This window comes from Chelonia mydas, chromosome 1 (genome assembly GCF_015237465.2).
Source record: "Chelonia mydas isolate rCheMyd1 chromosome 1, rCheMyd1.pri.v2, whole genome shotgun sequence".
In the NCBI taxonomy this organism is placed as follows: Eukaryota; Metazoa; Chordata; order Testudines; family Cheloniidae; genus Chelonia; species Chelonia mydas.
Genome location: NC_057849.1, coordinates 258,430,359 through 258,552,254, shown reverse-complemented (window position 1 = coordinate 258,552,254; position 121,896 = coordinate 258,430,359). Strand labels below are relative to the sequence as shown.

The following is a 121,896-nucleotide window of genomic DNA, read 5'->3' as shown; positions in this document are numbered from 1 at the left end:
TACTATAATTTAAAGGAAGCAAAGGAATATCCCAACCAAATATAAAGGAACTTTGCCTGGTCTATTAGGCAGTGAAATGTTCTCTCAAGAGAAGTGGGGGAAGTCTCATCACTGGAGTGATTAAAATCAGATTGGACAAAGTCCAGGATAATATACAAAATATAGGGAATCAGTCAGCACTGGAGGAGGGACTGGGAGGCAGCAAGTAAGATGTGACCTAACCGCTCTTTTCCAGATCTTATTTTTTATTATTCCGGTTACCTGGACAGGCCCCTGCCTGTAGGTGTAGGATTGGGCTACACAAGGATAGTGCCAGATGGATATTGCATGGGATTGGGGCAACTCTAACTGTAGAGGGAAGGGCAAGTAAAAAAACGAAGTGTAAAAAAAACAAACAAATAAGAAACAAGACAGGCACTTGTTCAAATGGTGACATTTTGTTTAATCATACAACACAGATAGAAAGTTAAGTCTAGCGACATTTACACCACAAGTTTGTGTGATTTCGTTCTTGCTCGATCAGCACTGGACTGATACAAGAAGACTCCATCATGATACTGTCAGGGGACGGGTGTGCCAGGAACCCGGTTTCATTTGCTTGTTCATGCTTCCATTTCTTGCTCTTCCATCTCTCAAGTAAAATTAACTTTCTTCCACTGCACTTGCTTCCAAAAGAAAGAAGTGGGGTCTAGATTTCTGAAAACCTGTGGGTGCGTCTTGAATGGCTGATGGTGGCACAGTATTTCCAGAACCAAGGCAGGAGTCAGCATTTATTTCTTTTCGCTCTCTGCCCTGTAAGCCTTGGTGCCCTGGAGCTGCCATCCAGATTCATAAGTAACGTCAAAGGGGAGAAGGGGAGTAGATGTCCCCTGATTGCTAAGGGACTTTTTTCGTTCTTCTTTGTAGAGTTCTGTAATAAGGTACATCAGATTTTGGGATGCACCAAATGATTTTCAGGTTGGCAGTGGGGAGAAAGAAAAACTCGGGGTGCTCTGTCACCCACTATTAGTTGAAATACGTTGTGCGGGAACTTCCAGCTTTAATAGTGGAGTCACCTGTTTTGTTGCTGGGCATCACCAATCCATCCACTGCATTGCACTGGCATTTGCTCTGAAATCAGCAGCCCTATATCTTTCTTAAGCTCAGAGGTACTGCATGGGAAGGTGCTGCATAAAGGATATGGGGGCTGGAAAGGGGAGAGAGGGTGGGCAAGACAGCCAACATCAGAGGGGCATGCTCAGAGGTTGGCCCATGTTTTTGGGGAAGAAATAACCTGTTCAGAAGTCACCCTGGGTTCCTTATTGTTTGTTCAAACAACAAATGGTTCGTTCAAGGTACAGGATGTTTCCCACCCTTGGTTTTTAAAAGCACATGGTGATGGGGGAGGCAGTATAGCTGTGGTTCTCAAGATGCGTGAATTCTGTTCACAGCTGTGCCCCTGATTTGCTGGGTGATTTTAGGCAAGTTGTGTAACCTCTTTGCCTCAGTTTACGTCTGTAAAATGGGAGTAATTGTTACCCACTTTTGTAAAGTGCTTTGAGATCTCTGGATAAAAAGCACTACAAACTTACAAAGTGTGGTTATTGTAATTAATTATTAGAAATAATTATTCATTAAATAATGTGTTTTCTCCGGGGAAGAACTTACTGCAACATCTGATCTGCATCAGCCTCTGATGTTTCCAGTGAGGTTCAAAATTTTCACAGTTGTATTTACTGATAGACAATGTTAAGTGTCGTTGGGGGGAAATTTTTACATTTTACAAAAAATCCCAACACACTGTCATTGACACTCTCTCTTACCAAGACATGGCCAGTTCAGTCCTTGAGCACTTCACTTATATGTTTACCTCTTTCCAGATGCCTTCTTAGGCCTTGTCTATGCTGGGAATGAAAGCATCCTGTTAGAGAATGTGTTAACTAACACAGTGTTGCTGCTATTCATTATTATTATTATTATTATTATTTTATTTATTTATTATAGCATGTAGGTGCCAGAGGCATGGAATAGGACCTCACTGTGTTACATACAGCTTTGTCCTTAGTGTGAACAAGGACAGGTATGTTTAAAAACATGAGCTGGTCAGGGTTAGTTCCCCATAGGATTAACCATGATGAATTAACACATTTTTTAATGCAACTGTCCTGGTCCACACCAAGGATAAAGCCATGTTTAACATCATGTTAGTTAACACATGTTAGTTAACATGCTAACATGACACTTTTCCCTCAGTACAGTAATAATAAGAATACCTATTTCTGATATAGCACTTTTCGTCAGGAGATCTCAAAATACTTCACAATCTGTAATGTATTTCTCCTCTTGTGAGGTAGGGATGCATTATTATCCCCATTATGCAGATGGAAAACTGAGGCACAGAGAGACTGAGTGACTTGCCCAAGGTCACACAGCATGTCTGGGCAGAGCAGGGGATTGAAAGGAGATCTTCCACATCCTAAGCCAGTGCCCTAATCACTGGACCATCCTTTCCCATATGGGCTAGGTTGTGCAACCCATATTTATCTTGATGAACACCTGGTAATTGGAGGAGTCAGAGAGACTTTGAAGTCACTAGGGCTGCTTGCGTGAGCAAATGTTCGCCTGCTTGAGAAAAGGTTGGACAATCGATCCCTATGTGTTAGGAAAATGCTCAGCACATTGTGTGGGTGCCAGTAAAATAATGTCTGCTAAGGAAGATCATCTTACACAGGGGGTCCTTGAGTGGCACAAGAGAACTGGAATCCCTGCTTGGACGATCAGGCCCAAGTTCCTCCACAGAAGACCATATCTACTACCCTCCTTCTACATACTCAAGCCCCATTGACACAGATCACAGAGCATGGCCCTAGTACTTATAATCCAAGTGACAGACAAAGGAAAAGCGGTCACCTTTGTGCATGTGGCCTGGAGCTGGCCATCCCTCAATTAGCCAGGGAGGTATCCGCACTCTGCAATGACCATTCTCCAGGCCCCAAAGACGCAGAAATGGCCTTACCACTGCACAAAGAAACTCCGATGTCACTGGAGTTGATAATACCCCGGTATGTTCATCATGAACGGGTGTGGTTAGTGGGGAAGCCAGATTGAGTGTTTTAGGGTACATCTACACTGTGATAAAAAACCTGTGACAGCAAGTGTCAGAGCTCTGGGCAGCAAACTCAGGCTCACAGGGCTTGGGCTACAGGGCTGTTTAATTGCATTGTAGACATTTGGGCTCAGGCTGGAGCTTGGCCTCTGAGACCCTCCCCCTCGTGAGGTTTCAGAGCTCGGGCTCCAGCCAAGCACCTACACTGCAATTTTATAGCCCTGCAGTCTGAGCCCAAGTCAGCTGACCCAGACCAGCCACAGCGGTGCGGCAGGTATTTTATCTCAGTGTAGACATAGCCTTAGTTTCTCCAGCATGGCAGGGCTTAGGCTCCATCCTTCAGCCTAATGGCTAGGAGAAGCACTGATGGAATCTTTGCCCTGCTGGATGGGCAGGGGCAGCCTTCCCCCAGCAGCTGGCTGAGAACAGCTGAGATGAAGCCTTATGGGCAGCTGCAACACTGAAGAGACCTTCACTCCACAGCAAGGCTGGGGGACAGATGATATGTTTGGCTGCTCAGGAGCAGAGGCCCCGGGTGGGTTGAGGACAGCTGAGACGCATTGATGGACAGAAGCAGCACTGAAGATGCTTTTGCCCTTCAGTGGGGTTTAAAACAGCTGAGCTCGATGGACAGACAGGAGTAGTTCTGCGGTGGTTTTTGCCCTGGATTAGTCTGTGAATGGCTAGTTAAAGAGAAGCACTACAGAAGATGTTTTCGCCTTCCATTAGGGCTGGGAACAGCTGATATGGATGGAGGCAGCACTGAAGAGGCTTTTGCCCTACACTAGATCTGAGAATGCCTGGCCCAAATGGAAGGACAGGAGCAACAATGAAGGCCCTCTCTGTGCATTGGAGCTGGGAGGAGTTGATACGGATGGATGGACAGAGCAGGGCTGATGGGGCCTTTACACTTAGTAACGTTGAGAATGGCCAATCTGTATGGACAGACGAGAGATGCTGAAGAGCCCTTTAGCCTGCAGTGATAGCACTAGCTAACACCACAGACCCAGCGCAGGCTTCTCTGACGCAGCTCTGCGAATGCATGTCACTTCTAGGATGCTCCCTGCTCTTCCAGTCCTGGGCTTCATGCGGTTCTGCCAGCATACCTCAACCTCACCTGCAACAGCTCTTCCAGAACACCTCAGTCCTGACCTGCAGCCCTTTCTGCTGGTTGCCGTGCTGGATGACTCAGCTCTGCAAACCCATCTCAGATGTGACCTGCTGCTCTTCTACTACTAAGGGATGACCACTAATCACGGGACGTGCATCCTCTTGGGATCAAAGATCACCAAACTCATTGCAATTGTCGTCAGGCTGGACTGATTCCAGCAGCTGTCTGCCATCTTTGTCAGTCTCGCTGCATTCTAAACAGCTGAGCTAAATAGAGGAATGCTTGGGCTTCAGTGTTAGAGACTCCGCTCCAAGGCAGGAAGAGTTAGCCAAAGACTCAAAAAGTAATAGCAAATATTTTTTTAAGTACATCTGAAGCAGGAAGCCTGCTAAACAATCAGTGGGGCTACTGGACGATTGAGGTGCTAAAGGAGCACTCAAGGACGATAAGGCCATTGCGGAGAAACGAAATGAATTCTTTGCATCGGTCTTCACAGCTGAGGATGTGAGGGAGATTCCCAAACCTGAGCCATTCTTTTTAGGTGACAGATCTGAGGAACTGTCCCAGATTGAGGTATCATTAGAGGAGGTTTTGGAACAAACTGATAAATTAAACAGCAATAAGTCACCAGGACCAGATGGTATTCACCCAAGAGTTTTGAAGGAACTCAAATGTGAAATTGCAGAACTATTAACTGTAGAATGTAACCTATCATTTAAATCAGCCTCTGTACCAGATGACTGGAGGATAGCTAATGTGATGCCAATTTTTTAAAAGGGCTCCAGAGGTGAGCCCAGCAATTACAGGCCTGTAAGCCTGACTTCAGTACCGGGCAAACTGGTTGAAACTATAATAAAGAACAATATTGTCAGACATATAGAAGAACATAATTTGTTGAGGAAGAGCCAACGTGGTTTTAGTAAAGGGAAATCATGCCTCACTAATCTACTAGAATTCTTTGAGGGGGTCAACAAGCGTGTGGACCAAGGGGATCCAGTGGATATAGTGTACTTAGATTTTCGGAAAGCCTTTGACAAGGTCCCTTACGCAAAGTAAGTTGCCATGGGATAAGAGGGAAGGTCCTCTCATGAATTGGTAACTGGTTAAAAGATAGGAAATAATGGGTAGGTATAAATGGTCAGTTTTCAGAATGGAGAGAGGTAAATAATGGTGTCCCCCAGCGGTCTGTTCTGGGACCAGTCCTATTCAACATATTCATAAATGATCTGGAAAAAGGGGTGAACAGTGAGGTGACAAAATTTGCAGATGATACAAAATTACTCAAGCAGTTAAGACCCAGGCAGACTGCAAAGAGCTACAAAAGGATCTCTCAAAACTGGATGACTGGGCAACAAAATGGCAGATGAAATTTAATGTTGATAAATGCAATGTAATGCACATTGGAAAATATAATCCCAACTATACATGTAAAATGATGGGGTCTAAATTAGCTGTTACCACTCAAAAAAGAGATCTTGGAGTCATTGTAGATAGTTCTCTGAAAACATCCATTCAATGTGCAGTGGCAGTCCAAAAAGCAAACAGAATGTTGGGAATAATTAAGAAAGGGATAGATAATAGGACAGAAAATATCATGTTGCCGCTATATAAATCCATGGTATGCCCACATCTTGAATACTGCATGCAGATGTGGTTGCCCCGTTTCAAAAAAGCTATAGTAGAATTGGACAAGGTTCAGAAAAGGGCAACAAAAATTATTAGGGGTATGGAACGGCTTCCATCTGAGGAGAGATTAATAAGACTGGGACTTTTCAGCTTGGAAAACAGACAACTAAGGGGAGATATGATTGAGGTCTATAAAATCATGACTGGTGTAGAGAAAGTAGATAAGGAAGCGTTGTTTACTACTTCTCATAACACAAGAACTAGGGGTCACCAAATGAAATTAATAGGCAGCAGGTTTAAAACAAATAAAATAAAGTATTTCTTCACACAATGCATAGTCAACCTGTGGAACTCCTTACCAGAGGATGTTGTGATGTCCAAGACCATAACAGGGTTCAAAAAAGAACTAGATAAATTCATGGAGGATAGGTCCATCAATGGCTATTAGCCAGGATGGGCAGGAATGGCATCCCTAACCTCTCTTTGCCAGAAGCTGGGAATGAGCGACACGGGATGGATCACTTGATAATTACCTGTTCTGTTCATTCCCTCTGGGGCACCTGGCAGCGGCCACTGTCGGAAGACAGGATATTGAGCTAGATGGACCTTTGGTCTGACCCAGTAGGGCGATTCTTATGTTCTTATGTAATGCTGTTTCTCCACAGCTAAAATACAAAGTAGAGGCCTTAGTGTTAAGAAAACTGATATAACCATTCAGTGACTACATCTACCCCTAATCTAGGGCTCAGTGCTGAGAGAGAGACAAGTCCCTTAATCAAATAACAGGCTGTCTCTTGGAAGATCAGAGGGGGAAACTGATAAAGCAGTTGCTATTCACATGTGGAAGCTGTGCAGAGACTGACCACGTTTGTTTGAGAGCTGGAGAATGATATAGCTGTTACTGGGAAGGGGAAAGGGATCCCTAGAGCAAGAAATCCAGGGGATTAAAAAGCATTTCTTCATAAAGCAATTGAATAAGATATTAACTTTACATCTCTATAATGCCCACATTTCACCCCAAAGAATCCAAAAGCACAGTAGAGGCTCTGGACCCGGGGGTAAGCCTGTGGAAAGGTTCCCAGTGTGGACAATCTGCAAAGAACCTCACAAGGTATCCATAGTTCTCACTTGCTCAAGGACTGGTATCCAGCACTACGTCAAAAGTGGGTGGTTCTGGCTGGGGGCGGGGGCGCAAGGGTCATGTGTATTTTTCTCTCCTCCTTCCCTAAAAGCAGAATCCTATACAGCAGATAAAGGGACCACATGATGTTTCCCAACAGAATTAGGAGCTGTTCTTGTGTGGAAACTCACTCCAGTCCTGGAAATGATGATTTCCTCTGCTGCTAATGTCCCTTTTCCTTTCTCATTCACACTCCCTTAGTGCATATTTCTCCCCCTCTATACATCCTCTGATGTCCTCAATAACTAACTAGTGAGAGTGTGCCGAGGACTGGTGGGTGTAGAGGGGATCACTTGACCCAAGACCAGCAGGCCAGCCAAAATTCTTCCCAGTTTGTCCACGAGCTAGTTCCAGTGAAGCCAGCTCTTTGTGCTAAGGAAAGAAGGGATGGCCTCATGTTCACACTAGTACGTGTGATTCACACTTACTGGTGTTGGCATAGTTTCAAGCATTTAACTCTAGGACACGTTCCAAGGCCCTCATTCATTTTTTTACTTAGGCACGTCTCCCATGGCTTCAGGGACAATTTTGTCCAAGTAAATACTGGGTAAAAACCGTGTGAGGACTCGGCTTGGCCCATTTGCTTCGTTGGGAGTTCTGTCTGAGTAAACTCCTGGGGGCCAGGTTTTGGGTGGCCCTTGCATGGGTGACTACGCAGGCAGCCTACCCTGTGTGTCATGTGCAAGGGGCATTCGCAATTGCAGGGGAGTGCAGGGCCTGCCCCTCTGCTGTGTCCCAGCAGGTATATGTTGCCCTACAGGAAGGGAAGCAATAGAGCTATGCCCAGGCCTGTTCTCCTCACCCTTTGCATTGGCTTGCAAAGTGGGCCGAGCACACTGGGGGCAGCAAGCTGAAGTATCCTAAAAGATGGGGCAGCCTACCCGGACCCCCTGCCTGCTGGGGCAGGGAGCCACCCTACCAATTCCAAGGCAGTGGCTAAATGCCGCTATTTGGCCCTGAGTGAAGACCTCAGGATTTGTCCCTCAATTAGTGTTCCTGGTTTTTCGTAGTCTCTCTCCTCCTAGACACCTGTGATAGGAAGGTAAAACAACAGCTGCTAGATCTTACAATGAAATCCTAAGGTCCAAGATCTAATTTGTGCTCACTTCCCACCATCACGCATCTCCCAGTAAGAACATGGACTGGAAAAATATGATAATATGCTCTCCTCCCAGCCACAAATTACCACTAACTCCCCCCCTCTCCTTCCCTTTTTTAACAGGCCTCAGTGAGAAAACAGATATGCCATAGCCACCTATCACTCCCCCTAATCAACCGCCTACCTTCCCCACCCACACCAGGGAACTCCACTCACATGAAGGAAGAGGTTCTCCAATGCCACCACCATTCGGAAGGCACTGTGCTCATTGATCAATCTGTCTGTCCTTGGAGTCTTTCTATGCTTTTCAAATGTGCAAACACAGAACCAAGTCATCCTCCCCAAACACCCCAAACCCCAGAAATCAAATCTCCCAGCATTCCCTCCGCTACTTCCCACAACCAAGACATGCAACTGAACCACAGAACACGAGAGAGGGGGAAGACAACAAACAGCCTGTGCAAAAAACCGAGAATGACGACATTCTAGGAAGGAGAAAGGAAAGCCCCTGCTCCTTCTCCCATACACGCACACACAGAGGATGTGCCACATGCTTTGAAGACAGGCCTACAGTAAACTCAAAGGTAGCTGGGACGGGTTGTAATATCCAGACAGTGGGAGGAGTGATTCACAGATTACTTTCGTGGTTCTCCTCTGTCTCGGCGGTCACTGGGGGGAGCCCCCCATTGTCATTCAGCCGCTTGGCCCTGTAGGTCTCATAGTGGATGTTGTGCGTCACTTCTTTTAGGTCTTGCAGGTGGGTCCTGCAGGAGGCAGAGGGAGACAGAAGGAGGGTAAGAAAAAAAAATCGGCTGGGTCAATGTTATTCTTTCTGGGTCTATTTATTTCCAAGATAAATGGGACAGTTTCTCTGGTCTGGCTTGCCAATGAATAGGACATTCATTTTCTATGGAAGCCATAATACATTAGCTAACTGAAACTGCATCAGTCAGCAAAATAAAATAGGCACACAGGATATGTCAAGCTGGCTCAGATCATTGGCCACGCCAGTGCAATATGCTATCTCCTGCTACACCAGATCAGACCAATCAATGGTCCATTGAGTCCGCTATTCTGCATCCTGCTATATCAGTTAAGACTTTTGGTTCATCAATCTTCCAGCAGCAGCCAATACATGAGGCTTCAAGGAAGGTAAAACTTCCCCATGATGCATCTGGTCAGTTGTGCAGTGGAGCCCACAGTAGCTGTGCTGTTGGCACCAGCCCCACTGGAAGAGTCCCCACAGCCACAGCTCCTTCCAACCAGTCACTAACTGCCAGAAAACTCCTGGGCTTTGACCACCATTGTTTAATGACCACCTTTTATTGAAAGATTTGGGGAAAGCCCAACAGTGACAGCTAGGTGGTACCAGCATTAGGAATTTGTTGTGAGGGACAAACAATGCAATATTGTGATGTCACCATGACATCACTGTGTCACAATCTGAGGTCTCATCTCTCCCAGATGCCAAAACTCCATGACATCAGAAAGCATACAGGGGAATGGTTTTTGACTTTGACGTATATTTACATTTGGGCTTCTGAAAAAAACCTATCTTATTAGTTTATAGGGCATAAAAATTACCTTCAAACAGGGGTGCTGGAACAATTTTTATAGTGGGGGTGCTGAGAACTATTGAACCAAACTGTAAACCCTGGATATGATGGAAACTTCTTCAAGCCAGAGGGTGCGGCAGCACTCCCCGGCACCCGTAGTTCTAGCACCTATGCCTTCAAACTATGGGACTTCCCACAGAATTTCAGACAGATGTCAGTTCTCCTGAAAGGGCTTCAATCCATACATGAACTTGAGAGAAGGGGGACTGGAGATTGGGGATATGGAGCTTTTTATCTCTTGGTCAGTTCTAGTTCATCCCCAGATCAGGAGGACTATATGGTCTGGAGATTGGGAATGGACTGAAGAGTCTTTCCTTCTTTGTCATTGATTCCAACCCAGCCCTAAGTCAGGAGCAACTAAAAAGTGTTCCCATCTATTGTGTGTTTGTATAATGGGGCATGGGGGAGGGTGTCACTCCCGTTCGTTGTCACACAGGCCATCTACATCACCCGAGCACCATCACAACTAGCCCCCTTGTTGGCATAGCAATCATAGACATTAAAGATCAGCTAGGTTGCCCTGTCCATTAGTTAATTTAAGATTGTTCCCTCTAGTAGTCAGCCCAGCTTGAATTGTCTGAAGAAATATGACTTTCATCCGGTTGGAGACTGTTCCATTATCATGGCTTTCGTCACTAGGAAATTCTATCTGAAAGTCGGTTAAGTAAGTACTGTAGCCCTTCTCATCAGGAATAAACAGTTGCATAACCGCTGGCCTCACCTGATGACAAAGTCTCGAAGTAGGGCAAATTCACAGTGATTGAGGTTTTCCACTGTAAACAGAGAAAATTGGGGAGGGGGGTGTTAAAAAAACCCTTCATTAGTACAGCGCAGGGGATGGTTGTCAAGGCAGTGGGCAGACGGGCACAAATCTTATATTTCAAACAGGGCATATAGTGCTATTTGTGCATCACATGCAGTCTATTGGGCTTGTCAGTTCTTAAAACCATGAGGGAGGGGTCACTTGAAAAGTGAAGTGACCTCATGGGCCCCAACGTGGCACCTTTTCTACTCTAGAGTGGCCGCAATACCCTGCCAGTTGGTGATACCACAGTGGTAGCTCCAATTCCCCTCAGCAGCGGTGTTTGAAAATATCTTTTTTTAATTTTGATTTAAAAATATGTTTAACTATAGGTGCAAGGGGTAGTACCTGGAGCTTTGCGTGCCTGAGCCTACGGAGATACATCCATCTCAAAAGGATGGACCTGTTTACCTTCAATGACGCCCCAGGGAGTTTTCCTGCCCAGGATTCTTTTGCCATTTACTTGGTATTCCTTGTCGCTGCCCACCACTGCAAACGGCATGCTTTCCTGCTGGAGACAGACAGGTAGACAGGCCTAGTCAAGCTGTTCCTCTGCGCACTAGACAACAATGAGATATACTAATCTCTCTCCACCCTTCCCCCTGTTACCCTCCTCCCTCCAGCATGCGGTCTTCTGCAGGGCAACAGGCACTCACTGTCAATGACCGGCCACTGCTGAATACGATAATAGCCCTAGCATTTCAACAGTTGTTTACAGCTGTTGCCATAGCTGAGCCTGCAGAGTTTCCCAGTGATTCCATGGGTTCTGCAGATGGGTGCAGTATTGTTCTAGGTGAGTCTGCAGATGTGACCAGCATTTTTGAATCAAAGAAGTGATGAATATGGAGCTCTCTGAAATCATTTATTAATACTGTATGCTGGCCTGACTTTGGCCTGGTGTTTGCTGCACTCATATTTTGGTGTAACTATTTCTCCCGAGGGGTCTCTCTGGGGTGGTTCCCAGAAGGAAAGAGGAGATGGCTCAAGATGGTCACCTATGAGTCCTAAAGGGACAATGCCAGAACTATTCACTCTGACAACTCTAGCTCACTCTCCTGCCAGGGTATGAAACTTTCTGACCCAGAGGGCAAAAGCCACCAACACTTGACTAAGTGTCCTGCAAGACAAAGAGTGTGTGCGTGTGTGCGTATAGGCCTACCTAGGTATTGGGCCTACCAGTATGGGACGGTAGGATCCTAGGTAGGAGAGACATACTGTTCGTTGTTCTAAAATCCTATTTTTTCTCTAGTGCTCCATTCAATGAAGAGGGGAGGGATAGCTCAGTGGTTTGAGCATTGGCCTGCTAAATCCAGGGTTGTGAGCTCAATCCTTGAGGGGGCCATTTAGGGATCTGGGGCAAAAATTGGGGATTGGTCCTGCTTTGAGCTGGGGGTTGGATTAGATGACCTCCTGAGGTCCCTTCCAACCCTGGTATTCTATGATTCTATGTTGTTTTAAGGAGGCTGCAGGTTACTGTATCACTTAGTGATAAGAGGTTGCTATACATGGAGTATTTTACCCAGGTCCCTGGCTCAGAGTGGAAGAATGACATGATTCCAACTCCGAGATAGGCCTTTTGCCTGTACCTATCACCTGAGGAGATGCACTCAGGGAGTATGTCTTCACTGCAGAGTTAACTTGGCCTTTTACTCAGGTGTTGCCCCTAACTCTCCTCCCTTCCACACATAAAAATCTGTCACCCCAGTTTAGTGGTGCTTTCAACCCCAGCTAGCTGTCCTGTCCTGGGGTATAGGCTAACGGCTGAGTGAGGTTGGTAACCCGCTCATTTTGCAATGAGGACACAGACTAAATCATTCCAATACTGAGAGTCCTCCAACACCTTCCCACAATTCCTCCCATCCGGCCAAAAGGACAGACAAGTTCTCCCACAATTCATTGGGAAAGAATCATAGAGTGGCTCATCTCACTGCAGCACAAAGAACCATGGGAGATGCCTCCGCCCACCCCCACTCCCATAAGTCCTAGCAACACACATGCACAGGGGACTGCAACCTCAATGAGGACACAATAACTTTGGAGTGACCACTCACACCTAGGGTAGGCTAACCCAGATGCCAATCCTCCAAGTTTACTCTGCCGTGAAGAAATACCAAGAGGGGGGAGAGGTGCAGCTAGTTCTATAAATGTGACAGTCCCCAGAGGTACCCGACACTTCCATTTGTTGTGTAGAAATCCCTTGCTTCCATAGGTCAGTCTGCAGATCCCCCAATATTTCCATAGGTTTTCGCAGGTCTCCACAATGTTCCATAAGTTTATGGCTTCTGATTTTCAGTATTAACTGATAAACACCAGTAAAACACCCCAATAAAAAAATGAAATCAGTGTTCATCCAATAAACATGGGAAAAACATTGGAAATGGCTACTTGTATCTAAGGGTTTGTCTACACGGGGTATGATTTCTAAAGCACGCAAATGTGTTGCACATTAATTGGTCTGTGTAGACCCTGCTGGTGCACACTAAAGGTTCCCTAGTGCACTTTAAAGTAATGCTGTTTGAAACAGTGCTACATTAAAGTGCACTAGGGAACGTTACAAAGAGATTGCTTATTATAGTATATATGACTGTAATGAGTAATGCGTATAATATATACAGTATATATAGGCTTGGAAGAATTAGATTTTTATTGGTAAAAAAAGTAGGTAAACATCAATTTAAGGGACACCCAAACTGATGAAAAATATTTCCACAGATAATAATTGAAATTTACAGATAGACAAGGTAAGAAAAATGCTGTTTGAGAACTTATTAGAGTTTGATTTGAAGGATATTTACTGTTTATATTTTGACGTGATATTGACAATTTGTGTTTGAATGGTTATAAAGCTTTAACTTTTTGAATCTCAACATCCACGGTCATTAAATAATTATTGTCCTATCTTCCCTATCATCTGACCAGCACCCCAATTTTACCCACTGTGAAAATTTTAATTGAAAAAACTGCTTAAAAATAAACTTTTATATTATCCATCAAAATTATGAAAAAAATAAAAATTGAATTCTGCAAAGCCTAGTGTATACATAGAGAAACCCCCAAACCCACCAATTTTGGATATCTACACAAAACTCAAAAATTGCTAAAAATAACCCCCAAAATGAAATTCATAAACCCCCAACAGGAAAAGCCCTACATGTCTTCTACAGATGTCCCCAGATTCCTAGAGGTTGGTCTGCAGATATCCCCAGCATTTCTACAGGAGAATACTGCAATGATGGTTGATGTGAAGGGAAATATGATCAAATTTTTACTTGGGAGACCCCCAAAAATAAGAGTTTGAGGGGTCAAGCTGAGAAGAAGTTGGGGCGTAAATAGCAACAGCTCACATGGGAAGCTAAACCCAGCCAGTGTCCAGCAAGATGAAGTGAAACAAATAGTCCTCTTAAATTCAGCAGTCACTGCACTCTATGGTGATAATGAACGGAGACAATGCAAATTAAATTAGAAAGGATAAAAGAACCCATCCTCCCTACTGGATATAAACAATAATAATAATACTTTGCATTATAGCATCTTTCATCCAAGGATCTCAAAGCACTTTGAAAACTAGGGTGATTTGTCTCCATTCTGCACTCAGTGAAATCTAACCACTCCTCAATACTCTCTCGTTATATGGTGTGTCCTACCCTGATTTTGTCATTCTCTGTTTTATCCTCCAGGTCCTCATCAAACTCTTTCTGGGGGTAAAACTCGATCCCATTCACCTCCAGTTCTTTGCGCACCTGGGCAGGGAAACATTGGAAAGTAAAAAGCAGTGCAAGCATTGAATTATGGCAGACAGCAGGGTGCAGTGGTATTACATTCCTGCTGCAACATTCTCAAGGGGAAGGCGCCTGCAGGGAATACTCCTGAAGGAGTGTGTGATACAGTTGTGACACACAGCAGTGCTGGCAAGAGATTGGACTTTATTCGCTGGCCCCATGGGTCAGGGTTATGAAGGATTAATAAACCAGTCACAGAACAGGGATCAGCAGAAAGACATCTTGGCAGGTCTCAACACAGGTGTGAAACCCTTGCCATCACTGTGACAGATGCCCTTTGAGAGACTTCAGCATAGAAACAGCTGCTCTTCCACGATAGATGCAGCCCACCAGGTAGTTTTTGCCCCAAATGATCTCTAGTAGATTTCAGTTCACCAGAAGATCCACTCATTTAAATTCTCCATTGTGGTGCCCCTAGCAGACCATTCATCATTATTCTTTGTGGTTTTAGTTGATCATTTCCTTAGGATCATTTGGGCGAGCTGTAGCTCAAGCTTATGCTCAAATAAATCTGTTAGTCTCTAAGGTGCCACAAGTCCTCCTTTTCTTTTTGCGGATACAGACTAACACGGCTGCTACTCTGAAACCATTCTCCTGTTGATTAGTCTGAGCTCAGAGGTGGGGTTCACTAGCACAGATACATGTTAATGTCAGCTAGGGTGACCAGACAGCAAGTGTGAAAAATCAGGACAGGGGGTGGGAGGTAATAGGAGCCAAGACCCCAAAATTGGGACTGTCCCTATAAAATCGGAAGATCTGGTCACCCTAATGTCAGCTCTGACCCACTGTGGGCACATGTTTTTCAAAGGTTCATTTAAAGGGCAAGCATGTTCTTGGGTAAGGCCTGTTAAGGTACCCCCCCACTCTGAACTCTGGGGTACAGATGTGGGGACCCGCATGAAAGACCCCCTAAGCTTGTATTCTATCAGCTTAGGTTAAAAACTCTCCAAGGCACAGATTCCTTTCCTTGTCCTTGGACAGTATATTGCTGCCACCACCAAGTGATTTACACAAAAATTCATGGAAGGGTCACTTAGAATCATCCCCCCCCACCAATATATCCCCCCAAGCCCCTTCACCCCCTTTCCTAGGAAGGCTTGAGACTAAAATACCAACCAGTTGCCTTAGCAACATGAGCTCAACCAGACCCCTTTTCTTTAGGACACTGAAATCAATCAGGTTCTTAAAAGAAGAATTTTTATTATAAAGAAAAAAGTAAAAGAATCACACCTGCAAAATCAGGATGGAAGGTAACTTTACAGGGTAATAAAAAGATTTTAAACACAGAGGATTCTCTTCTGTGCTCAGCTTCACAGTTACAAAAACAGGAATGAAACTACCTCTGTAACATAGGGAAATTCACAAGCCAAAACAAGAGATAACCTAATGCATTTCCTTGCCCTATTCACAATTTCTGTGGTTTTAGATGGATTATTCCAGGTATATGTCTCAGGAGCTATTGTACCTGCTTGGCTTCTCGGTCCGGAGAGGGAACAACACAGAGAACAACAAACAAATCCTTCCCCCCCCCAGATTTGAAAGTATCTTCGTTCCTCATTGGTCCTTCTGGTCAGGTGCCAACTAGGTTATTTGAACTGCTTAACCCTTTACAGGTAAGGCAATCCAGTCCAGCTGCCAAGGAGGGATTTTATGCTACCCGTCCCCCTATATTCATGACAAGGCCATATTGTCAGGAATGTACAGCGACTTGGGAAAGAGCTGAATTGCTGTGATATCCTAACAGCTGGAAAAGTGGCCTTCCCCATATTAATCTGAATGATTTAGGCAATCTTCTGCCATATGAGCACACCCAGATCATCGCACACACCCCACATTGACACAGAACCAGGTCCTGTTTTAAGGTTACACAATAGCTGGACTCTGTCAGTGGAGAAGAGTCCAATATTGTATCCCATGGCAGCAGCTGAATGCTGTTCCGAACCATGGAGGGAAACACCAGGATGTCTGAGTGGTCAAAACAATATAATCCCAGTCTGAAGGATACAACCTCCTTTCCCACCTTCCTGCCAGGACAGGTGAGGCTGGGAAAGACTCACTCCACACAGGCATGGTGGTACTCACCCTTTGTTTGAACTCAGTCTTCTCTTCCAGAGTCATGGTGTCTGCCTTGGCGATAACAGGGATGATGTTTACTACTTTGCTGAGATGTTTCATGAACTCTAGGTCCAGGGGTCGCAAGCTGCAGCCCAGGAAAAAGGAATAAGTGAGAGTCATTTTACCACATCACCCTTAACGCTGGCTCCGCTCTTCCCCCTCCCAGAGTCCAGACTAGAGGGAGAAGGGAGAGCTCTCCTGCATATCCCCAAGAGATGCTCCCATTAGATCGCTTCTCCTTCCTCCTCACTCAATGCCTAGAAGAAGAAAAAACTATCGGGAGAGCTGGCCTGGCTATCCCAGTCTAATGCTTTTCTGTACAGCCCTCCCAGTGTTCACCCCAGTAGGGAAAAGTTAAACAGCAGTGGGATTCCTACGCATGACCCATGGGGGAGATGAAAGACGCAGAGTGGGATGTATATAGGAGTGATGCATGGGATAGGATGCCGAGAGAGACTCGTGGAGGACATTACATAGAGAGGGAGTGGTGAGATACATGTGACTGGTCCATAGGGGGAGCTAAAGTAGAGGCACAGTAAGATACGGATGAGACAGGAGACATATAAGTGAGGAGTGGGAGAGAGGAAGCCGTCAGCAGCAGGATACCTACGAGTGACCGGTGGGGGAGATGAAGTAGAGACAGCAGTGGACTCGTGTGTCTGGGATTCGTTTCTTCCTTGCAATATTCACTTCCTCCTTCAGGAATTTTTCATATTGCTCACTGATGTATTTCTCGATGGGCTCCCAGCTGTGAAGGTCAGAGAGAGGGGCGGGGGGCACATTCCTTCCTCATCCTTCATACATACAGTGCTGCTGGCACGTACAGGAACTAAGAGGGGTTTCCAGGGTGGGAGGGTATCATCTGTTCGCCTGATCAGATCCTGCCAGGGTTCTTGATCAGCAGAGGTGCTCAAGCTGAAGCCCCAGTGGCATACGTGGAAAAGGGCTGCTGGCAGGGCGTTCGCTGTGTGGCCCCCCCCGTGACTTTGGCATTTGCCTTACTCTGATCCAAAATAGGCAGAATCTGCTGAATTTTGGGGGGGGGGGGAGCGGAGCAGGGGATTGCAAGCAGGGTGGGGGGAACTGTTGGACTGGGAGGGGGACTTGAGAAGGATGCGCTGCCTGATTGGCTGGTAGTGGGCTATACTGACTGCATTGCCTCACCAAACGTACACTTGGGGGGTGAATTTTGTTGAGTTTTAAGTTAGCCAAGGGTCCTAGAGCACAGCAATAGTCACTCTTTTATAGCATGTGTAGGCCTAAGTAAAATAAATGAAATGATCATTATAAGGATTTTACATTTCCTGAGCCTCTGTCATCTAGCGTCAGAGTAACAGCCGTGTTAGTCTGTATTCGCAAAAAGAACAGGAGGACTTGTGGCACCTTAGAGACTAACCAATTTATTTGAGCGTAAGCTTTCGTGAGCTACAGCTCACTTCATCGGATGCATCGATGAAGTGAGCTGTAGCGCACAAAAGCTTATGCTCAAATAAATTGGTTAGTCTCTAAGGTGCCACAAGTCCTCCTGTTCTTTTTGTCATCTAGTAGGCTCCCAAACACTTTATAAGCTGTGCTCATTTTCCCAGCCGCTGAAGCACAGCCACCTCTGGAGCAGAACGTGTTGGCAGTTTAACAGTTCACAGCAGTACATGGGCCTGATCCAAAGTCCACTGAAGGCAATAGGACTATTTCCATTGAGGTTAATGGGCTTTGGCTCAGGCCTTAAGCGAGGAAGAGAAGAACAATATCCTATCCATTTGGAACCCCCGGGTGACATTTGGGGAGGCAGAATACCATTATCCAGATTGGACTTTGGCAGGATGCTGCTACTGACACCTTTATTCTTCTCAGATGTACTACGGGATCTGTAACGAACACATCTTGTATGAAAGACAACAGCCCGCACCACAGAGTCCCCCCGCTCCCATGCTGGGGACTGGTTCAGAACTGAATCGGAAGGAACACCAACATCCCACCCTGCAGCGCTGACTCCGCCTGGGGCTGAGCTCAGGCTGACCTGTTCGCTGTGTTCCAGGGGCGGGGTCCATCTTACAGCATGGACCACGCTGGGTGCTGACTCTTCTGTATGCCCAGCCCTGTGGGGAAGTCAGCCACCCAAGAGGCACACAGAGAGGGGGAGGATAGATGGGTAAGTCAGACGCTCACCAATTCTCATTGTTGATCTGGTCACCAAATCCTGGGGTGTCAATTACCGTTAGTTTCATCTTGACACCACCTTCTTCAATGACTGGGGAAGAAAGCAGAAAAGACCTCATGATCCCCCTCCCTCAAGATCGGCTTCTCTGTGTAGGTGTCTATGACTCATGTTGTGGGAATGATGATGGTCTGCCCTTTCCATGACCACAGAAGCAAGGGAGAGACTGTTTGTGCCTCTTTCAAAGCAGGGGCTTTGAACCTGGGTCTCCTACTTCCCAGATGAGTGCCCTAACCACCAGGCTGCTGGCTAGTCTAATGGGTCAGGGTCTCTCTCTCCCTCTCTCAAAAATTTGGAAAGGTCTGTTTCATCTCAATGTGGAACTAAATCTTGAATTCTGGTTTTCCAGCCAGCCCTTGTAAAAGGTCCTTGACAGGACTGTTCTAAGACACCAGCACTCTGTACACTCTTTCAGCCAGTACTGCTGGTCCTCACGATACTTTTCCTGGTTCTTACCATGCCCAATGGCCTTGATCTCCACTGTCTTAGGGATCTTCTCCTCACGGTTCCAGCCTGAAGACTTGCGGCTAACTTGGGATTTGAAGAGGGTGTTCACCAGTGTTGATTTCCCCAGCCCACTTTGACCTGATAAATGTAAAGGGGAAGAATGTAGCATTTACCTCAGCTGTGCTCTGACAATAGGCTGAAGAACTTAAACCCATGGAAGTTGCCAAGTTGGGTGTGAGGGATCTTCTTGCCCTTCATAAGTACCTTAACAGAAAATCACAAGGACAGGGACTAGAGATCTACTGGAACTAGGCTTGGACTGATGTTAAAGCATCTGTCCTTCACCCATACTCCCAATGATCCCCTATACCCTTATAACCTCTTGTACCTGTGCCTATGAGAGTGAAGTCAAAGCTCGGTAAAGCTTCTCTCTATGCCCCCCAAAAGCTCCATAGGTCTTGATGACCCCTCCTACCTACAACCATGATGTTGAAGTCAAAGCCCGTCTTCATGGTCTTCTTGCGCATCTGCTCAATGATGGTGTCGATCCCAATGTAGCCCAGCAGGTTGGAGTTAATGCCAACAGGTTTCATTGGCACTGCTGGTTTTTGCCGGGGCTCCGGCACCAGCTCAGACATAGCTGTCTCAATCTTGTTGTCTGCTGACCCTGCCCGGGAGAAAGAGGGGAGAACTGTCATTCAGGTGGCACCACTAGTGATCTCCCTCTGCCCCTCTCTGCTGCTGGGGAGTGGGTCTCGGATGTGTGTTTCACTGGCTGCTTGCTGGGCATGAATTAGGTTACAGATCTGAGCTTTATGGCCCCTACTGGAAAGTTAACTTTCTGAGGCTCTGGCTCCATGTTATGCATCATTGCATCCTGGGAGCTCCAAGGGATGGGGCCCCTAGAGCATGGCATGTGTAGGGGGGACAGGAAGGAAAACCTCTGTCTCGTTGCCTATGTGACCCCAGGGCTGTGGCATGCCCTCCCCTTTGATCTCGAAACGTCCCCAGAATCAGCCCCTTCAACAGCAGGTTGAAAACTGGCTTTCAGCAATGCACATTCACTCTGACTATGTTTCCTACTGCTAGATGGTCTTGTGGGTTTAACCATATGGTTTTTAATATGTAGGTCTACATTTTCAAGTGTTCCCTAATTGTGGGTACTCAACAATGAAGGCACTGAAAATCCAGGAGCACTTTTGAAAAGGTGGTCCTACCTAAATATAGCACCCTATTTCTGCTATCATAGCCCTCCTTAACTGTCACTTAGCCAATGCAGTTCTCTTTCTTTTAAGGAGAGATTGAGTGTGGGCTAATTATTAGAGCAGGAGCGTGGGAAACCAGAGATGCAGCTTCTATTTCTTACTCATCCATAGATTCACCGCATGTCTCTGGGCAAGTCACTTAACCTCTCTGTGCCTGTTCTTCCATCTATACGGGGTTGCACACTTTGTAGCTAGTGTAGGCAGAGCTCATTGCACCCCAGTGGCTCCTTGTATCCATCCATTCCCCGCACAGACTCCCTGTGCCACTCTCCAATCCCCCTCTATTTCAGGGACTCTCCCTACCAGCCACGTTCAGTTTCTTTGAACGTGGCTGATAGGGAGAGTCCCCACACTGCACGTCTACAAAGCAGTTGTTATCACCATCACAACATATAGCAGTGAGACATGTCAACTTACCAAGAAAGATATGCAAAAGCTGGATGCATTTCAACACTAATGTCTGAGAAGAATATTGGAAATAACATATAGCGATAGGAAGATGAATGAAGAAGTCAGAAAAATGACTGGACAAGGCACCCTCTCACAAATAATCTACAAAAGAAGACATCCGTGGCTGGGACATGTGCTGAGAATAGGAAAAGAACGCTGACCAAATGCCGCCCTTGAATGGACGCCAGAAAATGTGAGAAGAAAGAGAGGAAGACCGCAAATGACATGGAAACGAACAGTTCTGAATGACATTTAGCACCTCGACATGAAATGGGAAGATTTGGAGAGAAGGGCAGTTGACAGGCAAGGATGGCAAATGTGGGTAGCCTAACGTGCAGCAAAGCATGGGATGGACTAAGGTCTAAGGTCCCTACCAGCCATGTCTACATTAGAGATCATACAGTGGCACAGCCGTACAAATGCAGCTGCGCCTCTGTAAGATCTCTCGAGTAGCCGCTCTGTGCCGGTGGGAGAGAGGTCTCCCATTGACATAATGACTCCACTCACGGCAAGCGGCGGTAGCTATGTCAGTGGGAGAAGCTCTCCTGCCGACATAGCACTGTCCACACCTGGGCTTATGTCACTCAGGGGCATGTTTTTTCCACACCCCTAAACGGCATAAGTTATTCCAATATAAGTGGCAGTGTAGACATTATTCTCCTTCTTTCTTTCTTTTTCTTTCAGGGTGTCAGCATTTTTACACAGGATTGGGGTGATGGGCAGAGCTGAGAGGAGGGGTATTGTTGTGCTGGAAGGGGTTAATGGCTGCCATCAACTAACACAGAGGTTACTCCCCTGCACTGAGGCAGGACCAAGTAAACCTAGACCATCCCATATCAGGTGTTTGTCTAACCTGTTCTTAACCTCCAGTGATGGGAATTCCACACCCTCCCATGGAAACTTATTCCAGAGTTTAACTACTCTTAGAGTTAGAGTTTTTCCTAATATCTAACCTAAATCTCCCTTGCTCCAGGGATGCTAACCAGATGCCAGGGGCTCTGTGCCTCCTCCATTGCTTTTGGTAACGTGGGATGGATCATGGGGCGGAGAGGGGGAGTGCACAGGGCCTGGGCTGGGGGCGGGGCAGAGTCACATGGGGAGGTCAAGTGCCTCCCCCCATTAGCTGGTGCAACGTACAGATAAGAAATGAATTCTCCTTACACCACCGCCTCAGCACCACCTCTTGGAACGTCTGCCCCCTCACATACACCTCTGTGCTTTCTTCCATGCCACCCTCTCCACAAGCAACGGACGCCCACTCTGAGCTGGTCCAGAAGGCCACTATCTTCTCATTGATAGTACTCTTGGAGACCTACTACTTCCGCAGTGCCTACAAAGAAAGAAGCTAGCTGGCTCAATCTCTCTCTCCCGCATCTTCCATGTAAAAGAGATAGACAATAGCGAAGTCCTTACTGGGTTTCATGGAGTCTCTGGCTCTTTTCCTTTATTGGGTTAGAGAAAGCTCTGCTTAGGATAGTAAATCATCTGCTTCTCTAAATCGCTGATTTTATCTCATTAACGAACTGCTCACATACATGGAGGGAAGGGGGCTGAATGGCGGGAAGGATTGCTGGGCAGGAGGAGTGTATGCACACTGGAACTAGCACTGGGAATCAGAATGGGGGGAATGCATAAGGGTTGAATTTGGAAGGGAAGCTAAAGTGGGGGAATTTAGTTTGTTTATTTTAAAAAACAAAAACAGTCGTGATCCTTGTAAGCTGTTGTCCTATCACCACTCTGCTCACTTTGCTCGTATGTTTTTAGATTGCCAGCTTTCCAGGGCAGGGGTAGTGTCTTCTTTTGTCTGGACTTTGCAAAGGACTCAGCACGTTGTGGGCACTACTCCAATCTAAATAATAAATAATAAATGATAGATTATCCCCTTAAATCAATCCCTCCGAGCTCTTGTTTCCTCTGCTCTCCCCTGCCCCAGCCACACCTCAGGAAGTTGGCAATCCAAAATGGCAGGTGAGCAGTTTTGTGGCATGGCTACCATTTGGCATGTTGCAGCCACTGCTTTGGAGGAAGAGACATCTGGGGCCCACACACCCTGTCATTGAGCCAGAGGCACCAATGACCAACATCATGGGCTGCAGCAAAAATAAGTGTACAGGGTAAGAAAGAGTCATGGATAGGAAGAATTTCAAGGAGTATTTCAAGACAGAGATGGTCTGGGAGGAAGAGCCGGTCTGAGTGACTGAGGAACTGCTTAACATTTCCTCGTTCAAAGCACTGTACAAACATTAAGGGCTTCTCCACACAGGGAAATTTACCTGCATAACTATACCAGTATACATTTATAACTAAGGCTAAGATTTTGTCATGGTTATTTTTAGTCAGAGGCATGAACAGGTCACAGGCAATAAACAAAAATTCACGGAAGCTGTGACCTATCTGTGACTTTTGCTGTTGCAACTCCATGGTTTCCCCCACCACCGTGGTGGCTGGGAGCTGTGGGGTTCCCTTTTCACCTACGGCAGCTGGGACCTGCAGGGTGACCATATTTCCCAAAGAGAAAATGGGACACCCCAGCTGCTTGCCTGAAGCATCCCCCTTCCCCCGCCACGCGAGGCTGTCACCCGTCACTGGAGCCCTGAGGAGGGCCCCTTCAGGAGTCTGTCACCTGTCGCTGGAACTTTGCAGGAGGCCCCCGTCACTTGTCACTGCTGTCCCCGGTACCCTGCCAGGGCCCCACTAGCTGTCAGCTCCAGAGTCCTGCAGCCCCTGGGGCTGAAACAGAGAATGTCACGGAGGTTTCTGGAAGTCACAGATTCCATGACTTCCATGACCTTCGTGACATAAACATAGCCTTAGTTATAACTATAGCCACATAATTATACCACCACAGCCACTCTGGTAAATTTCCCTGTGCAGACAAGTCCTAAGGCCAAAAGTGGCAGTGATTTAGGGGGTGTGTGTCAATGTTTGGGTGTCCTACCTGAGACTCTTTAAAGGAGCGTAGTTTCCAGAGGGTGAGCATGCACGGAAGACAATGCTCCCTCTAAGGATAGAAATCGTACCTATGCCATGCATATGCTTATAGCATCATAGAAATGTGGGGCTGGAAGGGACCTCAAGAAGCCATCAATTCCAGCCCCCTGCACTGTGGTAGGACTAACTAAACCTAGACCATCCGTGACAGGTCTTTATCCAGCCTGTTTTTAAAAACCTCCAATGATGGTGCTATCACAATCTCCCTTGGAAGCCTGTTCCAGATCTTAACTATCTTTATAGTTAGAAAGATTTTCCTAATATCTAACCTAAATCTCCCTTGCTGCAGATGAAGCCCATTACTTCTTGTCCTCCCTTCAGTGAGCATGGGTCACTGTCCTCTTTATAACAGCCCATAACATATTTGAAGACTGTTAACCCGACCCCCCATAGTCTTCCTTTCTCAAGACTGAACATGCCCAGTTTTTTTAAGCTTTCATCATAGGTCAGGTTTTTTAAACAGTTCTGTTGCTCTCCACTGGACTCTCTCCAATTTGTCCACATCTTTCCAAAAGTACGGTGCCCAGAACTGGACACAGTATTCCAGCTGAGGCCTCACCAGTGCCAAAAAGAGTGGGACAATTACTTCCCGGGTCTTACATATAACAGTCCTTTTAATAAACCCCATAATATTAGCCTTTTTCACAGCTGCATCACATTACTGACTCATATTCAATTTGTGATCCACTATAACTCTCAGATCCTTTTCAACAGTGCTACCACCTAGCCAGTTATTCCTCAGTTTGTAGTTGTGCATTTGATTTTTCCTTCCTTAGTGATGTACTTTGCACTCATCTTTATTGAATTTCATCCTGTTGAATTAAGATCAATTCTCCAATTGGTCAAATTCATTTTGAAATCTAATCCTGTCCTCCAAAGTGCTTGAAATCGCTCCTACCTTGAGGTCATCTGCAAATTTTTTAAGCATACTCTCCGTCCATGATCAAAATCTTTAATAAAAATATTGACCCAAACCTAAGACTGACCCCCATGGGTCCCCACTACCTACGCCCTCCTAGTATGACAGCGAACCAATGATAACTACTCTTTGAATATGGTCTTTCAACCAGTTGTGCACCCACCTTATAATAATTTCATCTAGATCACATTTCCCCAGTTTGCTTATGAGAATGTCATGCAGGACTGTGTAAAAAGCCTTAATAAAATCAAGATATATCACATCTACTGCTTTCGCCCATCCTCTAAGCCAGTAACCCTGTCAAAGAAGGAAATTAGGTTGGTTTGCTATGATTTGTTCTTGACAAATCCATGCTGACTATTCCTTATAACTCTATCATCCTCTAGGTGCTTACAACTTATTGTTTAATAATTTGTTCCAGTATCTTGCCAGGTATCGAAGTTAGGATGACTGGTCTATAATTCCCTGGTACTCTTTGTTCCCCTTTTTAAAGATCAGTACTATGTTTGCCCTTCTCTAGTCTTTTGGGACCTCACCTGTCCTCCAGGAGTTAAAAATAATTCCTACTGATACCAAGATTGCTTCAGTTAGCTCCTTAAGGACCCTAGGATGCATTTCATCAGGCTCTGCTGAGTTGAATACATCTAACTCATCTTTAACCTGTTCTTTCCCTAATTTGGCTTGGATTCCTTTCCCCTTGTTGTTTATATTAATTGTGTTGAGGATCTGGTCACCAATAACCTTTTTAAACAGCTCAGCTTTTTTGATGCCATTAGTTATTAGCTCTCCTTCCTCACTAAATAGAGGATCTACACTTTCCTTTGTCCGTCTCTTTATGTAGTTGAAGAATCTCTTCTTATTGCTTTTTATGTCCTTTGCTAGGTGTAACTCATTTTGTGTCTTAGCTTTTCTGCTTTTGTTCCTGCATGCTTATGCTATTATTTTGTACTCTTCCTTAGCAATTTGTCCATGTTTCCACATTGTGTAGGATTTCTTTTTGATTTTCATGTCATTAAAGAGCTCCTGATGGAGCCATATTGGCTTCTTGCTGTTCTTCCTATCTTTCCTTTGCATCGGGATAGTTTGCAATTTTGCCTTTAATATTGTCTCCTTGAGACATTGCCAGCTCTCTTGAACTCCTTTTCCCCTTGGATTTTTTTTCCCATGGGACCGTACCTACCAATTCTCTGAGTTTGTTAAAGTCTTTTTTGAAGTCCATTGTCTTTATTCTGCTGCTCTCACTCGTTCCTTTCCTTAGAATCATGAAATCTCTCATTTCATGATCACTGTCACCCAAATTGCTTTCCATGTTCAGATTCACTACCAATTCCTCCTTGTTGGTCAGAATCAAGTCTAACATGCTAGCCCTCTATTTTCTCTACTTTCTAGGACAAAAAGTTGTCCCTGGTACATTCCAAGAACTTACTAGAAATGTGTTTTGTCGTATTACTTTTCCAGCAGATGTCTGGGTAGTTCAAGTCCCTCATTAATACCAGGACTTATGTTCTGGGTATTTCTGTTATTTATTCTAGAAATGCCTCATCCACCTCCTCTTCCTGATTTGGTGGTCTATAGTAGGTAGCTGTATGTGATGCAAAGAAGGTATTCATGGCCATAGTAGCTAGATACCCAGGACGCTGCCACAACCCATGTGTCCTGCCATTGTCCCCTACAGCACTTACCCCATTTATAGCCTGAGCCCACAGAGATGGGGAAAGGGGGTGGCAGAGAGGGCTCAGGGGCATTTTTGCCTACTTCCTCCTGCCCACCTATGTCCCTTTCTCTCTGTCATTTCCCTGGTCACCTGCCCCAGATGCTGTGAGTTTTGTCTCTCCGCAACTGCATCTGAAAATAGCCTGCTTTTACACTGCTCACGTCTAGGTGCCTCAGTTTCTCTAGAATATGTAAACTAGTGATTTCCACATGCCAATATAAATCTAGTGGGTATTTCTGAACTCCCAGGAAATTCACAGTCACCTTTGAAAATCCTGCCAGGCACTCTGTGGCCCAGGTCTTCAAAGGTATTTAGAAGCCCAACTTCCAATGGGAGTTAAGCTCCTAAATACCTTTTAAGATCTGGTGCTGTATCCTCAGGCATCTTGGGGGCAACCAAACACCCCTCTGAAAGCCCCCTGAGCTCCCAATCAAAGCTAGTTGGAAAATTTCCATCAAAACCATTTTCTGACAGGAAAGGCCATTTGTGTCAAAAATCAAAAATGTGTCGATTCCAATGAAAATTCTTGCAGAAAAAATATTTTGAAGTGAAAATATTTTCATTCTGGAAAAATTTTGTTTTGGAATTTGTAATTTTTGTTTCTGCATTTGACATTTTGTTTCTTTTCTTCCCCATTTGTATTTTATGTTTACATTATTTCATGACAAGCTGGTGGGAACAATGCATAATATAATAATTTGCACTACTGCTGACAAAGTCAGACCTGGCAGCTGTAAGAGCGGTCCTATTGGGTTCCAGGAAGTGGTGGGTGCAAGCCCGCCCATTGCTAAGGGACCCTCCCACAGATTTAGGGGAGGATCCACAGGGTCCAGGAACTCAAATAGCTACAAGAGACAACCAAAAATGTAACAGGGACAGGTGTAAAGATCAAAGGGTCAAACAAAGGGAACCTGATGGGACACCAAGCAGAGAACCCTGGACAGCGCCCACTGCTCCTTGAAGATGTCAAGGGAGCCAGTGGATGCCGCCCAGAGGAACTCCGCCGGGATGCGTGAATGGAGGGAGGACTGGAAATAGGCCCCACAGTCGCAAAGAACCCCCTCAGCCAACCTCCTCTCCCTGGTGTTGTAGATGGTCACTTTGGCCATCGCCAGGAGGAAGTTGATGAGGACGTCCCGCGACTTTGTGGGGCCACGGATAGGGTGTGTGTATATGAAAAGGTGAGAGGAAAAGTGCTGCCAGAAACGTAAAAGGATGTTCAGGAGGAGCCAGAACAGGGGCTGCAACCTGGGGCACTACAGGTATACGTGCACCAGGGATCCCTCACACCACAAAAGGGGCAGGCATCAGGGACGGGGGTGAACCGCGCCCGTGCTCACGGCTCCGTAGAGGAGCCGCCAACTAATATCCCTGGCTGGCCTTGGGACTCGGGTGGAATATAGGCTGGCCCACCAGGGTTCCTCACTCTCAACAGGTGGCAATAGGTCCTGCCACTTCGTATTCGGGCGGGACATGAGGGTGAGGAAATGAAGGATGTGAAGCATGAGCATGTACAGATGTTTCCTTGGCACGGTCCGGAAGCGAACCAGCTGCAAATCGTGCAGCTGGCTCGCGGTGTATGGGTGGGATTCACTGGGCAGGGGCCTGATGGAAAGGTCCGGAGGGCCCGGGGTGCAGGGTGGGTGAGGAGTGCCCTCCTGCAGGACCTGCTCGAGGTAAACCCGAACAGCGGGCAGTAAGGCTGCCCTCACCTCCTGAAGTACGTGCTGCGGACTACGAAGGGTGGAGAGCCCTGTGTGCTGAGCAAGTATCACGGGATCCACCCAGTCTCCCCGGTCATAGTCCAGGAGGTCTCCAACTCTGGTCACTTCTGCCAGGACCAACCTCTGGCGCACCTAGGGGGACTCCGCCACCTGCACTCGGAGCTGGGGGTTGTGTAGCAGGGGCTCCGCAAGGAGATCTGCTCCCATGGTGGCCGCCATGGACCTGGTGGTTGAAAGCAGTTTCTAGGTCTGGAGGAGGTCCTGGTAGAAGACCTCTCGGATAGAGATAAAGGAGCTGCCAGTCGTATCGGAGCCCTCAGAAGCGGCGCAGAAATGCGTGCGCCAGTATGCTCCACGCCGGACTATCTGCACCATAAAGGAGCCTCTGCAGGGCCTGGAGGCGGAAGACATGGACCTGGGTGCGTAAACACTTCAGGCCCTGCCCTCCCTCCTCTAGGGGTAGATGGAGAACCCCTGCAGAGACCCAGTGCAGTCCTGGCCCAAAGAACTCCAGAACTAGCTTCTGGATATCAGCCAGGACACCCTGCGGCTGGAGTCAGGGTGTTGAGCCAGTGCCAGAGCATGGACAGGACTATCTGGTTGAGCACCAGTGCCCTCCCTCGCAGGCAGAGGCACCGGAGTAGCCCCATCCACCTCCACACCCACTCAGACACCCTGTCCTCCAGCCCCGCTGTAAGAGTGGTGGATGGCAGATATATCTGCCCTAGGGTGGCGAAGTTCTTAGGAACTGAAAAAAGGTTATCTCAGGTTAGTTAGAGACACCTGAGTCTAATTAGGAGCCACTGGTGACCTTTAAACATCCCCTTTCCAGTGAAATGGGGGAAGAGAGAGAGAGAAGAAACAAACAGCAGCAGGCAGAAAAGGCGGACAACTGTTCTCCTCCCTGTAGGGGAAACACTGAATTTACTTTTGTTTTGGGAAGTGTTGGCCACCAGAAGCCAGCATAACAAAGCAGTGCTCAGGTGGAGGCAAGGAGATGTATTTCTTGTGTGTTGTGGGATTTTTTGCTTAAGAGAACTACTCGGGCCAGCCCTCAGGCCCACCTTGTAAATACTGTGAATAAACCAAAGTTAAGAATTAAAAACCTCCAGAGTAGGACTGATCTACTCCAGCTCCCCGCTCCCATCCCTCTGCCAGAGGGAGAAACACTGAGGCAGACATGGTGAAAGAGGTGTCTGGATATGTGTCATGGTATGACATCATAGAATAGTAGAAATATTCTATTTTTATTTTATTTTTAAACTCATTAAGGGCAGCTGCTATTTAGAACCTCTGCTCTTTGTGTTGCAATGAAACAGTGCGACACTTTGAAAGTTTCAGCTACAAGGTCATATTATAACATGCCTGTAGCACTGCATATTACTACCAATGTGGCATGACTACATGCATAAATAATAAAGCTATAACAATGAAAAAAACCCTATAAATAAAATAAAAATAAAAAGGAAATTTAGAAACAAAATTCAAATTTCCCAGAACTGACATTTTTCAGATTTTCTGACTGCTGGGAAATTTCAGAAATATTTGGTTTTGATTCCAGATCAGAATGAAAAGACATTTCAAAACGTCAACATTTCCTGCAAACAAGAAATTCCAACTTTTGACAAGCTCTTTGCCTAGTCCCAAACTGGGAGCCTAGTGAGGGCCCTGATTGGCTAGGATTGCTGATGTCATTGTGCTGTCACAGCAGGCCATGGGTGCCTCATGAGAGAATTGCAGAAATGTCTTGAGCAAATCTTGGAGCTGGGGGTGTGGGGGGAAGGAGGCAAGGACATTCCAAGCTAGGGATAACAGCTGTTGCTGGAGACCCGAGCATCATATCACAGTGGGGGTTCGATAACCCCAGCGTGGCTGAGCACGAGGCTGAACCTGAGCACCCAATGTAGTTTGGGCACCCAGTACCAAGAGCAGATTTTCAAGGAACTGGCACAGCCCACACTCTGCTTTGAAAACACCCCTTTTGTCTGGGGGCCCAAGTCTTCTCCAGGGCACGCATAGGAGCCCTTTGAAAAGGCCCTCACACATGACTTGCCAAGGCCACCCAGGGAGTCAGTGGCAAAGGCAGGATCAGGACTCGTGGATTCCTGATGCTTAGTCCTGTGCTCCAGCCCACACAGCCTCCCACAGCTTTGGTGGGGGAGAGAAACCCAAACATATGGTGAATCCGAGATCCATTTAGCCTTCATCCCATCCTTGCCTGCAAGGGAAAGGGCTGTCAGGAAGTCATCACCCTTCCCTGCTTTTCTAAACCGAGGAGGTGCATTAGAAGTTGTTTGTACCTTCCTCTGGAGCCTGCAACAGTGGTGCGGGTGGACAAGAGACTGGACGGACCATTGGTCTGATGCAGCCTAGCAAGTCGCATCTCCTTAAACGAAAAGGAGGCTGCAGTAGCCCCCAAGTTGAGGCAATAGCCCCTGAGCTGAGCTGCTCTCAGCTGGAAGTCACTCCCATGCACATCACAACCAGTTTTTTATGCTGACAAAGCTTCCCTCAAGGCTGCTGTTGTCTTTTGCCAGCTTTCTCAAAGCTGTTGCCAGCCAGGAAAGTCCAGGTATCAGATGAAACATGCAGAGCTCAACCGGCCAACTCCCCGGCCCCCTTTGCTTAACCTGGTACTCCTTCTCCTGGATATCCTGGTCATGGGCATCCCTGTAGCTCTGCCAATGCCCTTCAGTCCAGACCCAGACGCTCCCCAACATCATGTTGCTGTCTCCAAGCCCACAAAGCGCTGACATTCACCTCGTTCCTGAGCTGCAGCAGGGGACCAGACATCCCTGCTAACTGGGATGGTCCTAATTTGAGGAGGAAAGTGGTTTGAGTTCACTGTGGATTAAGCTACAGAGGACTAAGGCCACTTTCCCTCTGAATGAGAGAATCCCCACAGGAGCTAAATGCACTTGAACGAATATGCTTTAACTTCACACCTTATGTTAGTTCACCTTAGCTTTCCTGACTGTCCCTGTGTAGACAAGCCCTGAGACACAAGCTGGGACCAACCTGGCTTTCAAGAGTTCCTTGGCTTCCCAACAAAATGGAAGTTGGCTCTGTTCTTTTCTGGAACTCAAGGGGGAAAGCTTCTTTCATTCAAATGGTAGCGAAGTAGAGGTGTAGATGAGACCATGCTGACTCTTTGTTTTACATCCTTTTCTCTAATGCTTTGTTCCATGTGCTAATAAACAGAGAAAGACAAGGTGGGTGAGACTGGCCTAATAAACATAGTTGTTATAAGAAGGTTGTTGATCACTGTAGCACTGATTCCCCAAGGGAAGAGATGCAGGTGTCCAGTCAGACCTGCACGGTGACGGGGTGTTGTACCCAGATCCCGGTCCAAGAGTGGGAGAATTGCAAGATGCCACTCAGGGCTAGGTTTCAGAGTAGCAGCCGTGTTAGTCTGTATCTGCAAAAAGAAAAGGAGGACTTGTGACACCTTAGAGACTAACCAATTTATTTGAGCATAAGCTTTCGTGAGCTACAGCTCACTTCATCGATGAAGTGAGCTGTAGCTCACGAACGCTTATGCTCAAATAAATTGGTTAGTCTCTAAGGTGTCACAAGTCCTCCTACTCAAGGATAGGTAAGGCACAAGGCTGAACACTGTGGGGGTGCACTCAAAAAGACTGGAAAGGGGACTGAGGTGCAGCTAGCCCTGTGACCCTGACACTTAAAGCTCATTGAGATCTATGAATGAAAAGCACTATGTAAGTGCTAATAATGAATAATAATAATAATAGTGACTGCTACTAATTCAGCATCATTAATATTCATTCATCTAGCATGTCCATCACTGTTCTATTTACAGCAGCCACTCAACGCTGGATGGAGCCCGGCAAACTCATTACGCATAGGCTGCTGAACAGAGATCAGATGGTAAGGACTTTCAGTCATCACTGCCCCAGGGGAAGATTAGAACCAGTAACCTAAATATGAAAGGCTCCTTATCCCCCCCACCCCCCCGGCCTTCCTGTTCTTTGTCTGAATGGCATCAGGAGGGAGGGGTGGAAACATTCAAACCACAAAGAATCCAGCCTCTAGAAACAAACTGCTATTTACTATTCAGACAATACATCTATAGCCTTATTCTGTGTCTCCTTCTACTCAGGAAGGGCCTGATCCTGACACTGAAGCCAAGGGGAATCTGGACTATTGGGAGCGTTGCCATTTACACTACAGCACCCTTACACTGCCCTGGCAAGGTAATTACACCTACACACACTTTAAGGCCCCTTTTACACTGCCAGGGTGGAATAAAGGGGTCTTAGTGTACAAATCACAGTCTGGCCCTCCACACATTAGTGTATGCCCCTGAGAAAGCAGGTGGCTATTGTTTAAGCCAAATCTCCATGAGGTTTGCAGACATTAACATTCGTTAATTCAGACCTAGAGAAATGTCACGGTTAATCATTTTTTCTCGCTTGTCTAAGCTTTAGAAGGGATGCCTTTCATTTTTATCTAGGTCCCAGAGTTACCAAGGGGTCATTTATTCCAGCATGTATGTCTGTACAATACAAACAATTTATAGTGCAGGACAATCCGATCTAAATCATTAGACTAGGAGGCCACAAGATCAGTTCATCCCCCTCCCCGCCCCCCACTAAGGACAAGCATATTTCAAGTGGGACAGAGAGACTTATTCCAGCTCTTTGGGGCTGCTACATCCTCCCCAAAGCCAGCCTTCCTTAATATGCCTTTAATAACCACCTGGTGTACTGGGGCTAGACCGTAGCCCATCTCTCTCCAATCTGCAGTGAAATCTAGCACACTGAAGCCTCACTGGAAAATACAGAAACTAGAAAGGAGGAAGAACTATTAGGCCATCTCCCCATCTCCACCTCAGCTGCAGTAAGGGGGTTCTCGATTCTCTAGGTTGAAACAGCTCAGGCGACAGGGTTCCCTTGGAAAGCTGATCCAGGCTCTGATAAGTCTGACCTGAAGAAGAGCTCTGTGTAAGTGCCAACGTTTGTCTCTCTCGCCAACTGAAGTTGGTCCAATACAAGTTATTACCTCACCCACCTTGTGTCTCCAAGATCTTACCATTGGGGCATTCCCCCGGAGCATGCCCTACCCCTGAGCCAGTCCTCAGGAGGAAGCTATGCTCTCCCATGCTTGCCCCTCAGCCCCACATCAGCACACACCTCTCTTCCCTATGCTGCCAATCTCCCCAGAGCCCTCAAGCTCTTGGCTGCACTCTGTTTCCCATCCTCATGTCCCAAAGGGTTTGTTGCACAGCTGTGCCACGAGGCAGCCTGGAAGAGTGCTCTGACCTGGGGCCCAGGAGTATGGGTTTCCAATCCCATATCAGCCTAAGGGCCCTCACCCGTGTCTGGGTTTCCTTGCCTGCCCACTGAGTCCCACTTGGATGCTTGGGGATTAGAACAGGACATTCCTATTGCCCAGAGCGCAACCATCTGCAATCGACAAGGGCCAAGCCAGCTACAAAGCAGCTTGTGGTTTCTCCCACCCCTGGACCAGCTGCTGGGGTTATTTCCCTCCTTCAGAGCAGCCTTGGTGACTGCTATTCACCGTCACCAGTACAACCGCCCCGCTCTCTCCTTGACACCAGAATTTTGCCATTGAGAGAAAAAGGCATGAAGAAAACGTTCTCTCTCATCTCTGCAGCACTGACAAGTCACCATTCTGTGCGTGTGCATGTGTAGGGAGCAATATGCCGGCAACATCAGGGGATCCCTCCGACATCCCTGAGCCCTGACCAAACCACGCGAGTGTGCAAGCATCAGCATGGACCACCTACCTTTGAACATGAATCTTTCTTTGTCTCTGAATATGCTCCTGAGTGGTGGCTTCCCCCGCACACACGCTTTTCTCTCCTGACACCGGTGCAGTGTGGCTGCCTCAGAGGTTCTGCTTTTCTCTCTCTCTTTCTCCTGCTCTCCCTTTTTTTCTCTCCTCCACTAGATGTTTCAGATAAGCAGGGATGCTGCTGCTGCTGCTGCCATGGTCATATCATGTGACCTGAATATTAAACATCCCTGCAAAATCTCCCCCACTCTCTCCCTCCCTCCCCTCCTTGGATCCAAAGCTTCATCCCAGCTGCTGCGAGACCCTGGCTGGATTGGTGGGCACGAGAGGGTGTGTTTGCTGCTGGGGATGGGAGGTGCTGTGATGAATGGATTAGCTGTGCCCTGAATATGTTCCCCCCCATTCCTTCCCTCCTCTCCTTCCCTATTCCCAGGTGGTTTTCACATGCTTCTGTCTTTGGAGCATCTCTAGCCACAGCCACTTGTTTATGCAGAGAGATTTAACCCTGCGGCGGGCTGCTGAAGGGGTTTCACAAAGAGAGGACTGAGAACAGGTTGGGAGATTTTAAGCATTTGGGGAGTGTCGGTCCCAAGGCCTGACTCCCATCTCACCTACACCAGGGACGATCAGGAGTCACTCTGTTGAAGCCAATCAGGCCTCCAGCTGGGGGGCTTTCAAAGCCTTTTGCCTAGAAAGTGGATGTCTGGTTGTTGGCCAGAGGCAGAGAGTGGGTCATCCTCTGTGGGGCGGGAGGGGAGAGAGAAGCAGTATCTGTAGGCCAATGCCTGTGTGTCAGTGAGGGCAAGGAGATGCATGTCTTTGTGTCACTGTGCATACACTGTCTCTCTCCAGGTGCCTATAGGCATCTGTGTCTGTCTGGGTCTTTGTGCACATGTCACTGTGAATATATGCATGTGGTTGAAGATGGGTATTTGCGTGGATGTGACTAGCGTGTATCTCTGTGAGGGATGCTGGGTCTGGCTCTCTGCTGTCTTCCTCCTGGTGTAATCCTGTGAAAAACTGGCCTGATTCTCTACTCTGCTGTGGTCTGTATGCTGCTCCAGTGATACACAAGGCCATACAGTGGCCAAAAACTGATACCCACTGCCCCCCGTTGGATTGGGTGTCAGCTGTTTGGCATACAGCTGGCAGAACAATTCTATGCCACCCTTTCTTGCAGCTTCTGATTCAAGGAAATGCCAGGGGCAGAGATGAAGTGGGAGGGAGCCTGAGAATACTGCTTGCCACTTACTCACAGCTGCAGGGCCATTGGCAGTCCAAATATGAGTTAGAATAACCCCAAGTCTGCTCTAGTTTACACCGGGGGCTACACAGGTGCTTGGACAGAGTCATAGGGTGTGCCTGCACACTAGCACCCCCTCGTGGCCAACCATAGTGCTGTAGGCACACCCATGCCTCAGTTTCCCCTCATCCAGTTTTTCTGTCTCTCCCCGGGATTCACATGGTTCTGCCCTTGGGCTGTGCCATTCTCAGAGTTCAGTCCCTTTCTGGGGAAACAAAAATCCAAACAAAAGTCCCAAACAAACAAAAGGGTCTTGGGCATCCTCTTGGGCTCCTCTTCACCCCACCGTCTGGCTCCGCTCCCCGTCCCTTCTGAGTTACCTTTAAGTCTCGCTGGCTCTGGGATACAGCCCTGACTCCCAGCCTCCTTCCCTAGAGTCTTCTTCTCAATCTCAGCCCCTTTGAGCAACTTTTCACTCTTCCCTGCTCTGTACCTAGGCACTGACTCCAAGGCCAGGCTACTACAGACCTTATAGACCCTGCCACAGGAGCCCAACTTACTCCCTATGGTTCCTCCAGAGGGAATTTTCTCTGCAATTTTTTTAAGCCTAGGTGTTTAAGGCAGTCACCCAACCCCAATTAGTCCAGCCCCCTTAGGCTGGTAGGCAGATAGTTAAGGCACAGATGGGGCTCTTTGAACAGGCCTGGCTGGCCCAGGCTTCTTGTCCCTTAAAGGAGCAGCCCACCTGTCACAAAGAGTATCAGGAAATTCAAAGGTGGCTTTGCTCTGTACTGTGGCCCTGTGACCAGCACAGGGATGGAGGAGCATAGCCCCAGGCCAGGGAGTGCAAAGTGGATTTAAAACACTATCAGATCAGAAGGGCAGCACTGTACACTGACTGTGCCCAGCAGCAAACAGCTGCACAAGAATCAGGCCTCTAGTGTCTGCCAAATAGTGGCCCAAGAGAGGGAATTTAGAGGCCAACTGCAAATCCAATCTCTAAATTCCACTTTCGGGATATGATGCCTGTCTGTCTATTTTTGATGCACCTGGCAACACAGTATCTAGGCACCACAGACAAGATTAAGAAAACCAATGTCCATCTGGCAGGGCCGTACCCTCCGTTCCTCCCATGATCTGTGCCACTTTCTTACGTGGGATTATCCTGCTGTTTATCTGCCAGGGAAACACTGCCAAGCTGCTCTGCCATCACCATGCCTGGGCGGGGATAGTCTGCTCAAAGAGAGATGTTTGAAATCTGGCCATGAAGGCTCATCCTGATCTCCGGTAGCACAGAATTCCACAGCGGAGGGCGTTCCACTGAGAATGCCCCAGACCTCACCTGGGGCTTCATCAGGTACAATGTCTCCATCAGTCGCAGCTGTCTTGATGTGGTGAGACAGGAATCTGAGATAGTAAGGGCCTAAAACCCTGTGAGGACTACAGAGCATTCTCCTGTTTGGCTAAAGGGGGCATTCAGCACTTTGCCACCTAAAAAGAATCAACTGTATTTTCACTCCACGTTCCCCCCCACACACAGTCACAATGGCTGAGATCCTGTGCTGTTGCAACTTCCCAGTCTATGCGATCTGGGGAGAGGGCAGGGCTGGCCCATGGGGATGCCAGTCAGGGCTGGCAGGGTTAGTTCTTTTGTGAGGTTTTTGAAAACCTCCTTTTTAAAAAATGTAAAAAGAAAAAAGAAAATTAGATGCCACTTTCTATTAAGGGAACATTCAGACGTTGCTTAAAAACAATTGCTTGCAAGATTAGATAACCATCTAGAATAACTTCTTCTGATGTGTTATTAACCATCTAGTACACACAGTACAGATGTGTCTGCACCATGCTCACAACATCTATTAATCATCTAGTAACCCTTTATATACTTTTATAAATGATGAACTCTTAAGATTATGAAGTGTGACTGAAAATGCGAAGGAGGAAAATTGCCATCCCCACCCCCGGTTGATGGAATGCTCCACCAGGACTATCTGGTAGCTGGGACTTCACCACATGAAACAGAATGATGGGAGAATGGGACCCCATGCAAGATGAAACCTCAGGGCTAAACCCTGATGCCTGTTTCTACCTCCATTCATCAGCGTGTTTCAGGACAAGACCCCAAACTCAACCCAGTCCAGCTGCCCTCTTTGGACTTACATGCTGGCCCAGCTGTGTCCATCACAGGAGACATCATGGTATCTGCTGCAGAGAGTTGGCCCCCCAGAGCTAGCCCCTCAGCACACAGCTCAGGAATGGGACTTGACATATTCCCACACCCAAGTGGCCCTTGGAGAATTCCCATGCCAAGTGGGTCATTGTATCTCTTGGTAGCCACGTGGTCCTCTTGACCAGCTGCTGTCATGGATGAGTTCATGGGATGTTTTCCCTTGACTTGGGGATGTGACAGAGGAGAAGCATGGGTAGCACGGGCCGAGCCCCTCTGGAAATCTGGACCTGAGGGAAGCAATGCGGTGGGCATCTCTGACCCTGGATATGCAGCACTGATTTGCTCATCATGCCAGGTATTTGTTTGTTCTTCCATGCAGCCAAGAGGCACTCTTGTGGGCAAGGCTTGTACTCCAGGTAACGGCTGCAGATTCGACAAGGGCAGTTCCCCTCCTGGTGCTTCCTTCCCCAGTGGACAGTGGAGCTCTCTCCTTGCAGAGGCTGGTGGGAGCAGTTGCCGATCAGGTGGAGGTGCACAGCCGCTCCGGCGGAGGGTAAATGAGATGGAGCTCAGCTTCCGTGGTGCCAAACCATTGGCAGTAGTCCACGGAAGGGACCTGGATGAATGGGGAAGAGGGCACAGGATGGGCAGCCCGGGCCTACTCAGCTCCCTTGGGCCTGCAAGCTTAGAGTTAGGCCTGGCACTTACTCTCCCCTTTGCAAGTGGAATCTGCCTTGCGGAGTCCTGGCTGAAGGAGTCAGGGTGGGTTTCCTTTCTCAGCTTGGGGCTGAGAGGCACCGGCCCCCCACCTCCCACCGGCCGGGCCGATAAACCTGGGATGCGACTGGGGCTGGAGCAGGCTCCCAGGGTTGGAATACATCTGCGGACCCTGTGAGGGGAAGGAGCGAAGTCCTTGTCCATCCTAAACTCTTGGCACCTTTATGCTTCCTAAAGAAACAAATTCAAAGGGAGCATCAGTCTTCAGCTACAAGGCTTAGTGCTGGCAGAAGGGCTTGGACTGGCTGGGCAGCGACATTACAGGTTTCCCCATGTGCTGTCCTCTGCCAGTGTTCCTCAGCCCTGGCAGATAGCAAATATAAGAGCTGTCAAGCAGCCTCAAGCCACATGTTTCTGGGCATACACTAATCCCCAGCTGGGACCAGGAAGAATTTCCCCCACACCCTCCATAACTGTACCATGGGGAGGAAGTGTTACCTTGCCTTTCTCTGCAGTGTCCTGCATCCTGGATACTGATCAGGTGCAGCAGTTCTTAGGTCAAGTCAAAATCAGCTCAAGGAAGGCTCAGATTTGCCCAGCCCTTTGTCCTCCTCATCTGATTCTCAGAGGAGAGTCAGATAATGAGAGGGAAATTTAAGAGCTTACCTGGCTCTTGGAGCGCAGCAACTGAGGGTAGACTGTCAGCTGGGACCAAGCAGCTGATGTCCCAGATCCCTCAGCTGGTGAAAGGAATATTCCACATTTCTGAGAGGGGGCAGCTGTGACCAAATCTCCCACAGACTGTGTTGGATCCGGCTAGGAAGTTTTAACCACATCAGTGCTTAGCAGGAGCGTTGATCAAAAGATGTTCAGATCTCCTGGCTTCTGTCCTGGCTGACAAAGCCACAGAAAATGCATCAGAGCCCTTCCTCCTGCCAACCATCCTTCCTGATCTCTCTCTCCATTGTAGGAAGTTTTTCCCGGCTTTGTTAAAAGTAAGTGGGAGAGAAAGAGACTTGGAGAGCTCGGGGTGGAACACAGCTGGTCCCAACAGCAAGAGGGAGTGGGCAGAGAGTGAATGAGAGCACTCATAAAAAGCCATGCTAGAAACTGAAAAACAAGGACAAGGGAATCAAAAGAGCCTTGAGGCACATGGGAATATTCATGGCTGACATTTCAACATAGAATCTTTCATCTCTAGGACTGCAAAGCACTGTCCAGCCTAGATACACAGGTTTTGTTCACCTACTCACTTCTGGGGAGCAGCAGTTAGAGTAGATTGAAACAGGAAGGGGAGCTCCAGTCAAGAAGGAGAGGGAGTAGTCAGGGGCTGCTGCTCCACCAAGACAAAGAGAGAAGGGGGAGCTGTGTTTTGCCCTATATCTCTCCCACCCAACATTCTCTCTTACCTTAACCTCTACTGGGGAGGAATGTTGCAGACATTCTGAGCCAGCAACTCTGCATGACAATTTGAGGATAACCATGTTCACCTGACACCAAAGGAAGATTTTTAGACCAGCAGAATGCACTGATCAAAGTTAGAATATACCTGGGAGGTCAGGGTTAACACCTCAATCTTGCAGATTTTGCCATAGGATCTTTAAAGAGAATGAGTGCTTCAGTGCCTCGGTTTTATATCTCATCTGAAAAACAGCACCTCCTTCAACACAGCATCCCCTAGCAACACACCGGGACATTGCAAATATACTACCTAAGATTGAACTATGTCACCTGCTGAGTTCCTGGCATTTCCTGCAGCCCCTGGATTTTCCTTGGGGATTTTCTCACCAATTTAGCACCGCCCAGCCCTGCTTAATCTATGAACTATTACACAATCTTAAGCCAAGGTGCCACGGTTCTCTTCCCTGATTCAAGCCAAGCTCTAGCAAGGACACTGAGACTCTTAATCTTGGTTCTGGATCTCCCAATGCCCTTTTTGGCTGTGGGTTTCTCAATCTTCACTCTGGTTGTGGAGATTAACATAATGGTGTGTGAATCTGAGAAAGATGTTTGGAAGGGAACATGCAAGTGTCTGGATTCCCCTCCATTCTCTACCATCCTGCTTTTGTACTGAATGGTGAGACTTTTGCTTCCATCTGGTTTGTCAACATTCCTGAAAACTCCCACCAATTTCCTCCAAAGTCAGGAGCTGTGCAAGGGACTGGCAAAGCATGAGGCGGGGTAGGTCAGGACGGAGGTGCACTGGCAGAGCTGTGTGAACTGGGGCTCCCCAGGACTGGAGTAACATGAGATGAAGCAGGACCATGAGAAGGGCCAGAACTGGGTGTTTACAAAGAGATGCATCGCCAGGGCTGTGAGGGCTGGGCACTGGATTGATGAGAAGGGGAGCTGTCGGATTCGCGTGTATTGTTGGGGGATCCTGAGACTGGAATAGCAGTGAGTGCAGCTGGTTGGGTTACAAGTGCCCTAGCAGCCCTGTACAGAGGGTGCTTTTAAATATATTCCCTATCAATGTGTATAAGCCTCTTCCTGTTATGCTTTGCCCTTGTTTGGTTTTCTGGGTCCCTTTGGCTTGGCTTCTCTCTTCAAGCAGTGTGCCTTGCCTGAGTCTAGCTTCAAAGCCTCGGCTGAGCATCCTGGACCACCTCCAGCCTCTGACCTACTTACGGTAACTGGGAGTAACCCCCATCATCATCATCCCCTCCCCTACCCACATCCAGCATTGACAGGATACAAGAGCAGCAGGGGGTGGAACAATGAACTGTTTGTGGAGGGCCTGAAAGGCTTGAAATCTTAGCATTACAGCCATTCCTGCCCTGTGACCCTAGCACATTCTTGCATCCCTAACCCTGCATTTCTGGCCAAGGCTGAGTCCATCCACATGGCATAATCAGAGGTGTGGATTCCGCAGAGACAGGTGAAATTATCAAAACATGCTGCACTTCTATGTATCGATACAATAACCTCTATACTCCATGTATTACTGAGATGGCACACTATGATCATTTTTATTAAAGGAACAATTTTGTGAACATTTTCAGTTGTTTCTGTTGCACACGGGTCAAAACAGAACAAAATGTATTTTATGTATTTATTTAGTAAAAATATTTTTGAAAAGTTTTAAATGTTCAAGATTTTAAATTTTTGTTTTTTTTTCCTTTTCTGGGTTTTAAAAAGGGTATCTTTTCATGAATAAATACAATTTTCAACCATATTTTATTAATTGTTATTATTGTGGCACCTCTAATCCAGAAGGGTCCCAAAGTGTTTTATCAATGATATATACAAAAATCATGCATTCCCCCTACCAGTGCAACCAGGGCTGGGGTGCAACCTAACAGCTATTTATCAACAACATAATAGGTATTTTAGAAGGGGATGTGAAGAATAACTTTTCTATCTGAAAAACAACAAGGAGTCTGGTGGCCCCTTAAAGACTAACAGATTTATTTGAGCATAAGCTTTCTGCCTGGGGGTTATTGTAGGTGAGCAGAATGTAATTACCCACATTGGAATTTGGCTAGAGTATCTGAGCTAGTAACACTTTCCTTATGAAAAGTGCCAAGTATTTTGGAGCTTGATTCCATGTCTCCATGGAAATACAGCACTTCCAGCAGCACAGCACCCCTGGGAGCCTGCTGCAGCATTGGTTCAGTGCTACCTGCTGAATCATCAGCACCTTTGTTAGTCTCATCCTAATATTGGCCACTCCCAGCCTTACTTCACTGGTGCAATTGCGGCTTGTTGCATTGGTACAACTGCAGGCCCTTTTTAAATGCAGTCTTTTTATTTCATCTTTTGTGTTCCATAAAGTCAACCCAGAAGACAAAACAAAGCAAGATACATAGAAAAATAGAAACAAAAAGGAAAGAAAATAAAGAGGCAAAAGTATGCCATGGCAACCCAGTCGTATAGTCAGACTGACCCTTCTGAATAGATTGACCAACAATCTAAAGCTATGGTGATTTGGAATTCCTGCAGGCTGTTTTTATGACAAATACTCCAACACAAGAGAAGTTTTAGATCCCTGGACCAGGATTCAGCACATGGAAATAAGGAGAGAAATGTACTCCTTGTAGTGTAACCAATTACCAACTGTAATGGTGATAACTGGATTGCTAGTTATTGAATGCCTGGATTTACATTAAACCAGCATCTGCAGAGGTAGGGGCAGAGAGAAAATATTAACAAGCACTGGTTTTCTAAGTGAATATTATGTTGATTAATTTCTATGGTCCTATGAGAAAAAATTTGAGATGGAAAGAGAACTATTAGATAACCTAGTCCAGTGGTTTTCAAACCGTGGGTCATGACCCAGCACTGGGTCCCAGCAGCTCTGGTCAGCACCGCCGACTAGGCGGTTAAAAGTCCCGTTTGCAGTGCTGCCTGGCTAAGGCAGGCTAGGTCCTACCTATTCTGACTCTGTGCTGCACCCCGGAAGTGGCAAGCAGCAGGTCTGGCTCCTAGGCTGCCCCCACCGCAAGCACTGGCTCCACACTCCCATTGGCCCGTTCCCGGCCAATGGGAGCTGGGGGGGCAGTGTATGCAGGTGAGAGCCGCACAGAGCTGCTTGCATGCCTCCGCCTAGGAGCCGGACCTGCTGCTGGCTGCTTCCAGGGCGCAGCACCGGTCCCAGGACAGGCAGGAAGGCTGCGTTAGCACCCACCCTGCGCCGCTGACCAGGAGCTAGTCAAGGTAAGGCCATGCCCCAACCCCGAGCCTCAATCCCCTGCCCCAGCCCTGAGCCCCCCCCCAACCTGGAGCCCCTTCCTGCACCCCAAACCCCTCATCCCTGGCCCAACTCCATAGCCTGCCCTCCCAGCCCAGAACCCTGCCCTCCTCCTGCACCCCAACCCCAGCCCTGAGCCCCCCCAAACCTGGAGCCCCCTCCTGCACCGCAAAACCCCTCATCCCCAACCCCACCCCAGAGCCTGAACCCCCAGCCCAGAGCCCTGACCCCCTCCCGCACTCCAACTTCCTGCCCCAGCCTAGAGGCCCCTCCCAAACCCTAAACTCCTCATTCCTGGCCCCATTCCACAGCCCTCACCCCCGCACCCCAATCCTGTGCCCCAGCCCTGAGCCCCTCCCACAACCCAAACCTCTCTGCCCCAGCTCCATTGGGTCGCGGTCATCAACAATTTTATTCAACTAGATCACCAGAAAAAAAGTTTGAAAATCACTGATCTAGTCCACCCCTCTCTTGTGGCCAGTGCAGCATTATTTCCAGTGCTATCATTTCTTTCTCTAGTGCTTTTTCCAGTTTAGTTATAAATGTTCCAAGCACTGAGGCTATCCCCCTTCCCTTGAGAGGATCATCCACAATTGGCTCTCTCTCACTGGGAGGAAATATTTCCTGACAGTCAGCAATTTTCCTTCTGCTTAATTACGCCCAGATATACTCAAACCATCCATTACTGAAACGATTGAGATAAAGAATTGGCCTGCATTAACTACAAACATCCTTACCTGATGTCTTGAGCGGGCTGTGACTGCCTGATGTTAGAGGAGAGATTACAGCTTTCTTTTCTTTCTCCCTCAGGAATATTGTTCAAATATTGTTGCCACCTGTCAATTACCACTGGAGACACCTGTTCTAGGAGCTAGTACATTAAGAATGGCTACAATATTGTGACATCAAGGCCACAGGTCAACTCTGAGATGCAATTGCACAGTCAAGAAAATTACCTTTCCGATGACATGGCACAGCCATCAACTAATCCTACCAGCCTAGAGGATGAAAATGAGATGTTAAGTGACTTGTCCAAGGCCACACAGGAAGTCAGAGGTAGGAATCTTCCAATTCCCTGTCCCATACTTTAGCCTCTTATATCATCTATGCCTCTCATACCTGCTTAGTTAACTGGGATGCTCAGTTATATGGGTTCTCTGCTCCTGCCTCAGGCACATATCTTCACCATTAGCATCATTGGGAGATGTGCAAATGGTGACAGCGGCAAAGATGAAGGACTGAATTCTACCAGTTCCCACATCTGAAGTCATGGGAGAATGATAATGAGGGATTCAAAACACCTACTCTGAGTGATCCCTGCTCCGAGCTCGATGGATGAAAGTCTCCCTTGTGCAAGGGGCCAGTACAAAGCCTATGCACCACTTAAGTCCCTCTTAAGGCCCATAGGGGCTTAAGTGGTGCATAGGCCTTGTACTGAAGGAAGGTCAAAAAATATCACGAAGATCCCTGCTAACAGACCTCTAAGACAGAGGGTAGGGAAACATTCCCCCTGCACTCCAATTCCTTCATATTTGGTAACCTGTTTAATCCCAGAGAGAATAAAAAACACCCCAAAATATGATGATAAAAAATAAACCTCAAGGACAATAAAGCACCAGAAAACTCATGTCTCTATACATATTTTATTACATACACTTATTATATAGACTTTTGACTCGAATGAGAATAAAGTACAAAGTAACAGTGGAAAACACCTGACTGTTAATGCTAATTTCATCAGGACCAGACAGTGCAAAACACACGGTGCAAAAAAACATCAAACAGAGCTTTGGAGCTTGTGTTTATTTTAGCTCTTAGGCTAAAGGTGGGGTGTTCACAGTACTGGTGTATCAGACAGATGAACAGAGAGAGGTATCATACAAGTTAAAGATGCAGATACTTGCTAGATCACACGTAGGCCATCCCCCTGCCCATGAAGGATTGTTCCCTAGAGTCTCCAAGGCCTTGTCCAGTCTAGCTTTAACAAGTCCCAAGTGACAGGGCTTCTACCAATTCCCTTGGGAGACTATTCCAAGATCTAATGGATCCCACTTGTTGGGAAATGTTTTCTCTTCAATTTCAGACAATTAATTTTCTTTCTGGTCAATTTCATCCAGTTAATCCAGGGCCTGGGAGAGGTGGGATTAAAACACTTGAGACTACACACAGAGAATGGCACAGAACAGGAAAGAGGCCCAGAGGATACAGAGAGAGAAATGACAGGCCAATTGGTCCAGCCCCTACTCCAGCAGGACTGTTTCCCAGAGAGTGGGGTCTACGGGGATTCCTTTGCGAGCCAGAATAGGCACACATAGATAGGGCTTCCCCCGCACACTGAAGGTGGGGGCTGTTCCAGACAGTCATTCTGCCTGCCACATCCCACGGAGCATTGGCACGAGACTCAATCACTCATTTCCTTTTTATTTTTTTTTTCTTTTGACTTAGTTTATGAAGGTGAGTGTTCTGCTGGTGAAATACAAGAGCGATTGTGGAGTTCATGCTGGTAACATTCCTGGAGACTGGAGTCCCTCCCACCTACACACACACACACACACAGAGTTGGAGCACAGTACACACACACACACACACACACACAGAGTTGGAGCACAGTACAAACTCCCCATCACTTCCTGACAACGTACATCCATCCAGGGCTGGAGGGATCGCCCATGGTGGAGAGGAGAGGTCAGTCTCTATGGTTCGGTCCTTCCTGACCCTTTCCGTAGGAACAGTTAGACCCATGACTGTAAGTGGGTGGTTGAACTGGCTCCCAGCCATCTCTGGAGGGCAGACTGCACCTGTGGGATGACTGCCATACACACAGTAATAGGGATTCTTTCATAGAGAGAGAAACTGGGAACACCAGAGAGAGAGAGAGAGATTTCCTTATCTTGAGTCTTTTCAAAACATGGAACCTCGGTCTTACGGGGATATTTTAATCTGTCCCTGACATCTCTGAGCTCCTGACCTCTAGTACAAAGGTTTTTATTGCTACCCCATTGATCAACCTGGGGTCCATTTGCATTGGTGGCCTAGCCACCATGTTACAATAGTCAAGGCCCAAGAAGCAGTTCTCTGAGTTGAACTCAGAGACTATGGCTTTATTATTTTGAGTGACCTTTGGACAATAGATATTGTCAATGTAATTGAGGGCTGCCATTTATCTGTATTCATACTGAGGAACAAAATCATTACCGGATGATACGGTGATGCTGCACTGTGACATTTGCACCTTCACAGCCTTGATTCAGCAAGGTACTGAAGCATGTAGGACAGAGGTTCTCAAACTGGAGGTCGTGACTCCTTATGGGGTGGTGAGGTTATTACATGGGGGGTCGCGAGCTGTCAGCCTCTACCCCAAATCCCGCTTTGCCTCCAACATTTATAATGGTGTTAAATATATTTAAAAAGTATTAATTTATTAGGGGGGGTCGCACTCAGAGGTTTGCTATGTGAAAGGGGTCACCAGGACAAAAGTTTGAGAACCACTGATATAGGACAACTCCTGTGCGTACATTTAGGCACATGCTTCAGTACCTTGCTGAACCAGGGCCCATGTTATGATATCTGCATCAAGATCACCATGTTCCAGTCTGAATGTAGGGACTCAACTGTCTCACATTGACAGACCCAAGAAGGTCCCACCAGTTGGGACCTTGGTGTTGGTGATGATGCCTCATCTGACCAGGGCAGATGAAATGGCCAATAAAGGCCAACGACATTTGCCGGGTGCTGAGGACAGTTTCCATTTGTACCACAGCCATCACTGCTAACATAAACGTTATTCCCCAAGCAACCCCCAATGACAAGTCACCCGCTTAAATCGACATAATATGTTCTCCATCCTTCATTCGGTAATGGATGAAAAAGCTCTGTCATCAGTTTCCAGTGAAAATTATCACTGGCTTCACAACTCTCATCCTAGGGACTATATATGTTGTGAGCTGATCCAGGAGCCACGATGGGGGAGGAGCCTGTCTGCACCCCTGCGTCTAATGGCTCTTGCTGCACACTGGAGCCATCAGGGAGCGCGGCACTGAACCAGCACCAAGAGCTGTCTGATGGTATGGAATGTACTGAAGTATGTACAAAACAGCAGCACTTTGTGTATGGTATGGAATGTACAGACATGTGCACAATAGGGCAGCAGGGACTGTGTTACAATGGTACAGAATGTACAGAAGGGTGGCCGATAGGGCAACAATGGCAAATATGCAGCAGGGTATATCAAAAGGTGGCCATGGCTGTGCTGCACTGGTATGGAATGCACTGACAGTGGTACTGTATGGAATGTAGATAACTGGGCATGATTGGTCAAGACTGGAGTTTTATAATATATTACGTATAGAAATGAGGACAATGGGGTATTAGGGACATGTTAGCATAGAAAGTGAGGAACAGCCAGGGTCACGATGGATCAGCAGAGATACAAAGCACCATGGAACAGGAGCCAGTGTCTTACTAGAGTTCTAAGCAGGTGTGGCACAGTAGTACCTGCTGGGGAATACCTCATGTCCTAGGCTCTGAGTTGGGCCAGTGTTATCAGCTACGATTTGCACGCTATTCGCAATGAAGAAAAAGGTGCTGGATTCCCACTCTCCCATGGAGTCACATTTTCTTACAGTACTTTGTTAGCAAATCAGCCCTAGGGAAGCATGGAGGAAAGTGCAAAAACAGTGTACATATACACATTATATGCTACACAGGTGGGATCTAGAAAGCACAGTCATTAGTAGTGCCCCATCTCCACCTGTCTGGCTCAGCATCCCTTACCGGAGATTCACAGTGAAGGGTTCTCCAAGGAGCATTTCACAGTTTTCAGTGTGGATGACAGTCAAGAGGGTGCAGCACCAGAACTGATGCACTAAGGGATCCATTTCAAAAAATGCTGTAGGACAGAGGACTGTACGAGTGCAAGTCTACTCATAATAAAGGACCCTCGATCCCTGGGTCATGGACAGGTGAAGAAGATCCAACGTCTAGTAATGATAAATCCAGAGCCCTGGGTCAAGGAGAGGTGCAAGACATTTCCTGGCAGGATCCACACAGACCTCCTTAACTGAAAATTGCGTGCAAGAATTTAGTGCTCATGGAAGTTGGTCCTGCTTTGAGCAGGGGGTTGGACTAGATGACCTCCTGAAGTCTCTTCCAACCCTAATCTTCTATGATTCTATAAAAGTACCAGATTGACAGCCCTGGAGACTGAAGTCCTCTATCCCCCAAACAGGTACAACATGGGCACCAATAAAGCAATCTTTACTCCCATTGCCCGTCCTGTGTGTCTCACTCCTGAGCTAGGAAAATCACCTCTAGGGGTGAGTAGGGAATTCACTCTCCATGGCTCATTCAATCCGTGGCATCTCTAATGAGACTCCCAGCACAGATGGCAATTCAGTGGCATTGGTGATTTCTGTGATGTGCACAGTTGTCCATGAAGAACTGGACTGAAAGCCACCAAATTCATTTTACGTAAGTCACCAAAGAGTCATTTGATGATAACACCTTTCAGATCCTAGCAAATTGGGCTAGATTTAAACCAGTGACCTAACAGTAAAAGGATCTATGTCCCATATCAAGTCTATTTGTTATCATCTGGTGCCCATAAGAATTTTTTTAAAAGGTAATGTATAGGTGCAGGTATCCTCTAAGGGATAATGAATAACAGAGACCTTTACCTTTGGTGGATCTAAAAATCCAGGCCATGGAGTGGTGCAGGAGATCCTTTGCTGAGTAATGAGTATCTTGTCTAGGGTAGACCTGAAAGCCTTGAGTTAACAGAGGAGCACAAACCTTGCTTCAGAAATGGAGAAGAAGAAGGAAAAAAAGAGGTAACCCTGGTGATTAAGAGAGACCTGTGTTGCAAAGAGTGAAACTACCCTTCTTCAGTCACCAGACAGTAGAAGATTCTCTCCTGAGTGCGGAGAAACGTGCATCCAGACCAAACCTTGTTAGCCAGGGCCCACCCAGAAAAGGCTCTGTTTGGGTGTTTTTCTAGAAACACCCCACACGCAGAATACTAGACCTCAGGCACCCCAAAGGCAAGGTTATCCCGTATCATCAGTGTTTTCCGAAGATCTCGTTCCATGATCGGCCTTTGCGTCCGCCACTTGTGGGCCTCCTGTAGGCCCGGCTCAAAGTAGTATATGCAAGCTCCGAAGCCCACCAAGATGAGAATGGAGATCATCAGATACACTGGCACAAACCAATCCAAGAAGTGGGGCATGGCTGCTGGAGAAGGGGGAGGGAAACAGATGTAGATGGATTAAGGTGAGTGACAACATGAAACTGATCAGACATAAGGAGACGTGTAGAGATTACCTAACTAAAAGGACCCAGGCCACTCCATCTTCATTTACAGTCCTCCTGCATCCAGTTTAGAACATAGCTTTGCCCTATTTTAATGCCTAGTCCTGCCCTTTAGTACCCTGCTTTGCCCCAGTTTGGCACTCTACTTTGTAAGGTTCAGCACCAATTATGCCCCACTCTGCCCTGGTCAAGCACCATCTTTGCCCCCAGATTGCACTGGGATGTTCTCTAGTCTCCCAGTGTGTACAAACAAAGGCATTCAGACTGCAATGGTTGGGGGGGTTGGATTTTTTTTTAAAATTCTCATTAACATATTCATGTTTTTAACTTCTGCTTTTCATTTGATTCGGTCTCTGACTTCAGATCATTTGCTGGCTGCAATGCATCTAAACTGACGTGAAATGTTCATAGAATGGGCCTAAAAAGTGGGCCTAAAAGTGACTTACCTTGAACAGCTGATTTTTCTTATCCGACTTCACTCTTGGGTTGCTTGTGATGTTCCCTTTTCAAACCAATATACCCCTAAGAAAGACAAAACAAGAAGCACTCAACTTACCCAGACACAAAACCCATCACCACTGGCATTAACTATCTGCCTTGTTAGTCTCAACAGAGAGGCCAAGAGCTGAATGGGTTATAGAGACCAAAATCTCCCAGAGTTGCTACATTCACATCAGAGATGAGGCACTTGGCAAAAGAGGGTGGGGAAGTTTGCATGGCTGCTGCTTGTACTATGTCTGATCTGTAAGGCTGTGATTTAGTCACGGAGTCCGTGACTTCCAAAGACCTCTGTGACTTCAGCCAGCACCGGCTGGGAACTGCAGGGTCCTCTGCCGCCTGTGGAGGCTGGGAATCGTGGGGTACCCCGGCTGCCCCAAGTCGGTTGGCACCGCTCACCACTCCCAGCTGCCATGGTAGCAGGGGGGACCCCCACTGCTCCTGGACACCGTTCCCGCCTGTGGGAGGCGGCAAGGGAGATCCCTGCCGCTCCCAGCCGCCGCGGGCGGCAGGAGACCATCACTGCTCCTGGCTGCCGCTGGTGGCCAGAGGACTCCCGCTTCTCCCGGCTGCCATGTGTGGCAGGGGTACTCCTGGAACTCTCTGCCTCCGTGGGTGACAGGGGGGACACATGGAGCTCCCAGCCACCACAAGCAGCAGGGGGGAACCCCCAGAGCTCCCTGTGGCCACGGGAAGCCAGGTGGACCCCCACAGCTCCCAGCCGGAGTGGGAGGGAGGGAGGAGCCCCGCAGCTTGGAGCCGCAAACGGAGGGGGACCCTGGAGCTCCAAGCCTCCTGGAGCTCCCAGCTCACTCCCCAGGGACAGGTCATGGGCTTCCTTTAATTTTGCATTATTGTCCGTGACTTTTACTAAAAATATCCATGACAAAAATCTTAACCTTACTGACCCATTCTCCAGCACTATAATTCCTGCAACTGTCACCATTCATAGCACAAAGCATTTTACAAACGGTAACAAATCCATTCCCAGGGGCCCCCTGCAAGGCAAGAAAGTATTAGTCTCCCTATTTAAAGCAAATTTATAGAGAGGTGATTTGGTCAAGATCACACAGGACATGTGTCAGAGCCAGGGACAGAACCATCTTTTTGGACTCCCAGTCCCCTCCTCTTACCAAAACACTGTCCTAAGTGTTTTGCAAGCAGGGGTAAAATAAGGAGACCAAATTCAGCCCTTTCCCAAGCAGGACCAACCCCCACCGAAGACAGCAGGGATTGTACCTGCACGTGCCAGCTCTGCATTTTGTGCAGGGGATTTTTGGTTTAATTTTCATTTCTGATCACCATACATTTTGGTGACCAAAACAAAAATCCTCAAGCACAAGAGAAGAGGCTTGGAAAGCAAGACAAGCACAGAAAGCATCTGCAGTTAGGCAGAGGTCACAATGGAGACCTATTTAGGGTTGGATTTTCAAAAGCACTCAGCATTGCCCTAACTCTTCTCCCTCTAAAGTCAATGGTAAAATGACCATTGACTTCAACAGGAGTAGAATTAGGCCAATGTTGAGCACTTGAAAATGACACTGTGACAGATACTGCAGTATCTTTGGGGGCCACTGTATTACATTTATGAATGGTTTATGTAAGACTGTGTTCCACTCCATGGGGGAAGGTTACCACAGTTTCTCCTGAAGCTAAAAACAGTGGGAGTGATTAAGGCAAGTCATTGAGTCTAAACAGCTCTGCAGGGGTACCACTCCCTGGAATGGTTTGCATATACTCGTTCAAGCTGTGTTTTCTAGGGACTAGCAGACCAAGGGTTTTTGTTATAAGACGATGATCTTGAACTGACACAGGGCCTTCTTTCAGATCCAGCAAACAGACAGGACCTTTTGTCCAAGAGTTGGAAACACTTTGGCCAACTAGGGCCCCTTAAAACTGATGGGTGACTCTTGGTATGTTTAGTGTGTGTTTAAATCTGTTTATTATTTTCTTATGTTTCCTCTGTACTGCTTTTATTTCAAGAATAATTGTGCTTGCTTAGAAATAACTATGTGGTAACTTGCTACTGCTGGCTACACACTGGTGGTAATCCTCAGAGACTGCTCAGGTTCCAGCCGTCAGGCAGACTGGCTTGCTGGGAATATCACAGCGTAAAGCAGGAAGCTGTGCAGCCTTAAATCCCCCAATCAGATGGGAGTGGACGAGGATTCCTGCCAGAGACAGTTGATGGCTGAAGACCTGACTGGGCACTCCTGGAGTGGACCACACAGCAGAGAATACAGGTGCAGTCACCTTTAAACTGTGACAGTCACATTGAAGAGAGAGTCTGATTATTTTTTGGGGCTTACCACTACACTATTAGCTGCTTATCTCTGTCCCACTCCTTGGGCCTTTCCAGGATTGGTCGGGGGGGGGGGGGGGGAGGGGGGAGATTTGCCACACTAACTTCTGCTGCTACTACTGCCCATCTATCTCTGGCCCACCCCTACCTCCAAACCAGGTGAGACACATTATCCTCTCTCCCCAGCCAATAATATTCTTATATCATATATCTGTCCTATGGGCAAAGCAGATGTATGTCATGCCCCTGTGATACTATGTTGCAGCATGATTGTACGGCAAAGGAACGTAATACTTGGAGACACCAAATGATACTCTTATCTTGTTCTGTGTACCAAATCCAGGAAGTTAGCAGTCAAACCTTCCCAACATCCACCCTAACTGATAAGTGGATGGGAATCACTCCTTCTCTTGTGCTGTTCCACAATTTCCCTTTAAATTTCTCTCTCTAGATGTATTAATACACGAAGGGCAGTATATTTAACAGCAGATGGTGTGTCATTGCTACTGGGATCTCAAGGAGTTTCTGAAAATCCCTTAGGGATATCCCAAAATTGCTGGCTCAGCTGGATCTGACTGCCAGTCACCCAGGAATATACCTAATTAAAATATCATATAGCATAAAATTAACTAAGGCAAATGCCTTCTTAAGGATGAGGAGACTGTGAGAAAATGAAATGTGAAGGGTGTAAACAGTAAGCAGGGAGAGAAATTATTAAGGATGATCCAGGAATATGGCAAAGAGCAATAGGAAGTATCTCAGCAAAGGGGAAATTTAAGATGGAGATCAATACACCTTTTTGTAACAGGGATATCTGCAGTATTAGACTATAGCACCATTTCCCAAGCAAAGTGATGAAAACCCCTCACTCAGTTATTATTCAAAACTGGACAATGCCCTGGAAAATGTGCTGTAGTGAACAATTCTGCATAAACCACAGTGGAGGAATGGACAGGATGTGACCTGACAGATTGCTTCCATCTCTGATTTCTATGACATGTTGAGGGTTTTAGCTAATTTGGTACCATACTGACTGATTTCATACAGTTCTTGTTGATTTTTTATACTGGAGCAATCAATCAAATCAAATTTGCATAAGAGTGCATATGTGGGACTGCTTTTCCCCTACTTAACCTGTCAGCTCATTTCGCTCAGCTACCAAGATTCCCCCCACCCCGCTAGTGCAGAGCAAGTCAGCAGGAAGTATAAGAGTGAACATGATGTTCATTTCAACCCTATGAATCACATTTTTTATCACCTCAGATTCACAGGACTAGATATCAAACCACCAGTGATTCTCACTCACATGCACGGGGATAAACAACAAACTGTCAGATCTGAGACTGGGAAGGAATCTCCCTTCTCCAGTCTTATTCACATGGATCTTGGAAGGTTTCAGAGTAGCAGCCGTGTTAGTCTGTATCCGCAAAAAGAAAAGGAGGACTTGTGGCACCTTAGAGACTAACAAATTTATTTGAGCATAAGCTTTCGTGAGCTACAGCTCACTTCATCGGATGCATTTGATGAAGTGAGCTTTAGCTCACGAAAGCTTATGCTCAAATAAATTTGTTAGTCTCTAAGGTGCCACAAGTACTCCTTTTTTTAGGGATCTTGGAAGTTTATCCATCTTCTAAAGCCTTGAGGGGGAGGGATCAGGTGGGTTTATCCTACATGCTGAGGGATGCACTCATGGATTTCAGTTCTACCTGTCTTTTTTGGTCATGTTCCTACAACTCAACATTTCTGCAACCTCCCTGGCATCTCCATTTCCTTGTCAAGTCCTTGAGCATTTTTTCCCCTTTCTCTCACTTGATTGCCAGCTCCCATCTCGTCATGTCCACTATCCTCTTCACGGAGCCTCTCAACATCCCCCTTAATCATCTAGAGGGGGGGAACCTTTCAGTGACAGGAGGTATGACTTCCTCCTCATACCCTGGAATTAAACAGGTAGTCTCTACCTCAGCTTCATTTCTGGACATCTTTTATAAATAACTTTAACCACCACCACCACCCCCCACACACATTGGGATAACAGTAGTTTTGTGTGGAAAGCGGGGAAATGTACATCTAAGAATGGGATGTCATTCATCCCAGTCTTGTAATGAAGAGTGGCAGAGAGAAAAGTGGTGGAAAAGGAACCAGTCCCCCATGTCAGGAAACACCGATCAGGTTGGGATTTGAAATATGGCAGAAGATCCTTCAATCTAGATGCCTGTTTATCCATTCTCTATCAGTAGCACCTACTTCTTCAAAGGCTGATTATGCCAGTGAAATTTCCATATTACCCATGCACAACAAATGACCCTACATTCTTCACCTTGGCACTTACTGAGCTATCTGAGTGGGGACCAAAGCTGCCAGGATCAACTTCCAAAGGCATCAGAGGAAATTACATAAAGCCCTGGCTAATGTAATGGATGCCTGAAGTGACACCAATGGGGAGAGGGAGGGAAAATGAACAGGTAACTAACTACTGCTAAGCTACCACAGGTGGTGGGGGAAAGGCTGATTTTATGAGTAATTTCCCTCCCACATTTCATCCACTTTCAAAATCTGAAAGTGAAGTTATAGTCCAAAAAGTGACAGTAAAAACTATACCGTGAGTTCTATACTTATACTCCCACTGTGACCTGCAGATTCCCATCTACCATCAGCTCACCAGCCAAAAGATGATTTTTCTATCTGCTTCCAACTGAAACTCCACCTTGGCTTTGCCAGTCCCTCTACTCCCCCTGCCTTCAACATCCCAAATGAAGGAGTTTGCAATCAGATCTTGGCTGGACATACTGTGGCAGATACGTGAAGCATATTAGAACCCACCTCGCTCTCCGACACTGATACACCAGCTCTGCAGTCAGCTCTTGTTTTGGCCAGTGAAATGAGCAGATTTGACTGGAAGACCCCGAGAGCAGATATTCGGACTAGAGAAGGTGTCGGTTTTACACAGTGGGTCTGCTGACCTTAACCCCACTGTGCTAATATTTTCAGTGATTTTTTTCCCACTGTTCGGTTCATGCCTTTTTAAAGGTGAAAAAAAGTCATCTACATCTGAGCTGAGGTTTCAGTTAACTAAGTTCAAGGGGACCCCTCTCCTCCTTTAAAAAACCCATGATGCACCCCACACTCAACACCTCCCTGCAGCAGCGCCTCTTCAGATTGACCATTTGTGCTGGACACCAGGCTGGCTGGAGGTGTTGTGGAAATAGCTATGATGGCATATTGGGCCTTCCAGGAATTTGAGCACCAGTCCCAAGTGACTGAGCAAAAACCACTTGGGCAGGAGACGGGGAGCAGGGAACCGCAGAGAGCTTGCAAGGGCTGCCCGACACCTGCCAGTGAGCCTCCTTCCACTGGCCAAGTGAAGGAGGGCTACTGAGACACACAGAGGGCTGGATCACCAGGGGCCCTGGCCGGGGCACGGATGTTCAGCAGCGGGATTCTTCCCCTGCTAGGTCTGGGAGGGAAGATGTCGAGCTGTGGCTCCGAGACAGAAACCCGAGTCCATCCCGCCGCAGCGCGCCCGTCGGGTGCTGCTGGGGACGCCCGGACACAGAGGGGCTCCAGCCAAGCCTGGGACGGCGCTGGCCCGGGGGCGCAGCTCGCCCGCCCCGCCTGGGGGTCCGGCACGCGCCACCTACCGGGCTGCACGAGCGTGGGTCGCGCGGGGGCTTCGGGCAGCGGGCGGACGATCCTCCGGTCCTCGAGACTCCGGGGGCGCCCCTCGCGCGTGACGCCGCTGCGCGTGACAGGACCAAAGGGAGAGAGGGACGGGGGGGCAGGACAAGCGGAGCAGAGCGCGTGAGAGAGCCGCGCGCCGGCCCCCTGCGGCTACCCCTTGTCCATCAACCTGCGAGGCACCCCGCCGGCCCTGGCCCCGCGCACGGGCGGGGCGAAACCTTCCCGGACCAATGGAAGCGGCGCGGAGGCCTGGATGTGCTGTTGCCATACCAACAAGGCGGGGAGCGCTTCAGCGCACGTGGTACAGAGCGAGCCGGGATCCGCGCGGGGCCGGGGGCCGTCTCACGAGGACCCAGCAGGGAGACTCTGTGCGGGCCGGCGGGCTGCGGCTGGGGCGATCGGCTTGTTTGTGACCTGCCCGACTGTGAGCCAGCGGCGAGCCAGGGGGAGGGGCTGGGTGGGCTGGGCTGCACGGGAGGGCGGCAGCGCTTGGGGGAAGCTGGGCACAGGGGTGGTGGGAAGGGCTGGCGGCTGGGATGCAAGGCCGGGACTCAGGAGCTCTTTTTCCCGCCCCCCATGGTGGTCTGAGAATGGGGGGCGGGTGGAGCTCCCCCCTTAGTGCAGCTTAACCCCGGGCTCTGCATCTTCTGCATGCCCCAGCGGAGCCCTGAGACCCCCGTCCCTTCCCACGGCAGGGGCCAAGACTCGCCCCCATCCAAAGGAGTCCAGAACAATGCCCCATCGGCTGGAGAAGAGCCGCACTGGCCGAATGCCCGCCCGAATCGATCCGGAGGAGTCCTGGGCCTGCTCAAGCCCCGAGCCTTCCCCTCCTATATACGAAGGTCCCCTGGGCCAGCTACAGCCAACCCCTGCATCGCCTCCTCAGACACCAAGCCGATGCAGGGTAAAGCCTCTTAGCGCTGTGATGTTTCACTCAGTGATGGGCTGCTCAGCACCTTCTTTCTCTCACAACCTTTTCTTTCTACCCTCCCCTTCCACACTTCACACGCTCCTCAAAGTCACGCTATCACAAACTCACCCAAGGCCCCTTTGGCTTTCAGAGCGCCTCTTGAGGGCCGCAGCTTCTCAGGCCCGTAGAGCCTTCCTTTCAACACGCAGTGGCCACAGCTATTTCTCAAGTCCCGCCATTACTGTCACAGTTAAAATCATAACAAAAGGAAAAAAGACAAGAGCCCAGCCTGCTGCCTGTCTGCTTTTCTCTCTTCCTGGCCCCTTGACCAGCTGCCACCCTGTTTGGTTGGGCAATTGTCCTTATGCCTTTGGCCAGAGTATTTCCCTTTGCGGCTCCAAAACATCTCCCACGTGCAGGTCTTGAAGCCGGGCCCAGTGGCGGAAGGCGATGTAGAAGCAGGCGGGGTGGCCTTGCAGGCTAATTGTCTCTTTGGAGGTGAAAATCCACACTGCAGGGGTGTGAACCGAAGTCGCCATAAAAGGAGGAGGCAAGGCATGTGCTCGCCAGGCCAGGCATTTTTTTCTCCCCATTCAAAAGGAATGGCCCTTCCTGTTGGGGAATCGAACCACAGTCTCCCGCGTGACAGGTGGGGATACTCACCACTATACTAACGAGGAATGGGGCAGGGCTATGTGCTGTACAGACCTCCTACAGATCACCTATGTCCAGCTTACATCACACTGTGGCCTCCACCAGGCAACAACACCCCTTGCTCTCTTCTTCCTAAAGCCTTTGGCTGCAGGCAGCAACAGCCCTGGCAAAAGCCCTATCTCTCCTCACATGCGCTTGCCCAGCAGGCCGCCTTTGCGGGGGCTACACAGATCTTCCCACAACACCTGACTGGGACGTTTTCCTCAATGAAGGGCTGCTCAGCACCTTCTTCCTCTCACAACCCTTTCTTTCTACCCTCCCCCTTCCACACTTCACATGCTCCTCAAAGTCACGCTATCACAAACTCACCCAAGGCCCCTTTGGCTTTCAGAGCACCTCTTGAGGGCAGCAGCTTCTCAGGCCCGTAGAGCCTTCCTTTCAACACAGTGGCTGGACGTTCCAAACTCAGCCCTTTCCAGGATGGAATATGCCGCTTCCAGATGTTGGTGCCCAGGAAGAATTCCTCTTACTCTTCTCCTGATTCACTTTCCTTCTCCAAGCGGAAACTAGGGACCAGCTGCTGCCTCTCTTTGCAAATGGATGCAATCAGGCTGACCCACTAAGCTTGTGTCAGGAGATCTCCCACCCAAAAGCAATACCGTGACTTGGATTCGAGCCGAGGTTGCTGTGGCCACCGCACAGATTAGTAACCACTATACAATCAGGGCCAGTACTGGTGAGAGCTGCAGCTTGTTATGAGAACTACTATGGATAAGAAAGCACCAGACACTGATGAACTGCATACTCTTCAACAGTATAGAAATGCTTTAACTCGTTATTCTGTGCTAAAGTACTGATAAATAACCATGAAACAAAAAAGGATACCAGAGCTGCAGTTTCTTTGATTTCCAGAAACACTGTGGGCCTGATTCACCACTGTGTTACTCCAGTTTTACACTGATGTAAGTCCATTGATTTCTGTGCAAAACCAGAGTGAGGCAGTAGTGAATTAGGCCCTATATATTAATAAAACTTTCAGTATGGTGCCTTGGAACTCATACAGGATTATAATACCAATTTACAAAGGAGGTCAATATCCTTATCCCCATTTTATGATGGGGAACCCAAGGCACAGAGAGATGAAAGCCAAAGGTCAGATAGTAGGTCACAATGTGCATTTTAAACTTACATAAAAGAAGGATTGGACGTTTGGGGTTGGTTACATCAAGGGAAAGGTAAGCTACTCATCAAGGTAAACAGTACAGGTCAGATTCTCTGCTATGTCCAACCTCTGCTGGGCACAGCAGAAATAGGGCTATCAGGGAACTGGTTAAAGCTCCCTGATTCTCTGCCAAGCCAGGCTTTGGACTGGGGGTTTCTCTAACCTGCACTAGCTGACTGTGGTCCCCAAGGGACCTTCAAGGGACAACTGAGGATTGCTGGAGTTCATCATGCTATGGGTTCTGGGGACAGAGGCATAGAAGCCACTTTTGGGGACTCACACCCAGTTTCCACTCCCTTTGTGCCACCAAGAATCTGGCCCTATTATTTTTACTTCTGGTTTTAACAGTGGAGTCCGTTCTGTCGTTACTGGAATGTAGCTGGATATGCCCTTTTGCCTCATTGGTCTAAGGTAAATAAAATACCCAGTGTCCTGAAGAGGACTATGTGGAAAATATGCTGATGTGTTTGCCCATAGGCTGTGTTTGGTAAAAATGAACTCATGCCATTCTAGAATGGTACCTCATTATGTTGAAAAACATGAAGAGAATGTGGTTAACCAAAGATGTCCTACAACCTGTTCAATTTTCAGAATGACTAGCATCTATTGTGTGTCTTCAGAAACAGGCTGGCACTGTTGGCATTTGCAGAGCTTATAAGGTAACAAGCCATGTGAACTAATATCCAGTTGCCCAAGCCCAGGATCTGTTAGCACAGGTTTGCAAAACTAATTGTGCCTCAAGTTTACAAGCAGGTGGAGCTCCAGCAGGAGGCACAAAAATACTTGTGCTTAAATACCCAGTTTCAGCATAATTGATTTCCTCATGGAGTAACTAGCCCTCTGGATGTATATCAGCATATCACAAATCAAATATTCCAGTGTTTAAGTGGAGTGATCTGCCTTCTAGATGCTCTTATAGTTTTAAACAAGGAAACTAATTAGAGAAATCTGGACTGTTATACACGAATCAATCCTTCTCCTTGACCAGCTTTCCTCTTCTTAGTGAGCCTGTATTCCTAGCAGAACTGATTCTCTTTTGCATTGCCTCTTGTGCCATCATTTACACCTTTGCAGTGAATGTAAAATGCTACCATTCTGATTGGGGTGTGTTTAACATTTTCTTGGCCCCATTGTAAATGATTACAGCAAGTGCAAAGCAGTGGAGAATTAGTCCCAACATCTCCTCATTCCTATGGAAATGGGCTCACTGTGAAGTGGTTTTTCTGGAGAACCGTTCCTGCCCCGCTCAAAGTAAAATAAATTTGCTTTTGTCTAAATTCTTTGTGCCATTCATAACTGTTATTCAAGAAAGTTTAATTTACCTCTTCCTCCAGTGCCCCAGATTTTGCATAGCACATGTTTCAGTAAGAGGCTACAAAGCAGCAGCAGGGTTAAGGGAGAATGCCACTTCTGTGATCTATTTGGCAGTCATAGCAGACAATCATGGAGCACTTTCCGAAGTGCCCTAATTAATGAGTTCATGGGTAGCTAAGGAGTTTGAGCATTTTCACTTAAAACGTGGGGACAGGGCAGATATGAGCAAACAAGAAGAAACCCACCTTGATTATACTTCAAAAGGTTTTCTCTCCCCCCACCCCACTCTCCTGCTGGTAATAGCTCATCTTAAGTGATCACTCTCCTTACAATGTGTATGATAAACACCCATTTTTTCATGGTCTGTGCATATATAAATCTCACTGTATTTTCCACTTTATGCATCCGATGAAGTGAGCTGTAGCTCACGAAAGCTTATGCTCAAATAAATTGGTTAGTCTCTACGGTGCCACAAGTCCTCCTTTTTGCGAATACAGACTAACACGGCTGCTACTCTGAAACCAAACAAGAAGAATGGAGACTGAATTCCTCTTAACTCTATCCTCTCATGGGATGAGATCCGAGTGCAGTGGGAGTGTCTAAAGGGACAGCCCAAGACTGAATAAAAATGGAGATTGGGTGGGGAGCCTAGCAGTTACCAGATCTCTCCTCCTCTCACACAAAGATAGGTGGGTCTCTCAGACCTAGAAGGTGGTGTGTTGAAGAAGTGCCCACCCAGATAGTGCCAAGGTACTCAGATACCATGGCAATGAGCAGAGTAAAAATGCCTAGTATGGACAGTTAGATAATTGTGGATTTAAGATAAACTGGCTAATCAGCACTGGAGCTCTCACATTGAAAACTGATGTTTGAAATGCCTGCAGTGACAAGTGGATGAAGCCAGTAAGTGTGTCCCATACCATGCAATGAACTCATCCCTAGCTACAGCTCTCGCCTTCAATGTAGAGAGCAGGGGAGGAGAGGAGTGGGCTGGGGTGGGGAGAATAATTTCTCTTATTAACTTGGTGCTGCATCTTTTAGCACATTTTCATTTCTTCAGCAAATAAAAGAACCTTTGTTTTCTCACTCCAACCCAACTAGCAGCCTCTGGTTATTTAATGCTTCTGTCTGCCTCGAACCTTTGGAACATGCCTGTCTTGGATTCGCCCTCCCAACTGAATCTGACAGGAACCATAAATATTCTCTGATCTCTTCTGCTTCAGCTGTAATTCGCCAAGTGCTGGCAATGAGCTGAGCTGTCTGCCTTTGTCAGGATCAAAACAGGCATTCAAGCCATATGATGTCAGACTATATTACCCACCACAACCATCCTGCCTCTCCTATGAGCACTCAGCAGAGGACAGGGAGAGGTATCACCTGCAAGTCTGTCCATGCTGTCTTCATTAGCCCATGACATCATCCTCGAGCCTTCTTAGCCTCTCCCTGCCCCCAAGCATACACACATACTCCGTACTATGAGGTAACTTGAGTTAAAGCTCAAGCAGTGACCCAAGCCCAGCATGAAACAAAGCTGCTAACTATATACAAGATTCAGGCTACCTCTGCATAGACCTGCAGGCAGTGCAGTCAAGCAACAATGGCTGCAGCAAGACAGACTGCAAGTTTTATACCTTGGGATCGAGGAGGGTGACTGACTGCCTCTCCAAGGGCATTACATTGTCGGGTGTCTCTTCAGATTATGATCTCAGTACAAATTCATTGTGATAACACAACATTTATATACTGCCTTACATCTTCAAATTGCTCTGTAAACTAACTGATTCATATCAGTGATACTATAAACAAAGGAGCAGGATGCCTGGGTGGTAAGTGAATGGGAGAGCTCCAGGGGAAATCCTGCAGGATGTGGAAGCAAGATTTAGTTAGTCCTTTTCTATCTTCTAAACTCTTCACAAACACAAATGAATGAATCCACTCAGCAGTCTTGGGAGGCAGGAAGGGACCATTAAATCCATTTTACTGATGGAGAACTGAGGCACAGACAGGTTAAGTGACTTGCTGAAAGTCAGAGGGAATCCATGTGAGAGTGAAGATTACACCTAATGAGTTCCTGGCTCTCAATCCTCTCATCAGTCTATGCCTCTCTGCTGGTGCTGGCAAACAACTAGGATCACTTGTCTCTGGGTCAGTAGTCAGACAATGACTAAGCACTGTACTGAGGCTCTGTGCTGTAGGTAGTGAGGAAGGGGACTGGAAAACATTCACTTCCCATCTCAACTGCTGATTAGTGTTGCTGTGTGCCGTTAAATATCTTTTGTATTTCATCCCGAAGCAGGGATCTCAAACTCAAATCACCATGAGGGCCACATGAGGACTAGTACGTTGGCCTGGGGGCTGCATCACTGACACCTTTGCATATAAAGAAACAAAAGCCTGACCCTGGCCCCGCCCCCACTCCATCCCTTTCATGAGGCCCCGCCCCTGCCCCACCTCTTCCCCAAAGTCCCCGCCCCAACTCTGCCCCTATTCCAACCCCTTCCCCAAATCCCCACCCCTGCCCAACCTCTTCTCCTCCTCCTCCCCATAATGCGCCACATCCCCGCTCCTCCCTCTTCCTTCTGAAAAGTGCTAAGCACCGCCAAACAGCTGTTTGGTGGTGGGAAGTGCCTGGAGGTAGGCAGAGGAGCGGAGACGCGGCACGCTGGGGGCAGGCGGGTGAGGGGAGCTTGGCGGCGGCGGGAAATAACTCCGGGGGAAGGGGGAAAAATTGGTGGGCCGCAGCAAATAATTCCGCGGGCTGCATGTTTGAGACCTCCATCCTAAAGGTAGCTGCATTTTAATAGTGAGAAAATGACTTATAGTTTGTACGTAGCAGTGGCGTGTTATGACAGTTTTAGTAAGGCATGCAACAACTCACATGTTTAGGCCGTCCAAAATGGCATCCTCCATGTGGTATGTGTGACGGGTTGGATCACAGAAACCCCCTGGGGGGTTGCCAACTAATGTGCCAAGACTACTTCTGCTCCTGCTTTTCTGCCCTAGCAGCTTAGGTTTGAGCTAGACCTGCTATCCTGCTGCAAACCCAGACCCAGGTCTGAACCATGTCCCCTAACAGCTGTAGGCTTAACTGAAAGCAGCTTACAGAAGTGTTCCTGTCTTTAACACTCAGATGCCCAACTCCCAGTGGGGTCCAAACCCTAAATAAATCCATTTTACCCTGCATATACAGGGTAAACTCATAAACTGTTCACCCTCTATAACACTGACAGAGAGATATGCACAGCTGTCCCCCGCCCCCAGTATTAATACATACTCTGGGTTAATTAATAAGTAAAAAGTGATTTTATTAAATACAGAAAGTAGGATTTAAGTAGTTCCAAGTAGTAACAGACAGAAGTGAATTACCAAGCAAAATAAAACACACAAGTCTATGTCTAATCATACCAAATACAGATAAAAACCTCACCAATTCCAGTAAGCTTCCTTTTACAGACTAATCTCCTTCTAGTCTGGGTCCAGCAATCACTCACACCCCCTGTAGTTACTGTCCTTTGTTCCAGTTTCTTTCAGGTATCTTTAGGGGTGGAGAAACTTTCTTTTTAGCCAGCTGAAGACCCAATGGAGGGGTCTCCCAGGGGTTTAAATAGACTCTCTCTTGTGGATAGAGACTCCCTCCTCTCTCCTATGCAAAGTCCAGCTATAAAATGGAGTTTTGGAGTCACCTGGGCAAGTCACGTGTCCACGCATGACTGAGTTCCTTACCAGCCAAGCCACATTCCTGGGAAAGCTCAGATGTGGATTGGCATCTCCAAGTTCATTGTTGGCTTAAGGGCTTCTTGATTGGGCACTTACTGAGAATAGTCTTTTCTCAGGAAACTGATCAACTGCTTCACTAAAACCTACTTACAATCAGACAAATATACAGCCAATATTCATAACTTCGAATACAAAAATGATACATGCATACAGATAGGATTAATAGATTCAGTAGATCATAACCTCTACAGATTTCAGAGTAACAGCCGTGTTAGTCTGTATTCGCAAAAAGAAAAGGAGTACTTGTGGCACCTTAGAGACTAACCAATTTATTTGAGCATGAGCTTTCGTGAGCTACAGCTCACTTCATCGGATGCATCCGATGAAGTGAGCTGTAGCTCACGAAAGCTCATGCTCAAATAAATTGGTTAACCTCTACAGAGATATGTTACACGGCATATGTAGCATAAAACATATTCCAGTTATGTCATATATATATATATATACACACACACACACATACTCATAAGCATATTTCCATAAAGCCTTATGGGAGGGCACCGTCACAGACCTCACATATACTGTCACATCTGGGTCGAGATCCCGCTGTGCAGAGGATGCCATTCTGTTCTACAAATGCAGTGACATCACATCCTCACAAATGCCATCCTTCATGAGGACTTGACAGTCATCCTGAGTGCTGTTAGTTGGACAACATACAGCCGCTCAGGCATGCAGGCAAGGCAAGCCTTGTACACACAGACAGCACGCCACTGGTGTGTAACTCCTTCCCCTTCTTGCCTAAACCCCTAATCATTTTTTTAAATTCTTATTTCCCTCTAGAAGCATAAGTCTGTGTTTGTTTCCCCTTCTATAAAATAGAGCTAATACTCATCCTCCCACCCTACGTCATAAAGTTGTTGTGATTAGTTAATATCTGTATAAACACCAGGCATCTCTATTAAAGTGCTTTGTAGCATGTGGCTAGAAAGCACCAATAGAACTGCCAAGTATTATTTATTATTATGAACATCCAAACTGAGTCACCATGATGTATGACAAATGCCAGTGGTGTCCCAATAGCACATTAATTCAGAGATGGCAACTGGTGGCCATGAGGGCTGCATCTGGCCGGCCAGATCATTTTATTTGGCCCATCACAGCCCCACTTGAGGCAGGCGACCCAGTGGCACCAGGAAAGGCGCAGGACACTGTGGGGAAAACCTCACCTGCACACAGACGCACGCATCACCTGGTGCTGTGGCGAAAGCCAAGAGGCTGGAGTGGGGAGCTGGGCCCAGCCCCATGGCACAGGAGCCACTGCTGTGGCGTGAGCTTCTGGGGGCAGAACCTGACCTCAGCCTGCCCCAGCTCACCCCGGGTTAACGAGCCAGGCTACTGGCATCAGGGACGAGGAGAATCCTAGTGAGACGGGGCCAGCAGCTTTTATTGCCCCTCCCTGAAAACCCTGGGCCAGCGAACTGACAGGCGCGGCCCAGAAGAGCCCAGCAGGCCCCAAAGCGGGTCTGTTGGGCCAACCGCCCCCTCCCTTAACGCGCTGCTGGAACCCAGGCAGCTCAGACACTTGCAGCCCGCCGCAAGCCGCACGCGCAGTAACACGGCTCTGGCTCTCCCTCAGCGAGACTGCGCTGCGCACGCAGCACCGGGGGGGGGAGGGGGCGGAGGAGTGACGCGCGCGCCAGACAGTCACGCGTCTGGAGACCGAAGCAGGGTAACGAAACCGAACTGCGCACACACGCAGCGCGCGGGCCCTCACGCCGCACGCAGGAAGCGCGCGCGCACAGCATGCGGCGTGATTCTCGAGCGCGCGCGCGCGCGCACACACACACACACACACAGAGTCGCGCACGCGCGCCGCTCAACCTCACACTATTTTTCCCTCCCGCCCGTATAGGCGCACATGCGCAGTGATCTCGCTCCGCGTACGCTACGTGCGTTGGGCGGTCCGACGGGTGCTGACGCAGAACGTGGCGGCGGTTTGAAATCCTGGCGCGGCAGAGCCCTCGCGGCACTCTGCGGTGATGTCGCTAGTGAGGCCCTTCGATAAACTCCCGACGCTCAACTCGGCCGCTATCTTGGTAGGTCCATGAGGAATCCGCGCCCCGTCCCCTTCCCGCGGCGCCCAGGACCAGCCGCCGCCGTTACCGCCGCATCCCTCCAGATAACAGCCTGTTTCGGCGGCTTTGGCCACGCCCTACGTCCTGATTGGTGCTCTGATTTTAATATGCAAACAAGTCGCCCCGCCTGCCAAGGGGCTGTGCTGATAGGCGGGGAGCCTTGTTTGTCCCGCCCCTCAGAGCGCCTGTGGGCAGGTCTCGTGCCCTCCCCTCTGGCTCAGTAGGATCGTGTCTGGTCAGTACCTGCACGGGGAACGCGCTTGGGGCAGGGGCTGCTGGGGAGGGTCACTGGATGACTGGGCCATGTGTGCCCTGTGGATGCTACCTGAGCCCCAGCCTGACCGTGGGGGATGCGGCACTACTGAGGATACCTCCTCTGCTGGGTTACAACACTGACCCCCTGGTCGCCTCTGTTCTCCTTCACCCGTGCTAGGTGTTCCCCTAGTGCCAGGGGCCTGAGAGTCCTGCACAACTGGACACGTGTTCCTGGGGTCTGCTGGGCACAGGCCCAAGGGGTAGGGCCAGGGCCAGGTGACTGAAACCTCTCTCCCCAGATGTTCTGTGTGCTGTTAACCAGCTGCCCTGTCCTGCCTCACAGGTGGCTGCCTGTGTGTGAACTGTCTTCTGCGAGCCTTGTAGTTCATAATGTGCCCTGGGACCTCTCAAGTTGAAGGGCATTAGCTAGTGACTTACCTCCATCTTCTGGTTGCATCTCTTACAAGTAATTTTCCCTTCCTGAGCAGTTGGTGGGCACGGATGAAAGGCGGCAGCAGCAGCTAGCAGAGGCAATTCTTAAGGAGAAAAAAAACTTCAAGATAAATATGTAAGTGACGGGAAAGGGTGGAACAAAAATCTTCCCAATTCAATTCTGAAATTATTCTTTGCCAAGCTTTATTTGTGTCTTCTTTTTTTTTTTTTTTTTTTTTCTTGTAGACTCTGCCTCAAGTTCAGATCTGGTCAGATAGGCTTGTGGCAGTAGTATTGGGTATGGCAGATTAAGTTAAAACTGAGGTGCTGCAGGAAATGGATAGTGATTCGGTAGGGCTGCATATACACTTGTCAAATGGAGACCGGAAACTCACTCACAGGTGCAATCTCCATGGTGGTAGCAATGAATCAAGTGGACTCCAAGGGCATTCACTTCAAGGATAGAATTTGCTTTTCTGAACCCCCCGAGCACAATGTTGCATAGATGTAGTTGTGCAACTGCAAGTTACAATTTCTCAGTACGATTTAGGTGTATGTACAAGAGACAAGTTGCATTTTCTTCAGGAAATAGCAGGCCACACCTGATTAAAGGGGGAGAGTACTTGTTTTCATTTGTTTACTGTGCATTACTTAGCTCTCTGTGGAACTGTCTACCCTGCAGCTGGGAGAATGCCTCCTGGTGTGGGCGGACAGACTTGCACTATCTCTGCTCAAGCTAACGCACTAAAAATAGCAGTGTGGCAACAGTCAGCTGGGTCTGAGCTTGGGTGCCTAGCCCGAGCCACAACCTGAGCCATGACAGCCATACTGCTGTTTTTAGTATGCTAGCACGAGTCTGTCTGCCCTCCCTGATAGCCCATATGTAGCCCAGGTGCTTGGAGATCAGTGCTGAGTGCAGTATAAGCATCTAAATAGAATTTTTGTCTGAGTATGGGTCTTCTATCCAAAAATGGAAACTCTGAAATCAGTGGGGGAATCAGGCAGGTGTAGTGTCTGACACTATTTTAAACTGATTAGATTTCAGGTTTCCTTGTAAAATGTCCACTAGCTGTGATTCTTGTCCTACACCCACCCTTTTATGCATATGTTATTCCTCCTCATGTTATTGATTTGCATTTGAAATTTTAACTCCAGCTTATGTGATAACTTCTGTCTGGGAATTCTCTTTGTTGCTAATGTAATGACTTTGGCAATTACAGCCACAAGAGGAAATGCATTAACTCGGATCTTTGGGAGGAGGGTATATTTCTCTCGCTGCTGCAGCACTAGTGATTCTAGAGCAGTATAATTGTCCACCAGAACTCCCGAGAAACTTCCAAAATCCATAACATTGTTTGGACCATTCAAATCCATTGGCAAGTGTGTTGCCTGATCTATTGATTGTAGGTGAATTACATTACTGATTTAGTTTCCGCAGTTAGCACTCTGGAATTTGGTAGATTCTTGTCCCAAGGTTAGGCCAAGTATTATCAGAATTACTGTTCAGCTGGGAGCTCCAATGTGCACAGCAATGACAGCACTCACACTTAGGGAAAACGTGTATTTGTATAATTTATTAACACAGTCCTCAAAATCACAAACACTCCAACCAAGCAAGGTAGGTAGATATAATACAGAGTGAGTGGAGCATCCCTTGCAGACCAACCTGAAGTGTTTAGATATCATCTTTCCCCTCACTATTACCACCATCATCAATGGTCATCACCCTGGCATCTCCCCAAGCACGCAGGCCAGGATACAACCAGGTTACATGGCATTCTTCTGGTCAGACATCTGCTGATGTCTCTAGCTTAAAATATCTCAAGCTGACATAAACTAGCATCTTGTGGTTACCGGTCAGCTGTTTAGTCATTACCACATTCTGTCTTGTGATATCTTATGATCTAGGGTTGGTCTTTATTAGCTACTTAGGCTTAAAGTTTTTTGGGCCTTATGCCCTAAATAATTTAGCTAACTATTGGCCTACAAGCATCAAGACCTGTAAGAGCACTGCATTACTGCCTTAACTTTATACCTATGCGTCACCTAGCAAATACCTATAAGCTGTAAGTGTTACAAAGATAAAAGATTTGCCAGATGTTATCAACTGTTCTGGAGATCTCCAAACCATTCTGATTGTAATTCAGCCATGGAGACCTTCCAAAATGTGCAGCTCCGCTTCTTAAACATCATAAAAGGCACTATATCTGTTTCTGAACTTTTCCATAAATGTCACCTGAAGTTTATAGGCCAGATCATTTTTGTCAAAAATGGTGTTACAAACAAAAGTATTTTCCAGATATAGTTTTCACCCCTAATTTTTAAACTCTCATATCTCAGAAATGACTTACAATTTTTTTCAAAATCTGGCCAAAAAGATTCTCCCTTAGCAACACATAAAACGCACTCGGTTGGGAGCAGAAAAGATCACTTTTTATTTTGAGCATTGCAGGGGTGGCTATCATTAGACATATCATAGAGAGCTGGTTAGACGTTTTAACTGGGAAGATGCTACCCTCTCTTCATGATACATAGATAAAAAAATACTGTATCTCCTAACTTACAGAACCTCAAGGTACTTTACAGCAGGGATTCTCAAACTGGGGGTTGGGACCTCTCAGGGGGTCACAAGGTTTTTTACATCGGGGGTCGTGAGCTGTCAGCCTCCACCCCAAACCCTGCTTTGCCTCCAGCATTTATAATGGTGTTAAATATATAAAAAGTGCTTTTAATTTATAAGGAAGGGTCACACTCAGAGGCTTTCTATGTAAAAGGGGTCACCAGTACAAAAGTTTGAGAACAACTGCTTTACAGGATAGTCAAGTGCTGCTGAAGTAGACTCTGATGTAGAATGCAAAGCACTATTTACTGACATTATCCTACACACGTTCAGTGTTGCGAAGGAAGTACAGTGCTGCATTCAGCTGTAGTTAAATGAGAAATTTTAGGCCACTAAAATGTAATTATTGTAATGGAAAGACAAATTGTGTATTATACTGTTCAGCTACTAGGTGTGCTATGTGTAAAATATCTTATTTAAACTAACCAAAGCCATAGCTGGCAGAGCATTAAAGGATCTTATGATGAACACATCTGGTGTGTAGTTTGCTCAGAAGTAAACTCTGTAGCCAGTCCATATCTGGTACAAGACCATGAGAGCTCCTAGATTTGAAGCTGATCAAGGAGACCAGGGCTAACACCCTTCTTCTGACAATTAAAAAAAGGAGAAACAAAAAACAACCCTGCTGTCACTAATGACTGCGAGGCGTTGGAACCTCTGTTCTACAGCTCATCTGAAAGATGGACCTAACAGTACACACTCCTGATACCTTGCTAGGGCTTTTATAGGGAAGAGTGAAGTACAAATCCTTGGAGAAAACTATTGTCATACAAGAGGGCCTCATTAAGCAGCTTGAAGGGAACAAAGTTTATGCTACCAAATGTCAATTATGGCTGTTACTGACTGTGAATAGACTTATGGGGGACACCAGGCGTGCCATTTAATCAAGCAATGAGTCTCAACTGCTTATAGCCATTGAAATGCATGGACTAAATCTGCTCCTGCTAACCATTCTAGCTAAGTAGGTGGCTGGTGAAATGGATTCTGCTTTGCCACTCCATTCAGTTTGGGTAAACCTGCAAACTTATTTTGTCTTTCAGCCACGTGGCAACCTCCCTCCCTTTACCTGCTGAGAGAGATCATGTCCGACCCCGGATTGACCTGATTGCCTTTATGATTAACATGCAAAGCAAACACAGGTAAATGCAGAAGGGGCTGGAACAGCAGAGGGAGAACTTGAGGAAGGAGTTAGTTGTTAGTTTAACCTGGGGTAAACTGATTCAGCACCTGCAACATTGGCTTTCAAACACTGGACTTGCTGTAGTGGAACAGATCAATAATTCCTCCAGCAGTTTTCCTGCCTATGGCAATGAATAAATTATGTGAAACCGGCTTTCCTATAACACAGCTAATTGTGCAGTGCTCTGCCATACCAAGAAGGGTGGAATTTCTTCCCAATCGAGCTGCTAATCTTATGCAGAGTCAGGTGCATGAAATCTGAAAATGTACTATCTGTAAAATGGAAACAACATACAAGTTGGTGGTGGGTGTTGCAGTGTTCTGATAGCTGGCCTACCCTAAACAATCTTAATTAACAGTCAGACCTGAGTCAGTGGTGTGTGCAGGTACCCTTTATGATGGCATTGCTAAAACAGGTCCTTCTTTGGGATTGGAGCTCTCAGTCGGCAGCACTAACATGATCTTTGTCTCTTATCCCTTACACCGCTCAGCTGTACCCACTGCACCTCAGTGTTGATACAAAGAGAAATCCAGTCATGTTTGTATTTTTTATAATGAGGATAAAACCTCATTGGTGGGAAAGGTAAGAGGTTTTGCCAAAACCACTTCATTTGTGACCTTTGATTCTGGACTCAAACAGATCTTCAAAAGTAACAGGTCACACTGGACAGCCATCCAGATGAGTCACTATAAAATGCAAGGACTGGGATTTTCAGTGAAGACTAAAGGAGTTAGACATCCAAATCCTACTGGGCACCTGACTTCCTTAGGTTCCTCTAAAGATCTCCACCAAGATATTCATTTGAACAGTATCCTCTTACTCTTGAGTTTTGTTCTCCTTTCTGTCTATCTCATGGCTTCTCTCGCACCCATCATTAGTATCTAAGCACAAAGGGGAGAGACTTTCAAAGACATAAACGGCAGCTACACCCAAGTTCTTTTGACTTTCAGTAGGAGGTGGATGTCCATCTGCCATTTGTGCCTTTGAAAGTCTTTCCTTTTGTGCTGCTCTGGCTTCCTGGTATGCTGCTGCTGATGGTACTAGCACTAGCCTAACCTCTGGTTTAACTGGATTATATGATGTGCTTTTTCTTTCCCTTTCCATCAGTCTTAGGAATGTTGAAGCTTCACTATCACACATAGATGCCAACTTCTTCCTCGGGAAAGTGTGCTTCCTCATCACAGGAGGTATGTATGGCCAAGTATCCACCTTTTTCTTTCTCCTCCTCCTTCCAGTGTTTCATCACTTCTTATTCCACTCCTTAAAACCCCTGGAATGGCTTCACCTTAAACAAAACAAGCCAACAGCTTGTCACAGAAGCTTTTCTTTAAATGTTGGTGAATCTCATCTCTTTTCCCAGCTCAGAACATGTTTCTTTCCTCACTCGGTCCTTCCCTTCAGTTCCTCCAGTCAGACATCTCTTTTCTGCCCTTGCCCCCATGGATATCAATTGCAAGATTGATTTGTATGGAACTGCAAAGTGTCTTCCCGTGGACTTTTCTTAATGGTAGTCTCCATGCCATTCTGTTTGACCTGCTCATTACTGCCTGAATGAGCCTTGCTATTATGAGGACTATGCTGTATGCTAGATTTGGATCATTTGTGGAACTAAACATTCCTCAGTGCTCTTCTCCACTGGGGATGGGCTGTGGAATATTGCAAAACTCTCCCTAATGCCTTCCTGTTTTCTCTCTGGTGAAGTTGGTAGGATGAATCACTGCAGCGTAGAAATGAATGCTGTCCGGAAACTGGGAAACCTCTACTGCAGCCCTGTCCTATTCTGTGAGCTGGATGTAAGGATGCTTAATTTTGTGACTGGGGGAGGAGGGGGGCAGGTGGTGTGGGGGTGGGGTACAGGAGATGGGGGTCAGCAAATCCTCCTACTCACTAACAATATCTGGTATGTCAGCAATAAATCATGATGAGGTGTGTGGTTAAATCTAAAAGCAGTGTATACTGCTTGTATATTTTGATTGCAAAGACCAAATTCTCACAGCCACTTGAAATGTAGACAGTGGAGTCAATGCGCTTCTAGAAACTTATTCTTGCTTTTATTTAAATCTCTATTTAGATTATAATAGCACAGGAAAACACAATCCATGCCCTATAGAGTTGACCAGCTAAACCAACAAAGGATTGGAGGAAAGTGAATAGGGAAGTGGTGTTTACTCCTTCACATAACACAAGAACCAGTGGTCACCCAATGAAATTAATAGGCAGCAGGTTTAAAGCAAACAAAAGGAAGTACTTATTCACATACCACACAGTCAGCTTGTGAAAATCGTTGCCAGGGGATGATGTGCAGGGCCAAAATTTATAACGGGGCTCAAAAAAGAACTAGATAAGTTCATGGAGGATAGGTCCATCAATCGTTATTAGCCAAGATGGTCAGGGATGCAGCCCCATGGTCTGAGTTGTCTCTAGCCTTTTACTTACAGAAGCTGGGAGTGGACGACAGGGGATGGGTCACTGATAATTGCGCTGTTCTGTTCATTCCCTGTGAAGCACCTGGCATTGGCTGCTGTCAGAAGACAGGATACAGGGCTAGATGGACCATTGATCAGACCCAGTATGGCCATTCTTATGTAAAGGGATAAGCAAAGTGATCAGGGTGATCAGAAGCCCACATCTTGATAGCTACAAGGTTGATAGTAACTAGCTGACTTCTTTGCCACATGGACTTTCCCCTCTGAGACATGCAGCCCCAATACACCAGTTCCCTGAAACATTCTGTCCCCTTGCTGTGAAACATGAGCTACCATCCCCATCTGTTACGCAATTGCCCTCCAGCCTGCATATCCAAAACACTTCCTGTTTCCCAAGCTCTACAGAGTAAGGCACAGCAACTCCTAGAGGGGCACATACTTCATCCCTGCAGTTTGACGTGTATTTGGGGGGGGGGTTATTAGCTGTTGCTGTTTGAAGGACTGGGGGAAGACTACTTCTTCAAAGAGGCTTTCAACCTTTGTGACTGCCCCCTCCTTCCCACTGGCCCTAGACAAGTAGGTTTGGGAACCTCCATGTCTGGTTGCTCTGGGTCCCACTTAACTTTGGTTCATGCCTGCGCATCAGCACCAGCTAGATTTTCTTTTCCATCCTGTTCGTTTTAAATAACTTTTGGGTTTTTCCCTCTGTCTGCTTCCAGTCTGAAGGAATCCGAGTTGCAACAGCTCAGCGGCTGCTCCGGATGTTGCAGATCTGCGCTGGTCACGTGCCAGGGGTTTCTGCCCTCTTCTTCAGTTCTTTGATGAAAAGCTCCATTGATGAGTAACCTTGATGTAAATCCATTGCCATTCTTCCTGTCCACACCCTTTGATGCTGTTTCAAGCTGCAGAAATAGACTGAAATGGGAATCTTGTTGGGATGCTTTTTCTGTTGATTTGTAAGGAAGCCAGCTCATCTCATGCTGCTGCTTGCTTTTGTTACCTTTACAGGAAAGGCTTGGTTCCTGTTTTGGTGGGTGGTCGCTGGAGCCATACTAGTGAATCTCCTTTCCCTCTTAGGTCCCAGTTTGAATGAGCCCAGTTTGTTAGTGACCAAGAGCTCTGTAGCCTTCTGAAAGCTGTATGGGAAGTGGGAGAATGCCACTGTCCTTAGGTCCGTGTGTATCGTGGCACGTAGGTGTACTTCAGAGGCACAGCAGTCATGGAGAGCTGCTGCCTGCTCTCTACCTAGTACCAATGGACTATTTCACCAGGGAGAAAATAGGAAAGCATTAGGAAGAGTTTTGCAATATTCAGATTGAAATAGGACACTTACCCAAAAAGCCCCTTGAAGGAAGGAAGCCAGTTTAGCAGCCACCATACATACAGCAGTTGGGGGATATGCAAAGAAAGATTGGCCCAGCCTTTCTAATCCCCAAATATCTAAGCGAGGGGGCTTAAAAAAGACGGCCCAGCAATTTGGCTTTTTTTCTTTTTGAAAGAATGGTCATCTTTTGTTATACAGCCCCAGCAAACTGCCTGGCAGGTAAACTCCCCACCTGACTAATGCGTCTGACAGTCACATTCAATGGTATGCCACTGCAAGTCAAAAAGTTTCCGTAGGACAGAGAGAACACTAGAGCATCAGAGGAGGAGGGGGAGTGTTGATAGTCCAGGCGTGTGAATGGGGGCATGGATTTGCTCAGTGCAGTGGTGAACGTGTCTATTACACAGAAAAGTGCAGAAGTCACTTTTCAATGAGTTTTATTATTAGTTCTAAAAGTAAAGATCCATAATATGGTTCCTCTCTAACAGAGTTTGATTTCAAAGGGCCTAACTTTCAGAATTACTGAGTGCCTCTGAAAATCAGGCCCTTAATCTGCCTTCCTCCAGCTTTCTTGGCTCTTGGGCCATCTCTGCTCTTTCTTCACAGGTGGAAAGGTTTAATGTGGCTAACCTGGCTATAAATATGCTGCATACCGTGTTTTTCTTACAGATTGGATATGCCTGTAAACTTGCACTGTGCATATAAACCCCAAAGTCAGACTCTACTTGTCAAGACACAAATAGCAGTAATTATACTGGGAATACACCATGAATCTGATACGATGTGCTGGAATATTAAGTTAATAAAATGTGTAATATAAAAACTAGTCCAGACCTTCTCTATTCTCTGGTAACATTCACTGATACATAGTGTGGGTGCGTTGGGAAAACAGTAGGTATTTTTCATCAGTGGTGTAGCTACACTGATGCTACCAACAGTGTAAACTGGGTGCAGGAGTGCTTACCAGCATGTTTAGCTTCTGTTGTATTAACTTGAGATGTGTTGCAATTTACCACTTCAATCCACAAGATGGTGCTAAGACCTCTTCACTGGAATAAACCCCCTAATAAACTGGGCCGAACAGCCTTCCTGAACGCCTGGTTTAGACTCTTCCATACTGAATAGGAAATAAATTATTTTTCTGTAATTAAAAAAAACCTCTTTAAAGAAGTCCCTTAAGTTAAACTGGGGTGGGGGGTGATCACTTACACTGAACTAATGACTTCAGAGTCCCAGCCCTAAGTGGTGTGCTCTCCCCTTAGCTTGCAGGAAAAAGTAACAGTGGCAATGCAGGATTAAGTGGCGCTGCGTGTTGGCAGTCATCACAGAAAGGATTTAGGGAAGTGCAGAGCCTGAGCAAACACCCAGAGGGTGCACAAATCCCATCTACATCCACCGTGACAGTGGGGAGGGAGATGGAGTTATCTACAGCAGTCAGCTCGAACAAAAGAGCTAAAATGTTAAGCTGTGTTGCTATGTCCAAAAGCAATGGCTGCAACTCATAGGAAAGCGTGGTGTGGATTTTCATGTCCATTCAGCAAGAATTCAAAGCCCACAACAGCTCAATCAATGTGAACTATTTTCAGCTAGCTTTGTGGATCATGATTGCAGTAGCCAAGGCCTTGTCCCTATTAGCATTATTGTGGTGCCAAAAAGGAAATGAGGTTATATTTCCTCCTGTATATTTTGAGTATGCTGTCTCAGCCCTGCTTTCCCTTTAGGTCTCGTGAAATAAACAAGCACACAGTTTGGAGGAGCCAGAAGTTTCAGTGTGATCTTGAAGCACAGGTGCAAACTCCTGTGGGTGGGTAGTTGAAATGGAAGAAGTCCAGTTAGGTTCTTTTGTTCCCTTGACTAGCCAATGCAGGTTGGTTTCTTATACTATATTCTCCTGACAGTTGTCCAGTCTACTTTTAAGTGACTCAGACAGTAGAAACCAGATGAGTCGTTTAAGAACATAAGACTGGCTGTACGGAGTCAGACCAGTGGTCAAGCTACCTCAGTATCCTGTCTCTGACAGCGGCCAGTGCCCAATGCTTCAGAAGGAATGAATAGAATAGGGCAATTTCAAGTGATTCAGCCCCTGTTGTCCAATCTCCACTTTTGGAAGTTGGATGCTTAGGGCAGTGGTCTCCAAACTGTTTGGCTTGTGCACGCCCAGGATGAAAAGCGGAAGACCTGTTGCAGGCGCGCAACCAACGGAACAGGACCAGAAGACCCGCCGCAGGCGGGCCACCGGAGGGGAACACCAGCTGTGGCGGCAGCTCTGCACGTCCAAAGAAAAAAACATAGCGGGGTGCTGTCCGCTGGTGCTCCTGCTGCCGCGCACCCCCTGGGATCATCTTGCGCACCCCAGTTTGGAGACCACTGGCTTAGGGACACCTGAAGCACGAGGTTGTGTCCTGACCATCCTGGCTGAGAGCTATTGATGGACCTATCTTCCATGAACTTATCTAATTCTTTTCTGAACCCAGTTATACTTTTGGCCTTCGTTACATCCCATGACAGCGAGTTCCACAGGTTGACACTGCATTGTGTGAAGTACTTCCTTTTATTTGTTTTAAAGCTGCTGCCTTTTAATTTCATTGGGTGACCCCTGGTTCTTGTGTTATCTGAAGGGATAAATAACACTTTTTCCACACCAAACATGATTTTTTTAGATTTCTATCCTGTTCCCCCTTAGTCATCTATTTTTTTTAAAAGATGAGCAGTCCCAGTCTTTAACCTGTTCCATACCCCTAATAGTTTTTTGTTGCCCCTTTCTGTACCTTTTCCAATTCTAAAATACCCTGTTTTGTGATGAGGTGACCAGAACTGCTATTCAAAGTGTGGGCGTACCATGAATTTATATAGTGGCATTATGATATTTTCTGTCTTATCTATCCCTTTCCTAATGGTTCCTAACTTTTTAACTTTTTTGAGTGCCACGCATTGAGTAAATGTTTTCAGAGAACTATCCATGATGACTACAAGATCTTCCTTGATTGCTGGCATCTTATTTAGATCCCATCATTTTGTATGTATAGTTGGGATTATTTTTCCCAACAAGCATGACTTTGCACTTATCACTTATGTAATATCCTTGCTTTCCTGGGAATTCTCTTCCTCTCAGTGAGATCTTTTAAACTATGAAAGTGTTTTATGATAGTTAAGGTTAAGATTCTGTCACTGGTATTTTTAGTAAAAGTCAGGAACAGGTCATGGACTTCTGTGAATTTTTGTTTATTCCCCAGGACCTGTTCCTGTCTTTTACTAAAAATACCCAGGGCGGGGACTAAGTGGGAGTGTTGCTGGGTGGGGCCGTTGGGGCCACTTCTCTGGCCCTAGGGGGCCCCTGCTGTGGCTGCTGCGGAAGTCGTGGAGGTCCCAGAAAGTCACAGAATCCGTGACCTCTGTGACAGAATCGTACCCTTAATGATAGTCTAAAATTTTTCTCTGGGATGAAAGTCCTCACTATGCTATTCGCTATCACCTGCTTGTACGACTGTTACCAATTCTTGCCTTTTTACCCTCAGACTCAAATCTGTGTACCCCAATGTGTTTTTAGTACAGTATGCCCTCCCTCACCACAGCCCTTGGAGAGAGAAAATGTTGAAACCCGTTTGTCCTCCTCTCCTCTGAGACTTTTTACAGGTTGTTGAATCTCTACTCCTTCCAGAGCAACTGTTCTTTCCCCCCCTTCCTGTGGCAAATATTTCTCTGAGGGTTAGAAAGGATGTTCTCCTTTTACTTATGGCCCTGATCAACTGATCTTTCTGTAAGATAACTGGAGCATGCCTCAGAGTGTGACACAGTCTCTCAGGTCCATTACATTTTACAAATAGGAGTTCTTGGGACTCATCTAAAGCGACAACCACAACTATGTAAAGACCTCTGGGAACGGCTGGCTGTTGATTTAGATGGGAGACAGCAAGGCCTGTCATGGAGCAGGGCCAGACAGCCAAAAATATCTTGATCCAGCCTCAAAGCACAGGTTTAATGCTTACTAGAGGTGGGTTATGGAGGTGGCATTCACATCTGGATGAGGCTTATGGAAGGGTTGGAGGCTGAACTAGGACTACATTTAGGCTCCACCATGTTGAACTCTCATGAGAGATTTGGCCAAAATTGTAGAAATCTAGTGAAAATCAATTGTTTGTGCAATGTTCCACCATCTTGCCCTTCCCTTCTCTGTGCCTTCGTTCCCTAGCTCCCTCAGATGCTGTGAGGATGAATCTACTAACATCTAAGGCTTGATCTAAACTCAAAAGTTCTGCCAGTATAGCTTTGTTGGTTGGGGTGTGATTTTTTTTAAACCAACTTAGTTATGCCATCAAACCCCTCCTAGTGTAGACACAGTTATATCAATATACGAATGCTTATATGGGTGGTTATGCCAGTCAAAACCGTATGAGCGCCACCGGTATAAGCCGTTCTAAACCAGACCCAGAAAACAGGCCTTTCCTGGGTTTGGAATTGACCTGGAACCAGAATCATAGAGATGGGTTCAGATGTGGGGAGTTAAATATGGACCCTTTGCAATTTGGTGTGGGGTTGGGGAACAGTGTGTGAGTTCAGATTCCTGTTAAAGAATATCGCCAATATTTATCTTTTGAAGCCTACTAAGGGTAGTTACCAAATAATCTAACTCCCCAAGTAGTGTAGCTAGAGGGTGCTTGCTAGGTAAAATCAGTGCAGGGGCTACACGAGCTGAGGGATGTTTGTGAGTGAAGCTTTGGTCGCTGCTCTCCTGAGTGTTGCAATCAGTGGCGACGCTAGTGAGATGGTGGGCGGTGCACTTTCTGTTGAGTCGGTGCTGAACCGATGGTACTGTCTGGTGTTAGAGGGCACTGAATGGCTGCACGTCTCCACTGCCAGAAGACACACAAAACAAAGGTCCCAGTGCTGATTAGAGAAAAGGAAAATGCTTGTTTTCCTTTTGTCTGGTTTCTCTATTCAATTTTGATTTTGTACAAAAAGGGGGCTTAGTCCCAGCCAAATTCCAGCTGTGCTGTTTATGGTCTGTTGGCTAATTCCCCCTGCAGTTTCCACTGCGTGCACTATTCACTTCCTAGCCTAAGCTGTTGAACAGCTGCCACTTTACAGCCTGCACCTAGCTGTCCGTTGGTGGGAGGATGAGTCCTATGCAAGAGAAAGCAATGGCTAGTGTAGCACGGCACTGGAAGTGGGAGGGCTGGGGTCTTTTTCTGACTTGGCTGTTGATTTCCTGCATGGCCTAGGACATGTCTCTTAAACTCTCCATGCCTCATTTTCCCCATCTGTAAAACAGGGGTCACGTGTCTGTGAATTACCAGAGTGTTAAGAGAATGAATGAACATCTGTAAAGGGCTTTGAGCCCCTCACATGAAGAGTGGGCTAGAAGTGCAAAGTAGAGTTGGCTGGAAAAATTTGGAGAAAACTCTTTTTGTCGGGATTTACTGATGCAATGAAATTGAAACCTCTTCCTAAGAGTACATCTATGCTTATGGCAGCATGTAGAGTACAGACACTGCAGGCCCAGCCAGTTTGCTTATTAGCAACCCCTCAGTTACGAACCAATAGTTTCTATTATCCAGCAGTTGCTAACAAGAAGGCAGGTTTGCAAGCAGCAGAGACTGCGCTGCACTGTGAAATATGACCAAAATGTATTTCTAAAAAATGTCACTGCACGTCTGCATTGAAACCTCTGGACCCCTCGGCCCCCAGGCAGACTCCGAGCCCTGGTAGCTGCGAGCGATGCCTCTTCCTGGGCCGTCAGCTTGACGCTGGGTCCAGGCCACAGAGGCTTCAGGGAAGGGGAGAGTCGGTAAGTTCTTGGACCACATGTCACTGCCTCCTGAGGCACAGGCTCCTGCACCTTCCCCAGCCCCCAACTGGGGAGCTCCCAGCCCAGCGAGTCCCACAGCACTCACAGCTCTGGAAAGAAGCAGCCCCCAGCAGTAGAGGGAGCCCCATCATGGAGCCAGGCAGGCGCAGAAGGTCCCTCTGCTCCAAACTAGTCCCCATGTTCCTCCGGGTGCTCATATGTTCCTCTCGGGGCTCGGCTACCACAGCACCTCCCTGCCCTGCTGGGCAGCCATGTCCTGGCTCCGTGCTGTCGAGTGCTGAGTGGGGGCTGGGCAGCCTCCTGCGCTCTGCAGGCTCTGTGCATCCCGCTCCTCCCGGGCATGTTTATATGACGTACACACATACTTTTGTTCATCCGTTTCTCCAGGGGGGGTGGGGGGGTTCTGTGATTAACACTGCATTTGAAAAGGGGTCTGTCAACAAAAAAAAGAGTTTATGTGAGGCTCCACTCCCAGCCCCACATGTGGGGTCAGGGGTAAGGGGGCTGGCTTTCAGCACCCCCACTATTAAAAGTGTTCCAGTGCCAGTGGGACTAGAATACAGACTTACTGACTCCTAGTGCAGTACCAGCTACTACGCCCTATTGCCTCCCCTATTAGAGTCCCTAAAATCCACTGGAGTCCTTCTGGAGGAAGGAGGAGCTGTAGGTACCATTCTGTTCTTCAGTTCTGTGTAACTGGAGGGCTTAAAGAAGGGGCTCCTTCCTGTACAGAACATCACTCATTGTAATGGTATGATAGTAATTGACAGCTGTGAAAGCCACTGCCCTCCCCTTGTGTCCTTCACACATCCTTTCACGGCTCAGCGAAGGCAGCAGTGTGTGAAAGAGAGAGAGACCTTATTTTACATACCCACAGGCTGCTGTTCCCCCTGAGCACAGGTGCAGCTGTGTTCCCCTGCTGAAAGAGCTCTCGGGGGCTCCCGACAGCACAGGAAGAGGAGCTGAAGGGAAGGTAGTGAGAGGACAAACACAGAGATGGTGACCAAAGCAAACTCTGCTATTAAAGTCCATCTCCTTTCCTAACACACCACGGCAGCAGGGCTGTCTGTGCTCTGCATATTTTTATCGCCGGGGCAGTTTTACATAGAGATGGGCATCACCCCCCACACCTCTGAACTTAAACGTCCTGTCTTTGTAGTGAGTGGGCTGCAACAGGCAGGGCTGGAATCCAGTTCTAAAGCCAAACTTCATTCACAGTTGGGCTGTTTAGGTTTGGTCCATTTATATAGAGAGAGGTGCAAGTGGGAAGTCGTAAACCTGGATCCAGGTACCTGGTGCTCACCCATCTCTGATCTCCTTGATCTATAAAGCACCAGTGTTTCTGCATGCACCTTTCCTGCAAAAACAGCAATGCAAATGGACAATCATGAACATTTAAAATACATAAACTGGAGGCACTGTCCCTATTTTTTTCTGTCAACATTGATCATTTCTCCACTCTACCCCTCCCTAGAAGCTCCCCTGCTCCGGTGTGTTTCAAGTGAGTTAAAACGTCTGTATTTATTTTTCTCCTCCAATCTCCTTATTTATAGCTGTCAAAAGTTGGCAGGCAAAGCCCAAATCAGAACAGTGTTCAACTCAGCCCATAGCTCTTACAGCAGATAGCACTTCTCATCTTCAAAGCACTGTGCAGACAGCGACTAATTAATTTTCACAACACCCCTGGGAGAGAGGTGACTAATTATCATGCGTTGTTATGCAGCGTGGCATAGAATCAAAAGAATGAGAGAGATAAAAGACTGGTACAGTGCAGTGTGTCCCATCTTGTTCACCGTGCAGGCATACCTCGGGCTGATGCAGTTGTTCTCTATACTCTGCTCTCCAGGGCTTTGTCCAATCTAGTTTTAAACCATTCTAGCAGTTGGCAGAAGCCGGGTTACCTTAGGAGACGATTCCACGGCCCATTCTTTCTCATCATGCAGGGTATTTTTATGCTATATTTACCCTTTGCTCATTTTCATCCAGTTGTTCCCTAGTTATACCTGGTGCAGCCACCTTAAACAATTCTTCTCTCTATCCAGTCTCTCCACCCACCAGTTCTCAGCAGTACCAGGGCCCCTTTCTCAGCAGTGCCCCTTCATCAACTTGTTGCTGTGCTGAGAGCAAACAAGACTGCGGTGTATGTGTGGGGCTGGGGGAGGGGAGTAGGATGGGGCAGGGCAGTGACGGGGCACAAAGGGAATACTTACATATCCAATAGTTTCTGGAATGTGCTGGTTTTTGCCCTTCCCTGCCCTTTTTAGGCTCCACAAGGCAAATTCATCCTCCCACCCATTTTCCTCCCCACAGGCCCACTCTTTGCTCCAGGGAGACTTCAGTGTGGCTGTGCGGTCACCGCAAGCTACATGGGGTGGACTTTCCAGTGGAGTGGCATGACTTTGAGGGACCTGAAACAAACACTCTGAACTGTTCTGGGTCTGATCACGAAGCCACTTCACATGAGCTGCTCCAAGGAGAGTTCACAGGAGTCGTTTGTGTGCAGCTGCTGCATAATGATCTGGTTCAGCCACAAGTTACAGGGCTTGATAATATTCACCTACACAGCCGGGAAGAATAATTCCCTCCACTGCAGGAATCACAGGGTGAAATCCTCTGGCCTGTGTTATGCAGGAGGTCAGACTCCATCAGGGGTTCTCAAACTTCATTGCATCACAACCCCCTTCTAACAACAACAATTACTACCTGCCTCCAGGAGGGGAGACTGAAGCCTGAGCCCGCCTAAGCCCTGCCAAAGCCCAAGCCCCACCACCCTGGGCAGGGGGGCCAAAGTTGAAGCCCAAGGGCTTCAGTCCCAGGTAGAGGGCATGTAACCTGAGCCCCGCCACCCAGGGCTGAAGCTCTCAGGCTTCAGCTTCGGGTGATGGGGCTTGGGCTTTGGCTTCAGCTCCGGGCCCCAGAAAATCTAAGCCAACCCTGGTAACCCCATTAAAATGGGATTGAGACCTACAGTTTGGGGTCCTGACCTACAGTTTAAGAACGGCCGGACTAGATGAAGATCATGGTCCCTCCTGGCCTTGAAATCCTTGAATCTGTAATTGGGCCTCCTGTCTGTGTTTTGTATTGAATTGTACTGTACTCAACCTGTGCATGCTTTCATGCTGTACATGCATTGGGGCAGAGACCTGGTATTTGCCAGGCTTTATCCATCCACTATGCAGGGCTGATACACAGTGATGGTGCTATGATACAACTGGTACATTTACCATCTGTTCTGTGCTGAGTCCCCCTTGCTCGTTAGGACATTCAGTGCATAACTATTGTTCCCTCATCTGAAATCTGTATGGATTTCTTTTGAGTGGCTGCTGATTCAATCAGGTAAGGAGGAAGTCATTTAAGCCAGCTGTAGTGTTCATTGCACCCAATGAGAGAGTTGAAATGTGGCCAGTGTTACATTACCATGAGGATGTGAGTAACAATTAAGGCTGATTTTAATACTAATTAGTCTTAAATTGAGCGAATATTGATTGAAGTGGAATTGCCAAATAATCAAAATAGGAGAAATGCAAAAAAGTGGAGGAAACCCCAGCCTGATTCACAAAGGAAATGATGCAGAGAGAGCAAGGAGGAGGGGCGCTGAATTGCCCTGCTACGGGAGAGCAAGGGGTTAAAACCATCCTAATTAGATGGTGCCGTAAAGCAGTGTTTTCCCAAAAATTGACATTTGTTCGTATTTACAGGGGGGTAAAGGCTGAGGGGTGAGACCGTGAGGGCAAAGATGGGCTGTATGTTTTCGTTGGCAAGGCGATTCGGCGCTAACTCTCTGCTCCACATTTCAAACATCATAAAACACCAATAAACATCAAGCACTTCAATTTCTATGATTTATTGGTGTTTATAAATCATTTGAAATTATTACGTCAGCCAACATGGCCGAAACGAATGTGTCGACATTGTCATAACAAGCACAGCTGTGTGAGGAAGTTAGTCTTTGTTCACACTTTTCAAACCTATTTTGCTTTTTTAGGTACAAGTATTTTATCATATATATGCTTTTAAAGTGTGTATTAATATTTCAATTCAGATTTCCAACTGACAACTAAATGACAGTTTTCTCCAACTAGAACATTTTCCAGACAACTAGTTCTAGTTGGAAAATGACTAAATTAGCAACACTGCAACTAGCTGGCCACTGGGGAGGGGCGAGAGGAAGGATGGGAGAGCTTCGGGGGGAGGGGGAGGAGTAGGGAAATTTCTGCTTTAAAGTATTATCAGACTAAATGAGCAATTAATCAGTCACCCTCAGAAAGTTGCCTCAAATTCTTTCCAGAGGCCTGAGAATCATGGTTATCTGGTCCTGTCTGTGTCCTTGTGACTGTCTGTCCCAAACCAGGGTAGAGGGAGGTGCCCCTTACATGACCCCTGAGAGGAGGTAAGAAGGTGTTAGACAACCATGCAAACCAGCACAGAGTATATGCAGTGGGGAACAATCCCCATCCAAACCATCAGGGGAATGAGAGGAGTGGGGAAGGGGCCAAACCGAAAGATGTGCTGGAAAGTGGCCAGACGTTTGCACCCTCCTCACAGCATCTCTGACCTACCCCACCACTCCTGCAGCTAGGCAATGCATTGGGCTAAATGATGACAATCACATATTGCTCTATGTTAAAAATTTCAGGCTAAATTCTACTCTCACACCTGTCAACCTCCTTGACTTTATCTGAAAGCAGAATTTGGGCTTTTGTTTTAATAGCCAACATTCCATATGAAAACTGATATTCTCTTGAGCTGCTGGAAAGAACCAAGGACTTCCTCAGTTCTAGACTTCAAAGAGGGACTGGTCTCCCTGCTCTGTATGGAAAGGAAGGTGGGATTCGGGAGGTAAGACCTTCTTGCCCCTACCTCCCTGACAGAGAGGCACGCCCAGGTACAGCATCAAAAGAGTGTACTTTCACTTGGCATCCCTTCTTTTTCCTTGCTTAGTCCTTGTTCTGCCTTGAGCCATTACGATCCCTAAGGCTCAGAAATCGAAGGAGCGATGCTGATTGACGCCTGCTGAGGATCTGGCCCTTGTGTGCTGTAGGAAGGGGGTATCTTTTTGAAAGCATCTTTGGGTAATTGAATGGAGTTCACCCAGTAGGGCAGAAAATTCCTTGTGGGAAGGAGGAATTTGTATGGTTCATGGCCACCTGCAGGACCTCCTGCACATCATCCCCTTTCCATCTCCCTAACTCTCTTCTCTTTCTCCTCATTGTCGCACACTCCTCCATCTCTCTTTTCCCTACCTAATTTCTCTACCTTATTGCTTTCCTGACAACTGAATAAGCTCTCCATGTTAACCACTAAGGCCATGTACCATGATGCTGGACAAAAGAGAACAGACAGACATTTGAAATCATGGCCAAACATAGGGCCAGCTTCAGATCTCAGTTATACCCAGTGTAAATCCTAAGTGACTCTAGTGAAGCCAATGTAATTATTCCAGATTCACACCAGTGTGATTGTAATCAGAATCTGGCCCCCAAATGTTTCAGATAATTCATTTTAATGGAATGTTACAAAGTCTGCTCCTACCGTGTAACCCCACCAAAGTTAATAACAGTTGAGGGTGCTTAGCACTTTACAAGGGCAGACCCTAGCTAAGCTTGGCCCAAGTCTAAGCTTGACTTGGCCTCAGGGGCCAAGATGAGACCATGTGTACACCCAAGAGTTTGCTGGATTTCTGTCTATTCATGATCCAGGGCATCCTATGCCACTAGGAGCCAAAGAAGCCTTTGTCTGTATCATTAAGCAGAGAGATGATACAAACAACTAAATCAAATTGAACCCAGTGTTCCCGGTCTCACTGTACCCCATCAAAAGAAGAGGGAAAGGTTAAACTTTCAGCTGAAGTCTTCCAAAATGCAGCAACTAGTTCCTTGCCCACAGAGAGACAACTGTAGTGCCAATTTCAGCCAATACTAGAGGTGATCACTCAGATTTGAGGATGTTCATTTATTTACTTATCAATCAACAAAAACGGGTGTGTAAGTGAGCTGATACACAAACACGCACATATGTCCCCTTTGAAATATGACAGTCCTTGCTGAAGCTCCTGGGGCTGACTTGGGCTGTAATCTAATCCCTGGCAGCCTGTAGTCGAATTCAAATTCAAAATATTTTATTGGCATAACAAGCTCGATGGGTGTTGCCAAATGGTAGGAAATAAAAAGGTCAGACCCCTCCGGGTCTGTGTCGGTGGGAGATAAAATACTATGAGCGTTTGCCCAGCTAGGTCTTCCCAGTGTATAGGGAGGGGGATGTCCTTGTGTGTTTGTCATAACTGTCCATTCCTGATTTGCTGTCAGATTGCAGCATACCATGATGTGCCACGCTAACTAAGAGAGTGAATCAGTTAATATAATAACCGCAGCGACGCGTTGCCAGCTGATTTTGGAAGACATTTAGTATGCCAGCATTCACAGGTTCATCTTACCGTTATTCCTATTTAGTTGCCACTCTAACTTTACAGCTGTCACGGAAGCACTGATTTGTCATTCTATCACCGACGCAGGCCCCAGGTCAACAGGGTGGCTAACTTTAAGCCTGTGAGTAGTCCCCAAGTCTCCGATGGGACTGAGAAGCGTGTGCTGAAGGGTGGCCAGACTGCTGGTGCTGCAGATATGCTAATGCAGGGGGATGGGGGGGAGATGGACTGCACAGAGCTGAGTGAATAGCTGCACCCAATAATTTATTTGGCCAATGTAGCCTCTTCTTCTGTTTGGAAATTGTCCGCAAGCACCTTACTGTTCTCTCCGATATACTCATTATTCAACAATATTCACCAAAGCATTCCTGTGAATAATCTTTGGTCTGCAGCTCTTCCGGGAACAGTTTGCTACAAGTGATTAATATGCAAAATTCAAACGGGGTTGGTTAGTTTTGATTTGACTCCTACGTGACGTAGAATTGTTTCTGTTCCCTGATTTGGGGCCTTCTCCAAAGCCCATTGAGTCAATGGAAAGACTCCTATTGATTACCACAGCCTTTGAGTCAGACTATTGATGAGCGTAACTCTAAGGCCTGGTGCTCATTACAAAAGTTGCATAGATGTAACTAAATTGTTTTAAAAGTGATCTCATTCCAATGCACCCAAATGGATTTAAGCCTCACTTAAATCTATGCTTTAAGCGGGGGTTTGAACCCTACTATCAGTGCACTTAAGCGAGGGGTAAAGTGGTGAAATAATAGTTTTAAGTGAAGTTTAATCCAGTTTAAGTGCATCTACATTAGGAACTTGCCCCACTTGACCTCAGTCACTTTTAAATCAATTTAGTTACACCAGAGCAACTTTTCTAATCTAGACAAGCCCATAGAATCAGGTTTCCTGTGCAAATAGTCATGTAGATAAGCTCAGCATTAACTTTTAATGGATATTCTCTGACATATAGAGGCCCAATCCTGTAAACGTGCAGATGAGTCACTTTACCCACCCGTTGGTATAACTGGAACTACTTGTGTGAGTCAAATTATTTGTATGTGTAAGTGTTTGCAGGAGCAGGTCCTTAATTCCCTCTTTCCGTGATTATTTCCACTGGTAGAGTCCTTTGCTAAGATATTTGTGGGGACCAGACACAATGGGGTGCAAACTCAGCTGATGCAGATTCAATTTTTGATGCATTCAAGTGAATGTTATTTTGAGGGATTTTCCCAGCTCCAGAACTAAGCCGTACTTTTAATTGCTGTTTTTATACTTTTCCTTTTTTATTTCTTTAATAAAAACTACTGGGTTAACTAGATTCCTAAGCTCCTGGGGCTTCCATCTCTTCACAAACAAGATGAGAAATGCGAATTTCCTTAGCCAGTGAGTCAACTTTCTGCTATTTAATTATTCATGTGAGTTATTATCGATATTTGCCTGTCATGTAGCACTTTTAGTTGCAAACCTTTCACAGCCATTAACCACTTGCTGAGCCGGGTTTAACTCATGCTGATCCAAATGGATTAGTTGTTTGTCGAGAGTAAAGAGACAGAGAAAGATGCATGAGACAAAGGGGAAAGGGCCTGACATACAGGTCTGTACTGTGGACCCCTGGTTCACCTGGGTAAGTCGTTAGTCATATGAGTAAAGTTCCGTGGAAGACAATGGGGCTTTTCGATGAGTGAGTGAACTTCAGTGGGAACCCAGAGCTCACTATCTGCCCCACAGAAGAGATGCAGACAATAGGACTTAAGGCAGGGTGGCAAGAGAAAATCAGATAGAGACTGAAAGTGACAGAACAGGACTTCAAAAGATGAGCGAGAGAGAGAAATTGGGTAGAGTGACAGAAAAGGGTAGAATTATTGATCATTAACAATGTGCATTCAGGCAGCGGCAGCTTTCAACACAGTGTGTGGACAGCACACTTTACAAACACGAATGCATCAAGCTTCACATCCTGTGCTGTTGGCTAAGGATTAGCGTCTCCATTTTTTGTTTGTTTGGTTTTTGTTAAGGTGCCCAAATGGGAGCTGTTGGGTGCTGAGCTGTATTGAAAATCCAGCCCTAGCTGTTAAAATATGGACTTAACTGGCTTTATTTAGACTCCCCCATTTGAAAATTTGGCCATGAGTGAGTTGCCCAAGGTCACGTACTTAGTTCATGGGAGAAATAAGAATAGGACCTAAGAATCCTGCCTCCTACCCTAAGTAAAGGGGCAACAAGACAGAAGAGAGAAGAAAGAGCGAGATGTGGAAAGAAGAAGGAAAAGAGGGAGGGGTAAGATGGCCAGAGGGAGATGGTGTGTGGCGGGTTGTGGTGGGGGGGAGGAGAGATGGAAACAGGAGACTAGGGTCATTGAGATGACTGGAGTAGAGAGAACACAAAAGAACTGGGTCGGGGAAAGTAAAGAAGGCCAATGGGAAATAGAGTGATTGTCCCTCTTGGAAAAAGACAATAGCAGGTGAAATTAATGCGAGCAAAGAAGCCATTTGCCTGGTGACACATATTTCCAGAGAAAGATTTTCTGAAGAGCATGGTAGCTGATCATTATATGGGTGTAAGCAGCCTACTGCTCTGACTCATCACACCACCTCAAACCAGTGGGTGCCACAGGAGCCCGATGACGAAGGATGTCTGCAGAGGTGGAATCGCACTGGGCATGAGCGTTGTCATGATTCCTGCATCCAACACACTCAGCAGAGAGCTGGAAACAGGACTGGAATGAGTGTATGTGTCTATATAGCGACACTGAGACTGTACCAGAGAGAACTCCTATTTAGTGAAAGCTTTTCAGACTCAATGTTTTGCAAACAACATCTTACAGGGGCTGAATTACTGCTGTTGGCTACAGAGATGTTTATTAAAGAGGCCTAGCAGAGGTTAATCACCTGTCAGTTGAAGCCATCATATCAATGGGATATGTGCCTTGGCTCTTTGAAATGCCGCGCCATACTCTTAGTTGAAGTTTCAGGCCTGAACATCTTGTCTCTATGTGTAATGAGGGCATGACACACAGAGTGCCACATGGTCTTTATTTCCTAGACCCAGTCACCTGCCCTGGGTCAATTACAAAAAAAAAAAAATGGAATACCCTATTCACACACAGGAGAAGTGCATCTCACTCTTGGGGCTGCTAACATACATTAATGAAGCAGAGAGCATTTGGGGGTGGGGAGAGCAGGGAGAGTCTTTTTCACTCAGGTCTCGGCTGCAATGCTAAATCACGTTCCATAGGAGCTGGACTTGACAGGGGCTTCGGGCTTTGGAAAGGATTTTTACCAACCTAATAGGATCAACTCCTGCAATTTTGTTGCGAGTCACAGGATGTTTGGTGTTTTTGCTAAAGCTGCAGTTCCTGAAGTTAAGTGAGTACAAGATAATCCCAGTTTTCCCTGAAAGGCAAAAGTACATTTCTAGCCCTCATGATTGTGGCTAAAAGCTTGAAAACATGATCCAAGTGAATCTGGAAGACTCAAAAGTCAGAAGGCAAAGAAAAAGAACCCTATATATATTATTTTTGAGACGATTTCACAATTTTGGGGAGTGCCACTCATGATTTTTGAATGCTGAAGCCTGACAATACTTGGGGATGGGTTGAAAAATGCCTGTTGTAGTTTTTTTAACATCTCAACACCGTAAAAATGTGTACAGCATGATTTATTTTCAAGCCATCCGCATGGATTTTGTAAGAGTCCTCTTTCCATTCGTCCACCCTGTTCCTTCGTGAGTGCTGCCTCAGGGCGAGAGCATTCCCACAATGCTTTCTGCTGTTTGAAAGGTACTTGCACTCAGCTTTCTTGTTTGCAGGATGGTCCTGCAGTCCAGCAGGAATACATGTGAAGCGGTGAGAAGTGACAGGAGGGGAAAGATAAGAAGATTCTCACACCCAAGCAATCTGCTGTAGGACAGGAGGAATCCGGCAAGAATCGCTGACAGATATCCTGGGTCCCTGCAGAGGAGTCTCATCTGCAGAGGAGTCTCAACCAACCACAAGTGTGTATTTGGAGAAGAAATGTTCTCTTTCCTATTAATTATGGAGCTTTATGTAGAGTGGTGTGAGGGGTAAGGCTGGGAATAAGTGGATGAAACTGATCAAAGGGAAATCTAGAGTAGATGTCATGAAATATTTAAGATCTATTCAACTACAAGAGCCCCCCAAAGAAAGTGGTGAAATCCCATCCTTGGGGTAATTTAAAACAGGACTGGACAAAACAATGAAGAATATGCTGCAGGGAAGAAGCAAGGGAGGGTTGCGGGTAGTAGACAAGCTGGGACATCACTGGTTTCTTTCATCTCCAGGGTCTAGGATTCTCCGAATAACAACTGGAATAACAGCTCTTGCTGTGAAACAACCATCCATCCTGCAGGTGCTTTGGTTGTGGAAAAAGGGAAGAGCTGTTGACGACACAAAAGAGTTAATGTGTTAAGTGCATGAACCAAAGCACACTTAAGTCAGTAGGAGTCTTTTCATTAATTTCACTGGGCTTTGGACCAGACATGGGTTCCTCTATGACATAGGTCACAAGTGACATGAGTTTTGAGGGTCTCAGTCTCATTCTAGCCAGGAATTGTTTACATCACAAATCCAGTTTGGCGTGATTGGATATTGCTGCTCAAGAAAAGTCAGGAACTGGAAGAGCAGAGGGAGCTGCAGATTAGGATTCAGGTGCATTGGCAGAGCTGTGGAGAGAAGACCAAGATAGGAATAGCAGGGGAAGCTGCAAGTTCAAAATAACAGACATGGAGGTGCTCTGATTCCATGGAGAAAAGGGCCGTAGAAATGAATAGGCAGATTAGCTGCAAAAAGGAAGCAAAATAAATAATTTGTGTAACATGAACAAATACAACACATGTGATGCTGAGTAATATTCCACCATGTTCAGACATATCTGTAGCTCAGAACTACAGAGGCGGGGAGGGTGTTCGTTAAGTACGGGCCCATGTGGAGAGTTCTAGTTTTACTGATACTTGTGCTGAGAAGTGGAGTCATAAACCCAGAAACCACAGCTCCGATCCCCAAATGGGCTCTCTCACACCGTAATGAGGCAAAAACCAGCCCTGGGTTGGAATGGGAATCCCTTCAAAGTGAGATAAAGAAGGGTGAATGGCAGAAACTGAGAAGGCCGCAAAGCAGGGCACAGCTGAGGCCTCCAAACCAAAACCAAAGTGGTGGTGAGAGAGATGAGATGTAGTGAGTGAAAAGGGAAGTGAAAAGACAAGAGGGATGGGACTAGTGGGCAGTGACTGAGAAAGAGTTTGAGTTGTGGCTTTCACTTGCTTGGATTCCTTCTACAAGCAATGCTTGTCCCTGGAGGAGAGACTGGAGTATCAACTAGTGGTTGGCTGTGGTGTGGCAGGAAGCAGGTTATTGGACTAGAAGGACAACTAGTCAGCGCTGGTGTGGTGGCTCCTATGGGCTATGGAGCTGTTAGATGGGCAGGTTGGGGGAGGGAGATGGGCTGAGCGGGGGTGTTGCGTGGGCAGGCTTGGCTGACGCCTTCAGCACATTTCCTCTCCTCCTCCCCTGATAAAGGGCCGCCCTGGGGGAAGTGCAGAGAGCTGGAGCCCCCGAGGGACAGACACAGCTTGACAGACTGTATCTCCCTCTGACACAGCCCCCAGGGCTCTGTGAATTCACACTTGGGCGGCATTCGTCTAAATCTCCGGACAATAAAGGAATTTTGAATCTGACTCGGACATGATGCGAGGAAACTCAGACAGACACCCAGACGCTGCCTGCTCCCCTCCCCAGTGCTTTGACCCCTTGACCAAGGGATGTGTGAGGTGCACAGAACTGCCTGGACACGCCGAGGAGGACACAAGTAAGAGGAGAGCGGCAGCCCCTGGGTTCCCTGGAGGGGGATCAGGCCCCCATTGGGGATCGGCCCCCTCTTGAAGGGAAAGATTCCAGGGACTGAAGGAATGAGAGAGAGAAGGTGGGGATGGGTTCAGGAAGGCAGGGGAGCTTCATCCCGAGCGGTGTGGGGAAAAGAAAAACAAAGGAATGGGACAGTCACCAGCAGCCAGGGAAGGGGAGGAGGGAGAGACAGAAAGGTGAATGAGACCCCAACAGCTAGGGAGAGAGAGATTTCAACCCACCCCAGCGATGGAAAAGACAGGCAATATGAGAGGTGCCCCATCCGCACTCTGGGTGAAATAAGGATCGTTTAGAAGAGAGAAGGTGGGGGACTTGGACTATTACTTCCCTGTGTAAGGGGGTCAGAATGGGCAGATGTTGGGAATTACAATTGGTGAGGGAATTTGCCCCACATTTGATGAAAATTTTGGGATTATCCGCTGTGTTTTAACTCCCCAGCCCCTGAGACCACCCAGGCTTGCCGTCCTGAAGCCTGCACAGTAGCTCCCCTCGGGCTGACCACTATCTTGCTTTAATTCTCTCCACAGCATGCCACAACAGCGTAGCCCCCACTTCAACCCAAGCACCAGCACCTGGCCCAGGTTTGATCTTTGGGATCCCTGCTTTAGTGGGGCTAGTCCTGGTCCTGGCTGCACTCTGTGGCTTGCTGACCTGTCAAGTGAGGAGGAGGCGGCAGAGGAAGAGGAGGAGCCCCAATGAAAAGCCCAAGGGTAGGTGTCTTTGTTTCATAGATCTGAAGGGCAGAAGGGATCATTGGATCATCTAGTCTGACCTCCAGTGTAACACAGGCCAGAGAATTTCACCCAGTGATTCCTTCGTCAAGTCCAACCCCATGGGTCTGAACCTGACCACATCTTTTGGATAGACATTCAGACTAAGTGATGGAGAATCTACCACAGCCCTTGAGAATCTGTTCCAATTACCCATCACTTAAAGTGTTGTGCCTCATTTCCAGTTTGGACTCTGCTGACTTCAACTTCTAGCCGCTGGCTCTTGTGATGCTTTTGCCTGCTAGATTGCTGAGCCCTCTAGCATCAGACCCCTTCTTCCTCTGTAGGCACTTTCAGCCGTGATTAAACCACCTCTTACTCTTCTCTTCCATAACTAAATAGATTGAGTTCCTTTAGTCTTTGTAAGGCAACGAGGCCTCCCAGGGCTCCGAGCGAGATGAGACAGGCCAAAATACTTGTCCCAGCTCTTCTCCAGAAGCCCCACTAGCTTCTGCAGAAGCTCTCAAGAAAAAAAAAAAAGTGAAATTTTCCAAGTGGCCCCATCTCAGCTCCATTTGTGCACTTGAAGCTTTATGGACACAAACACTTCCCCCCTTATTTTGAGCATATCCATCTGTACGCACAGGTGATAGATGCTCACAGAGGTTGGTACAAATGAGTACAATGCCCAGAATGCATTTGCTTTCAGGCTAAAGAGCTCAACCATTTGGGGAAAAGTTCTGCAGTAATGCAGTCGGGCTCCACTGGAATTATTCTAAAATACTGCATCACTGAACAGAGAATGAGATCCTTTCTGTAGGCTTTTTTTACCTGCTTTATAGAATTTTGCTGCAGAGCTATAATGCTCCGTTAGATTTTATAAGTTGATTCATAAAAACTATAGAGAAGTTACCATTTTGTATTCAATTCTGCAGATTTTTTCTCCAAGTTAGAAATACATACCCAGTTGTTCATGCTTGCAAAGTTGTGCTTTTAATCCTAAACTAATAATTAAATGGCAAAAAAGTTCATTAACACAGATGGTGGCCTGGCGATAGCTCATGCCATTCCAGAACATAGAGTTCAGCAAAACTCAAACTTCTGGAAACCACAAAATATAGAGTTCAGGTAAATACGCACACCACTTTACTTCTGCCCCCTGGGAGCTGGCAATAGCCACTGGAAATTATCTGCATGTAGAGGCGGATTTACAGTGAAAAACAGGTTGCCCCTGGCACGGGCCCCACAACGATGGGGGCCCCAGGGCTGGGCAGCTGCGGGGACAGAAGCTTGGTCCTGCCGGCTCCTGGGGCTCCTGCTGCAGGCTCCGCACCCACCGGCGGCCAAGATCTCCCCTCCTCTACCTCCTCCCCTGAGTGTGCCACGTTCGCGCCCCTCCCTGCACTTCCCCCGCCGCCAAACAGCTGTTTGCTAGAGCTCAGGTCACTCCAGGAGGGAGGGGGAGGAGCGGGGCCGCAGTGCACTTGGGGAAGGAGGCGGAGAAGAGGCAGGGGCGGGGCCTTGGGGAAGGGGGTGGAATCGGGGCAGGGCGGAGCAAAGGCTCCTACACATACCCCCCACCGCCCAGCTCCCTGCTGTCAGCCACTCAGGGCAGGGGGCTGGGTGCACCCCCATGACCCCAGCCCACACCCCCAGCCTTGACTCCTGCACCCCCTCACACACCCCCAGCCCCCTGCCCTCCCTGACTCCTGCACCCCCCCCCACATCTCCCCCCCACCCTGACCCCCAAACGGGCGCTTCTGCACCCCCCAACACACATTCCCACCTGTACCCCTTGCACTAAATGGGAGCTGCTCCAGGTAAGCGCTCCACACCCCAAGCCCCTGCCCCAGCCCTGAGCCCCCTCCTGCACCCTAACTCCTGGCCAGACCCTGCACCCCAACCCCCAGCCCACTCCTGCACCCTAACTCCCTTCCAGACCCTGCAACCCCAGCCCTGCGCCCCCTCCCGCACCATAAGTCCTGGCCAGACCCCGCACCCCAATGTTTTTTTACATTTTTTTAATAAAGAGCTCTTATCCAAAGCACTTTCCAATAGTTTCCAATAGGTCCAAAGAATATTTGGAAAGATCATTAAGTGGTCCGCTGAGACCCTCAGCGATTTTCAGGTGGTCTTTGTGGAAAAATAAGTTAGACTACCAAAACAATCAAGGTACCTCACTTTATTTTCATTTACCTCCTATTACTTATAGGAGGAGGACGAAGAAAAAAAGAATGAAAAATGGTTGGGGCGGGGGATAAGAGAGAATGTTCTTTTTCTTGGCTGGGTCCCAAGGAGGGGCCCCAAAAATGGAGCTGAGCACAGGGCTCCACTAATTCTAAATTTGCCACTGTCTGCATGCGCTCCAGCTGCATTCACTGTGCTAGTTGGAGCCGTATTGAATGGTAGAGGAATATGTTGGAGCAGCTTGGAGGAGCTGTAATTGTGATATGAGGAGGTCTGGGTCTGAGTCCCGCACGGTGTGATCAAAGGAAGAGGTGCACGCGTGTATTTTGAGGGTCCCGTCAGCATCATTTCAGCACAGAATTGCATCGGTCATGTCAATAGCAGGACACTGGGGTCTTCTTGCCATGGGTATCATCGGTAGTGAGGTGGGATGTGAGAGCTATTGGTGGATTTAATGATGGGTATGGGAAAGTACAGGTTTGGTGGTCTCCTGTGTGCAGGTGTGAAGGGGTTGTAGAAGGGTATGGAGTGGTTATTCAATTTTTCAAGTATCGTATTAGGTCAGGGGAGTAAGCTCCGTGTTGGAGCATAGGGCAGGGGCAGGTAGCCCCTGTCCAGTACAGTAAAAAGACAGCGCAAATGTGTGTGTTATGGTTGTATTGGGGCATCACTCAAAGAGGACGAAGATACGGTTGTCTGGGTGTTTACCTGAACTCTAGTTCCTGGTTTTCTCAAGTCTGAGTTTTGCTGAACTCAACATGCTGGAAGGGCACGAGCTATCACTGGGCAACCTGCACTCTGGGGCAATGTTTTTTCCCCGTTTAATTTCCTAGATTTTTAAACAGAAAGAGAAATGTTTGTTAGTAGGAGTTAGTGGCCATTTAGACAGGTGTAGTTCTCATCTAGGTTTGCAGTTGATATGCTACTGTGGCAAGGTAATAACTAAAAGAGCTAGATTTTATATTGTGCAATTCATCAGTAGCTCTCAGACAACTTTACATCCTTATCACCATTCTCCAGGTGGGAAACTGATTTGCCAGAGTTACCCAGCAGGCCAGTGGCAGAGCTAGGAACAGTCTAAATACAGTGGTGTTTCCACTAAGCCAGTGGTTCTCAACCTTTCTGGGCTCAGAACCCATTTGTAAATGTTTACGTCCTGCCACGTCCCAGTAAATAGTCTGGGGGTGGAAGCCTTGGGGTGGTCTTGGTTGGGTCCTGGCCCCCTAGTGGGTGGCAGCTCCTGTGCTGTTGGGCTGGCTGGGCTTGGCTCTCCGCTCCAGGCATTGCTACCTCCGGGGTTGCAGCGCTGCTCAGGTTTGGTCCCGCCCCCTGACTGGACCAAATTTGTGAGTAGAGTTCTGACCTGGCTCATGGGGTTACAGTGTGACTCACTCAAATTTGGCCTATTGAGGCTCTCGTCATCATGACAGCTGGACGAAACCTGAGTGGCACTGCGACCCCAGAGGTTGTAGTGCCTGGAGCAGGGAGGTGAGCCCAACCAGCCCTGTGGGACAGGAGCTGCAGGAGCTGCCATGCGACCAACCCTTTGAAACATTCCCAATTTTGGGAAACCCTGCACTAGGCCACCTGGTTGCTATGCAGTTCCTCAGTGCTTCTTCCCCCTTGCACATTGTGTTCCAGTGGAATGGGGATAGCCTTTGCAATGTGTAGTTGCTAACAGGGCTGGTGAGAGAAATCTCATCCACAGTCTATGTCCCAAAACCTTGACAGTTTTACTACATGTTTGTTACAGTAACTAAGTGTGGGAGAGAAGACTGGTGTGTGTCTCCTTCTCCACCCCCCAACCTAGGGTTGCCAGGCGTCCGGTTTTCGACCGGAACACCCAGTTGAAAAGGGACGTTGGCGGTTCCGATCAGCACCACTGACCGAGTCATTAAAAGTGCGGTTGGCAGCGCAGCGGGGTTAAGGCAGGCTCCCTGCCTGCCCTGGCTCTGCGCGGCTCCCGGAAGTGACCAGCATGTCCCTGTGGCCCCTCAGCACAGGGGTGATCAGGGAAGCTCCACACACTGCCCCTGCCCCAAGCACCAGCTCCGCAGTTCTCATTGGCTGGGAACCACGACCAATGGGAGCTGCGGGGGTGGCGCCTGCGGGGGTGGGCAGTGCGCACCATGCAGAGCTGCTTGGCAGCGCCTCCGCCTAGGGGCTGAACATGATGGCCGCTTCGGGGAGCAGTGTGGAGCCATGGTGGGCAGGGAGTCTGCATTACCCACGCTGCACTGCTGACTGGGAGCCATCTGAGGTAAGCGCCGCCTGGACGGAGCCCACAGCCCGAATCTCCTGCCCCAGGTCAGAACCCCCTCCTGCACCCTAACTCCCTCTCAGACTCCGCACTCCACCCCACATAGGGGTGATGCATATCTTAGCTAATTGTGTTCTGGATTTCAGATGTTTAAATCTGTTACCCTTCCTCCCTCCCACCCCAGCTCATGTGGAGGGACAGGTAGAGGGGCCCAGACACCCCACCAGGATCAGGGTTCCCAGATCCCGGGACCCACAGCAGGCAGGGCACAGAGCGGGGCTCCCTCAGATCCCAGCACACATACAGAAGGGAAGCCCCCTTCCCCCAACTTCCTCCACTACTCCCTATTGCTCCTGTCTTTTCACCTCCCCCATCACACATTCCCATGTATCCCCCTCCTCTGCCACCTATCACCACCTACTCTTCCACCCCTCCCCTCCCAGGGAGTATTTGCATTTATAATTGATTTGCTTTTCAAATATAGCTTCATCCTCTCCTGAATATTCTGCTGTACTCAGATTACATTTCTCCAGAAACACCACAAAACTTGAGAGGCAGCTTTTCCCCAAATGTTTACAGTTCAGTCTCAGATTTCTGCCCAGGGTAGGTTTCAAACTTCAAAGTTGCAAGCGCAGAGCGTTGTCAAGTAGTCCATTCATCTTGCTGAGATGTTCTGGGATGAAAGAGAATACTCAGTGGGAATGAATACAGCCTGAAACAATAACTTGGAGACACGTGAACTGCTCCATGGCAGGAGGTGTTCCCTTCCCCCCCACCAGGACTTTCTGATGTGTGTCAAGCACTGTGGGTTTGATACATCCTCTGAGTATGCCTGTTCTAAGCTACCCACATCCTGATTCACATGGGGGAGGGGGTAGGAAGAGGGGCTCAGACCCTCCAGCAGAGCCCCCCCCCCCCCGATCACCATAGATGGGCAGCCCCTCCCCCCCAATCCTGGCACACAGAGGCACAGGGCTCAGGTACCACGGCGGTGGGGGGGGACAGGGAGCACCAGATCCCAGCTTACATGGAGGAAGGGAGAGGGGCTGAAACTCCCTTCCCTCCCAGATCATGGCGCACACACAAAGTAAGGAAGAATGTAGGGCTGACAGGAGCCCCTGCCCCTATGCTCCCCAATCCCTATGCTGCTTACCCCCTTGTCCTCTTCCCAGTGTCCCTCCCCCAAGCCCTCTCTTCCCCTATCACTCATCCCCCATCCCTCAATGCAGCCCCGAAACCCTCTCACCCCATTCACCACGCTCCTCCACCCCCCTAACATGCTCCTCCCCTGCCAGCAAGCATTCACATTCCCCCGAAATAAAAGAAAATCTGGACAGATTTTAGCAATTTGCCTCCCAACCTTTCCCAGATTTCTGCCCAAAGTAAGACTAATCTGACACGAGCTGGGTGGAGGGTTTGAAGAGCTCTGTGTTAGCTCGAAAGCTCATCTCCCTCACCAACAGAAGTTGGTCCAGTCAAAGATATTACCTCACTCACCTTGTCTCTCTAATGGGCTGGGAGGGTTACCTTCAAAGGTTTACTGCTTATCCCTTTGACTATCTAGGGAAAGTTTGAAGGCTATCAAACCTGAGAACCCAACTCCTCTGTCTGCACAGGCTCAGTGTAATCTATTAGGCTCAAGAACAAACAAGGGAAGCTTGGGACAAGTCTAATGGGAAAAGCAAATCTTTTTCAAACAACATTTTAATTTGACTTCCCTCAAAGGGCTAACGGGTGCCACGTGCGCCGTTGGGGTAACCCAAGCACAGGAGACCCTGGTGGGATGATAGGAGGACCCTGGTTGGAGCTCTAGCCAGGAGAAAAAAGTTGCCAGAATCTCTCAACTTTAAGAAAAGCTGGTTTTCTGAGGCTGCATCTTGGGAACCTCTTGCTCAAGTGGCTGTGAATTTGGATCACTGACAGAGCATTGTGCCCCCAGGAGGCACGCCAGCTTTCAAGGCAAGCTCATAACCATGTAGATTTTCGAGCACTTAGAAGAGTGGAGCTTTAAGTGGAAAGCTGGTCTTAACCTCAAGTATAGAAGAGCTGTGGGGCTTCCCTCCCTTCCCTCCCAGCCACAAAGGGGCCGTGCTCCCTAATCAAAAGTCAGGCAAGGCCACTCTTGGGTTGGGTGGGGCCAGGTCTCTTTTCCCATGGGAGCTTGTGCCTCTGTGCTGACTCAACCCCACGCTCTCTTCTCAGAAGCTGTCATGCATAATTTCATGTCTCCCTGAGCACATCAGTGGCTTCTGGGGAGTGGGTAAGATGTGCTGTTTTCCTGTTCTCTTCCCCCTTCTGCTTCGAAGTTTCTGTGCAGCCGAGCTGGGGGGAAGGAGGGGAAAGTTCCCTGTGAATAAGCCGTCCCTGCATACTGATGCTGGCTCCATGACTGTGCTCCTCTCAGTATCAGCAGCAGCTAGGGTGAGAGATCATCCAGGGCCTTTCAGCTCCCAGGCAGAGCACTTGGTTAATGAATTAGAGTGAAGTTTGCTGCAATAAGTCACGAACATTAAAATATTAAGAATGCCACAGGTGAAAGAATCTATCCATGAAAGGGTGTGGAAGTGACAAGGTAAGGTAGCAAGCATGAGGCATGGAGTAGTCTTATAGTTTAAACATTCTCAAATGAGACTCCGGACATCAGAAATTCCCTTAACCCTGATCCCAAGGCCTGACTGCCACAAACACAACGCTTCAGTATGCAATCTGGAAAGAAAGCTTCAAAAGACTTAAAATAGCAACATGGGCATATGTTTAAGTGTGTAAAAGAGGGGGCCAGAGACATGAGAGACTAAAAAGGGTCATTTTTAAATTAATTATAACTTCAGTATCATTTCATGAAATGACTTGAAATGTGAGGGGGTCGGGGGGACACCCCCCACCATCCTAATAGCAATCAGAAAAAGTGCTGGTGAAAATCTTTTTATTTTCCTAAACTAATGTGGGGTGAAGATTGGGCTTGTAATGGAACTGAAACAGTCACCATACCCAGGCTTTCTATGACTGTCGCTCAGCCTTGTGTCAGGATCTTCTTCCTGCCTTAGCAGGCTACTCCCAGCCCTCCTAGCTGGGCCAACTCCCGCAGTGTTCGGGTCTTCCCTACAGCAACCTTGCTTGAATTTCCTCAGTCTCTGCCATGGCTTACTTCCTGCTGCTTGTGGGTAGAATCATCTAATTCAACACAGTTGTGTCTCTTAAGTAATCAAGGTTGGCTAGCCTCAGGCTTCCCAACCAAAGGGGCGAGCCACCCTGTTACAGGAACCCTGGCTGCAGCGGTGCAAGTAGAAATAATTTCTTACCAGTACTGCACTCATGGGAGGGACACAGGGGTGAAGAGCATGTGACCTCCCCACGTGACCCTCTATGTGACTCCTCTCTGTCCCGCCCCCAGCCCAGGGCCCCCATGCTCTCCCCATCCCCTCCGACACCCACCTTTGTATATACAAACATCAACATGCTTAACTACTCACTTTCCCCCACATATGTAGTATTCAGTCTCTTTATATGGAATATGGGAGTTGGGTGAGGAGCCATTTCAGCATATGTATGATTTATTAAAAGACAAATTTTAAGTAGAACTGTATCCTAAACTGCATTATGGTATTGTACCCAAACATGGCATTTCAATGAGAGATTCAACTTCCTTTATACGAACAGAACAGACTCCTGAAACGCTTACCACAAAAGTGATCCATACTCATGCAAATAGTCCCACTGTCTTCAGTGGGATTGATCAAATGATTAAGGGTTTACAGGATTAGGTTCCAAGTTTGTAAATTGTTCTGGATGAAATTGACAGTGCCTGAGCTGTCAGATCAGAAGGAGCTTCATTTGAAGAAAGGCGGATAGATGTGTGATAAGTCTTAGCTCCGTTGCTAAGATGAGGAACATATTTTCAGCAAAGTTCTTGGCAGATTCCAGAGGCAGCTGGTTTAAGACCATCAGTGTCCGGCATTATAATCTTCATTTATAGTTCTCTCACCCACAAAGCTGGAAAATGAGGCATTTGTTTTCTTTGTTTTGCTGCTCCAGTTCCAGTTAACAAAATGTCTGTTAGACTAGTTTGGCTGCAAAGAAGAATTATATGTACACTGGGGACAACATCTGATTCCCATCAGGCTGCAGAACTGGGCTGACATCAGAATCCAAACATCCTCTGGTCAGTGCAAGCGGAGGCATTCCTCTAATGATTTGGACTTGATGTGATGCAGTATGAATGTCATGGATAATTCAGACCAAGGGGAGAAACAGAATCAAAGACTCTGTTTAAACACCTTCCATTCTCCCCCGCCACACACACACTCCTCCCCTCTTGAGGACTCCTGACCAATGTAACAGCACAATACATATGTATTGTATTACTTAAACAAACTTAAACAAAGCCTTTGTTTAAGTTTTTTAGCATATGTATTGTGCTGTTAAAGCCATATAAAGAATGAATGCCCTCCCTAGCCATGTTCTGCTCCTTTAAGGAGCAGACCGCAGCCCTACCCCCTCCGGAGGGGGAGGGGCTAGTGCCAAGTCTTTCCGGTACCCCGTACCTACTAAAAATTTCTTGCCGGTACTGCGTACTGGAGGGTACCACCCTACTTGCACTCCTGTGCTGAGACCTTAACTACAGAAGCAGCTGCCTCTCCATCACCTGTAGATGGGAGGGGATTGTGCATGAGAGGGGCTTGCCAGCTCGAGAAGTGGGCACTGAAGGGATGAGGCAGCTGCATGGGAAGCATTGGCAGCTCTCTTATGGTATGTCTACACTGCAATTAAAAACCCTTGGCTGGCCCGTGCCAGCTGACTCGGGCTCAGGCTAAGGGGCTGTTTAATTGTAGCTTAGCAGGAGCTCTGGGACTCTCCCACCTCACTGTGTCCTAGAGCCCAGGCACCTGCCCGAGCCTGAAAGTCTAAACCACAATTGAATAGCCTCAGCCCAAGTCAGCTGGTGCAGGCCAGCCATGAGTTTTTAATTACAGTGTAGACATACCCATGAGGGCTTGTCTGCACTGGAGAGATCAGTCAGTGGTAAAGAAATTGATTGTCCCACCACCATGTTAGTATAAATTGGTGGAAGGTTTGCCCTTGTGTCCACACTCAGGCTACCTTAAACTAGTCCAGGTGAGGCAGTTTGACAGATGACAGCTCCCTCAGTTGGGCAAGTTCCGTAGTGTGCTGGCTGATGGTCTCCTTTTACACACCCCCAGCCATGTCCCCGTCATCCAAAACCCCCATAGTAGGAGGGGGTCGCACATAGCTTGCATAGGCCAAGCTCATTTCACCCACCATCCCTCCGTTCCCCCCACAAGCTCCCAGTGGGCCACCTTCGCATCCCCCTCTATTTCAGGAACTCCCTGCAACTCCCCTTAATCGCCCCCCTGCTAGGGGCTCTGGGTGCCCCCATGTTAGCATCCTCCAGTCTCCCCCCCATCCACCAGGGGTTCTGTGTGCCCCCATGACCCTTTTCCCTCCCCCTAAAGAGGGTCCCCCATTTTCTCTACCATGCCAGGGGTTCTGTTACCCCTACTTCCCCCTCCCCTTACATCAAGGTCCCATGCCAGGGACTCTGTGTGTCTTCCCTCTCCTCTCTCTCCACAAAGCACCTGTCTTCCTTCCCCCACCCATCAGAAGGGAGGGTTGGACAGCCGGTGCCCTCTCTCCCTCAGCTGGAGCAGGCTTTGAGGAGGCAGGACTTTAGGAAGAAGGAAGGGATGAAGAAAGCCTCCTTCTCTCTCCTCTTCCCTCTAGCTGTCCCTGCTGGCTGCCTGTCCACCCCACAGGGAGAGCAATTATTTCTCTTCTGTATTCAGGGTGTCAAGATGTTAAATGCTGATGGGAGGGTGAGCAGGGGTATTGTGATGCTGCAAGATGGTAGTGGGTGCTATCCACAGGTGGCAGACACTCCAAGTGTTCCCCATTGTCCCTCTATAGATGTTCTGATCGCCCCCAGAATCAACAGAGGTCTGGCATTGAGGCCCGGAACATTCCCTGAAATGCTGGCCTGGATCAGAGGTGGTGTTCAAAAGTTATCTTGTTACAGATAAACCAAGAAATGATGTTGAGTGTAAGGCCTTGCGCTCTCAGCCAACTACCCATCCCCAGAAATGTCCTCCATGCACTTTACCCCATTCTTCTCCCACCCCCAAAATGCACCCTCCCTGCTCTGCAGATCCTCAGCCAGCAACCCAGAGACTGCAATCTCCATCCCAACATAGTGTCCCACGGTGTCCCCTCCCCTCCAACGCACTCCCCTCTCCCCGCAGTGATGTCCCAGAGGTTTGCAGCCAGCAGAAGGAGCAGAGCTAGTAGTTAGAGCCGGGGCTTTCTCTACACTAGAGAAGGCAGCATTGCAGTCTATTGTTCCACAGCTCACGGAGCTCCAGCTGTGCCAGGGTGATGCATGCGTCCAATTCAGGCTAGCCCAGGTCTTACCCCCACAACATCTGGCGGTAAGTTACCTCAAGTGCTGCCTCCTTAGCAATTGTCTGACTCTCTTTTGAGCATGGATGCAAGGTGTTCTTCCGCAGGTTGGGAGGGGAACTGTCAGTGTAACCTGGCTAATGCAGACATGGTCTCTGGGAGGCGGGATGGGGAGGAAAGGCAGAACTCCTCCTTGTCACGCCTCTCCCACTTGTCACTGGGAGCACAAGAATAGTTTGGCAGCTGGGGTGAAGGTTGAGGGGCTTGTCCCAAGGGTGGGGAGGGGGGTCTGACAGCTGAACGGTTGTTGGAGCTGCCTGCTGACAACAGAGGGAGTGCCCATGGCCCTTTAACCCCCTCCTTCACTGCAGCACCTCACCTCCATCTTGCATGTGCTCCTGCAGGAGGATGTCATGGAGGGTAGCTCAGCCCTGAGCTATACAGCCCACCCTGGCTTGTGCATTATTAATCAGGTTTTTTCCCCTTGTAGAAAACCTGGACTGTGTCATTTCCTGTGAAAGCCAGGCCTGTAAGGGACCGAAACTGCCAGAAGAAGATGATCTCGTACTGGCCACATGCCAACATGTGAATGGCACCCTGAAGCATGCTGGGCCAGCAGGAAGAGGAGATTTCTCAAAGAGGAAGCCAGTCTTCCAAGGTGGGGCAGGAAGTGATGTCATTCAGCTCTCTGTTCTCTCCGCCGGCAACGAAGAACGTGACCATGGCTTTCCACTACCAGCAACAGAGCTGGGGGCCACTGTCCTGGTGACCACAAAGACCATTCAGAATAACTGCACCACTGAGGAGAGACCATGACAGCAGGCAAAATAGGGCTGGCGCTAGCTGGTTGCCCACTGAAGGTGACAAAATCGCTTCATTTGGGTGGATAAGCTGTTGCATGGAAATGACTTGAATCAGAACGAGACTTTTGCCTTAAGCGAGGTCAGCCTCCTATGCCTTTTGCCTTTTATATTTCCCCTTTCACATGGTGGTTGAAGCCAGGAAGTCCCAGTTACACCCCTAACCAATGGAGGATACCTGAGTCAATTGTATTGTCCCTGGTCCTTGAGCTCTGTAGCTGGAGAAGGTTGAAGAGAGATGGCACGTGAGAAAAAGTGATTGTTCAGAGCCAACATACCAACTGAATGATTGCTGCGCCTGCTAGCAACTATATTTTAAGGGGGTGGGGTGTGTTGTGTGGGTGTGAAGAGGGAGTCCTAGGGAGAGTGGGAAGGGTAAAAAGGAAGAACAGAGTGAAAGTTTAAATGGAAGGTGGGTGTTTCTCTAGGCCCTGATCCTGCACAACTGAAATCAATGGGAGTTTTGCCATTGGCTTCAATGAGAGCGGGGTTGGGTCCTTAGTGCTGGTACAATGCTATGTTCTGTGGGGCCCTGAGCAAAGTAACATAGGCCGGGCCCCATCCAGCTTCCATTCAACTTACAGTCAAGTCCTCCAAGCGTCAGAGGGCCCATAACATACACACACAGACACCTCCTTCCTGTGACCCCTTCACACTGTGGCAACCCCCCGCCAAGGCTCTGCGAATCCCCTTGCAGGGTCTGGGAAGCGAGGAGGTGGAGCTGAAATGCATCTTCCCAAGCAGAGAATGAGGGACGGAAATCTCTGCAGTGACCAACTGGCCCTGGAATCAGCCAGGACCATGGACAGAGAACTGGGGCTATCACTGTGGCAGGCACTTGGGATGTGTGTGCACGTCCCATTGGCCACCACTGCTTTAGTTCATGTTTCTTCAGGAAATACTACGTGTATCATGCCAACAGGAATTATAATAATAGATAATTTTAGCGTGATGGGAGGGTGAGAGGGAATATTTAGCTTATAACTGATGTTTCTGTAAGGATTTGTCTACATGGGGAAATTGACCAGCATAGCTATTCCGAATAACTCCTTATGTGGACACTCTGTTTTGAAATAAAAGTGACTTTAATCCAGAATAGTTGCTAGAGAGAATTGAAGAAGCTGCTAGAGGGAACAAAAGCCTGAATTCCTTGCTGCAACTGGTGTCTCCGACTTTCTCACAGCAGTCCTGACAGGAAGAGAGCAAAGCGCTTTAACTAAAATACATCTGGCTGGTGGTGTAAAGGTTAGTGCTTAACATGGCTACGCAGGTGGCCTGGATTCAAGTCCCAGTCTCCCATTCCCTCATGGCTGGGAGTGCTGCAGAAACGGGGCTAAGTGCTCAGCAGCTTCTTCAGGGGAAGCCCACATTCGATTGCCTGTCTGTGGTGGTGCGTAGGGTAGGTGTAGCTACAGGCCGCAGTGCAAGGCAAGCTGCAGCCACAATTGTCACTGTGGTGTGTAGCTACAAACCACAGTGAAACTCTCTGGCAGTGGAGAGCTGCCGGAGCCTTTCCCCACTGCCAGAGCTTTTCACTATGGCAGTGGAAGCCTCTGTCAGTGGGGAGGCAACGGGACACTACACTGCTAAAAATAGCAGCACAGGCCCTGCTTGGGCGTGTGGGGAGCTGTGTAGGGTACATTCCCTAGTGTTCAGATGTGTGGGGCACTGCACTCTACTCACCTAAGCCATGCCTCACTGTCAACACCGCTGTTTAAACCCAGACTAGCAGGGCATACAGTGTCTCTACATGCCGCCCTAAGCATAGACGCACCTTCAGCATCTCATTGGCTCAGTCTGGAAAGGCTGTAGAAGCACTGGCACCCTGGCAATCACTGTGTCACTTAACCGTCGTTATTGTAGCCCATGCAGGGCCAGCAGTGACTGCCTCTGAAGGGAAGACCCCCTCATCATGAAACAGGGGTGCTTACTCTTTGTGTCCCAAGACCTCCAATTGCTGCCATTCACAACAGCTCCTCCTCAGATGCTATCCCAAAATCCTTCGCACCACTTTCTCTAGTGGTTTCAAGGGAAGCACTGTTGAAATTAACAAAATGGTTTATGGGGCATTCCTGGCATTTGGAGGGGAGCCTGGTCCTGAGTGACAGAGCAAATCTGCTTCACTGAAAACTGGAGAGAGAAAGGAGGCAGGATTGCAAACATATCTTCTCCCTCCCATTTCCTCTCTGCCTGTGACTGCCTGAGACTTGCTACTGTAGACACGGGACCATCTCTAAAAGGAAAGAAGTTTAAAAAAAAAATCCTAAGAGGTGGAGATGGAAAAGGCCTATTCATAGATTCCAAGAGCAGAAGGCACCTTTGTGATCATCTAGTCTGATCTGCATAACGCAGGCCAGAGAACCTCCCCCAAATAATTCCCAGAGCAGACCTTTTAGAAAAACAGCCACTCTTGATTCAAAACCTGTCAGTGATGGAGAATCCACCACAACCCTTGGTAAATTGTCCCAATGGTTAATTACTGTCACTGTTAAAAAATTATGTCTATTTCCAGCGTGAATTTGTCTAGCTTCAACGTCCAGCCATTGGATTGTGCTATACCTTTCTCTGCCAGATGGAAGAGCCCATTATTAAATATTTGTTCCTCATGTGGGTAATTATAGACTGCAATTAAGTCATCCCTTAACCTTCTCTTTGGTAAGCTAAATAGATTGAGCTCCTTGAGTCTATCACTATATAAGGCATGTTTTCTAATCCTCTAATCATTCTCATGGCTCTTCTCTGAACCCTCTCCAATTTATCAACATCCTTCTTGACTTGTGGAAACCAGAACTGGACACAGTATTCCAGCAGCAGTCGCACCCAGAGGTAAAATAACCTCTCTACACCTACTTGAGATTCCCCTGTTTATGCATTCCAGGATCACATTAGCTCTTTTGGCCACAGCATCACACTGGGAGCTCATGTTCAGCTGTCATCCACTATGACCCCCAAATCTTTTTCAGAGTCATTGCTTCGCATAACAAAGTCCTCCATCATATAAGGATGGTCTACATTCTTTGATCCTACATGTATACATTGACATTTCGCTGTATTAAAATGTGTATTGTTTGCTTGGACCCAGTTTGCCAAGTGATCCAGATCACCCTGAATCATTAACGTGTCCTCTGTACAAGTGGATGAGCCCATCTTGCGCCAAAGCAAGATTGTTCCCCGCAGTACATTTCTCAGTGGCTTGTCCAGTCTAGCTTGAAAAGCCGCAAGTGATAGGGCATCCACCATCTTATCTAAAACCACAGTGAAACATCCCTCTTGTGAGATGCCACTAAGCTATGAATATCAGAGGTTCATGCGGGCACCATTTCAATCTATATTGGATTCTTCTGAGGCAAGTAGTAACCTACCTGTTTTGAATAGGTTCTCCCCCACCTCCCCCCACCCCGCTACTCTGACCCAGTGATGGGTGAGAACACATCAGTATTAATTCCCCCCTCATGGCTGGGGTTAGGGGAATTTATCTCATTGCTGAAATACTCTTGTAGATGCTTCTTGTTCCTTATTTTCAGTGCATGGGACTGACTGGTTCTGCCCATTGCCCATGCACGGGGAGAATGGTGAGAGGGCACAAAGAAAATAAGTTGTAAAGTTAACGAATAAAGTGAAATTGCTGTCAATCCAAGGGGCTGCTCTTCTGTCTTTCTGGGGTGTCCATGGGAAGGTTATTCAGTCCTCACACCCACATTTTTACTATAGTGCCCAGTTGACAGCCCTAGTGTGCAAGTTCTCTCGCCACAGAGCAAGTAGAGCCAGGCCAACAGCAGTGGAAGCTTCCTCTACACATTGTCCTCAGTAGAAGCTTTCTGTATATACTGCTCCCTCATGAGAAGACACCACCTCTAAGAGTGGGAGGAGTGCAATCTCCCTGGCACATTTAGTCCTTGAAATCTCTGCTGAGGCTGCCACCATGTATAAGGCCAAATGCATGCCAGTTAGGATGTGAATACCTGCCTATAAGAAGCTAGACCAAGCCTACATAGTGTCAGGGCCCAGAGAGATGGGCGGTCTGACCTAGTCATTAGAGCCAGAGCTGGAGCCTAGCCTAGCGTCAGAGCTGGAAGCAGGAGTCAGAAGTCAGGCAAGGCAGCAGGGCTGGAGCAAATGAGTGGGACTGGAGCAAGGCTGGGAACAAGGTGGGTAGGCACAGGAGAGATCATAGCTGCAGGTGTAAGCATACAGCAGCCAGCAACCTGCCACTGCTGCAGAGCTTAAACACAGACCTGTTGGGGCCTTGCAGCCAATCGAGTGAGCCGGCCAATCAGGTGATTCTGCCACAGCCAGGCTCATTACCTGGCCTGAGGGCTGAGCCAGCTAGTCCCAGGCTCCGCTGAGGGAACTCAAGCCCTAGTTCCTGACCCACAGACTGTTGGATGGGGATGACTGTCAGCCACTAGCAGCCTCCTCTTTATTGCCTCCCAGGCTGCTTTTGGCTCCTATTGAAGTGTGAGAGGTTAAAGAGACTCCTCCGGAAACTGATCTTTTAGTCCCTCAACACCAAGACCTTCTGATTTCACCTCTTCATAGATGTATTTGTTCACCAGGGAAGACATGCAACTGTGTTGGACTGCAGGGGAGTCAAAGAGGAAAAGACTTTGAAAAGAACACAAGACATGCCCCTTCCCACTACCCAGTTCCAAGAGGTTCACATGAGCACGGTGTAACCTAGAACTCTGCATTGACCAGTGGCCAAAATCTGGTAGAGAACACAACTCACACTGGTGCCGAGGCCAGAAATCTGGTGCTGTATCCAAGAAGCTAGTGAAATCTGTTTAGGACTTGGATAGGCAGCTGCTGGGTAAGTAGCACTCCAGCCGCCCATCTCTGGCAATCTCGGTTAGGTCACTAGAAAAGCGAGTCTGATGGATTTAGCATTGTCAAAGCTTCGTGAATGCTTGTCACAAAACTACCAGCATGAGCAAGGCCCAGGACTAGAACCATAGGACATGCTTCAGGCCAGCACTGAGATGCACTGACTAGAGCTATTTGGGAGCACTGGACAACAATAGCAGGGGTGGGGCCGGGCAAGCGTGAGGGGCATTGGCAGAACTGAGTGGGGGTCCCAGGACAGGAGTATGGGGGGTGCTTCAGGGAAGTGTACTGCTAGAGCCGTTCTTGGGGGGAAGGGGAGGGAAAGCTTGCACGTGGCTTGTCTATACTCTGGCACATTATACGAGCTGGGTTATTATTTTCTGTGTCCTGGCTAAATTCCAGCTGGGGTAATTATATCTCACCTACTTAAAATTCCCCCAGCAGTTTCAATAGAATGTAGCATTCTTTGCTTCCTATCCTCAACTGCTGCATAGCGCTGCTAATGTGTTGTTAGACAAAAAGAAAAGGAGTACTTGTGGCACCTTAGAGACTAACCAATTTATTTGAACATAAGCTTTCGTGAGCTACAGCTCAGTTCATCGGATGCATACTATGGAAAGTACAGAAGACGTTTTTATACACACAAACCATGAAAAAATGGGTGATTATCACTACAAAAGGTTTTCTCTCCCCCCACCCCACTCTCCTGCTGGTAATAGCTTATGTAAAGTGATCACTCTCCTTACAATGTGTATGATAATCAAAGTGGGCCATTTCCAGCACAAATCCAGGTTTTCTCTCCCCCCCCCCAACACACACACAAACCCACTCTCCTGTTGGTAATAGCTTATCTAAAGTGATCACTCTTCTTACAATGTGTATGATAATCAAGGTGGTCCATTTCCAGCACAAATCCAGGGTTTAACAAGAACGTCTGAGGAAGGGGTGGGGGGGTAGGAAAAAACAAGGGGAAATAGGTTACCTTGCATAATGACTTAGCCACTCCCAGTCTCTATTCAAGCCTAAGTTAATTGTATCCAATTTGCAAATGAATTCCAATTCAGCAGTCTCTCGCTGGAGTCTGGATTTGAAGTTTTTCTGTTGTAATATCGCAACTTTCATGTCTGTAATCGCGTGACCAGAGAGATTGAAGTGTTCTCCGGCTGGTTTATGAATGTTATAATTCTTGACATCTGATTTGTGTCCATTTATTCTTTTACGTAGAGACTGTCCAGTTTGACCAGTGTACATGGCAGAGGGGCATTGCTGGCACATGATGGCATATATCACATTGGTAGATGCGCAGGTGAATGAGCCTCTGGTAGTGTGGTGATGTTATTAGGCCCTGTGATGGTGTCCCCTGAATAGATATGTGGGCACAGTTGGCAACGGGCTTTGTTGCAAGGATAGGTTCCTGGGTTAGTGGTTCTGTTGTGTGGTGTGTGGCTGCTGGTGAGTATTGGCTTCAGGTTGGGGGGCTGTCTGTAGGCAAGGACTGGCCTGTCTCCCAAGATTTGTGAGAGTGTTGGGTCATCCTTCAGGATAGGTTGTAGATCATTGATAATGCGTTGGAGGGGTTTTAGTTGGGGACTGAAGGTGACGGCTAGTAGCGTTCTGTTATTTTCTTTGTTAGGCCTGTTCTGTAGTAGGTGACTTCTGGGTACTCTTCTGGCTCTATCAATCTGTTTCTTCACTTCCGCAGGTGGGTATTGTAGTTGTAAGAATGCTTGATAGAGATCTTGTAGGTGTTTGTCTCTGTCTGAGGGGTTGGAGCAAATGCGGTTGTATCGCAGAGCTTGGCTGTAGACAATGGATCGTGGGGTGTGGTCAGGGTGAAAGCTGGAGGCATGTAGGTAGGAATAGCGGTCAGTAGGTTTCTGGTATAGGGTGGTGTTTATGTGACCATCGTTTATTAGCACCGTAGTGTCCAGGAAGTAGATCTCTTGTGTGGACTGGACTAGGCTGAGGTTGATGGTGGGATGGAAATTGTTGAAATCATGGTGGAATTCCTCAAGGGCTTCTTTTCCATGGGTCCAGATGATGAAGATGTCATCAGTATAGCGCAATAGAGTAGGGGCGTTAGGGGACGAGAGCTGAGGAAGCGTTGTTCTAAGTCAGCCATAAAAATGTTGGCATATTGTGGGGCCATGCAGGTACCCATAGCAGTGCCGCTGATTTGAAGGTATACATTGTCCCCAAATGTAAAATAGTTATGGGTAAGGACAAAGTCACAAAGGTCAGCCACCAGGTTAGCCGTGACATTATCGGGGATAGTGTTCTTGACGGCTTGTAGTCCATTTTTGTGTGGAATGTTGGTGTAGAGGGCTTCTACATCCATAGTGGCCAGGATGGTGTTATCAGGAAGATCACCGATGGATTGTAGTTTCCTCAGGAAGTCAGTGGTGTCTTGAAGGTAGCTGGGAGTGCTGGGAGCGTAGGGCCTGAGGAGGGAGTCTACATAGCCAGACAATCCTGCTGTCAGGGTGCCAATGCCCGAGATAATGGGGCGCCCAGGATTTCCAGGTTTATGGATCTTGGGTAGTAGATAGAATATCCCAGGTCGGGGTTCCAGGGGTGTGTCTGTGCGGATTTGATCTTGTGCTTTTTCAGGGAGTTTCTTGAGCAAATGCTAGACAAATGTTAGACAGTTGCAGTGTTCCACCCCGAGGTGGCTGCATTTCATTGGTACCGTGGGTGAGTGATTTCTATACGTCCAGACTGCAAAGAGCTTTAAGTGCCTTCACTTAAATTAGCTATAGAAATTTAAGTTACAGGCATGAGGAAGGATGGCCTTGTGGCAAAGGCGCTGCACTAGGCCTCAGGACAGTGGGGTTCAGCTCTTGTCTCTGTTGCAGACCCCTTGGGTGAGTCACTTTCTCCCTCTGCCTCAGTTCCCCATCCTGCAATAGAGATGACAATACTCCCATTTGCCCACCCTATGTTTGTCATGTCTATTGCACGGTAAGCGCTCAGGGGCGGGGACTATCTCTTACTACGGGTGTGTACAGTGCCGAGGGCGCTGGGGGTCCCAGTCTGTACTGTAATACTGTACCACTTCACCCAGTCCTGGACCCTCACTCTCTCAGGTGCTAAAAATTCACTCACAATCCTTAAAAATGTAGCATCGCTCCCACCTCCTGAACCAACGTCCCTTCCAGTCACCCGACGCTGCCTGTTCCTCACTCCCACAAGCCAGGCCATAATCATAATGCTGAGTTACAATCTCCCATGATGTGGATGGGGATGGGGTGCCATGGAAAGGGGCTGAGCCCCAGGGCACTCACATTTCATCTGCAGCATTTGACTAGCAGTTCAGAAAGGTCACCACAGCCTCGTTCTCCTCTGTGAGGGAGCAGGGTGGAGCTGGGGGGTGTTGACAGTTGCTTCTTCTCACCACCCTCTCTTATTTTCCACAGCAGTTTTTCACTTCCCCATCTTGGGTAGGCTGTGTGCTTCCTCCCCCTGCCAAGAGGACATTCCCTGCTGAGTGTATAAGGGGGCTTCCCCTGTTTTGCATGGGAGGGTCTGTCAGAGCTGAGGGGGAAGACTCTGGAAACCCCAGCGGCAGATCCTAAGGAGCTGGGTCTGAAATAACCCTTCACTATAAAAGCATGTCAAGACTATTAATAGCACAGCTGAGAAATCACCTCCCTTTCCAAGGAAAGGAACGAAACAGGTTCCAACGGGGTCATCTCACCGGGCACATGTGAGTGGGAAGAGCTCCAGGAGGTCATGTTGCTGGGGATGCTCCAGGGTCTTTGCATTGGAATGGGGCAGAATGTGCAAGGGGGTGGTTCTGAGCACCAATTACTCCTGTTCCAGGCTTATTCTATACCCTTTGGTCACAGAATTCAACTTGGCCTTCCCTTGTAGCAAGAATCAGCAAAGATACAGCATTTCTGAAAATGTTAATGAATGACACTGTATCTTAGGGACCCAAGTCAGCGGCTCTCAACCTTTCCAGACTACTGTACCCCTTTCAGGAGTCTGATTTGTCTTGCATACCCCCAAGTTTCACCTCACTTAAAAATGACTTGCTTGCAAAATCAGACATAAAAATACAAAAGTGTCACAGCCACATTATTACTGAAAAATTGCTGACTTTCTCATTTTTACCATGGAATTATAAAATAAATCCTTTGGAATATAAATCTTGTACTTATATTTCAGTGTATAGTGTATAAAGCAGTATAAACAAGTTCATTGTCTGTATGAAATTTTAGTTTGTACTGACTTCACTAGTGCTTTTTCTGTAGCCTGTTGTAAAACTAGGCAAATATCTAGATGAGCTGATGTATCCCCGGGAGACCTCTGCGTACCCCCAGAGGTACACGTACCCCTGGTTGAGAACCACTGACTCAAGCAGTCAGTGGTGGATATTAACAGCCTCCTCACTCCTGCAAGGGGCACAGCTACAAAATACCTACCCACCACCTGGCCTTGCCTTCTCCATGTTCAGAGGAAGTTGAACCTTCAGTGGGGAAGCTTCATCAGCTCTGGTGTTACAATGAAACAAAAATCCTCACTCCATTTTCCATGCATTACATTCACCTCAGGGAGCCACCCGTTTGCATACCTTGTGTGAGATAAAACATGATGCTGTGGCAGCTGCATCCCCTCATATCACAACACTGTCAGTGTCACCCTGTAATTGTAGCGTGAGAGCTGTGGATCTTAGTCTTCCCGGTGCAGTGAAGGAAAGAGAGGAGGGAAAAAACAGAAGTATGTCAAAAAACAGAGAAAATAAATTATTTAAATTTAAGATTGCATAGGAAGCATGTTAATATGAGTGACAACGTTCCAATAGCAGCTTCCCCTCGTTAAGGGTAGGAAAGCTTCCAACAGCAACCCTGAAGCAAAGGCTACTAGTTCTCCAGACTGGAGTCAGATCCTTAAAGTAGAGCAAGTTTCAGAGCCGAAGTGAACTCCCAAACTAGAGCAAACTTCTGAGATGAACCAAGCGTCTAAGGTGGAATGAGCTCCTGAACTAGACGGAGGAGCCAGTTTCACCTTGTAAAATCTGGAGCAGCTGTCGTTTTCTAATTAAACTGAGCTCCCAAAAAGCAATCCACTCCACAGGGCTGGAACAAGCACCTAAGTAAATTATGCCATTGCCCAGCAAGTAGAGTGAGGGCTAGAGCACCTACACTGATCTCCTAAAGTGGAATAAATTTGGAGTAAACTTTATAGTCCCTCAGCCCCACCCTTAAGACGTTCTGGCCAATCAGGCCCTTCTACCTCCCCCAAAATGGAATCTCATAGCTGCCAGCAAATATTGCAGCACCTCCCCCACTCCAAGAAATCTCCATCAACACAGCACCCTAAGGTAAAATATAACTCCAGCTCGATTCTTGTAGGGTAAAGGCAACCAGAGGAAGAAACCAACCATTCAGAGCACACCCCATAACTGCTTTTTAACTTCCTATCTGTCCTTGGAGTTGATTAAAGAATTTTAATACTTATCCCTGTAACTGTTTCACAAACAAGCCCCCTGGGTTCCCATGCTCTCCGTGGCAGGCTGCTCCGGGGCAGTCAGTATGTGGCGACATTGTGATCCCACACTGGGACGTGTTATCTGTTGACGCAGTGCCCTGGCCTTGTTTTGTTTTAACCAAAATTTTTTGGATCCTTTAATTCTCAGAATGCCAAAGATGAGTCTCCTCAATTGCTGCTACTGGTCCCTTTTGCTAAATTCTCAGACAACCCCCACGAGCTTTTGAACCCTCCTGCCACCCCTCACCCCCAACTGCCAAATTCACCCATGATCTCCTCCGTCAAGCACCACAGCCCTCCCCCTACTGCTGATCCCTTCTTCTAATCCCCAATAGGTGAGACAGCCCCAGCCCAGCTAACTAAACCCTCTGGTATCTCAAACAAGAGCCCAGAGCTCCTAATTCCTAAACCTGACCCAAAGTGTCCACAGCCATCTATATCTCCCTCCCACTTCCAACAAGTGATCCACACCTAGCTGCATGGTTCTCTGGCAACCTGAGCTGCCCTGACTACCACATCACCATGTGGTCCCTACCAAAGGCATCTTGACCCAAGTTCTGCCCCATTGCCACTGCAGGCCAAACTAGATCTCAGACCAGGCCCACTTCCCACTCTCTGGTGTGCTGTGTGTTCCAGATGGTTGCTAGCCACCAACCCTGCTCCCAGTCCCAAGGACACTGTTTCCAGGTGTCATTTACTGGAAAATACTGTAGACAGCATTGTAAGGCTAATGGTCTCTCAAGCATTTGCTCATAGAGCACTACGAGTGGCCCATGAACACCCTTCTTCAGCATCCTCCAATCAGGAGTCTCCAAGGGGAGGTGGGTCCCTAACACCCACTTTCCCTAACCGCCAGCTCTTCAGAACAACTAGAAGATAAATGTGGGAGGGAGTGCAGGGCATAGCTTGATGAAGCCATGCTAGCAAAGGGGAGCTAGAAGGGGTCTGGTTGACTATGAACGATGTTTATAACAGGCAGGAGGCATCCTGATGCCACTAGGTGGCTCTGCTGTACTGCACGTGTGATTGTAACAGGGCTGCAGTAAAACCCATATGGCTCTGTACTGAAAAGCAGCAAGGGGAGCTGCAGCCTGGGGTTGAGGAGGTGCATTGGCTGAGCAATGGGGGAGCCCAGATTGGGCATAGCAGGACAGCAGAGGCGTGTAACTTTTATGCCCTTCATTGTGCAAAATCGTTATTTTCTGCCCATCTAGGTCCTTATAAAGGTCCCACCATCACAGTGTCTGGGCACCTTCCATATCGTGTTCTTCCTTCCCAGACTCCGGGAGAAATAGCTTGATTAGTTGCTGGGCTGAGAGCATGGGGTATGCGTTGAGTGTGGGAGTATTGGTTGATCACAGGATGACTATGAGCCGCCAATGTGATATGGCTGTGAAAAAAGCTAATGCGGTCTTGGGATGCACCAGGCGAGGTATTTCCAGTAGAGATAAGGAGGTGTTAGTCCCGTTATACAAGGCACTGGTGAGACCTCACCTGGGATACTGTGTGCAGTTCTGGTCTCCCATGTTTAAGAAGGATGAATTCAAACTGGAACAGGTACAGAGAAGAGCTACTAGGATGATCCGAGGAATGGAAAACTTGTCTTATGAAAGGAGACTCAAGGAGCTTGGCTTTTTTAGCCTAACCAAAAGAAGGCTGAGGGGAGATATGATTGCTCTCTATAAATATATCAGAGGGATAAATACCGGAGAGGGAGAGGAATTATTTAAGCTCAGTACCAATGCGGACACAAGAACAAATGTATATAAACTGACCATCGGGAAGTTTAGACTTGAAATTAGACGAAGGTATCTAACCATCAGAGGAGTGAAGTTCTGGAATAGCCTTCCAAGGGAAGCAGTGGGGGCAAAAGACCTATCTGGCTTCAAGATTAAACTCGATAAGTTTATGGAGGAGATGGTATGATGGGATAACATGATTTTGGCAATTAATTGATCTTTAAATATTCATGATAAATAGGCCCAATGGCCTGTGATGGGATGTTAGATGGGGTAGGATCTGAGTTACTACAGAGAATTCTTTCCTGTATATCTGGCTGCTGAGTCTTGGCCATATGCTCAGGGTTCAGCTGATCGCCATATTTGGGGTCGGGAAGGAATTTTCCTCCAGGGCAGATTGGCAGAGGCCCTGGGGGTTTTTCGCCTTCCTCTGTAGCATGGGGCACGGGTCACTTGCTGGAGGATTCTCTGCACCTTGAAGTCTTTAAACCATGATTTGCGGACTTCAATAGCTCAGGCAGAGGTGAGAGGTTTATCGCAGGAGTGGGTGGGTGAGATTCTGTGGCCTGCATTGTGCAGGGGGTCGGACTAGATGATCATAATGGTCCCTTCTGACCTTAATATCTATGAATCTATGAATAAATTATGGAGGGAAAATGCAGAAAAAGGCAGGAGTGTTGCAGTTAGTTGGGAAGGTGATGAGCTCCAGTCTCCTTGCGGGGGGACATTTCAGAAAAATTTGGGGCTGGGTGCGGGGGGGGGGAGTTGTGTCAGCATATAGAACATATGTGATTATATTGTATCCTGCAAAGTCTGGGTTGGGAGGCAAAAAGAGGAAGACATAGTGAGCATATAGAACTATGAAAAGTTGGGTGGTAACTGCCCCCTCTTCGCCATAGAAAATGATGCCACTGGCTCTTTGCTGTCTCTTGCTGTAGGGAGTGTCCTGGTCAGAGTCCAGCTCCCAAGAAGGTTCTCTCTGCTGTATGTACAAGGCATAGCTGTTGTGGTAGCACATGATCACGGAAGGGGAGATGATCTCTCAGGTCACCATCATGGCAAATCCTCAGTGGACATAGCCTCCTTGCAGATCAGGTGCCACCCGGATCGATATCTGCCTAGGTCCTTCAGACAGTCTGGCTGCCTGTTCAGTCGTCCATCCCTGGCAATCTTATCGCAACGCTGAAGCTTTTGGCGACCACATGACCGCCAGCCATGTAGCAGCATTCCTTGGTAAATGCACAGGTAGCTAGGACCAACCCCATGGAAGGCTTTGAATGTCGGGGCAGAGAGCTTGAACTGGACTCTGTGTTCAGTGGCCAGCCAGTGCACCTGGCACTGAGCTTATGTGTTCATGGCATTGTGTGGCTAGACAGAAGGGCTGCTGCATTTTATACCACTTGAAGCTTTTTCAGGGCATATGGCATAGCTCCTTGAGATAATTCTCTTGCTCCCTGCCTGCTTTTCTAAATTCTTTCTAAGGTGCCTATCACCAGGGCATCTAAGCACCGAACGTTGGGTGATTGCTCCTCTTTGATCCCTCCTGATCATCCCCTGATGTAACCATAATTGCAACGTTATTCACTACTACTGCATGCATCTTCCCTTGTGCTCCTGCTGTCCCTAACAGATTTCACTGTTAGACAGGCCAGCTTCCCCTGACCCCAGCTCCTAGTTTAAAGAATCAACCCCTGCCACCCCCCAAAACTTCATAACTTAAACTGCCCTGATTTACTTTTTTTCTCTTCCTTAAATGGCTGGGAGGAAGAAGCTGGCTGGTTCCACGTGCTGAGTCTGTAGGGGGAAACGGCCTTCCTGGTATCTCTCATCAGCATCCGTCCGTAATCACTACCCACTGTGTAATGACAGTAATTAGGAAGAGCGAAACTGCCTCAGGACTGGAAGAGCTGACGGAGTTGGGGAGCCAGATGGTGTTCGCACTTAAGGAAAGATTAAAAAAAAAGCACTCCAGTTAAATCAGCTTTCATTTCCTTTATTTCGTGTCAGAATTGCTTTGGTCCTGCATAGCCTCCAAGAGGACTTGGCATGTTCTGCACATCAATATACAGCATGTCTGGTGGGTGCAGAAGTGTGACATACACCATGTCAGCGCTGGGGGCGCCCAAGGGTAGATGAGGACAACCAGAAGAGCAGGAGCCTTGAATCCAGGATCCCGGCCTGGTCCTTGGATTAAGTTGTCAGGGACCTCACGCCTGTCCTCCAAGCCCTATTGCCCCGATGAATCCATGCGGGCTGGGAATGCAGGGAAAGAGACCAGAAGCAGAGAATGGAGGGAGACAGAATGGGCAGGATGTCAGGAAAGAGGTGGGAGGGAACTGGGTGTGGGAAAGTCAAAAGAGGAGGGGGTTGGAACGCAAGGAAATGGAGTGGGAGGGTGGTCGTGGATGAGGGGGAAGGAACCACTTGTCCTTTGGGTGCAGCTGCTCTGTATCAGTGCAGCTCAGCACAGAGCGCTCTGTGGACCAGAAGGTCGTGGGCTCATAGTCAGTGTTGATGCTGCAGTCTGAAGGGAGGTGTAGGCCTCATCTTTCTGCAGAGGAGACCTTGAATCAAGGTCCCTTCAGCCCCACTCTGAAGTGAGAGATCCCTCAGGACACTTCAACAAGGCGGGGATAACCGACTCTGCCAACGTCCCCTGTCTTGGCTGAGCAAGTCCCAGGGCCTGGTGCTGCAGGTGGGCTTTCACTGAGGGCACGCTGGCCGTAGCTTGTATCCACAGAGCCCCTGCAGCACCAGGCCCTGGCTCCCCAGCTGACCGGGAAGCCATTATCCATCTTTCTAAACCCTGGCAATATAAATATCCTTCCTTCTCCCCGCATCTTGGATTCATGAGATATGAACAGAGAGGCCTGGAGAACAGTCGCAGGGGTAGGGAAGGCGCTGTCTGGCCCGCTGGTTGGTGTGGGAGGAGTCATGCTGTCACCCCACAGCCATAATTAACGGGCTCCAGTATTTGACTCTGCTGGAACAAAGGGCTGTCTCTTACCTAGTTATTACCCGGGAAGTGGCTGTCGGGAGCGACGGCATATCGTGTAACTGAACCTGCCACATTGCTGCTGCTCTACAGGGCCCGAGAGGACAATGCACTGGAGAGGTGGTCGGGAGCAGGGTAAGCTGCAGACTGTGTGTGGGAAGAGCAGATCATTCAATACTCTGGCCACTCAGCCTTATGGACTTTAATCTATATTATAAACCCTGTAACTTAGGACCTCTTGGTTACTCTTGGCCATTTGTTTCGTGCTAGGAAGTGAGTTTGGGGAGTATCACTTTCTGGATCGCACAAGAGCACCAGGGGCAGCGGGGAGGCCTCTGGGATGTGCCCAGGCCTCTATCACGGAAAGGAGACATCTCATGGTCACCTTTGTGCTCCCTGCCAGTGCCAACACAGCCCATCCTCTTGTGCCCAGTTTGCAGTTCATGGCATTGCAGCTAGGGCACTGCAATAACTCTCTTCCTTTCACCCGCATCTGTTCTCCATGCCTGTCTGCTCATCTCTCCTAGAACTCCCTCCACCACAGAGCCCTCTCCCGTTTTCCAAGACCATGCACCATCGTGGCACCCTCTCAGCCCCCTCCCACAAACCGAGGACCCCCTATCCTCAAGCTGCATCCTGCCCCATCCTGAGGAGGAACCAAACCACAACCAAGGACTGTGGTGAGCCCAGGCTGAGTTGAGTGGTTCTGTCTGGCCAGGGGGTTCCATGTTCCAGGAGGGAACGGGACAGCCCCATCACTTCCCCTGGCAGAGGTGGAAGTATGTGTGTGTCGGGGGGGGGGGGTGCCATTGTGAATGAAAGCAGGAGTCCTAGCAGAACAGTCCTGGCTGCAGTTACTCCAGAACAAGAGAAATAATGAAACTATTTGCAAAGAAGCAGTAAGAGCTAGTTATTGGTCCTGGTGTGGTGGCTGGGGAGGAAACATGACAAGAACAGAGTGCTGGTGTGTGTGCAGCTGGGCCCAGGTGACATGATAACTAGGAGAGGCCACTGCCACTGCCTGTGAGTGTCTAACAGGGATGAACACTAAGGAGCGAGAGGAACTGTTCTGGGTGGCCCAAAGGGCTCTGGCTGGCAGTAACGGGCTGAAATTGAGCAAAGGGGAAGCGGGATGTCAGGAAAGATTTGCTGAGCAAGAGGACTATTGGACACTGGAATAGTCTCCCAAGAGAAGTGGTGGAAGCCCCATCTGGCTTCTTGTTGAGACACAGGTGAAGGTATGAGGCTCTCTGCCTGCTGGGATGATGGGACTCTTCTGCTTCTCAGGATATGAGGAGACTATATCCTAACTAGGCTAAATAAAGGTAAAAGGCTAGTCTGCTGTTCTTAGTCTAGACATAGCCTCACCGAGTAGAGGAAGGATTCGGGAGATGGGTGGGGTGCTGAGTGGGAGAGACAGAAGAGGCCTGGCAGAGCTCCTCCCTCAAATCAGAACCACAGCAGAAAGGCTGGTTTGAAGGCTCTACGCTGGGACCTGGCAGATCTGCACTCTGTTCCCTGTACAGCCGCACAACTCCAGTGTGATACTTCGCCTTCCTGTGCTCCGCTGCCCCTCTGTCGGTGGGTATGATACTTCACTGGGGTGTTGTGAGAGTGACTTCAGTCATGTGAGGTGCTGTGAGAGTGACTTCAGTCACTGTGAGGTGCTCCTACGCTACCATGGCAGGGGCCTCAGAAGTCAGATAAAAGGCCAACTCTACTTGTCCTTTGAGTTTGAAGGATTAATTTAAAAAAACCCAACGTGGGTCATTGTTTTCTGCTTGCTATGTCATCAGCCCACTTGGTGACTCTTCCTTTCCCCCCTCCACTCCCTGCGGAAGACCCATGGGCTGGTGTAGGAATGCAACAGGATGTGGGGTCCTGTTGCAAGGGTTGGTGAGGGGAAGGCGTCCTGGAGTGACAAAAATCCTTCCTGACTCCTGAAGTGAGCGAAGGCGACAGGCAGATTGTAAAGGGAGTGTGCCTGGCCTGGTGTCAGTGCGTTGTGTTGACAAGGGACTGACCCTTTCCTGCCTGGGGCATCTTGGATTGTCGCCCAGGAGCAATGCGCTCGGCTCCTGCTGTCCACTGTGGCTGGCAGTGAGCTAATTCTCCTTTCTCTTCTCATTAAGGGCAGGAGGGATTGATCTAGTTGTTGATGAATGACACATTCAGATTCAAATGGCTATGGGCATCTGGCATTGACCACTGCTGGAGACAGGATACTGGACTAGATGGACCAGAAGCCTTAATACTGGACTGTCCAGGCCATTGGTCTCTCACAGCATCGCAGTTTGTATACTTATACAGCAAAGCAGAATCTGGGGAGGTGGAAGAGGATATCAGGTATATTCGTGAGGTCACTGATAAACTCTCTTCTCTGTGCAGGCTGGGGCTGATCCTCAGAGAGGACCCAGGAATCCAGTTCAGGGTCCTCTCCTGCTAGGGGCTGACCCCAGGGCTTAGTCCATCTGGACCCAGGAATCCAGTTGAGGTTCTCCTCTTCGCAAATAATGCACCAGAGGCTTATTCTGAGGCAGCAGAGTTATGGCTCCAGTTCTCCTCAGCAGGAGAGTCCACTGCATGCAGAGTCCACTGCAGTT

At 47.8% G+C, this 121,896-nt stretch overlaps 3 protein-coding genes and 1 long non-coding RNA gene across 12 annotated transcripts; 2 read left to right on the top strand and 2 right to left on the bottom strand.

Annotated features, from left to right (window-relative positions):
• Window positions 1–421: 421 nt before the first annotated feature.
• SEPTIN3 (septin 3) lies at window positions 422–39,729 on the bottom strand. Of its 7 annotated transcripts, XM_043544317.1 has the most exons (12): window positions 39,596–39,729; window positions 38,713–38,940; window positions 37,320–38,277; window positions 19,551–19,742; window positions 19,085–19,213; window positions 18,580–18,661; window positions 17,024–17,161; window positions 16,381–16,498; window positions 14,164–14,259; window positions 10,931–11,027; window positions 10,439–10,490; window positions 422–8,865 (listed from the first exon to the last, which is right to left on the bottom strand). In XM_043544317.1, the coding sequence occupies exons 3-12, from the start codon at window positions 38,248–38,250 to the stop codon at window positions 8,730–8,732; spliced, it is 1,971 nt and encodes a 656-aa protein (XP_043400252.1). In that variant the 5' UTR covers window positions 38,251–38,277; window positions 38,713–38,940; window positions 39,596–39,729; the 3' UTR covers window positions 422–8,729. The 7 variants fall into 7 exon arrangements, with proteins under 7 accessions (XP_043400252.1, XP_043400244.1, XP_043400240.1 ...); XM_043544309.1 differs by lacking the exon at window positions 38,713–38,940 and having other exon boundaries at window positions 10,931–11,030; window positions 39,456–39,715; XM_043544305.1 differs by lacking the exons at window positions 38,713–38,940; window positions 39,596–39,729 and adding an exon at window positions 38,545–38,681 and having other exon boundaries at window positions 10,931–11,030.
• Window positions 39,730–44,371: 4,642 nt separating this feature from the next.
• On the bottom strand, window positions 44,372–55,775 carry LOC119564107. Its single transcript, XR_005222986.2, has 3 exons — window positions 55,481–55,775; window positions 49,489–49,564; window positions 44,372–48,964 (listed from the first exon to the last, which is right to left on the bottom strand). It is a non-coding gene; the product is annotated as an uncharacterized LOC119564107 (long non-coding RNA).
• A 9,242-nt stretch (window positions 55,776–65,017) lies between these two features.
• CENPM (centromere protein M) lies at window positions 65,018–74,538 on the top strand. Of its 2 annotated transcripts, XM_007053326.4 has the most exons (6): window positions 65,018–65,436; window positions 66,219–66,298; window positions 69,823–69,921; window positions 71,070–71,149; window positions 71,664–71,755; window positions 73,108–74,538. In XM_007053326.4, exons 1-6 carry the CDS (start codon window positions 65,380–65,382, stop codon window positions 73,231–73,233), a joined length of 534 nt encoding a protein of 177 aa, XP_007053388.1. In that variant the 5' UTR covers window positions 65,018–65,379; the 3' UTR covers window positions 73,234–74,538. The 2 variants fall into 2 exon arrangements, with proteins under 2 accessions (XP_007053388.1, XP_037738754.1); XM_037882826.2 differs by lacking the exon at window positions 71,664–71,755 and having other exon boundaries at window positions 65,059–65,436; window positions 74,382–74,538.
• A 13,717-nt stretch (window positions 74,539–88,255) lies between these two features.
• TNFRSF13C (TNF receptor superfamily member 13C) lies at window positions 88,256–105,335 on the top strand. 2 transcript variants are annotated; one of them, XM_037882803.2, is made up of 5 exons: window positions 88,256–89,929; window positions 90,236–90,303; window positions 91,470–91,758; window positions 92,342–92,524; window positions 103,873–105,335. In XM_037882803.2, exons 3-5 carry the CDS (start codon window positions 91,635–91,637, stop codon window positions 104,196–104,198), a joined length of 633 nt encoding a protein of 210 aa, XP_037738731.1. In that variant the 5' UTR covers window positions 88,256–89,929; window positions 90,236–90,303; window positions 91,470–91,634; the 3' UTR covers window positions 104,199–105,335. The 2 variants fall into 2 exon arrangements, with proteins under 2 accessions (XP_037738731.1, XP_043400229.1); XM_043544294.1 differs by lacking the exons at window positions 88,256–89,929; window positions 90,236–90,303 and having other exon boundaries at window positions 90,585–91,758.
• The last annotated feature ends 16,561 nt before the right edge of the window (window positions 105,336–121,896 follow it).

What these genes read in the sequence shown, in the direction of transcription:
- SEPTIN3 (XM_043544309.1), bottom strand. Translation starts at nt 38,250, where the DNA reads ATGGACAAGGACTTCGCTCCTTCCCCTCACAGGGTCCGCAGATGTATT. An exon ending in CAGAGAATGACAAAATCAGG is followed by an intron (nt 11,031 to 14,163) that starts GTAGGACACACC and finishes GTCTGTCTCCAG; the next exon opens with CAGGAAAGCATGCCGTTTGC. An exon ending in CTTCGAGACTTTGTCATCAG is followed by an intron (nt 8,866 to 10,438) that starts GTGAGGCCAGCG and finishes TGCCTCCTGCAG; the next exon opens with GACCCACCTGCAAGACCTAA.
- TNFRSF13C (XM_037882803.2), top strand. Translation starts at nt 91,635, where the DNA reads ATGATGCGAGGAAACTCAGACAGACACCCAGACGCTGCCTGCTCCCCT. An exon ending in ACACGCCGAGGAGGACACAA is followed by an intron (nt 91,759 to 92,341) that starts GTAAGAGGAGAG and finishes TTCTCTCCACAG; the next exon opens with CATGCCACAACAGCGTAGCC. An exon ending in CCCCAATGAAAAGCCCAAGG is followed by an intron (nt 92,525 to 103,872) that starts GTAGGTGTCTTT and finishes TTCCCCTTGTAG; the next exon opens with AAAACCTGGACTGTGTCATT.
- CENPM (XM_007053326.4), top strand. Translation starts at nt 65,380, where the DNA reads ATGTCGCTAGTGAGGCCCTTCGATAAACTCCCGACGCTCAACTCGGCC. An exon ending in TCAACTCGGCCGCTATCTTG is followed by an intron (nt 65,437 to 66,218) that starts GTAGGTCCATGA and finishes CTTCCTGAGCAG; the next exon opens with TTGGTGGGCACGGATGAAAG. An exon ending in AAAAACTTCAAGATAAATAT is followed by an intron (nt 66,299 to 69,822) that starts GTAAGTGACGGG and finishes TTTGTCTTTCAG; the next exon opens with CCACGTGGCAACCTCCCTCC.